The following is a 144,179-nucleotide window of genomic DNA, read 5'->3' on the forward strand; positions in this document are numbered from 1 at the left end:
TGTATTTGTTGGGGTACCACCCAGTTCAATCCTTATGGCGATATTTTGTTTCAGTGTGACTATACCTGCTGACAAGACCTGGCATTTACCCACCCTCTCGACACAGTCTGGATCAGCTGCTCTTACTTTCACAGCAGAACGCTAACCTTAATATGAGGCAGCTTGTAAGCAATGGCCCATGGTGGGGCAATGGGCCACAAGGCTTTTCGAGGTCTTCTGGTTGATCAATGTTACCCATAAAACTCATTCAGTGGTCCATGAGTATGAAAACCCGGTACCAATGTTATGGCTCTGAACGGTCAATTGTATAAATGTACCCTAATAGCATTAGTGCCATAGTTGAAAAATAGTGAACAATGTACCTGCTATTTCCTGAGATACATTGGTAATAGTGCCCCTTAAAACTGTCCAAATTCACTCCACAAATGTGAGCATCAATCCTGGACTCAATTGTGTTGAAAGTAGCATGAATAACCAAATGGTTAATTCAAAACCAAAAAGTGTAGGGTCTTTTCTGGTCCTAACATGTTTGAAAGTTCTAACCTGAGAATTACAGAAATAAGGAGACCACACTCAAATGCTTCAGTTAACTATCAAAAATCTTTACTACTCTTATGCTTGCAAACACATTTAATGCACCTTTAGTCAAACACTAAAACACACTGAACTTTGATGTTACAATGAGTTTATGCCTACAAGCCACCCACAAATGGTCAGGACCATGCTAATTATAGGTTTCAATGATTGACCAGATCATTCCTCTCTCTTGACTGTACACTCTGCAAAGCCTGCGAATCCTTCTCGGCACTCTCCATTGCTAACTTTATCTCCATGGTGCGCTTCAGGTCTGTCTCAACTTCTGCAAGCAAATGGTGCTGAATGGTGTAATCGTTTATGCTGCAAACCAAACAATCTCGCAACATGTTGTTTAAAGTATCACTGAAGTCACATTGCTCCATTAGCTGTTTTAACTTCACAATGTACATTGCAATCGACTCACCGGGGTCCTTACTCAGGAGTTAAACTTGAATCTTTGCACGATCACTGAGGGTTTAGGCTGAAAATGTCCTTTCAAGAGGTCTACTAGCTTGGTGAAGGTTCTGGAATTTGGCACATTTGGAGCTATGGATTAGGTAGTAGGTTTTGCTCCAGCAGACACTTAGGAGGATTGCCTTCTGTTTCTCCTCCAACATTATTTCATGAGCTACCAAGTAGAAACCTAATTGCTCAATGTATTGACTCCAGTCCTCGATGGATGAGTCGTACGGGTCAATCCTGCCAAAGGGAGGCATGGCTGGTGAATATACTGCTTTTCTTTCTTCCCTTAAAAAAAATTGAAATATTCACAGTCGCGAGGCGAGATGCTGCGTCGGCACTGTTTATCCTCGTCGCCAGTTGTAATAAACTTAGGAGTACAGGGCGGGTTTCTTGTAAGAAACAGTAAGCTTTATTTACAGACTCCTGTTGAGGCCACATGTTTGTTCCAAGGCCAAGGCTAAAAAGCTCCATCCCTAAGAATTGCCGCACTTAGGGCTGATTTGTCTCTACAGCCACATGACCCCTATAACAGTAAGAAATGGTTTAACTTACAATTACTACAGTATTCCTACAATTAATTACTTTTGATGTGTAGTCACTGTGAAAATGTAAGAAACATGGCAGCCACTTTGCCTTTAAGTAAGATCCCTCAATTAGCAATAGGTTAGTGATCAGATAATCCAGAATGGTGGTTGAAAGGAAAATATTGACCAGGACACTGAGCAAACCTCCCCTGCTCTTCTTCAAAATAATGCCACAGGATCTTTTACCTCCAGCTGAGACAACACATTTCACCTGTAAGACAGATGCAAATCAGACGGTGTTGCACTCTTTCAGTACTGCACTGGAGTGTAATTGTTTTGGAGGAAAATGTAACTGGGCTAATTAGTAAGTTTGGAGGAGTTGCAGATAGTGAAGAGGATTGTCAAAGAATACAACAGGATATAGATCGGTTGGAGACTTGGGCAGGGAAATGGCAGATGGAGTTTAATCTGGACAAATGCGAGGTAATGCATTTTGGAAGGTCTAATACAGGTAGGAATTATACAGTAAATGGCAGAACCCTTAAGTGCATCGACAGGCAGAGGGATCTGGGTGTACAGGTCCACAGGTCACTGAAAATACGCTGGTGGATAAGGTAGTCAGGAAGGCATATGGTATGCTTGCCTTCATCGGCAGGGGTATTGAGTTTAAAAGCTGGGAAGTCATGCTGAAGCTGTATAGAGCCTTGGTTAGGCCACACTTGGAATATTGCGTGCAATTCTGGTCGTCACATTACCAGAAGGATATGGAAGCATTGGAGAGGGTGCAGAGGAGGTTTACCAGGATGCTGCCTGGTCTGGAGGTTATTAGCTATGAGGAGAGGTTGGAGAAACTCAGATTGTTCTCACTAGAGCAACGGAGATTGAGGGGCGACTCGATAGAAGTTTACAAAATTATGAGTGGCATGGACAGAGTAGATAGTCAGAAGCTTTTTCCCAGGGTGGAAGAGTCAATTACTAGGGAACATAGGTGAGAGGAGAAAACTTTAGAGGAGTTGTGCGGGCAAGTTTTTTACGCAGAGGGTAGTGAGTGTCTGGGATTCGCTGCCAGAGGAGGTGGTGGAAGCAGGTACGATAGTGGTGTTTAAGAGGCAGCTTGACAAATACATGAATAGGATGGTAATAGAGGGATACGGACCCCGGAAGTGCAAAATGTTTTAGTTGACAGGCAATATGATCGGCGGAGGCTTGGAGGGCCGAAGGGCCTGTTCCTGTGCTGTACTTTTCTTTGTTCTCTTTGTTCTCTTTGTAAACCTGGATTTGTGCTTAAGTTTCTGGAATGAAAGTTGAACCCATGACCTCTGACTCAGATGGGAGAGTGCTATCACTGGGCCCCCAATTGTTTGCTACTTGCTTGTGCTTTGAAGCGATGAAGTTTGAGGTAAAGGAGCTGTGGTGAGAGAAATAAGGAGTCAGCATTTCAATAGGGTGCAATTCTTTCCTGTGCGTGGTCAGGTTTGAGTAAGAGTTATGTTCAGATCTTAGTTTAATATTTTCTTTTACTATATATCTGCTGCAAGAAAATGATCAAATGTATTTCTTTATGAAACCACTTTCTAGTTTGTATTTGTGTATTTTTAGGATGATGCTGTTAGTGGAGTAACCCCAGGATCAAATAAAAACACTTCTTACTTCTGCACTATCTTGGCTCTTGAGTGTCTTTTCAGGTCACTCAATCTGTTGGCAGAAAATTGGCAGGTGCCTGAATTTCTCTGCGTTCAATATAAATGTTCTTAATAGTCACTTAGTTTAAGATGTAATGGTTCATGACAAGGCTTTAAATTTTTTGTATCCTTAATGTTACATGTTCCAAACCTGTACTCAGGACTTCATAGAACAAGTTAACTGAAACCTATGAGAAAAATAATGCTGGGCTTATGATTACTGTTCATATTTACAGTGATGTGGTAAAGTGGAGTACCATGTACCTTTAAGAGAATGCAAGTGGACTAACCATGTGACAATACTGACTAATCACTGTACACCGCGGGCTACTGGTTAATTATAAGCCTAGAGCTGGAGGTGGTTGTGGGAGCAAGCAAGGATTTAGTGCTCTACCTTCTGTTGCAATAAACAATCACAATTTGTTCTAATGTCTATCTCTCTCTGTTAATGATAACAAGTACATATGAAGGCGTGCAATTCGAGTTTACTCGACTAGTGAACTCATAGACTCAAGACATAAAAAGTATTCACTTACATTATATAAATTACGTATAGTGCAAGAATTCTGACATAATTAAACCATTTACAGAGAGTGCTTTTGAAATTTTAACGATTAATGCACTTTCGATAATCGAGTAGGTTGTTTCAGGGAACTGCATTCCTGTTAACAGCTTTCCAGCTATAGGTATCTATTGCTGAATAACTTGTAGGCTTAACTGCTGTTTCAAAAACAACAGGAACTCTGCAAGCTGTCCCAAGGCATTTGTTCCATGGTTACTAACATGTTGCTAATTAGGAAAAGATGAGGGAAAGACAGGACTAATAACTACTGCTTCACTTTGCATTGCTGTTTCAATCCCTCAATCTATCATTTCTATTGTAACACGATAATTGTATATGATCTTCCATGTTGAACAAAAATCAGTGTGACTCAAGCAAGGGAACCCATCTACTAACATCAAATGAGTGGAAGAAAATACATCTCTCTGCTAAGATGGACATATTCAGAGGTAAGAGGCATTGCATTCAAAGAAAACAGAACTGTGAAAGAAAACATGGGTAAGTCTTTCGACAAGAAATGCAAGTTCAATTTCTCCGACTGCTGCACTAAATTTATGGTACTGTATTCCCAAGCTCAGTTGAAATACTGCATGCAACACAACAAACAAAAAGTATCTTGTGAAAAATTGTTCAATTTTTACACCTTTAAAGCATTAACAGCAGTCTTTGAAGAAATTGCTTCCAGCATTCATTGTCTTTCAGTTCAGTGAGGCTTTCTCACTTTAGTTTCTGTATGGAATTTTCAAAATAGCATATTATTATAAGGCACAAATTGCTGGGCTATCAGAGGCTGTGTTGCAATGTGGGAGGAAGGTGCCAATTCTAATGTGTTTACAAACATGAAAACACATTTGAACGCTTAACATTGTTAAATAAATATGCAGTTAACAATGACTAAATTATGGAATCATCTACTAGTAGTTTGAATATGTATTTATTCAAATGTCTCATCAAAATGTTATTTTTTATTAATAAATATATGACCTTGACCCTTGTTCTTCTGAAGCTTAGCTTCTACTAAAGTGAATGCCTTTTAATTAAAACACACACGTAAACAAAGCAGTCTTCCACAAGGAAGCAGGGTTAATACTAATTACAAAATGCTCATTTTAAAATAGCTGCTTTTGTTGTCAATTGGCTCTGTGTTTATCCAGCAGCTGAGGTTATCCAATATCTGCATTTACATAAATTGTCATCAGTTTATCATCAGTGCAGCTAATTTGTGCATCATTCAGCACTCAGAGCTAGGTGGATTGTTTGCTGGGAAGTTTAATCTTCCATTCAGTGGCAGCTGGTGAGATAGTATCGGAGGGGAATATGGACAGCCTGGAACTGTAGAAATGAAAGTCAACACTATTGCTTTGGACTGCAGTTGAACAATAGATTTTACAGCTGCTTAGCTGCTCACCAGTCCACTGCCGCCAATCACAAACAATGCATACAATTAAAGAGAGAGGATCCTTTTCCCATTATCTCCCTAGGCTGAGATTAATAGCTTTTTGGAAGCAGAGAGATGGACAATGTTGGTGTTGAAATTATCTTCATATTGATCAATTCTAATTTATTTTGTCAGCTGCAAATAAAGATGGCTGCAGCTCATATTAATTTAAAGTTAGTGATGCACAAAATATGAACTGGGATATAATGTATTGGAACCTACCATAAAAGTAACACAGCAATAAGCTCAGTATACCTATAAGTGCATTGGTTTATACATAGCCTTCTTCATAGGAAAGAACACAAACTCCATAATGGTACATCATTTCATGGCTTTGAAGGAAAACTAATGGAGATCTACTACAAAGAGAGAAACCCATGTCCTAAGTTCATCTTTTGTACTGTATCATGCTTTTTTGTCTTGATATATTTGAACCATATTACAACTTGGCATTTAGGAACATAAATTTAATGGCACTTTTGAGCAGCGTCATATTCTTGTAACAATCTACTGACCAGCATCAAGTCATTTTATCCTATAAATCAACCTAATGCCCTATAAGTGTTACTCTGAGATGGAAGTCTGCAATACCTATAATGTGGAATTACAAGACAATTATGTAGGCAATAGACTTACGCAGTTTCAAATAAAGTCTCACATTAATTTAACAAATATTGCTGCAGCTTCACAAGAGGCTCACAATAGGGTTGTATGACTTTAACAAGCACTCATTGTGACATCCACTAAAAGATTTGTCTTTACACACATATTCCAGCAGGCCACTCTCAATCACCTTCCCACTGCCCTCAGCAGCCCTAAACTTAATGTTATCTCACCCAGAGCAAATTAATGAGGCTACAGATCCATCTTCCTGTGGGAAGCAATGTCCTTGTGACCTCACAGATTGCATCTGGACTACTTTGATAATGAGTTGCTTGCTCCTCAAAGCTAGGCCACTGTAAACAATGTCAGCACTTTGTGTTGGAGAGGAGGATTCCTAACTGATATTGCATCAGTAATAGAGCAAACATTTGCCCCCTACAACACAAACTGCTGGTGCATTAAAAAAACACTAATGGAAGAGCTCAGTGCTTTGAAAGATTAATATCGAATCCAGTGTTGCAGGATTGCAGACAACAAATATGTACAATAGGAATCCGTAGGAGTACTGCCCTTGGCCAACCCATCCATATTTACCCCTTAAAGCAAAAATAGCTGTATACAAATGTTAACAGCCAAGTACTTGCAGGTTAAGTAATGAATCTACTACAAAAAATATTTTGACAGAAAAAGGTTGAACTTAGAAATGTGATAATGCAAATACAACATCAGCATGAAGTGAAATGTCACCTTTCCAGGACGAACAGTGACATTTTCCTGAAAGAGAACAATGATTTTCTCGGGCTAAGTTTGGAGCACTGTGGACCGTCGTGTCTGGCTTTCAAACAGAACAGAGAATGTTTTAACTGCATTTTAATAACATTTTTGCTCTTTTAATACAATTGATATTCAAGGACAAGTATAGTGCCCCCTTTTATGTCAGCCCAGCTCAGTCGTATGACACTCCTTGACTCAAGTCCCAGACCAGGATTTGAACACATAATCTAGGTTAATATTGAAGAGCGGTGCTGAGGGAGACATGCACTGTCGCAGTTGTCATCCTTCAAGTGAGACACTAACCCCCAGACCTGCTGCTATTTTCAGTGGTTCAAGGAACGTTCAAGATCCCTGGCACTAAGAAAAGCCTTGCATTTTCCTGGTGTCCTGGTTGTGTAATCAAAACACAGATTAATTGGCCATTCATCTTATTGCAGTTTGGCAGTTATGACTTTGTGCAAAATGGCTGTCGCTTTTGTCTTTGAATTCACCCTGCGTGAATCACATTGGTCAGAATCGTCCCAGATTTGCACTAAGTGCGATAGAGAGCAGGAAAAAGGACATTTTACCCGCCTACCGCAAAGGCAGTTTTTCACACTCTATTGCCCCAATGCTGCCTCATTTATCATGCATTCCCAAGAAACACTGTTTCGATGGTGGGTGGGCAGGCTCTCATTTGCCCACCATGCCATCACCTTGCCGCTTCACCACGTCGGCTGCTACATTTAAAGTGAAGCCATGCGCACACCTCTCAGTGCTTCCAGCCTAGGACCGCTGCTAAGAAGATATGCCCCAAAAGGCAAGAAGGCTGCAGCCCTCCGGTTAAGTAATGCATCCCTTGAGTGCCTTTTGGACACCATGGAGGCCCGCCATGATGTCCTCCAACCCCACTGTGGCTGCAGGAATTCCAGCAACCTCACCACTCTAGCTTGGGAGGCAGCAGCAGTGGTGATCAGTGGAGGTTGGCTATCCAATGCAGATAGAGGATGAATGATCTCATCCATGCAGCCAGGGTGAGGCAACCATCTCATCACTCTAAACTCACATACTCACAAGGCCATCACACATTCTCTGGCATCTCACTCACTGCCAGCTCAAGGGACATCACCACTCATTCTCTCACACACACCCTCACATCTCCCCCTGCCCTCATCTCCTCTGGAGACTGCCTCCTCAGCCCTCATCATCTTGAGGCCATTTGCACAGATCAACATGTGCCCCACCCCCCCACACACACCCTGGGATACCCCACTTCGCCAATACAGCCCTTGCCCTGCAGCCTCTTCCCTTGCCTGAGGCCACATCCCCCCCCCCTCCTCTAGCCCTGCAACTGTTGAAAAGCCATGCCCACCTTATGGCTGATCTGGTAGGTAAAGAGCCCTCCTAAAAGTGATGTGGTGCTGCCTGCGAAGCCTGGCACTGATGACCATGAGTGCTGCCCGAAGCAAGGTAGGCAAATAAACCTCGAAGTCCCGAGTGAAGTGCAGCTCCCCAGGTGCACGTTGTTTGTGTATAGTTGTGAAACACGTCGGTGTGCAATCACGTCGACATGCTCGGATAATCCAGTGTAGGAGGGATGACTCCGGAGAGCTGGGCTTATAATGATATGCAGATGTATCCCAATGAGGTTCCTAACATCCGATGGTGGGAAATGCGGCCCGCCATTGACGGGCAGGGTGGACGATTGCAAACTGGTTTCACAACCTCGTGAAACCGATTTTTTGTTTCTTGGCACGTTGTCCGCTCACGCTGCCGAACACGCCCGATGCCAACAGGCACAGAAAATTCCGCCCATTGAAACATTCTGGGCCAGAGATGAGGCACTTGTGACAGATCAGAAATCAATTTTGCCCCACGTTGTAACAAACTCTTATAAATTTTTGTAAGTGTTGAGTGTGTCAGCTTTGTGAACATTTAAAAATGGCTTTTTCCAAAGAGAAATTCTCTGCTGGCATGACTCTGTTTGGGAGGAAATCTGCATCGCTAGCAGGTATACAGATGGCGACTTCAAAAGCCAATGGTTCAATTCGGCCTGTGATGGGCTGGCAGAGAGTGTACCACAGATGACTGCCATTATTGGTGCTAATCACCACATTACTATTGTGTGTGTCAGCAGGTGTCCGCAGTATTTTAGGAAAATCTATCAGGCACACTCCATGGGCTCGATTTTAACTCACAGCTGGGAAAACAGCAATGGATAAAAGGGTATGCTCACCCGACCTTAACTCTGAGCCTCTTTAGCATACTGCTTACTGAATTCCCAACCAAAATGGCTTAACGTGTGCCAGGACCCTGAGTATTGCTGGGTCTCAGCAAGGGAAACGTGGTCTGGCGAGACAAGGACAGGGCGGGAGTCCTGAGGCTTCCTTATGGGCTACAGAGAACCCCCTGTTCCTCCTGACCCACAATAAAATTCCATAAACTTAACTTCCTTCAAGTTTGTATAGCCTTTGCTACTGTTCCTGGCAATTTTGGCACAGGGTAGCTATCATCATTAGCTCCCAGCTCAGGCTTCAAGTTAAAATAGCAGATTGGGCCCTGACGACATGATCAGAGCCCATTCTGCATACATAAGGAAGAACCCCATTGACCAAAGAGATTGGGAGTTGAATATATATTACTTCCAGTGTTTATCTCCTCAGTAAATGATTCATTATTCATCCTGCATCCTGCTGACCCAGATTACCTTGTGTATAGTTTCATGTTTTGCTTTGGGAGCCTGAGCTTTCCTGTGGAAGTAGTGATAAGGCACTAAATAAATGCCATTCTTTAAAGTTTAAATGGGTCTGTTACTGCAGGGGAAAACACATTTACTGTGCTTAGCAAAACTTAATGCAGGCTTCATTTAAAAGATAAAGGCCCTCCTTGTTAAAATCATTGCTGACTCTGCGAGAATTCATCTGTCTCATGTCATCCCACTTACTTCACTAACACTTGAACAAAATCACTGTCATCTGTGTTGTATGGAAGAGAAAATAATGATCACTGATCAAAGTAGGGAGGCTGTAAAATTTAATCATAGATTATAGGTTGAATTCTTTACATCAAATATATTACTTTCATTAGAGAACTTAGAATCTGTGCATTCACAAAAATAAACCTGAACTCCCTTAAAATATGTGCCAAGACCTAATACACCGATGTTGATGCAAAACATGTTCTTTTTGTTGCCTCCAGATTGGTTTTCCTTTTCTTTCAAGTGGCTGTCCATTTCAGGTAGGCCTCTGTTTAACCATTAACCTTTGATGATTAGTTTTACAAACCTCAGCAAAATTGCTCTGGCTCTTATTTTACAAAGATGTTTGGGTTAATGGTAACAACTGAGGAAACATGACACTGGAAATGTAAGAAGGATTTAAATTCTATACATTATTATCTAGGCTGAACAGAGGTGTGTGACCATGGAGTGGGCCATCAGCGTGCCTAATGCTAACCACGTACATGTAATGCACTTGGAATGATGATGACCGGCTGTAATTATACGCTTTGAATTAAAGGAATCAAAGACATCAGCATTAGTGTCAACCGGTTAGTTCAGCTGTCTTCCAGTGAGCACACCAGCATGGTGTCCTGGTTTGATGTACAGTGGAGCAGACAGAAGAATGGAGAGAGTGATTGATGAATAGAACTCTAGTTAAGCTCACTATGAGGTGGGAACACATTGGTTTTTGCATCAGGATAAGCAGCTCAAACCAGAACACAGAGTACAATGTGCAGAGCAAGAGCAGCAGCAACAAAACAGTCAGGAGACGCTTACACTGCACTGGAATAAAGCCCGTTTTGTGTGTGACAGAGACAAATGAGTATGGTGGCTTTCTTGATACAGATATAGAAAAGAGAGGGACAAAGTAATGATTGGGTTTGTGTTGCATTCTGCAGATAGAGTCTGGCATTTACACATGGGGCTGAGTTTTGCCCTCGTCGGCTGCGTGCAGCAGGCGGACCCGGGAGTGGCCGTGAAACCGACCGCGATTTCACGCTGGTGGGCCAATTGAGGCACGTCCAGCGTGAAACGCAGCTCGTCACTGGCCAGGAAGGGCTGAGCAGGGGCAGGGGCCTGTTAGCCACCGGGTCCAATGGTGACCTGGTGGCCGGTATAAAGAAGGCCCAGGGCAAGCCCGGAAAGGCTGCCAGGGAAGGACGCCTGGCTGCCACTCAGACGATGCGTTCGAGTGCGGCAGCAAACGCCAGGCAGGACGGCACGTCAGGTGGGCACTCGACCCCTGCTTTTCTGGTGAGTGCCTCACCTTCCTGCTGGAGGAGGTGGCTGCCAGGAGGGACACCCTTGCCCCCAGAGATGGGAGGAGGTGGCATCCTGGGTGAGCAGCCATGACATGGTGCAATGCACCTGGGTGCAGTGCCCGAAGCTTCAATGACCTTCTGCACTCAGGGTGAGTACTGTGTTGGCATGGGTCAGTGTGGAGATATGTTAAGGTGTGGCCGTCCCCCTGTTGACCTCAGGGGTGTTAGAGTCTGAGTGCCAACTATCAATGATGCCGTAACTGGTCAAGGGGATGAGCCCTGGATACTTGGACTGAGTGCCTTGCGGCTCGAGGGCCACGACTCGGATGTGCCCTGTGAGGTGTTCCTCAGCTGGAGTTGGCCAGGCTGCAATGGCGCTGCAGGAGAGTGGACTAATCAATGCTCCTCTGTCCTTTCAGGAGAAGATGAGTCATAACCAAGTCGAGAGGGCACATACAGGTGGAGACCCACCCAACCTGCTGCTGCTCTCCCGGTTCGAGCAGGACATCCTGGAGCTGGAGAGCCGGCACGGTCCCCATGCAACCAGCCGTGGAGAGGCGGGGGTGCCAGATGAAGGTAGGAGCACAGTGCACAGAGGTGAGACTTTCGGATTGTGCAACCATTCTAGTGTAGTCTCTTCATAGATATGACCTTCGAACCTGGAATCCCCATTGATCAACGGGAGACGATGGCACTGTGTTGCAGATCTTTGTTGTCTCACCAGAGTGCTTGGCATGCACAGTGACAGTGTGATGACTTTAACTAATGACATGTCCTTCTTCTCCCTTTTAGGTTCACCAGCAGATCCTGAAGGGCCACTCCTGGTGCCAGAGGACCACCAGGCATCCCTGTCACCTGCGTCACACCGACTCTCTGAAGCAGGCACCAGCGCAGATACCAGCACCTCGGTGGGCATTAGTTCGTCAGCTAACATCTTTGGTGCACATTGGTGAGGGCACTTCACACTTGCTTGAGGTACAGGCAGAGGCAAAGAGTGCCCAGTGCTCCAGCAGTTAGAGGTCTGCTGGGGACCAGGACGATGCTCAGTTGAAGGCAGATGATGAGCCTCTGGAGTCGTCCGTTAGGCGACAGATGCTGGATGTCCAGCAGGATGTGCGGGAGGATCTGGCAGAGATCCATTAGGGCATACGTGCCATGGCCTCCGTGATAGAGGCGTCCATGTGGAGCGTGAGCACTGCGTTGACCGTCATGGTTGAGCGCACTGCCTCCTCCATTGAGAGTGTGGCGACTGTCATGGACAGGCAGCTCCAGGGACAGAATGAGGGGTTCCTGGGGTTGCGCTCGGACCTGCAAACCCACACACAATAACTGACCTCAGGTGGTCAGTCTTAGTGCGGGGGATGGATGAGGCACCCAGTATCCCAGCTAGGTGCCCATCCATCAATGTTGAGCAGGGAGGTCCACAGCGACCTGACGTTGGTGCACGAGCTGCCTGTCGTCTCTGTGGGCTCCTCTCAGGGCACTCTGGATGACAGCAGCAGCTCCTCCACCCCTCTGCCAGTGACCATGACATCTGATGAGGCTGCGGCGACTGGGGAGATGCCAGCCATGGCACTGGCCGCTCCATCCCAGGCGGGGCCAGCACAGGCTCCACTGGCCAGAGGACGACCGCCAAGGTCATCAAGGCCAACAAGATAGCAGAGTGAGCAGGCTGCCTCCAATGCTGCTGCCAGCAAGGGGAGCGCACCTAGATGCAGCACTCGCAAACGTAAATTAAAGGAACCATGAGCACAAGAGGGACTAGTCACTGGTGTTTTTATGTTCATTTATGTTTAGTTAGTTTATACTGGTCTGTGACTTATGGCCAGAGAGACTGATGTAAATAGTCTGTACTTGTCAAAATGATAGAAATCAGGTTTTGTCACCATGGCCTGAGTGCACTTCACCTTTTTATTTCATTGGCGCAGGGTATGCTAGTATGAAATGATGGACATAAGTGGCTCTGAACATTATTGCACAGGCACTGAGTGTTCTTTGTGTTCAAATAAAAGAGCCCTTTCAGATATCCGGGATAGAGGTGGCAGCCTTGGCATGCGGTTGAAGCTGATCTTTGGTGGCCTAGCTGAAGGAGCGTTGGATCAAGGCATCCCTGGTGTCCCTGCCTCCCTGGAAGTTACCGAGGTCAGCCTGCATGCCCTCAGCGTTCTCCTCACCATGCTCCTCTTCAGACTCACTACTGGGTTCATCCTCTGTGGCCTGTGCAGCTGCATCAAGATCCTCTTCCTCCAGTGGGTCCCCTCTTGCCAGTGCCAGGTTGTGGAGAGTGCAGCATGCAGCCACTATCAGTGACACCCACTCTGGAGGGTATTGTAGTGCTCCCTCTGAATAGCCCAGGCATCGGAAGTGCATCTCTACCACCGCCCTTGTGGAGCCATAACTTTTATTGTAACACTTCTCTGCCTCTATTGTTGGGTGGCAGAGAGGCATCATTAGCCACCTATTCAATGGATAGACCTTGTCATCCAGCAGCCATCCATCTAGTCGGGCTGGAGCACTGAAGAGCCCCGGCACCTGAGAGTGTCTCAGGATGTAAGCATCATGGGAGCTGCCAGGATACCTTGCAGACTTGCAGAATCTGCAACCTGTGGTCACACACTATCTGCACGTTCATGGAGTGGAAGCCCTTCCTGTTGACGAAGGCTCCCGGCTGACCCGCTGGCGCCTTGATGGCCACATGTGTGCAGTCAATGGCACCCTGGACGCGGGGGAACCCAGCAATTGCTGCAAAGCCTCTGGTTCGCTCAGCCTGGCTGGCCCCATCCATATGGTAAAGAATAAAGATCCGTACCAGCCTGAACAGAGCTTCTGTCGCCAGCTGGACGCAACTGTGGACAGCTGACTGGGAGACTCCACACAGATCCCCCACAGATCCCCCCTGGAAATAGCTGGAGACATAGAAATTGAGGGCCACTGTGACCTTCAGCGCCACTGGCATGGGGTGTCCACCCACACAGTCGGAGCTGACCTCAGGCACAATCATCTGACAAATGGAGGTGCCTTGAGAGGCGGAACCTCCTTTGGCATTGCATCTTGGACATATTGAGGTAGCTGCATCGCTGCCTGTAAACCCTGGCAGCAGGATAGTGGCATCTTCTGCAGCCCTCTCCATCTTGGGCTACCTGCTAGTCCTGCACCCCTTGTGCCTGCGCCTCTCCTCCCACAGGTCCCCCCCTTGGAAGCTGCATAGGGACACCTGGCCTCCTCTCCCTTCTGTCCCTCTCTTCCTCAGAGGAGGAGGTGCCTCCAGCGGAGACCACAAACCCCATTACCAGAGTAACGGAAGGCAGTCTGATACCTGGACGGGTCCACATGGTCTGAATCCTCCGTGGGCCTGGCAGACAGCAATGAGTCCTGAAATGAGGCCTGGAAATGTTAAGAATGAAGCCCTGAACAGAAATGAAGCTGCCAAATTCCAATAAGCAACCAGCTGCAGACTACTTCCAAACTAAACCAGAATTACCTGGAAAAACTCAACAGGTCTGGCAGCATCGGCGGAGAAGAAAAGAGTTGACGTTTCGAGTCCTCATGACCCTTCAACAGAACTGAGTAATATTAGGAGAGGGGTGAAATATAAACTGGTTTAAGGTGGGGGGCTGGGGGGAGAGAAGTTTGGCGGGAGGGGGGGGTGGTGGTTGTAGGGACAAGCAAGCAGTGATAGGAGCAGATAATCAAAAGATGTCACAGACAAAGGAACAAAGAGGTGTTGGAGGTGGTGATATTATCTAAACGAATGTAATATAATAATATCACCACCTTCAACACCTCTTTGTTCCTTTGTCTGTGACATCTTTTGATTATGCTCCTATCAATGCTTGCTTGTCCCTACAACCACCCCCCCACCAACTTCTCTCCCCCGACCTCCCCACCACCTTAAACCAGCTTATATTTCATCCCTCTCCTAATATTACTCAGTTCTGTTGAAGGGTCATGAGGACTCGAAACGTCAACTCTTTTCTTCTCTGCTGATGCTGCCAGACCTGCTGAGTTTTTCCAGGTAATTCTGTTTTTGTTTTGGATTTCCAGCATCCGCAGTAGTTTTTTGTTTTTATCTACTTCCAAAACTGTTCACTACTCACACTGGCAATGCTGCTGACCCTTCTTATCCCGCCCTTGGATGAGGTTTGTGAAAATGTCGTATGGCTGCCTGCCCGTTTTGCCTGTGCGACGAGCAGAAAACCGCACGGACAACGAAAAACCTCAGACAATTGCATTGTCAAGGGCCCTAAGTGGCCTGTTAATTAATGGCGGACGGCACTCCAGCATCCGCGTGCTCCCGCAAAGCGAAAGATTGCGAGAGTGCGCCCTGACGTCAGGACGCTCGCCCAACGTCATCGCGCAATATTTTACTCTCGTTTGGGTCGGGTGCGCGCCCGCCCGATGAGGGCAGAATTCTGCCCATTCAATATTTCAGCAAAACCTCATCTTGCCAAAGTCATAAAAGAATGTTTGTCAGTACTACTTGGTTATTTGTATTGACTTTTCCAATACTGTTCCAACACTCGCTATTGCAGAAGCTTTTTACATTATGTTTACCTCTTTATTCCTATTCAAAACTTCCAACATTTGATGAGAAGGATTGGTTTGTTGAACTGACAGTCATCCTTGAGGAACATCCAGCCAGGCAGCATCCTGATGACTGGAAGTAAGCGTAGTGTATTTTTGGTTTCAATGTATACAGTCATTAATTATCTATGACAGTTTGGGTTTGGAAAGGTGGAATACAAGGAGCATGCAGTGCCTCGATTCATATTGCATCACATACAGTCATAATGTTAGACGCAGTTTGTCTTTCCATTTGAAAGATTAATGATGAGTTGCTAGCCATGCTAAGGTTGATGGCTGAATTGAAAAACAATGTTTTTTTCTCACCTTGCACAATGTTCACCCAAATCTGATCATCCCCACCTCTCTCCTCTATTTCTCACATTTCTCCCATGAAGGGTCATCAACCAAAAACATTAACTCTGTTTCCCTAAACAGTACTAACTCACCTCAGTTGGTAAAAATATTGCCTCTGAATCAGAAGATTAAGGCTCAGTTCCCACTACACAATTAAACACTGAGGACAGAATTTTAGTAGGCCCCAGAAGGCAAGAGGAGAGGGGGTTGGAGTGCCAGTAAAACTGTGGGAAGCCTTGATGGATCAACTCTCTGACCATGTCCCCCCATTGGGGAATAATACCACTGGTCGGGTTAGCAGCCAACTTAAAAATCCAAAGCCCCTATAAGGGCCATTTTACCAGGCCAATGGAAAAATGACAATGGCGGATCGACACCCCCGCCGCATGAGGAGGCAGCCTTCCAGTGGAGCCCAAGGGGGGAGGGAATTGTGAAGCATAGAGTGGGCCACAGGCAGGGAAGGCAGCCCCCCTGGTCCCAGCGATTTCCCAGGAAGGCTTTCCCCTCCAGCAATTGGCCTCCCAAATTTTTAAAATATTTTTCTCCTTACCTGTTAAATGCAGCGGATCTCAAGCCTGTCTCAGCAGTGGCCACCGTTCCTGGTGGCACTGCTGAGGCTCCTCTGCTCCCAGCCCTCTGATTGGGCTGGTAGCCCCCGTGGGCTGGCTGCCTTGCATTAGTAATCTATGCCCTTATTGATAAAGCCCAGGATGCTGTATGCTCTCTCAAACTATACTTCCAGCTTCAGTGATTTATGCACGTGTACCCCCAAGTCCCTCTAACTCCACTAAAATGGCTGCTGTCTGTAAAATTTAGAGGGAAGACCCACTTGTGCATGCCAGCAAACTGCTTTTCCGGCCGATGTCGCTCCACATGCCCAATCGGCAAAATTCAGCCTTTAATCTGTGTTGATACTTCAATGCAGTACTGAGGGAATGTTGTAGGGAATCCATTGGACAGATGTTGGCCCTCTGCAGGAGCAATTGACCTAGTGCCACTCCCCTGCCTTCTCCCCGTAACCATGCATATTCTTCCTTTTCAGGTAATAATCCAATTTCCTCTTGAATGCCTTGATGGAATTTGCCTCCACCACACTCTCAGACAGTGTATTCCAGATTCTAACCACTCACTGTGAGATAAAATTCACTCATGTCGCCATTGTTTATTTTGTCAATTACCTTAAATTTATGACCACTGGTTCTTGATCTTCCCACCAATGGGAGCAGTTTTTCCCTATCTACTCTGCTCAGACTCTTCATGATTTTGAATACCTCTCTCTAACCTACTCTCCTCCTCCTTTTCTTCAAGGAGAACAGTGCCAACTTCTCCAATCTGCCTGAATACATAACTAAATTCCTCATCCCTGGAACCATTCTCATGAATCTTTTCTGCACTCTCTCCAATGCCTTCACATCCTTCCTAAAGTGCAATGCGCAGAACTGGACACAATACTCCAATTGAGGCTGAACCAGTGTTTTATACAGGTTTAACATAACTTCCTTGCGTTTGTACTCTATGCCCCTATTGATAAAGCTGTATGTTTTATTTACAGCTCTCTCAGCCTGTACTACCAGCTTCAGTGATTTATGTACATATACCCCCAGGTCCCCCTACTCCTGCACACCCTTTGGAATTGTACCTTTTATTTTATATTTTCTTTCTGCATTCTTCCTACCAAAATGAACCACTTCACATTTCTCTGCATTAAATGTCATCTGACACTTATCTGTCCATTCCACCAATCTGTGTACTTGCTTACCTAGGTGAATATGAAAAGTCCCATGGTGCTTTTCAAAGAACAGCAAGAAATTCTCCTTGTGTCTTGCTCAACATTCCTTCCAAAAGTAGATTATTGTCGATTTTACTTTGAACTTGCCGTGTAGAAATTGGCTGCCACATTTGTCTACATAACAGAGCAATATAGGGATGGTAGTGTGCTGGTATTATATTGGGCTAGTAATCCATAGGCCCAGGCTAATTCTCTGTGGACCTGGGGTGAACTGGCAGCTGGTGGAAATTAAAATTAGTTAATAAATCTGGAATTAAAAGTCGGTCTCAGTAAAGGTAACTATGAAACTATGAGCTTATTGTAAAAACCCATCTGGTTCACTAATACCCTCGAGTGAAGGAAATCTGCTGTCCTTACCTGCTCTGGCCTACATGCAACTCTGGACCACAGAAATTTGGTTGGCCTTTAACTATCCTCTGAAATGCCCTAGCAAATCTTTCAGTGGTGCCAAGCTGTTACAAAAAAATCAAAAAGGAATAAAACTGATGGACCACCTGGCATCAACCTGGGAATAGTCAATAGTCATGGTGGAAGAGAGTGTTGGGAAAGGGCAAGAACAGAAATAAACTGTTGGGAGCTGCTAAATACTTTGGATTGTTTCCAGGAGATTGGATGTCTACTTAAGAGACCGAATAACATTAACAGAATTGGCGTTTTTGGTTGTCATTAAAAGTAGAAAGGAGAAAGCTGTTTGGTAGTTTGAAGTATAAATTGCCTATGAAAAGTTAATAGTGTTTAATTACAGTGTTTTGTCTTTAATCGTTGATACCACAAAAGTTCTTTTAAAATGTGAAATCTTGACATGTCATCCTTCCAGCTTGTAAATGTAAGTTCGAATTCCCATTAAATCATTATGGCTCTTTACGGAGGCCGTAACATTTTCTTCAGAATTGTCACGCCCCTAGCCAAGCTGTTCTAGTACAGCTACAACTTGGCATCTATCTGACAGTGCGGAAAATTGCCCAGCTATGTCTTGTCCACAAACAGCAAGGCAAATCCAATTCAACCAATTACTACTCCATCAGTCTACTCTTGATCATCAGCAAAATGATGTCATCAAGCAGCACTTCACAGAGATAAACTATTCACCAATGCTCAGTTTGGGTTCTGCCAGGGCGACTCAGCTTCTGACCTGATCATAGCCTTGTTCCAAACATGGACAAAAGAGCTAAACTCAGAAAGTGAGGTGAGAGTGACCGTCCTTGGCATCAAGGCAGCATTTTACTGAGTGTGGCATTAAGGAATCCTAGCAAAACTGAAGTCAATGAGAATCAGGGGGAAAACTCTCCACTCATTGGAGCCATACCTAGCACAAAGGAAGGTGGTTGTGGTTTTTGGGGGCCAATCAGTTGAGTCCCAGGACAATGCTGCAGGAGTTCCTCAAGGTAGCATCCTAGGCCTAACCATATTCAGCTACTTCATCAATGACCTTCCCTCCATCATAAGGTCAGAAGTAGGGATGTTCGCTGATAATTTCAAAATTTGGTTTGGCTCCATTTTTTGACTCCCCAGATACTGAAGCAGTACATGTCCATATGCAGCAAAACCTAGACAACATTCAGGCTTGGACTAATAAGTGACAAGTAACATTCATGCCACACAAGAGCCAGACAAAAAGAATCTAATCATCTCCCTTGACATTTGTTACTGAGGCATATTGATGTCAAATATTAAATTCCAATTTTTCTCTGCTGGACGCATGTATGGAACTTTTTAAAAAAGGGCTGTTTCAACTGTTAAAACAAAGACATTGACTTAAGATGGCTGCCATAGGCCAACTGACATGTCAGCAAATGCAAGTTAGTCATGTTTCTGGAAATTTCCAAAAAGTGGATTATAACCAAGACAAGTCCAGGCAACCCTCCTATGGAATTTTATACCTGCTAATGTCAAGGATTACTTCAAAGATGGACTGAAACTGAAAATGGCAGCCACTATTTGCGTAACTATAAAAGCTACAATCCATTCTATCAGGCTGGAGCAGGAGAGTCTAAAGAGACAATGGCTATCTTTGAAGTGTTGATATATTCTTCACAGCTCATTACATGGAAGAATGAGTCAATTAGAAGTGATGGCTTGGACATTAAAAATTAATCACTTAGGCCATAACACAATAGCCAAGGTCTGTTCAGACATGAGCTAATCAATTACCTTCTGTGGAATACTCAATAATTATGGAGAGACAGTTAATGTGATTGGGATCACCATTTTGAAATACCTTTTATTACAAAACTCTGCTTGCAAAGGGCAGTCTGGAGAAGGAACATTTGAAGGTAGCGAAAAGGCTGCTTACCTCTCTCTTTCTTTCAACTATGGTGAACCCTACTCACTTATATTTGACTGTGGACAGCAGGCAGAGAAATTCTAAAGAAAACTTCAAACTCCAAAGCAGCATTTCCAAGAGGAAAACCCAAGGACCACAGCCTAAGAACTGCCTCAGCCATGAACCACAGCAAAGTTCAATGAACTCTTTATATCTTGGCTGCTTATCATTGAATCTTAATTTGACCAGAAGTTAACCTCGACTACTTTGCAACTTGTATTTTTGCATCTTTCTGTGTGTGTGTGCCTGCCTGTGTTGCAACGGGCAGGATGTGTGTTTACCTTTTAAAATATTTTTAATATCTTTACCTGGGTGGGTTTTTAGTGCAATAAAAATGATCCCCTCATGTGTTGAAACTCAAGAAAGCCTGTCTGACTGAGTTCTTTGCAACCAGCACATAAACAGTTAAGTACGTACACTGAATTGGCACATTCATCCTTATGAATTTCAAAAAACCCTTTTAAGACCAACTGAGAAGTGTTTAAAAAAAGGGCGAGTCCTTGCACCCATCCTTAGCTGTCGTAACACAGTCAACAGCATTACCATCGCTGATTCCCCACCATCAACATCCTGGGGGTTACCATTGACCAGGAACGTAACTGGACTAGCCATATAAATACTGTGGCTACAAGAGCAGGCCCGAGGCTGGGGATTCTGTGGTGAGTAACTCACTACCTGACTCCACAAAGCCTGTCCATCATTTTTCACTCCAATCACACTCAAGGAGCTTGACACAATCCAGGACAAAGCAGCCCACTTGTTTTGCACCCCATCCACCACCTTAAACATTCACTCCCTCCACCATCAACGCACAGTGGTAGCAGTGTGTGGCATCTAAAAGATGCACTACAACAGCTAGCCAAGGTACCTTCGACAGTACCATCCAAGCCCACAGCCTCTATCACTTAGAAGGGCAAGGGCAGAAGACACATGGGGAATCCTTCCACCTACACTCACACACCATCCTGACTTGGAACTATATCGCCATTCCTTCACTGTCGCTGGGTCAAAATCCTTCCTTCCTAACTCCCTTCCTAACAGCACTGTGGGTGTACCCACACCACATGGACTGCAGCGGTTCAAGAAGGCAGCTCACCACCATCTTCTTAAGGGCAAATAGGGATGGGCGATAAATGCTGGCCTTGCCAATGATGTTTACATCCCATGCAAGAATATCTTAAAAAGTCTTTTTTGTTATGTAGCTAAGATGGTGAGCAAACAATTATTAGAAGAAAAAATATAAATTTTTCTAGAGTTATGGCTATTTGTTGTACTTTGAATAATGATGGCTTTGGTAACCTCAGGTGGACTGAAACATCTATATTTCAGGCATTTAGAGATCAGCTAAAGCTCGAGTCAATTTGAATTTTGGATTCAGTTCAGAACACACTCTGCTGTCTATACACTGTTCTTTCTTTTGACTGAGTTGTATATAATATTTCATACAATTTAACATCTTCATTCTAAATGGCCCTATTGGTCATCATTTACCTAACTTATCCAATGCAAACTGGTTTGTTACAATTAAGTTTTTCTGTTGAATATCTCTGCTCCCCACTTACAATCCAAGCAGGTAGTGTTCTCTATGTAGGACTCTATGTGCAGGGAGACAGTGATATGAAACAGGAATGCCAAAGCTGAGCTGGTACATTTTCATTTTGATATCTGTTTTGTGATATAGTTTTCATTGCTACCTTTATCTGAGTGTCACCTTAGTGCCATAATCATTCAGTATGAAGGCAGTCATATAAGAAGAGCTTTTAGCTGCATGATTATTGAATGTTGATCCTCAGGTATTGCCTTCGTCACTGTAGACATAGACGGCAGAATCTTCCATGCCCGCTGGCGTCAGGCGTGTTCAGCGGCATGAGTGGACAATATGCATGAAGGCCAAAAATGGGTTTCGCAAAGTCATGAAACCAGTTTGCAATCGTCCACTTTGCCCAGCAATGGCAGACTGCATTTCCCGCCATTGTACATTGGGAACCTCATTGTAATACGTTGCACATCAATACAAGCCCATCCCAGTGGGATCATCCCCCCACACTGGATCATCCAAGATCATGCCGACGTGTTTTACAACAACATATATAAGGCTTGCACTTGGCAGGCTGCACTTTGAGGGGAATTCGGAGGTGAGTGCGCAGTTATGTTGTGCAGCGCTCATGAGTGTAGCCTATTGGACTTCAAGGTTCAGGCACATTGGAGTGGGGCAAGGGCTGTCCTGCTGTTGAGTGGGGGATGGGGCAAGGGCTACACTGCAGTTGATGGTGGTGCACAAGCACGTGCGGAGTGGAGGGGCGGGAAGCAGCCACGCATTAGCGAAACCATGTATAAAGTGATCATTCCTCTGCAGCTGAGACAGTTCAGGCACATTTTACCCGCTGGCCACAATGATGGCTTTTCACGGTGTACCATCCCAATCACACCTCATTAATTATACATTCCCGGGAAAGATGCCATCTTGATGGTGGGTGGGCTCTCATTCGCCTGCCACGCCATCACCTCGATGCTTCATCATGCCGGGCACCATATATTTCGATCCAGCCATGCAGCCACACACATACCTCTCAGTGCTTCTAGCACACAGCTGCTGCAAAGAAGACATGGCCCTAAAATGCAAGAAGGCTGCAACTCCCCCCCGCCCCCCCCCAACACCCCCCACCACCCCTGGCCTCTAACCAGTGTGTATGTGAGAGGGGTGCGGGACAACTCGATCTCACTCCAGCTACCCCTTCTCCTTGAGGAGTCAACCAGTGGCCCTCAGGCACCCATAGGGAGGAGGATCAGCAGGTGCACATACTGGGGCCGTCCACCCAGGTGACTCCAGGAGTGTCCAGCCCATCTGAATCCCTTCTTCCTGCGACCTTAGTAGCTCCAGCTCCACAGGCCGAGGAGGGCGTTACTGTCAAACAGCAGGACCCTGAAAGCAGGCCGGGGGCCTCCAGGCCTCGACACTCCAGGCGAAGCCTGCCAAAGTCATCACAGACAGGGCGTAGCTGTCAGCAGCCTGCCTCTACATCTGCTGTGGATGTCTGTGGAGCACCAAGACTTAGCGGTGTTAGCGGTAGGGTTAGGAAAGTTAAGATGTATTTTTATTTCTTGCTCATAGTACAGTAACTTCAAAACAATATGCAGAATAAACATCACAAATGCAGTCAAACCTTCTCTGTCAGGCTTAAAGACCATCCTACTCCCATTGCCTTACTCTGGGGTGCAAACTAAACAATGCAGGACTCTGCCTGGAAGTTATGTCAGATGAGGAATGGTTGCTGTCGCCCTGGCCACAGTGTAAAGGACATCACATGCTATCATCATGCAATCCCATCACCTTCAGCACTTTAATCTCTTCTTTGGTTTTTCCCTCCATGTCGGCCTCCGAGATCTCATGTTCTTTTGAATCCTGATCTTCCTGCCTCGAAGATGATATTGAATTCGACTCATGTCGTTGTGGGGACCTTGACCGTTTTCTGTGAGGTGACCTCGAGTGACTCCTCCTACGTTCCCGGTCTTGCTCTTGTGACCTGGCTCGCTCTCTCTCCCTGGATGTCGACCTCGAGCGACTGCGCTCTCTCCAGGGCGAGTGGCTCCTGCTCCACCCACTGACCGCACAGCCCAAAGCTGGAACAATTCAGCCCAGAGTTTCCAACTCTGTGGAATCGATATGTTCTGAGGTAAATGGCAACAACAACTACAAATTTAACTGGTCTTCAAAATATGCATTTTCAATGACATTTTACAAAAAAAAAGCAATAATCTTGAGCTAAATTATGAAAAGAGTAAAAAGGCGATTAGATATTCAGATATCAATGGTTTAGTCATGACTTTTTTTTCCATTGTGTTGTATTATTAATTAGGAACAGGAAATTATTTGATCAAAATAATTGCAAATTGACCAAACTCTATGACAATGGTTAGGCTGAAAATGATGAGATTTAGTTGCTCAATTGAATTCAAGCTGTTGATTGAAAATTTGAAAATGATGAGATTTAGTTGCTCAATTGAATTCAAGCTGTTGATTGAAAATTTGAAAAACCTTTTCTAATTTTTGATATTCCCAACACAATTCTGGTACTCAATCTGGAACAATGACTGGGATTTCCTGGTATTGCCAGCAGTGGACACCATTGCAGGTGGGGCAAGAACATTTGGAGAGCCATCAACTTTTAACTCTCCAAATATTCCTCTCCGCCCAGCAATGATGCCCGCCAGTATCAGGGCTGGAAAATCCCACCCAACATGTTTTCATACTTTCACAAGATCAGCAAGCAGACCATGAAACTGCCCCCTCCTTACAGTATCTCATTATCTCACAACCTTTTACTGCAGCAAATGAGCCACAATTTACTACCAAGTTTTCCTCTTAAACAAGGGTAACAACTCCAGCAATCAAAATATCTATTGTATTTAAAGGAAGATATAATGATGGTAGGAAATACGCTTGGAAGTTTCCACATCCAAAAATATTGGAAAATGCGACCATTGGCACCTTGTTCTAGCATTACAACAGTGAGAACACGTCAAAATTATTTGTAAGATGCATGGGATGCACTACATTTGTGAAAAGTATTATGTCAATTGTTTTCTGACCACTGGAGTTTCAGGTTTGATGAGAAAATCAAAATCCTCAGCCCAGGAATACATAAAGCCTTGTTCGTCGACAAGGGTTTGCAGCTATGAGTTTTCGGTTTAACTTCAAAATCTCCACTGAGACAATTCAACTGTGCTGGAAACTCACAGTACAGAGCTCTTCCAAATCAAAGTGATTTGTTTCATGGGATTGAGTGTCTCTTCTCACATGTGTTGCACTCGCCCAGTGGTGGGGTGGAGGTGGGGAGTGGGGCCGGGGTTGGGGGGGTTGGTGTTGGTGGGTGGTGGTGATGCTGTGTCATACTTGCCTAAATCAAAAGAAAGGACAGGAGGTACATGTACAGTTTGAAGTAGTATCAGGGAGTGGCAAGATGGCTACTTCAAAACAAAGTATCTCCCACCCCTGAGTTAACTAGTCTATTGTTTCTACAGTTTCACTGTGAATTGACTTTTAATGGAAAAAGCTAACAGAAGGTTTATTTGCAACCATTTACATATTAAACAAAGATTGTTGAACAAACAAAGTGTTATACAAAGAATTTTTTTTTAAATGGGGGGCTGATTTCTTGGGGGTCTCACATGAATCATGGTATTTGCACTACAATTTGTGTGTGTGTGTGTGTGTGCGCATTATATATATATATATATATAAATCACAGTGCAAATTCACCATATTACTTGAAAACACAGTGGTTGTTGTGTTGCTGAAACCTAGTCTTGTGCAGCCAAAATATCTTCAGCAGGGAGATACTGTACAGGGAGATCACATTGCTGCAGGTAGCTTGATGGATAAAGGCCCAGTTATACTATTGGTATATTTCTGTTAATCTGACACAGCAGCCGTGGTTAGGACTGCTGGTGATAATCATTGTTTTCAGTGCAATGGCAAATTTTATTAGGTCCTAAAATTTTAACTATTGTCCAGCAGGAACCTAATTGAGTTAGGCCTGTTGCATCACCAATTGTTAAAAATGTCACTCGCACTCAGAGTCTGGTGTGCAGATTCATTGTATGTTTGATTCCAGATGTCTGGATGCTTTGCTTTCCCTTCATTCAACAATGATGCAAGTGGTCAGTATAATTGTGGCAGTCCATTCAGTCTGCTATTAGAGGTGCACCTGGTGTGGGACAGCTTGGTTCATTAAAAAAAATCCAATTAAAGGAAATGGTGCTTGAGCCATGATTAAGTGGAGGAGCATTGCCGTTACAAATCTAGACAGTTTACATTAGTCAATGCCCATAAAATGCGGCAGCTAACTGATAACTGTTTATCTTGGCAATGCCCCTAAATATCTTTCCTAGCCATATAAGTGGCACGTATTTAAATATGGTGTCCTCGGCAATATTTATCGTTCAACTAACATCACTGAAACAAAATCTCATTATTATCTCCAGGCTTTTTGTGGGACCTTGCTGTGTGCAAATTGGCTACCTCATTTTCTATGTGACAGCTACACTTCAAAAAGTACTTCAGTGGCTGTAAAGCATTGGTCATGTATAAATGCAAGTCTTTTCCCCTTTCTCTATGTGACAAAGCTTTGATGCCAAAAAAGACTTGCCTTGGAGCTCTGAGAAGCTGGGTGTGCACAATGTCAGCGGATCTGAACTTCAACCACTGGTAGGTTTCCTAACCTAACACCACAAAAAAGAATAATACATCTCTTTCTCCATCAAACTGTAAGGATATGTAGTTGATAAGCTATTATTAAAAGTTAATAATACTGTTCTTCAATTGGGCTTTGAAGTAGAATATGTGTGGGATAATTTATCATTGGCTGTTATCAATCAGCCTTTAAAACACTGGTGAGCGTACAAAACAGCTGACTTTCTCTGTTAATTGAATTTATTTTAGTGATGAATGCAGAAGCAGATGCTATATAAATTGAAAGCTGAAAGAGGTAATTTTGAACCATGGCCAGCATAATCATTTTCAATGAGATAAGGTAATAAAAAGGAGTTAGAGGACCCAGTCTTGATGAAGAGTAAGTAAGATCAGGGTAATCATTTTTTGGCAGCAAATTCATAGCCGGTATAACTAAAAATCATGTTGTCCGTCAGTGCTAATTATAAATGATGGCAATTTATTAGCATTAATGACTAATTACAGCTGTAAGCATTTTGGCTGTATTGATTGTGTACCTCAGGATACATTTTTCTTTATCTTTTGTAACAAATCATACACTAGCAATATTTTAAATGATATGGTATCTGTCTCGTTCCAATGTGTTTGTGAGTCAGTGTAGCAATTATTCACTACCCTGTTTGCCAGGCTGTGTGGTGATTTACAGCACATTTCCCCAAGCTGATCTATGGCATCCTGGAAGGACACTATCCTTTTCTATCTTTTAGTTTTCCATTTCTAAGCATTCAGCTACACAGGTGCCAGAATCAATGGAGAATTGGTGATTGGGCATTGTCTTGGCTGAATGGCAAAATAAAAATGATGGTCTGTGAGAAAGATAAAACAGGCAAAAGTAAGGGGAAACAATCAGTTAATCCCTTATGATCCAATATAGTGCTATCCTTCTACTCCACTTAGATAAAATGAATCAGAAAAGGTAAGTTCCTTTTTAAAACCAAATTCTTGTAGAACCATATCCAGCACATGGGATAATCAGCATCTTTAGTAATGTAAGGGCCTAACCAATAGTGAGTTAGAGAATTCCTGTCACTTCTGAAGGTCAAGTTTAATTTGCTGCCACATTGCACTGATTGACACCAGAGCCCATGATTCTTTGATGCCCAGGTAAGCCTTAAATTACAAAGTATGTGCCATAAAAGCTGCTGTGAACACTTGACATAAGGTCAGGATCTTGTGGACAAATGTAACAAATGACACATGGAGCACTTTTTTATTCATTTCCAGGGTGTGGGTGCCGCTGGTGAGGCCAGCATTTATTGCCCATCCCTAATTGCCCTTGAGAAGGTGGTGGTGGGCTGCCTTCTTGAACTGCTGCAGTTATTTATTTACCACTCAGTCATCATCTCATCTCATGACTTGCAAAAACCTATTGCGATCGACAGCAATTTTGTTTCACTAGATCCAGGAACGTTAAGGGAGAGCTCAGCTCTTATTGCAGAATGTCTAAAGCTAAGCCCTGTTCCACTGTCAGTCCAAAAATATCAGCTTACAAAGGAAAGGCCTAAAAATTTGGATTTATGCTGGGAGGAAGTCACAGGGAAGGATCCCTGAGCCTGAACAGTGAGGCCAGAGGGGCCCCAATATTGAGCCTTAGTTCACATTTCCACAGTGCATCTTTTGTATGTACCAATGGCGGAGAGAGTGAATGTTTAAGGTGGTGGATGGATGTAAATCAAACAGGCTGCTTTGTTTTGGATGGTGCTGAGCTTCTTGAGTGTTGTTGGGGTTGCACTCATCCAGGCAAGTGGGAAGTATTCCATCACACTCCTGATGTGTGCCTTATTGATGGCTTTGGAGAGTAAGAAGGTGAGTTACTTGCAGCAGAATTCTGAGTCTCTGACTTCCTCTTCTAGCCATAGTATTTATATGGCTGGTCCAGTTCAGTTTCTGGTCTGCCCACAGGATGTTGATGGTGGGGTATTCAGCAATGCTAATGCCATTGAATGTCAAAGGGAGATGGTTAGATTCTACTTGTTGGAGTTGGTCATTATGTGGCACAAATGTTACTTACCACTTACCAGCTGAAGCCTGAATGGTGTCCAGGCCTTGCTGTGTGCAGGCATGACCTACTTCATTAGATGGGTGTTAGTCTAAGAAGCAGTTGTTAATCCAGCAAGTAGCAAATCTTGAACAGTTATCCCTTTCTTCGAAAAGTCCTGTTGTTGATTCTTTAATTGCTCCCAAATGGGAAATTTGCCACCTTTGGAAGAAGTTATCTGCTTAGAATTCTGCCTGGGTTATTACATCTCCTGTGGGCAGAATCGTCCAGTCCCGTTGGGGGTGAGTGTCATGGTGGGCGGTGGAGGCGACAATTTGGCACCGGGGCAGAAATCAGTTTCACGCCGGTGTGAAATTACTGCAAGATCATCCGATGGTGTCCAGCACAGTGGAATGTGAATCCCGCTGGAGGCCAGCGTGAACCTAACTTACATCCTGGTAATGGGACAAAAAGTAAGGCCTGACCGGAATCGTCCCCTAACGCCCGATTTACCTTTACGCCGATGGGAAAACAAGCTGGCCTAGAACACATCTGGGCACGTGTGATGTGCAGAAGTCAGGGCTTACCATTAGGACATTGCTCTGATCACGGCAGCTGAGGACAAGAAGATGCTGAAGCCCTACAGCTATCAGACCCTGCAGGAACTCGTGTATCACCTATTGGATGGATGCACATGGCTCCACCACAAAGCAGCTCACGGAAAGTGTGAGGTCTCCGTTGATGCTTCGGGTCTGCTTTGGAACCTCATGGTCTTGGCCATGGGCTGCTATGAATGATCGGTGAAGTAGGGGAGAGGAAGGTGTACCGGGGAGGTGGGGCGGGGGGTGGTGTGGTTGGTGGGAGAGGGAGGCCCAGGTATGCGTGGGAGAGGAAGATGTGATGGGCAGGGGTGAGGTTGTGGCGGGGGGACAAAGGTGTCGAGGTGGGGTAAGGTTTAAGGCGGACAAAGGTGTTGGGAGGGGGAAGGAGGGTGTCTGGGGGGAGGAGGGAGTATGGGGGGAGGAGGGTGTTACGTGGAGAATGCTGCAGGTGGAGAGGCAGGTGTAAGCGGGGAGGAAGGTGTAAGGGAGGGAGTTCGGAGGGGGGAAGGTGCCTGAAGGGAGGAGGGTGTATGGGGGGAGGAGGGTGTAATGGAAGAGAATGCTGCAAGTGGGGAGGTTGGTGTAAATGTGGAGGAAGGTGTAAGGGAGGGAGTTCGGAGGGGGGATGGTGTCCAGGGGTAGGAGGGAGTTCAGAGGGGGAAGGTGTCTGGGGGCAGAAAGGAATTCAGAGAGGGGAAGGTGTCCAAAGGGAGGAGGGGGTAAGGGTGGAGGAGGGAGTAAGATGGAGGAGGGAGTAAGATTACAAGAGGGAGTAAGAGTGAAGGAGTGGGTAAGGGGGCAGATACCTATGTGGACGCGCAATCGAAGGGGCTGTGGAGTCAATGACTGCTCCTGGGGAGGGAACTGAGTGTGGGCGTGGTAGGAGGGGATGGTGAGTGTGAGAGGAGACAGAGGGATCTGCTAGGATGGGAGGCTGAGGGTGCATTGCTAATGATAGAAGGGACATTGAGGGTGGTTGATGGGGACTCGGAGGCAGATATGGACAATGAGGGGGGAAGGAGGAGGTCGGGGAGGTCAATGTGGATGGGGGTGGGGTTCTCAGGAAGGTAGGGAACGTGCACATTCACCTGGACATCCTGGAATGACAAGGGTTCAAGTTGGTAGGTGATGGTGGGGTGGTGGAAGGTGATGCCAGGGGGTTCAACCGTGATGGGGAAAGGAAATGAGTGACTGGGGGAGGGGAAAGGGTGGGGGAGTTAATCAAAAACTTTACCATGACCATTTTTGTCAAATTGAAAGTGAGCGGAGTCTCGTGTTGGACGGGCGCAGGTGCTGCATGGGAGTTTGATCAGTGGGTGGGTGGAGATGCCGGTCAGCTCAGATAGACAACTGAAAGTGAACCCCAGCAGAAAGCATTCAAAATGCTCAGGACAGTAAAATGATGGATCAAGGCTCCACGTGCATGGGAGAGTGCTTGCATGAGGCTCTGAAAAGCCCTGCCAAAGACAATTCTCCCTCCAAAATCACTCGTGGGCTGGCTGCGTGCAACCGAACTGCTAGTAGGAGGGAGGGGCGCGGGGTTTGAGGTGGGTTATGTAGTGGGAGGATTCGCAAAGCCTGTAAAATGAAGCTGAAAGGCAACATTACACATTATTCAGTGAAAGTGAATATATTTGCAGAATATAAAGTGACAAAATTTATTCACCCATGCAACCACTTGTGAACAGAATTTCTTAACTTTTCTAGGTCTACCACTCCTTCTAGGTGCTGCCCTGACATCCACAGCAGGGGTGGGGACAGCCTGTGCAGTAGTTAGCCACGTTGCCTCTGATGACTTCGGAGTCCTCTGGAGAGCCAAGGTTTGAGGGCCCCGGCTTGTTTTGGCTGTCGTCCTGTGGGCCAGCTGATCCCTCTGCAGTGCCAGAGGATAAAGTTGAGGGGGTCACAGGAAAAGTGGACTCAGAGGGAGTGGACAACCTCTGAGATTCCTGAGGGGATGACCCAGGGGTGCCCAGCTGCCGCTCTTCCTTCCTTCGGGTGCCCAAGGTTCCTGGCCTGGCTCCTTGAGTAAAAGGAAAACCTGGAGGGACATCAAGGTGCCCCAGTTCCCTCTCACATTGCCATTGCAGGAACTCACCCATGGCTACCGTAATGGAGTGCAGGTCTGCGCACATCTCTGCTAGACCAGGGTCTCCATGGTATCTGCCATCCTTCCCATAGAGACTGCAATGTGCGCACATGTGGGCACCACTTCATCAGAGAGTGGGAGGAGGCACTCCTTCAACTCGTGTGCCACTCTGTTGAGAGCTCCCAACATCTCTGCATGATGTTCCCCCACCTTCTGCTGACTCTCCACAAAGAGTTGGAAGGCTGAATCCAGAGGCTCATCATCTGACTCGGACTTCACAGATGCTGCTACCACAGCAGTCCTCCGAGTGCTGGGGAGCTTGGCTGAACCTGCCTCCTCCTGCTGCAGACACATGTCCATGCAGTGACCACCAGATTGTGAACCCGAGCCTGTTCTAGAACTAGGTCCCACCGAGGTGTGTGTCTCTGCGCTGCTGCAGGGTGTGGATAAGCGCTGTCTTCCAGGCTGCTTATTTCCAGCTCCTCAATGGAAGAGGTGTCCTCTTGGCTGGAAGTGAGGACATGGATGGAGCTGAGAGACTGCCTGGCCGAGGGTGTCGGTCACTTGGCAGAGCTCCTGCGAACCAAAGTAGAGATGATTAGCGCATGGCAGCAGAGTCAAAAGCAGGAGAGAGAGAGCATTCACAGTTGCGTTGAGAGAGGGATGATGTGGTGCAGGATCCTCATGAGGGTGTTCACCGTCACCGCAGACATGGTTCGCATCCTCACCAGCCAGCTCAATAGCACGCTCCTCAAAGTAATTGAGGGGCCTAAGGTGGGTCACTCCACCCCTGGTCTGGGACATCTCCCTGATCTTATAAGCCAGCTTGCCCTGCATGAAAACAGCTGGAGAGAGTGTAAGCAGGACGCATGGCACTGTGTGGAATGTTTGTGTGGTGAGCAGAGCCATGGGCGGGATGAGGACGTGAGCTTGAGAGGATATGAGCCTGATGGAGATGTGAGGGTGTGTGTGAGAGTTGACAGTGACCACGGAACGGATGAGAGTATTTGTCATCTTCCTGCACATGATGGCTGACCTCCTCTGTGCTCCTGGGCGCTGACAGCCACTGCCTCCACCTCCCAGGTCAGATTGATTACTCTGGTGGATGTCCTGCAGCCAGACCGGGGGTAGGGGACATTGCAGCAGCCATCCTCTGTATCCAGCAGGCACTCCAGAGAGGTGTCACTAAATTTGGGGGCTGCCATCATCTTTGCTTTCGGGGCCATCTGTCACCTGGAGCAGTCCTGCTCTGTAGACATGAAGTAGGCTGTGCCCTGGTGTGCTTTAAATATGGCGCCTGGAGCGAGGAAGCGCTGAATTCACGCATGGCGGGCAAATCTGAGCCCGCCCACCAGCGATCCAGAGGGTTTCCCATGAATGGATTATTGATGAGGCAGGACGCGCCAGGAAGGGGATAATATGGTGCAAAAACCCATTGCAGCTGACAAGTAAAACACCTTTTTCCTCACCCACTACAGCACTTAGTGTAAATCTGGGACAATTCCAGCCAAGTGTCTCCTTTCCTAAATGGATCTGCTGCCATGTACTATTTTATCATATTATTGTATTTTTTTAAGTGAGGATATGCTATATTATGGCACTATTTCGAAGAAGAGCAAGAGATATTCTGGTCATTATTTCATTGCTGTTTGTGAGACTTTGCTGTGCGCTAATTGGCTGATTCTTTCCCTACATTATGACAGTGACTACGCTTCAAAAGTACTTCATTAGTTGTAAAGCGTTTGGAATGTCCTGAAGACATGAAAAATACATTATAAATATAAGACTGTCTGTATGCCTTCCTTTCTACACGCATTTAACTATTTGATCTGTGAGTAGAAGGGTGTCGCAGGGACGCAGTCGCTTGAAAGCATATTTTCATATAAAGACAAAAAAACTCCTCCAAGTTTCCTCTTACTTCATAGAAAGTATAGGAAATGTGCTGCATAACACACAAAACAGTGCTCAAGGAAAGAAGGTAATGGAAAATTGTAAGCAAATTTCTTCATTTACATTGCGGATAGATAAATAACCTTACACACGATTAAGCAACAGCAAAGACAGAACAGATTTTCCTATTCATTTGTAACATCTTGCCAGCATTGCCAGATTTACTCCAATAGCCCAGTGGCAGAATTCTCGATGCACTCGCTCTCTCAACACCTCAACACCATCTGTTAAGTTGCCACTCTGCTTTTCAACTCCCTCAGTTTCACCATTCTTTTAATTTTCAATTAATTTTCCATGTGTCTCCCCTCTCCATTAAACACTATCTAAGCCTAACTTCAGGAGGCTCCAGAACCTTAGGGTGCCGCATTTTGTTGATGCAATTAGTCTGCCCCCAGACGGAACAGAGGCTGAGTTCACCAGCTCACCCATGCTCTTTTGCCTGATTGCTAACATCAACCTCTCTTGTAAGATATGTTTAAATTTATAAATTGATTATTTGAGCTACTTTGTGCATTTGAGAATACATTTCAAAATCAGTAAGCAGCTGGCTTTTAAACATTTCAGTGGCTTCCCCTCAAGTATTCTCTGTACATTATTGTCTGAAGGTTGTGCTGACATGCCCAAAATCAGTCAAGCTAGCATAAAAGATCAAGGAATTTCAAGGGTACACTACGTTCTGTGCAAATCGAGTTTCACAATCTTTTGCACTGGCTTAAAAAACATTGCACTGGAAGAGGATCTCCCCACAAAACTAACAACACAGTCAAATTAAATTAATTGTGTTGCCAAGTTTCTGCTGATTTTGCCCATTTTACAAGCCTTCAAGAAAACTCTTAAGCTTTTCTCTTTGGATTCAAAGGCACTAATAGGGACATTTTGGAAGCATTTTATTAAAAAATTACTTCAAAGCTAACTAACTTACACCAATGTAATTAATTAGTAAACAATTATTTGCAGCTTTTTAAAATTTGGGTATTCACAGACAATGGACCAGTCACTGATTAAAAATGCCAATCTTTTGTAATAAAGCCATTTTCATTTGCATTAATAAAACTGCACCAGGTTAGCACGTGTAAATATGTCAAGGATTTTGCTAATGCAATTTTAAAAAAAAATACCTTTTTAAAATGCTGTGCAATTGCCCTGGTTCATGGAAAATTTTCATATGTAAGTTAATTTGAGTCAAAACTTGAGGAAAAATTCACACAGCAAAACTAGTGTCATTTTGTGTGTAATTTGCACCTGGTTCACTGTTCCCAGAGTGAAAATTTTTAGCCCATTTATCCCTTGCATTATATTTTCCCTTTACTACTCTCCTTTTTCCTTACATCTTTTCATTATACCTTCATTATCAGTTCATTTTCAATTATTTTTTTCTCTCTTTGGGTTTTAACTGTCAGTATTTAAAAACAGAACCTAATTGCCTGTGAGCAGTTTCCCTTCCCCTGTGTCCAAATCATGCTGCTCCTCTCATCTGCCCTTTCTTTGAATACTCACATTAGCACTTTCTCTGCTGGCAACCAATTGTCCCACAGGATGCTGGTCATGGAAAACTATCTGATTCACATTACCCATGGGCTAGGTGATTGAGTCCCAGCACTACTGAAGCTCCTCTGAGGAAAGTAGCGTTCTGTTCCTCTGATGTCTCAGCAGTTTACATCATAAGTTGTGTAGCCTGCTGACACCGTTTGAGCCAGTGCTATCCAATAAGAATTTGTGACAAGCCATGAGGGTGGATATGTGTATTGATATCTAGTGCCCAATGACAGTGTTTATTGCTTACTTTTGTTCACTAATTAGAAAAATCAGCATCAATTTGCCACATTTGACAAGGGGTTGGTGTATTGGACACACTGGCCTAATCTCACACATGAAGAATAGAGTCATAGAGGTCTACAGCACAGAAAAAGGCCCTTCGGCCCATCGAGTCTGTGCCGGTCAAACAAGTACCTAGCTATTCTAATCCCATTTTCCAGCACTAGGCTTATAGCCTTGTGTGCCATGGCATCGCAAGTGCACATCCAAATACTTCTTAAATGTTATGAGGGCTTCTGCATCTACCACCCTTTCAGGCAGTGAGTTCCAGATTCCCGCCACCCTTTGGGTGAAAAACTTCTTCCTCACATCCCCTCTAAACCTCCTGCCCCTTCCCTTAAATCTATGCCCCCTGGTTATTGATCCCTCCACCAAGGGGAAAAGTTCCCTCCTGTCGACTCTATCTATGCCCCTCATAATTTTATACACCTCAATCGTGTCCCCCCTCAATCTCCTCTGCTGCAGGGAAAATAACCCAGGTGTATCTAATCTCTCCTCATAATTAAAACTCTCCAGCCCAGGCAACATCCTGGTAAACCTCCTCTGCACTCTCTCTAGTGCAATCACATCCTTCATATAATGTGGATTCCAGAACTGCATGCAATACTCTAGCTGTGGCCTAACCAGTGTTTCATACAGTTCCAGCATAACCTCCCTGCTCTTATATTCTATGCCTCAGCTAATAAAGGCAAGTATCCCATATGCCTTCTTAACCACCTTATCTACTTGTCCCGCTACCTTAAGGGACCGGTGGACATGCACACCAAGGTCCCTCTGATCCTCGGTATTTTCCCAGGGTCCTACCATTCATCATGTATTCCCGTGCCTTGTTTTTCCTGCCCCAGTGCATCACCTCACATTTATCCGGATTAAATTCCATTTGCCACTGATCAGCCCATCTGACCAGCCCGTCTAAATCCTCCTGTAATCTAAGGCTATCCTCCTCACTATTTACCACCCCACCAATTTTCGTGTCATCCGTGAACTTACTGATCGACTCTCTTACATTCAAGTCTAAATTGTTTATATATACCACAAACAGCAAGGGACCTAACACCAATCCCTGTGGAACCCCACTGGACACAGGCATCCAGTCATAAAAACACCCCTCGAACATCACCCTCTGCTTCCTGCCACTCAGCCAATTCTGGATCCAATTTGCCAAATTGCCTTGGATCCCATGGGCTCTTACCTTCATTATCAGTCTCCCATGTGGGACCTTATCAAAAGCCTTGCTGAAGCCCAAGTAGACTACGTCAAATGCATTGCCCTCATCTACACGCCTGGTCATCTCTTTGAAAAATTCAATCAAATTGGCCAGACATGACCTCCCCTTAACAAAACCATGTTGACTGTCCTTGATTAATCCCTGCCTCTCCAAGTGTAGATTAATTCTGTCCTTTAGAATTGCTTCCAATAGTTTCCCCACCACTGAGTTAGACAGACTGGTCTGTAGCTCCCTGGTTTATCCCTTCCTCCCTTCTTGAATAACGGTACCACATTGGCTGTCCTCCAGTCCTCTGGCACCTCTCCTGTGGCCAGAGAGCTATTGAAAATTATTGCCAGCGCCCCTGCTATCTCCTCCCTTGCCTCACTCAACAGCCTGGGATACATTTCATCCAGGGCTGGGGATTTATCTACTTTTAAGCCTGCCAGACCACTTAGAACCTCCTCCCTTTCTATGCTAATTTATTTAATTATATCACAGCCCTTTTGCCTGATTTCCATACCCACGTCGTCCCTCTCACTTGTGAACATGGACACAAAGTATTCATTTAGAACCCGACCTATGTCTTCCAGCTCCACACACAAATTACCACAAAAACAAACCACAAAACAAGAATGTCCACCTTTGTCGAATGTCCACAAGGAAACCAGTGTTCATACACCACCATGCCCTCAGATAGACAGTAATGCATCTAAATTTGCTGACAGTATAAACCTAGGTGGGAATGCAAGCTGTGAGGAGGACGCAGAGAGGCTGCAAAGAGATATAGACAGGTGAAATGAGTGGGTAACAACGTGGCAAATGGAGTATCATGTGGGGAAGTGTGAGGTTATTCACATTGATCATAAGAATAAAAAAGCAGAGTATTTTTTAAAAGGTGTGAAATGTATAAATGTTGACATTTTAAGAGACTTGGGTGTACTCATGCAAGGAACACAGAAAGTTAGCATGCAGGTACAGCCTGCAATTATGAAGGCAAAAGGCAAATAGGCCTTTGTTGAAAGAGTATTGGAGTACAGGAATAAAGAGATCTTGCTACAATTGTACAGGGCTTTGGTGAAACCACTTCTGGAGAACTATGTGCAGTTTAGGTTGACACATTTAAGAAAGGGTATACTTGCAGCAAAGGTTCACTCAATTGATCTTTGGGGTGAGTCTTGTGATGACAGGCTGATTAAATTGGGTTTATATTCTCTGGCATTTAGAAGAATGAAAGGTGATCTCATTGAAACATTCAAGATTATGAAGGGTCTTGGCAGGGTGGATATTGTGATGTTGGCCCAGGTGTTCGTCCCCAGGTCGCGTGTGCAGAGATTTCTGAGCTCTGCAAACCCAACCTTTAAAAATGTCTGCCCGCAGCTCGGGTTTTCAGTCAGGGTGGGGCTTGCAGGCTAAAGTCAGGGTGGGCGACCCCGGAACGAGTGAAAAAGCTGACAGATGCGGAGGTGGTCTGGGCGGAAGGCCTGTCTCTGCGCCAGCACTATGTATAAATAAATGAAAGAAAAGATTAAAACAAAAAACAGCCCTCCTCTCACCACCCCCCCTCCCCCCACCCACCACGCCTCTGTGCACACTCCATGCCCAACCCATGCCAACCTATGCCAAACCATACCCTCCACCCATCACCCACGGCCCCTCATGCCCCTATGCCAACCCAGCTTGACAGTTCCAATGAGTTTGTGTGCAATAAGTGCTTAACTATGTTTAATTTTAACCATCTGAAAGGGTGCCTTACCTCTCCCAAAAGTGTTCCAGTACCCTATCTAAAGGGGTACCTTACCTCTCCAAAGGGGTATTCCTGGCTATCCAAATTAGTCCACCAAGTTAAGAACCCCGCTTGCCTGTTCTAATCTGCACACTCTGGGTTTCACATTCCTGGCCTTCCAAAATCCCACTTCAGTGGAGGCAGCTGGTGCCTTTGCAAATCTCACATGCGTGAATGCCAGCCTGACTCCAGTCACCCTCGCAAAGATGGGAAATGCTGGCTTCACGGGCGGGACTTGGAATTTTCGCCCATTTCCAGGATTTTTGCCATGATAAGGAACCTCTCCTTCGTGGTGAAAATCTGGGCCATTGTTTCTCCTGGCTAGGGAATCTAGCTCACGGGGGCACAGTTTCAGGATCAGGGGCTGACCTTTTACGAATGAGATGAGGAGAAATTTCTTCACTCAAAGAGTTGTGAATCTTTGGAGTTCTCTGCCCCAGAAGGTTGTGGATGCTGCATCATTGAATATATTTAAAACTGAGATAGATAGATTTTTGGTCTCTCGGGGAATCAAGAAATATGGGGAGTGGGTGGGAAAGTGCAGTTGAAACCCAAGGTCGGTCATGGTCACATTGAATGGCGGAACAGGCTCGATGGGCCATATGGTCTACGCCTGTTCCTATTTCTTATGTTCTTATCATTAGTAAACTCCTACAGGAGAGTTAAGGAGCTGAAAATTTATTGGAGAAAATTATTAACCAAAAATGTAGGATGGCAAAAATCTTTTTTCATAAATTTCTTTTATACTGTAGCCCACTAATTGTTTAATTTTCATACCCTTGTCTTTTAATGCAGCTGAATTATAGATGATAAGCTTAAGATTAAACTCTCCATTTTCCCCACTTGGATATTGCGCAAGTGCTCTTTGCCCACTTTCCTATATAGTGCATTTCTTAATTTATATGTTTGCTTGTTGTAATCACTCGACAGAGCAGACAGGTTTCAACAAGTAAGAGTTAAACTTTATTGCTGAGAGCTTTTCAGGTGCTACATGCTTGATCAGGACTCTTGTCAGGAAGCCCCCCCTCCCCAATTGCCCATGCTTAGGGCTCACTGGTCGGAGCCTCTGCAGAACATCAAATGATCCCCTGATAAACCGCAGGAGGGGCTATACCCTCAGTTGCTATATTTGCTCCCCCTTTAGTTTTTTTACAATCTATTTACAGGGAAACATTTGAATATCCAACAACATATACATATATAAAACTTTGTGTGATTAAAGATCATGTCTCTGAGGTGGTCTTCTTATAAGGCGTAGCTCTACCACTTGAGGTTCCTCAACAGGATTGCCAGGATCTGGAACTGCAGCATGAGACACATCATCAGAGTGGCAGTTCAGGGTTTAGCAACTCTACAAATACATTGAGCATGTCTATTCTAGGTCAGTCAGTCACCTCAGGAATTGATGGTTTGACGTTAATCACAGGCGGAATAGTTGGTTGTTAGAATGTCTCACTAGCACAAATATAACCTACGTGTTTATGGACAATTCTATCTTCCACTTGTACTTGGAAAGATAATGGACCTGTCTCTGAGACAATGATTCCAGGAACCCAACAAGGTCCACTTCTGAAATTTTGCACGAATACCATATAACCTACACTGAATGTGCGAGCTTTGCTGTGTATGTCATGGTTAAATTTTTGATTACTCCGATTCCACTCTACCTTCCCCTCTAAATTTGGAAACAGCAGGCTTAACTGTGTACGTAATCATCAATAATTCAGGCGGTGTTGAACCCATAGTCAAATGTGGTGTTGTATGATAACTGAAAAGAAAGTGAGAAAGTTGAGATTCTAGCGTACCTTCTGATAACCTTTCCATTCCAGACTTGAAAGTTTGTACAGCTCTCTCGGCTAAACCATTCAATGAGCGATGCCAAGGGGCTATCTTTATATGGTGGATTCCATTCAGATCCGTGAATTTCTGAAACTCTATGCTGGTAAAGGCTGTACCGTTATCAGAAATGACAATTTCAGGTAGGCCATGTATGGTAAAACAGTGATACAGCTTCTCGATAGTTGCGCTCGATGTTAGCAATTTGACTTCGTATGCATCCAACCATTTTGAGTATGCATCTACAATCAACAATCAACAAAAACATGTTACCTAAGAATGATCTTACATAATCAATATGTAATCTAACCCAGGGTTGACCAAGCCATTCCTACGGATGCAGGGGAGCTGAAACAGGCAACTTCTGTTATTGCTGACAGTGGAGACAGTGCTTGACCATGCTTTCAATGTCACTTTCAATGCTTGGCCACAAAACATTGCTTCAGGCAAGCATTTTCATCTTTGATATGCCTGTATACACACTGTGAAGCTCTGTCAAGGGTGGTTTTCTACCTTGTGATGGGACAACAACTCTTGATTCCCACAACAAAATTCCATCTTGACAATTTAACTCTGTTTCTGGCATGGAATGGTCTCAAATCTTCAGATACAGGCAAATTCAACCATACTTGCAAAACAGAGTCTCTAACTTTCTCTGTTTGTCCAATTTCTAATTTGCTTCATACACACAGCCGAAGAATCCAAGAAATTCAGTAATAGCACAACTTCTTATGGAACAGAAGCATGTACAATGCTATCTGGTAACATGAGAAGACTGGGTGCGTCTGCATTTGCAATGTGTAAGCCAGGGCGATACATAAAATTATATTCATAGCCAGATAGTATCAGAGCCCAACATTATATTCTGATGCTATTGGTAGAATGGCCTTATCCTCACTGAATAAACCCATTAATGGTTAATGGTCCAACACAATGGTAAAATGTCATCCATGTAGGTACTGGTGGAATTTTTTCACCCCGAATACCACCAATAAACCTTCCTCCTCTTGCTGCAAATAACCCTTCTCGGCTGTGGAGAGAGTCTCAAGACTGAGTCAATGGACCTTTCTGATCCATTTTCCATTCTATGTGGTAACATGGCTCTTACACCATAAGGAGAGACATCACATGTTATTACCAACTCTTTTCGATGGCCGTAGTGTACCAATAAACATGACCAAATCAACAGTTTCTTTACTTTCACAACGGCTTCTTCCTGTTGTGAATTCCACGACCAACAGTGATCCTTTTTTAACAACAAGTGCAATGGTGCCAACACAGTTGATAAGTTAGACAAGAAGCAGCTATAGTAGTTGATCATACCTAGGAAGAACTTGAGCTCAGTTACATTGGATGGTGAGGGCACATCTTTTATAGCCCGAACTTTCTCTTCTACTGGATGCAAATCCATGGTGTCCACCCTGTGACCCAGGTAAGTAACTTCTGGTGCTTAAAACGTGCATTTTTCCTTCTTTAATCATATGCCGGCTTCCATGAACCTTCTTAGCAGCCCCTCCAGATTGGCCAAGTGTGTGGTCTCGGTCAACCCTGTGATCAGAACATCATCTAGGTTATACCACCACTTGGGGAAGTCCTTGCAAAAGACTCTCCATTGTTTTCTGGAAGATAGCGCATGCAGACAAGACTCCAAAGGGTAGGCGAGTGTACTGATAGAGATCTTTGTGTGTGTTAATGGTCACATATTCTCTCGACATGCTAACGTGCTATCCAGTTCTAATTGTTGGTAGGCATGGCTCATATCCAATTCTGTATAGGACTTGCCTCCAGCCAGTTTTGCATATAAGTTGTCTATTGTTGGAATGGAGTACTTGTCCAGTTTTGTTGCCTTATTTACAGTCAATTTATAGTCCCCACAGATGTGTATGGTTTGACCAGGCTTAACCACTGGAACTATGGGTGTTGCCCACTCTGAGAATTGGACAGGTTGGATGATGCCCAGCTTTTCTAACCAGCACAGTGCTGCATCCACCTTCTCCTTCAACGTATAAGGCACAGGTCTGGGCTTAAAGAAATGTGGTGTCGCCTGAAGATCCACATATATCTTGGTGTGCACACCTTTTAACTTCCCTAATTCATCCCAAAATACCATGTTGTATTTCCTTAGCAGTTCAGGAACTCCTCCTGATTCCAGGTGAAATATCTCAGACCAGTCAAGCTTGATCTTCTGCGGCAAATCTCGGCCTAAAAGACTGGCCCTTTTCCTTTCACTATTGTCACAGGCAGCTGGCTGTCTGTTGCCTATAAGTTACTGGTACTGTGGCGATGCCCTTTACCTGAATAGATTCTCCCTTGTATGTTCTTAATTTAGCAGTTGTCCACTCCTGGTTTGTTGGCTGTCTGCCTTCAGTAAGGTATTTGAAAGTGTGCTCTCCCACCACTGAGGCACCCGTATCCACCTCCATTATTAGTGGCTTCTCATTAACTTGGATTGTGACAGTGATAGGTTCGGTTTTCACAGCGGTTACATTATACAGGGAATAAACATCAGTGTCGGCAGCTTCAGTCTCTGCTGTATTCTTTAGCTCAATCATGTTGGTTTGTTGCTTTGCAGGCTGCTTTGACTTTGCCCGGCATTGCCTTACCACATGGCCTTACTCTCGGCAGTAATGACATTCGCCCTCCTTGAATTTATAGGTGTCTGCTCTGTGGTCACCTCCACATCCATAACAACTTAATCTTGGAGTCACTGCTGAAGCATTTCTACAGGCCTTTTCATGTTTCTAACAGCGGACATTGAATCTTGCTTCGATGCTGTGGGTCTGATTTTCGAGCCATGCTCAGTGGTAGGTTCCTGCCCCACATGAAGAACAGCATCATGTTGTATGTGTTGCAAAGCCTGCAAGTCTCTCACAGCACTTTCCATGGCGAGGGAGATTTCTAGTGCACGATTAAAGTCAATGTCGACTTCAGCGAGTAAATGGCGCTGTATGGCGTCGCCCTTAACTTCACAAAGTAATCAGTCCCGCAGCATATCCTTCAATGTGTTCCTGAAGTTGCAGTGTTCTGTTAACTGCTTCAAGTTCTTTACATAGGTTGTGATGGACTCTCCCGGGGCTCTAACTCTGGAAGTAAATTTAAAATGCTGCATTATTACAGATGGCTTCAGCTCGAAGTGTGTTTTCATGAGGTCCACTAATTCATTATAGGACTTAGAATTGGGCACGCTCGGGGCCGTCAGGTTGTGAATGAGTCATACAGTTATACAGCAGAGAAATAGGCCCTTCAGCCCATCATGTCTGTACCGGCCATCAAGCACCTATCTATTCTAGTCCCATTTTCCAGCACTTGGCCCGTAGCTCTGTATGCTATGGCATTTCAAGTGCTCATCTAAATACTTCTTAAATGTTGTGAGGGTTCCTGCCTCTACCACCCGCTCAGGCAGTGAGTTCCAGATTCCAACCACCCTCTGGGTGAAAAAGCTTTTCCTCAAATCCTCTCTAAACCTCCTGCCCCTTACCTTAAATCTATGCCTCCGGTTATTGACACCTCCGCTAAGAGGAAAAGTTTCTTCCTATCTACCCTATCTATGCCCCTTATAATCTTGTATACCTCTATCAGGTCCCCCCTCAGCCTTCTCTGCTCTAAGGAAAACAACCCCAGCCTATCCAGTCTCTCTTCCTTGCTGAAACGCTCCAGCCCAGGCAACATCCTGGTGAATCTCCTCTGCACCCTCTCCAGTGCAATCACACCCTTCCTATAGTGTGGCGACCAGAACTGCACTCAATACTCCAGCTGTGGCCTAACTAGTGTTTTATACAGCTCCAACATAACCTCCCTGCTATTATATTCTGTGCCTCGGCTAATAAAGGCATGTATCCCATATGCCTTCTTAACCACCTTATCTACCTGTGCTGCTGCCTTCAGAGATCTATGGACATGTACACCAAGGTCCCTCTGATCCTCTGTACTTCCTAGGGTCCTACCATTCGTTGTATATTCTCTTGCCGTGTTAGTCCTCCCAAAATGCATCACCTCACACTTCTCAGGATTAAATTCCATTTGCCACTGCTCTGCCCATCTTAACAGCCCATCTATATCATCCTGTTGTATGAGGTTGCATGTCTGACTGTCAAAAGGATAGCTTTCTGCTTTTCCTCTGTGGTAATCTCATTCACTACGAAATAAAATCCAAGGCGCTGTACATACTGGCTCCAGTCTTCCATAGTTGCATCATATGGATCAATTCTGCCAAAGAGTGGCATGACTGGTGAGCAGTTTTTTTTTTTCTTTTCTTTCTTAAGATTTGATGTACTCGTGGTAACAGAGCGAGGTGCAGAGTCAGAGCTATTTTACCCTCGCTGCCAAATGTAATGACTTGATGGAGCGGACAGGTTGCAACAAGAAACAGCTGAACTTTATTACAGAGAGCTTTTCAGGTGCTACAGGCTCAGTCAGGACTCTAGCTGGGAAGCTCCACCAGCCGCCCACCTCCCCCCCCCACCCACCCCCGGATTGCCCACGCTTAGGGCTCACTGGTCGGAGCCACCACAGAACATCACATGACCCTCGATAGACCGCAGGAGGGGCTATATGCTCAGTTACTACACTTGCGATGTGTCTAATTTTCTTCATGTGTGTTTATGGGCATCTAGCAATAAATAATTGCATTTACACAGCACCATTAATGTAGCAAAAATGTCCCAAGGTGGGACTGCGAGGGTGCGGTGGGGAGAAAATTTTATTGACGGTGGCCAATTAAGCGGCCATAGCTGGGACCACAGTCTAAATGAGGACAATTGAGCTGCTGGTCCAATCAGAGGGCTGTCAGCTTGGCAGGGTCAGCAGGTCCATCAATAGAGGTAACTAATGCTGAGAGTACAAGGGAGAAGGAGAGGGCACCTCCCTTCCCATTTGGCGAATGTCTGTCTATATATTGGCTATAAAACTGAATTTAATGGGAAAGATTATTTTTGTGTTTGCTGTAACAAAGTCAGAAGGCTGTTGATAAAGAATTTATTTGGAATTTCACTATACAGAGGAAGTCTTCCCCCCCAGATTTCCATCAGGAGTTTCAGGCTGATTTCAAAACAGATTCTGCAGTTAGTGCATCTTGGCTTGCTGAAGAAAATGTAACAGCTGTTCCTGCCTTCCATGCTTCTGCCTTATTTCACACCCTGAAGGTGATATTGCAGTGCTCAGCTAATCTATTATATATCACTGTGTAAAGCAGATGACAGATGCTTTGCTGAGGGTGACAGATCACCTTATCAAAGTAAGCACCATCAAAATGGATGGAATATCTGACTGTTGCATTTGGAAATATACACACGTACCCAAAGTACAATGAAATTCTGCAAATAGAGAAAGATTGTGTTCTGTATGCATACAAATAGTCAATGAACCTCAGAACATTGCCACCCATGCGCTTGCTAATTTTCCAGCATCCTGGCATGATTTGTTCATTCTGTGCCAATTGCTACTGCCTAGTCACTTTGAGACAGATGGCAGCTTGCTGGGCTGGCTCATGGCCTTGTGTCGTGCATTGCTATATTGCCCTTTGTGCCCAGGGCAGAAAATTCTCCTTTTTCTTAAAAAAATAGGAGCTCAATGTACTGCTCTTGTGACCAGAAATTATGGTTGTTGGCTCCAATGCTTTATCCCTGTACTCGTACACCAGAAAAACCAGTTTAGGTACATCACATGTCAAAAATTGTAAGAGAAAGTCTCTTTTCTGACTCTATTAATGCAGCCCTATCTTCATCGCATCATGTAGTCCTCGCAGAGTGCATCAATGTGCTACGGTAATGTGGTCTCAATTACAGATGTGTCATGAATTGTAGTACAAATGCATTTTTCACATGCGACACAGATTGGTCTGGTGGTTGCTGCCACATTTTACTGAAAATTTCTTTTTCTCTCTTACTGACTTCCTGTATTGGCTCAATTTCAAATCCAGCAGAACAGGATTACTCCTGTTATAGTTAACCCTGTTTCTGCAGGCTGAACTCGGGATAGTCTGCCCCATTCAACTTCATAATAAACTTGGATCTAGGTGAAGTGGCTTAGATTATGACAATGAAGCGGGGTTATTATATTACTCTTTATATTTATTGAATATTTTCCTTTAGACAGACAAGTAGAACAGCAGACTGACAGCAGTGGTATACAGATAATACACTCTATATATTGGTCAATGCCGTACAATATATATGCACGGCCGTGGCATTAAAGCAAAAACTTACATTAAGTAGTATGTTTATTGTAGAAAAAATATCCTGATGTGCTTCACAGAAATCTTATTAGCAAAAATTAATGCTGTACCAAAGAAGAGGCTATTGGGTGATGCAGAGAGCTTGAGGGAGGAAATTCTAGAGCTTGTGGTCAAGATGGCTAAAGGTACAACTCCTAATGGTGGGGTGAAGGCTCCAGGTTTTGAAGACTTATGAATTCTCGCACTGTTGTAGGGCTGGAGGTGGTTGCAAAAGTAAGGGTAGGTGTGACCATTAAGGGTGAGAAAGAGGTGTTGGCCAACTGGGATTCAGTGTAGATCAGTGAGCACAGGGGTGATAAGTGGCTAGGACTTAATTGGTGAGGTTAGAATACAGCCACCAAAGTTCTGGATAAGTTAAAGTTTATAGAGCTGGAGAAGGAGAGGACTGCCAGAAAAGCATTGGAATATTCTGACCATTGGAGGTAACAAGGGTCTGGATGAGATGCAGTTGGGCTGAGGCAGAGGTCAAGAAGGGTGATTTAGAGAAGTGGAGGATTGAAAAGATACAGGGTTGAAGTTTAACTCATCGTCTAGTAAAGTTGACCAAGTTGAGAATGCTCTACTTAAACTTGAGACTGGGGCCAGGGAAGGTGATGGAATCAGGAGCAGGTGTAAAATAGTGGAGGGGCTGAAAATGATAGCTTTGGTCTTCCTAATTTTAAATGGGAATTTAAGATTGGATGTGGAACAAACAGTCTGACAGCATAGAGGGGTTGGAAGAGGTAGTGGAAAGGTACATCAATGTCATCATCAATGTGCAAATGGAATTTGCTGCAATGTCTTTGAATAATGTCACCGAGGGGCAGCAAGTAGATGAGGAAGAGGAGGAGACCAAGGATTGATCCTTGAAGGATTTCAGAGGTAAATGTGTGAGAGAGCAGAGAGGAGCTATTGCTCAACATGCTGTGGAAGTGAAAACCCTCTAATTGTATGAAAGTTTAAAGTCCTCAAGGTAGGCTTATTATGGTAATGTGTTGGTATTATGTTTAATTTATATTACAAGAGGTATAAAGGTATATTGTTAGCTAGCTTTTCACAGTGACCTTTCACAAGACACAGTTCTGTATGCCAGTCACACAATCTCTTTCCAATGGCAGGCTTGGATTCCCCTTCTTTTTAAGCAGTCCCTCAGGATCGAGGACATCTTGCTCCCGCTCTGGTTCGATGGATTCTGAGATGGCTGAAAGATCCAATGCATATTCTGCAGACTCTGTCACTTGTCCGGCAGGTGGTGCTTGAAGGATTGGGTAGATGAGTTGTTTGGAGGTTAGTGCACTCCCTACAATGCCTCAACTTTGCCTCTACACATTCCTGATGAATTCTCTCAATGTGTTTCGTGCCTTCTCAAATGAGCCTTCTCCATTTTGGTTGGTCACAAGTCAGGGTCTCCCATGAGTTGATGGGGATACTTGATCTGTTCAGGGATGCTTTGAAGATGTCTTAAAGTGCTTCTGCTGTCCTCCTAGGAGTTTTCTGCCATGACCGAGCTCAAATTTTCAGGAGTCTGGTGTCAGACATATGGAGGACATCTCCCATGCAGCAGAGCTGGTTTTGAGTGATTCGAACCCCGATGCTAGGGAATTTGGCTTGGGAGAGGATGCTGCTGTTCGACTGCATTTCTTGTCACCAGATTTGGAGGATCTTGCCAAGGCATTGCTGGCGGTTATTCTCCAGTGATTTGAGGTGCCTCTTTAGATTGTCCAAGTCTCCAATGCATATCGTAGTGTGGGATTCCCCAAATGCTTTATTTACTCACTTTAGTCGGCATACTTGCAGAATCCTCCCATTGCGTTGGGCACCTATGAACAGCTAGTGGACCAACACAGCGTGATCAATAATGGGACATCTGTAGCAATCTATACTATGTCTATCAGGCAGGCATTCTATTGGTTTATGTCAAGAGACCAGTACCTTTGTAAAGGCCCTCCTATCAGATTTGCATGTCCAACACATCTGCATGGAAAAAAAAATGTAGAAAGAAAACATCAAATGCTGACAAACTAAGGTAAAATTGCAAAAGAACTTGCATATATATAGTATACTAGGAATACACAGGAGTTTGAGTAATATCAGAACAGACCTGCAGGGCATCTCCAGTATTTGCTTGTTTCATTTATCTATGTGTGATAGCTAAGGTAATGTAGAACAAATGGGCACTTGGGGCACAATTTCATACCAAATGATCTCCATTCATCCCTCACCAGTAATTGATTGAATTCTCCTTTTTGTCAGCTACATTGCTTTACAGGCATCTTGACTCAGATCCGTGTCTCAGATCAGCTGCATTTCCTTCGTAATTAGGATCGTGCTCCAGCAGGTATTTATATAAATTGAACACTTGTCTCTTCTGATTGGGCTGCTCTTTCAGGAATACCCAGTGTTTTGTTTGGGAATTAACTGAACAGGACATGCATAATTTGGAGGTATTTATCGACTTGACATAAAAGGAGACTGGGGGAAAAAATATTTGACTATAAAGGTACTCTTCCTATTTCCCTTGAAATATGCAGGCTTCATGCCAGTCTTAATGAGTGGATTATGCCAGAGTGACACCCTAAAGTATTGAGGGAAAACTTTCTCACAGAAACTTTTCAATTTCCTGAAATATGTTCCAGCCTGTTTTGAAGGTTAGATTATTCTTGACTTCCAAGATTATCATTCTAGCATGGAGCATGTGAAGTGGTGAAGAGTAGCTTTATTTTCATCAGAAGGGATTTATTTTTCTTTGTAACTTTTTTCTTGCCCTCAGTAATGATTTCTAGCAATCTTTTATTGATTTTTAATCATCACAGTAGGGGCAGTTAGCTCAGTTGGCTAGTTGACTAGTGTAGTTCAGGATAACATCAACAGCATGGGTTTAATTCACGTTCTGGCTGAAGTAGACTTGGGACCTGCCTCCTTACCTTTCCCCTGAGAGTGGAAGGCAATGGCAACCAACTCTGACAAAACTGCCAAGAAAAATGGCTCAGGATGAAGCAGCAGCAGACAATGAGCCAAGGGCCTGCCTTCAGGCAGAGTACACACAACATGAACCATCACAGTATGTAGCACTCGTGTTTCTGTGGGTTGAAGTCCCATTCCAAAGTAGAATTGCCAGTTCTATTTTGCCACATTCCTGGAGAATTGCTCATGTGACATTTGATAACTTGACACTCAATCACATGACACCGCTCATGTAATACTTAATTAGGTAACATTTGGTCACATGACATTGGCCTACCAGTTGCAAATATTATTGCAGTTACATTAGTTGAGTGCTGCATTGTCAACATGTCCAAATAAAATCTTAATTTTCTTCTCCAGTTCTCTGCCCAAAGGCAGGGCTGGCTCACAGCGTAATGACCTCCACCATGGGTAGGGCAAGGAGGCAGGTCCAAATTACACCCCAGCTGGAACGGGGATCGAATTCCATGCTGTTAGCATCAATCTGATCCACACTGGCTGTCCAACAACCAGCCCTCCACAAGGAGTCCAAGCTGAATATCAACTTGTGATTCCTTCCAACACACGCCAATAGCAGGCGGTAAGACTGGGTGACTTTTACATGCATGTTGTAGCCTGGAGCTATGGACAATGATGGTAGAGGCCCCAATTTCTTTCCATCACATGGCTGACCAGGAATCTCACTCAGTCTTACTACCTGCCATTGGTTTGTGTTGGAAGGAATCACAAGTTGATACTCAACCTGCTTGGCCGTGTTATAAACTCATTTTTTCTGGCCACTAAGTCCTGGGCCAGGATTTTGCGGCCCCTCCCGCCCGACGGGATATTACTGTCTTGCCAAATTGAATGGAAATTTAAATGACTCACCGCATCCACTGGGGGGAGAAACGCCATGGCAGGGCTGTAAAATCCTGGACCTGGCGTGGAACTTGAACACAGACATTCTGGCTCAGAGACAGGGACACTACCCATTGCACCACAAGACCTCTGTACTTGGCTTAATAGTGAGATGAATTGCAGAATTTATAAATAATAGAAAGATCACAAAAGGAAAGGTTTAAGGATAAGTAACTTTTAAATAAAATCAACTTTTGTGATGTTTCTACAGTCAGAAAACCAAGTAAGCCCCCTTGAAACAACAAAACATTGTCAAGATAAGTAACTTCTAACTGTAGCTTTTGTATAATTTTATAATGTTTACAATATAGAGCAAGTCATAATAGTAATAAATAAAACCAAATCTAAACTTAATTCAATTCACTGACTCCCACACCCGATTCCTGAAAATCACCTTCAGGGAGATAAAGCTCAGTCCTTGGGGAGAAGCACTAAAGCTGCCTGACTCAGTAATAAAACACGATACAACAGTGCATTCCTCAGGCCCTACTGTTTGTATTGCTCTCTCTCTCTTTCTGTCTCTCTCCCCCAGTTTGTGCAGCTTGCTCTCACCCGCCACAGTTGGTGTTGCTTTCCCCTGTCTACGGTTGCTCCATCAGGACTCTTTTGGGGAGGGGTTAGGGGCAGGTGGAATTTTCCCAGGGGAAGCAGGTTTGAGTGCGTGTGGAGAGTCAACACCCCTGATATTGACAATGGGTTGTGATTCTGACATCTCCCTGCTCTCTTCTGGGTTTCTGTGGGATAGAAGATGAGCAGGGAATCCCCTTAGGTCTGTCCACTAAGTAATTGAGGTAGCTAAGAAGGCAATTATGATTGATGTTAACTCTTAGTTCTTGATTTAACACTCAGGCAACCTGCTCTGACCTGTCAGCAACTTGCCAGGGTCTCTGAGGCGAGTGCACAGTGGGAAAAGATTCTTCAGTGAAACTGACAAGCTTGGAAGGCTTTGAGCACTTACGTTGAAGAGGTCCAGCCATGACCATTGAGAACCTGCTGTTCAAAGCACTTCTTCTCTCAGCACTACTTGACAGGTGACTGCCAACTTCTTGGAAGGCACTTCACCTGCCTGGAACTTTACTCAGCCTCAGCTGCACTCCCCTGCTGCCAGCCTCCACCAGGACTTGGGAGCAGCTTGCAACTTTGATGAGGGTCAAGAACAGAAGCAACACCAGCACCAGCACCAGGTGCCTTCTCCTCAACCACATGTACCTCCACAGGGAAAATGGGGTGGACACTGACATCCAGTAGGAAAGAGGCAAGACAATCAACACAAGGGTCTACAAGGTGAGGATCAGTTCTCTCGATATGTCTAAGCACAAGTGTGTCAGGAGGCTGAATGTGTTAAACTACGTTTTCAATGCATGAGATCGACAGTGTTTTAGAATCATGTTTTATAATTCTCCCTGTTTACAATTAGAACTACTGGTTTATGGTGACTGAGTTTATCAAATGCCATTATGTTCTGCTATATCATCTTTTATTCTCAAAGGTTCAAACGGCTTGCCTTATTTATACCACCTTCTGTTGCTTTCAGATCTAATGTGAATTAAAGTGTGTGAAGCTAATGTAAAAAGAATTACAACATGGTAGTAACTCTGTGTGTTTAATACATTTTGGCAAATTCCAATTAATGTAAAATATTTATTATCAGTGCATTTTAAATATTTTATGAGCCCCATAGAGATCGAAAACTTTTTTAAAAAAAATATTAATTTCCCAAACAACTGATGGAAAGAACCAAAGGACAAGATTCCACATTTTTAAGACTTTTGCTGTAACAAACAAACTAAAATCAACATGGATAAAGCATTAATTACCAGGCAACCAATACATTGAAGGGGTATTTTTACATTAATTAACTAACATGATCAAGATATGCCTTACAACTCCTTTTGTTCTGCACTGCACTTCTGGCAGATGGATAACGTTACAATAACAAGTTCTAAATTACTCCCAGCTTTCCTGCAGTTTCACTTCTCCCTGCCACACAAGGTCAAATCTTCTGGTGTCTTCCAAAAATCGGTCCACTCAGCCTAAGTATTCCAGAACCGAGTTCCACCAGCAAGGCCCAGCTCAGCAACTCCTTCCAGAGCATTCTGTTTCGCCTTGAGTTAAAGGAGACATTTTAAAGCAATGCAACTTTGTAAAGTCCTGCATTTGTAACAATATTGTCTGCGTTCCTGGGGCATTCAATGTACAAAAGCAAACCTGGGTGCTGGAATCTGAAACAAAAACAGAAAATGTTGGAAATACTCAGCAGGTCTGGCAGCATCAGTGGAGAGAGAGAGAAGAAATACCGTTTCAGATTGATGACCATTCATGTGTTTACAACTGGAGCTGTACAAAAATGAATCGTAAAATCTGTTTAACATTGCACTTTTTACAGGAAGTAGAATTAACTCATCAAAGAGAAACACAACAAATCCACATTTCAGATCCAAAAACAACATTAATGTGAATAGCACTGTCAGATAATCCATGGGTACATTAGTAGCCTTGATCTTTGACTTAATCCTTTAAAACCAATGTAGAAATCTGTATGTAAACGAGGCATAAAACCTAATGCTGGTTACATAGATTGCCCAACTGAAAAATAACAAATAGAAAAATAGATTGTGTTCTAGTCAAAATTCATTTGAATTCAGTGGTTGTAGGCAGCCAAAATCCTATTCTCATTGTTAAATGGCTGTGTGTCAGTTGTCTTCTTGTTGTAGTCATGGATGAAGATGAAGGCATCAAATGCATTCAAATCAATCCCTGTTTTTAACAAATAACTTTTGATGAACAGCACCATGAAGAGCAAGGAAATGAATGAGTTTACATTATGGTGCATTATGTTCTGGCTCAGACTGCAAATATTTCTGATAGACTAGCTACTGAATTGAATGTAAGAAAGCACAACTGCCTATTAGTGTAAAAATTGTATTTCATACCCTATTTGTTTGCCATTTGTCAGCATTGCTATGAGCTTCCCTCCTTGTCACCACTTAATTTTTCTTGTTGAAGTGTATCTGCTGTTCCTTGTTTTGTTTATTTTTTTCTTTTATTGCATTACAGTGTTCATTCTGTTTCTTGCTTTATGACATTGGCTCAATTGCATTTTTTAAATGTAACCTTGATTTGTAAATTTTGTCTTCTTAATAAACAAGTTTCTCAGTTTCTTTCAGGTCCACTGATGAATGCCATACTGGGAGTGGACATAGGGATTAACTCAAGAGTTCAGATTTAGATTTGAATTTAACCTGTATTCAGCCACGCCAATACGGACTCCAGAAAAATAAACGTCAATATTCACAAGACCTCAGCAGCTAAAGCATAGCGAGGCTTCTGGAAACACAAAATAAATAGTCATATTGGAAAAAGCATAATACATGAGTGAACAATTGGATTTGGGAACTCTGTCGAGTATGGAGGAGGCTGAGTAGTAAAGATTCCGGTCATCTTCTGAGGTTGGGAGCATCTGAGAGCTATGGAAGTCAGATAAAAGTGCGACTGGAATTGTAACTGGGAGAGGGGAAACTTTAGGTGTAGCCTCACTCTCTGAGCATATGAGGAAATCACATATTGAGGCTAACAATGGGGAACAGTAGGCAGAAAAGAATAAGATGAATAAAGTTCAGTTCATTAGAAAAACAAAGACAAAAAGATAGAGTACCAGATGTGTCAGTCGGAGACCAGCAGGCGAAGTAGATTAGTTAAATCAGAATTGAAAATAAAAATAAAATCAGAACAAGGAGTGTATAAAGTTTAAAAAACAGAGGGAGAGAGAAGGTTGAGAGCATAATAGGTTGAATTTTGCCCTTTGAATCCTGCTCAAATTGATGGGATGGGAGATTCTTCTTCCTTTAGATAAACGATTCCTAGGTTAAATGAGTTTGAGTGATTCTAACCCTGCTTACTGAATGTGAGATCTGCAGCACTAAACATGCCAGCATTCTTGTACTGTTTAGCACAGCATTGGCAATGTCAATTACCATGTGGTTTGTGGCTTTGGGAAAAAGAAATGGCACACTGCACAGAAAAGGTCCCTTTCGGAATTAGGGATTAGAGGCCTACAGTTAAATCAGTGGATTGGGAGCCTTTCCCTTCATCAAATCCGAGCCCAAGATGACCTAAAAGTGCTCCGATAATAAGAAAATAATGATGCCCTTTATCTTGAGGAAAAAAAGAAATCACTATAAATAAAACAGTGAGGGACTCGAAAAAGGCTGAACCCACAAAAAAGAAAGGAAACTGAAAAGTGAAGAGAAAAAGAAAGAACCAGCAGGCGAGATCCAACTAACAAGGAGCTTAGAGTGTCAGGAAATTCAGTCATTCAGAAATGTGCAATGCAACACAAAAAGATTATTTTTTTGAGTGGTCAGTGTCAAGTGTGCGTAAGGGTACAACAGCTAGAAAGAGACCACATGAGGGAAGAACAGCATCAGTCATGAAGCACAAGCAGGGATTTATTCACAGTCAGACAAACAGAGACTTGGATTATGTTTTATTATCTTTTATTGATAATCCTATGAGTTTGGTATTTTGATTGCAAGTGTGTATCTAATCCCCCCAGTGTCTGTATATTATTAAAGTGATAGCATCAAACATCAGATAAATAATCTCTTGATAAGTTGTACACTGAAAAACAAATTAAGATGGCCGATTAGTGAAGATAATGATTACTTCAGTTACAATAATAGAACTGTATGTTGTGTTTGAACTATGGATGGACAGTTTGCTACATTCAGAAGTTGATTTTAGGCTGGTCGCTAGATGATGTTAACCAAGCATCAACATCCTCTTCTCACCCGATCCCACAAAACGTCATCTTTTTGCTGTTAGTTTTACTAATTCCATACTTCAAAGTATGGTTCTTACAATGAAAATGACAAATTTTATATATTTTTAGCAAATACACCAAGTTGCAACATAGGCCTTTACATTCACATAGAAAATAATGCATATTTAAGGGAAATAGCAAACTCATTGTACCTGGGATTTTTTTTCACCAAGCTAAGTCTAAAACAAGAGAACTCACCAAGAGCCTTGAGTCTCTGTCCTTTTCGACCCAGCAGAGTGTGTGAAGGGTGCAGCCTAACCATTGGAGGTCAGCAATTCTTCATCATCCCTGACGATCCATGAAACTAACTGCTGGGTTTAGATCTTTGGATCGTTTTTTTTTTAAGTGCTAATATTCGACTTTTATGTTTCTGGATATCAAAAGAGATGTACTTGCATTGCACCTGTTACAACTTCAGGATGTTCCAGAGTGCTCTACAGTCAAAGAAGTATTTTTGAAATGTAATCACTGCTGCAATGTGGGAACTGTGGCAGCTGATTTGTGCAAAGCCAGGTCCCACAAGCAAATGAACAAACCGAACATCAGTTTTAGGTGTTGGCTGTGGGATAAATGTTGGCCAGGATCCTGCTCATCTTTAAACAGTGTTATGGGATCTTTTGTACCCACCTGAGATGGTAGATGAGGCATCAGTTCAACATCTTCTCTGAAAGATGGTACCTCCAACAGTGCAGCACTGCCTCAACCTAGGATATGTGTCCAAGTGTTTGGAGTGGGACTTAAACACAAAGCCTTCTGACTCAAAGACGAGAGTGCAACCAATTGAGCCATGGCTGATGTTGGAAAAATCTATTTCATTGCAGCTTTTGGGCATTGATTTCATCGGTTACAAATAATGCTTGTTATGAAAGGGCAGTTGCTTTCCCAGGTCACTTTGATATATTTTAATGCTGCAATAACTATGACACAAGATAAAAGAGGAACCAGCTGCAAACCACAGCAAAAGCTCTTCGATTTAATGATGCAAATGCTGCTTCTTAATGAGCAACCTCTGCCGACAACTTTTCATGATTAAGATTCAAAACACTAATTCCTTCTGTTGTTGGAGAAATGCCACAAGAAAGAATTTAAGATTTCGATCTCATTGGCCTGAATTTTAACTTTGGCGGGTGCGCCCAATCGACAGGCCCGGGAGTGGCCGGGAAACAGGCCGCCAACTGCCTGTTTCCCGATGGCTGGCCAATTAATGGTCAGCCAGCATCTAACGCGGGCTGAAATTCTCAGCACTGCTGGGGTCGGGGCAGGAAGAGGGCGGGCAATGACGTTTCCATGGATGTGGGTGAGCGCTGCGAGAAAACTCCCTGAAGGCAGACAGCTGCCTCAGGGAGCTGGAAGCATGAAAAAGCTGAAATAAAGGTTTTAAAAGCTAAAAAAAAAAATCCATGCATCATAATCAGTCACCTGAAAAATAATATAGCTGATGAAAATGCTGCCCGTAGAAATTTATTTTTATTTTATTTCATCATGGAAATTTCATCCCGCCCTTGGATGAGGTTTGATGAAAAATGCAAAGGCTGCCTGGCCGATTCGCCCATCCGCCAACCGTAAGATAGGACGGGCAACAAAAAATCAGAGTCGATTGTGCCGGTAATGGGCTTAATTCCCCTCTTAATTGTCAGCGGGCGTGCTTCCGAATTTTGTGCGTGCCCACCAAGCGAAATATCGCGTAAGTGCGCAATGACGTCAGGACGCTCGCTCGACGTCTTCTCGCGCGATTTTCCACTTGATTGGGTCGGGCGCGCGCCTGATCTAAATGTAAAAAATGTTACAAAATGTAAAATTACTGTCACTGTTTTTATGTACATGTCGGCTGGTTAGTGCCTCAATCTCTAACTGGTGGGGACATTTTGAGATTTTAAGTTTGCAGATCGCAAAAAGCTGTTGGCTCTCCCTTCAGATCAGTTCAAAATGCATGGATTAAATGCATGTGTCATTTGTCTTGGCAGCTGTCCAATCAAGAACGTTTATTATCAAAAATCAAGCAGAAGGTTCAGACACCTTATCAGAGTTTTGAAGTTTGAGCAAAGCCTTATCTTCTGTTGTAGTCAGACAAGTAATGTATTTCAGTTAAGGTAATCTGAAATAGGCCAGTTCCTCAAGCCTGAAGACATTTGTCACTATTGCACAGATTCCCAACCTTGCATTCAGTCCAACACTTGAGAATTTTTGCTCAAGGTTGATTCTATTACTGACTGAATAATGATTATTTTCCTTTTACAAGCTCTCTATCAACAAATACACAGTCAGTGCTTGGCATTTAATCCACACTTATGTTAACTATACATTAATTTAAATGCAATCAGCAACTCAGCCCATGTGAACAGAGCAGGCATCCAGCCTAGGATTGTGTAGGAATCCCTATTCAACTGTTTCCAAGCAACAGAGACTCTGAAGTGTTAATGATTGATGCCAGTACCATGTGCGTGAATGGGACATAAATTAGAATTCTGACTAGGTTTAACCCAACTCGTTCCTTGCCACCCACTCCATTAACTGCAGTAATGCACATGGGAGAGGGCAAGGGTTCAGTGGATGCTGAACCCCAGTAGAGTGGAGTGACCTCCTAGCTGCTGAGGATAATAGTGGCTATTGACTACTTACGTGCAAAACTTAAAATGATTCAGGCACACATAATCCAGACTGACCCTCCAGTGAGGCACTGAGGGAGTGCTGCGCTGTTGCACTGTTGAGGTGACATGTTGTGGATGAAACATTAACCTGAGGCCCTGTTATGCCTTTGTAGGTGGATTAAATGATTCCATGCACTATTCGAAGAACATCAAGGGAGTTCACCTTGATGTCCTGGTAAATAGTTATCCCTCAATCAATGCCACTAAAAAACAAATTATCTGGTTATTATCATATTGTTGTTCATGGGACCTTGCTGTGCGCAAATGATTCCTATGTTATAACAGTACTCTTCAAAAGTACTTAATTGGTTGTAAAGTACATTTAGACATCTGGAAGTTGTGATAAGTGCTGTGAATGCAAGTCTCTTTCATTTTCCACCTACCTTTTATAGACTGTTCTCCACTCACAGAAGTTCAAAACAGACTGAGATCCAGTATGGTGAAAGACAGAAAGGGGTGTGAGTTAATTATACCTCACTATATATATTGTACACACCTGCACATACCCCACAGAGTGTGTGACAATGATACCAATGTCACCTACAGGCTGGGGGAGCTGATTCTGATGGTAGACATAGGGATGGTTCATAATTCAGGAGTGTAAAGCTTGCACCACATCACATGTAAATAAATCTGCCACAGTTACTTACCTGCCTGAGTGTACCCACAGCAGGACATCAGCATGCCACTAGTAGGCTGCAGTGTGCAGAATTACACTTCTTGGTTGTTTCTGTAAAAGCAGAGCACGTTGTTGAAACGTTGCTGTGGCTGTAATTTAGATTCAGCCAGCACAAATGCAGAATTTGAATACATTCTACTATCAATTCATTTAGAAACAAGTCAATTGTTGCAATCTGGATAAACAAAGCTGAGTTCCAAGCATTGGAATATCTGCTCTTGAAAATGGCCTCCTGAGAGTGAGGCCCGGTGTAATAGACTGTCATGGGTTTGCTATCCAAAACTCATGTCACGTTTGCATTCTGTAGCCAAACAAATATATCAGAGTGATTATTCTTTATTGTGTAGAAGCTGCTTATCAGCAAGGACAGGCTGTAGTGCTGAACCCGAGTGATTCACTCCTTATCTGCTCTTACAGGACCACTGTCTCTCACCTGTACAGGAAAATAGTAACAGTATTTAATAAGCCATTCAGCCTCTCAAGCCTGTTGTACACATGCAGACATGCCTGATGGCATGTGCTCCTACAACCTACTCTGCATCTGAACACAGACTCTGGGGGCACAGGGGAAAGCATGGCAGATAATGTCTATCTTGGTGCACACACCGCACACTGGCACTCCATTTAAATAAATCTAATTTAATTTCACTTTTCAAATTTGAACTTGTCTCAAACAACTGAGAGAGTCATTGGCATTAAATTACATCCCAGATGACATAACAGCCTTGAAAACCAGGAAGATGTGTCTAGCACCTCAGACCACAGCACTTTCAAGAACCCCTTGATCACTGTAGGATATAAGGAGACCAATAGGTTTCCACTGTGCGTATGGCCATATTAACCTTTCAGTAAGCACTTCAAACTGACTGATGAGAGCCATATGTAAAACATCTTCAGGCCTTCATTCATTCTGCAAAATGTAAAATATAAAAGCTACTTTTTACTTCAATGCATAATTAATATTTCATGTAATTATTTAAGCTGAGGGGGAGATACAGAATATTAGTAAGGAAAAGAAATCACAACTATCGATTCCTGATTTTCAACTATTATACATGTAAATCATGCTATCATGGCATTTTTAAAGAATATCTACTGTAAAAATTGCAACTGATTCACATTTTCTACTGATCAAAATAATAGTTTGCCAAAAGGAATTTTCTTGCTGAAAAGAGCAAAATTCCTTTCAACTCAGTTTCCATTTGAATTTATTGGACTGTCCATAATTGTAAATAGCAATGATTAATTATTAATTTCATTAATTATTGGTGTATGAAAGCCAACCTTCTTGTAGAAGTCTAATCCAAATTATTATGAAAATATTACTATTATATTTGACAGCTGTAGTTGCTAACCAAAAGATTGCAAAGAACTAGTCTTAGATTACAATCCAGCAAGCTCCCAATTTTTCTGATATGTCCTGAGGGGTTACTAAGTGTAGATTAAAATTCAAGTCATTGACTGGATAGCTTCTCAAACCTACTCCTGCTCTCCTGCTGTTACTTTACGTTACAGGAAAGTAATGCTAACAAAGCAGGAGCAGGTCTGAGGAACTTGCCGACCATTGTTTTTTTCATCCTCGCAACCCATTAAATAAATAAAAGTTCCATCCTCCAAAGGCAATATGGGTTCTGTTCTGTGACATCAATTTCATGCTGCATGGATCAGAGGGTGTGTTCATTTACCATTGCAGATTAATAAATGCTGATAGAAAGCAATTGCATATCATATGTATCAGTGTGTATATTACCCAATTTATATTTTGCACAATAAAGAATAAAATAATCACTTTGATGTATTTGTTTGGACACAGATTGCAAATGTAACATCATTTCTGGATAGCAAACCTGACCCTCAGGCGGTCAGTCTCAGTTTTGTATTCTGCTAGTCAGTGGTGCGTTATCATTCGATAACTGTTTTGGAGTTACATCTGTATGAAAAGGGTGTTCCAAAAAAAAGTAGTTCCTCAACTCTATAAATAGCACAATTTTAATATAAAGAGGATGCTGGCCTCTGATTCACCCATCCCACCGTCATCTCTAGCCTTCAATAAACCGGGTGCCATATTTAAAGGCTGCCTTTGCACAAAACTAGCACCCTTCAAGGGATAGGAAGCTACTGGGAACTGATGACTGCCAAAGGGAGGAAACATGCTGTCCCCAGATTTAATGGTGCCTCCCTGAAGCGCCTATGGATGCAGTGGAGGCCCGCTGCAATGTCCTCTGCCCCCACTCTGGGCGAAGACCAGCAAGCAAGGTCACCAATCCAGCATGGGAGGTGGTGGCAGTGGTGGTTAGCGCCAACGCCTTGCGAAAGAGGACAGCCATCCAGTGCCGAAAAAGGATGAATGGTCTCATCTGTTCCACCAGCGTAAGTCATTCTTCTCATCACTCTCAACTCACACACTCACAAACCCATCACACATCCACAGGGATCTCACACCTCAAGGGACAACACCACTAACTCTCACACACACCCTCACATCTCCATCAGGCTCATAACCTCTTGAGCTCGCGTCCTCATCCCATCCATGGTTCCGCTCACCACACAAACATTCCACGCAGTGACATGTGTCCTGTTCACACTCTCTCCAACTACTTTCATGCAGGAGAAGCCTGCTCACAACAGCAGGGAGCGGTCTCAGACGAGGGGTGGAGTGGCCTACATTAGGCCCCTCACTCACTTTGAGGAGCATGCTATCACGCTATCTGGTGAGGTCATGGACCGTGTCCACAGCGATGGTGAGGTTAGCAGCAAACAACCTCATAAGGATCCTGCACCACATCATCCCTCTCTCAACGCAACTGTGAGTGCTCTCTCTCCTGCTTTTGATTTTGCTGCCTTGCACTAATTATCTCTACTTTGGTTCACAGGGAGCTCTGCCAAGCAACTGACATCCTCAGCCAGCCAGTCCCTCAGCTCTATCCACATCCTCAACTCCAGCCAAGAGGACACCTCTTCCATTGAAGAGCTAGAAATAAGCAGCCTGGAAGTTCCATCACAGCGCTTACCCAAACCCTGCACCAGCGCAGAGACACACACCTCAGTGGGACCTAGATCTAGATCAACTCACAGTTGCGTTGAGAGAGGGATGATGTGGTGCAGGATCCTTATGAGGTTGTTTGCTGCTAACCTCACCATCGCTGTGGACACGGTCCATGACCTCACCAGATAGCGTGATAGCACGCTCCTCAAAGTGAGTGAAAATTATAACATTGGTTCAGTCTCAGCTGGAGTATTGCCTCCAGTTCTGGACAACGCACTTTAGGAAAGATGTGAAGCTATTAGAGAAGGTGCAGAATAGATTTATGAGAATGATTCCAAGGATGAGGAACTTCAGTCACATAGAAAGATTGGAGAAGTTGTGGCTGTTCTCCTTGGAGAAGAGAAAATAAGAGATTTGATAGAGGTATTCAAAATTATGAGGGGTCTGGGCAGAGTAGATAGGGGAAAACTGTTCCCATTGGTGGAAGCAGTGAACGGTTAAGATCTGGAATGCACTGCCTGAGAGTCTGCTGTAGGCAAGTTCAGTTAAGGCATTCAAGAGGGAATTGGATCATTATCTGAAAAGGAAAAATTTGCCAGGCTACGAGGAAAAGAGAGGGAAGTGGCACTAGGTGGATTGCTCCTTCAGAGGGCCAGCACAGACACAATGGGCTGAATGGCCTCCTTATGTCCTGTAACTATTCTATGATTTTATAGGTAACTGAAGCATCCAGCTGTTTCTGACTTTCCCCAGATCATGCACCGTCCAGTCAGTGTGAAAGTAAGTCCCAAATGCCAACGTATGGCATTTAATATGAAGTTGCTTCCTATTATCCCCAAAATGAATGTCACTGATGTGGTCCATTGGTGCTGGGGTAGATCAGAAATTCACAGTTGTTCATCGAGGTGTGGTAGCATTGAAATTAAGGATAGTGGCTGGAATGGCAGCTCTGTGTGCAGGATCATGCCAGTTTTTGACTCAAGCTAAATACAGCTATTGGCCTCATTTAAACGTCACCAGAGGTGGAAGCTAAGTGGCTGGGAAACTGGTCGCCTTTCAGCCGAAACCACGAGGTTGATTCCGTAGGTGGGTGAGATGATGCGGGGGAGAAGTGGTGGGTGGAGAGAAAAAATGGTAGAGAGAAATGAGGGGAGCAGGGGAGAAAGTGAGGGTGGGGGGGCGGGGTGGGGGGGGGGGGGGAGTGTGGTGGGGGGAGGGTGTGGTTGGGGAGAAATTATTTCAAAAGCATCTGCAGCAGGCAGGAGATCTTTGTGGGTCCAGCAGTAGCACTCCTAGTTATCCTAGAAGCACAAAAATAAAAATGTAAAAACTCTTTAACCATTTTCTCAGAAGCCTCCAGCAGAATAGCCCGTTACACACCTGGTACGATATCATGGAACATGTATGTCACAAGCTCCAGCCATTTGTACCTGAATGTTGTATTCAGGACCCAACGACCCCATAAGAGTACAATTTGCATATCTAAACCACCTTATACCTCCAATCATCAGCCAGGATATCATGAATCATGAAAAGATAAAAGGTGAAAGGCAGGTTAGGGAGAAGGCTGATAAGGTTGGGATGGAATTTGGGGCCTCTGATTGTGCAAAACGGTCCGAGGATAGTTGAGACACATTCTTCTGAGCCCACCACACTCTGCCCCCACCCACCTCAGTCTTTTTTCCAGTCTTCATGGATCTCTTCTTCATGGCTTCTACTCCCAACTACTAGGTCCTTCCAACCCATGCCAATGCTCACATACACCTAGACCAGCTTCCTAATGTTCCCAGATTCCTGGAGACATCCCCCCACCCCCGTACCTCACCAAATCATTCCTGATCCCAGGATGGCCCCAATTCTCTCAGAGGTCCCATATTCCAGGCCCCCTTCCAAATGATCTCAGACCCTAAGCCCATTCCGAAGTGCCTATCTGTGATGGTGCTACTTGGCATCATACCCAATATATTCATCTTCTTATTGTGAACAAAGCCTTAGGATATCAGGGATATTTAATTAAGGACATGATTCCATAGTTTAACAACTTTCAGGGACATCAACCATCCCTGGGTCAAAAAATCATAATAACTTAACCAAGCACTGTCTGTTACACTATCTGTACTGATTAGCGCAACTATCTAACCGACTATATGTCAATCAATTAAAACATATTCGTATTCACCAGGAAAATAGCAAAAGCTGCCAATTATCAATAACCTCAAAAGTCACCGAATCAGTTTGTTGTTGTTTCAAAGCAACAAATCACAAACCAGCAAGTATGATGAAACTAGCCAATCAAATTGCTGAAAGGCTTTTCCTCCAACTTCCTTTACTAACATGTTGTTTGAGCCAATGACAATATAGGTCTCTTTATTTCTGAGGAAAGGTCATTAACCTGATATGGTGAACTGAACATCAGCACTGGGGAAGTCCTGCTGCCTAGACCAAAAGTGGGAGCTGACCCCATGCCGGTTGATGGCGGCCAATGAACAGGGTGCTGCTGGGACTGCTGCCCAATTGAAGACAGAGGTCCCACCACCACCTCCCCCCCCTCCACAGAGCTACTGACTCAATCAGAGGGCTGGCAGCTCAGCAGCTTCAGCGCACCACCAATAGCAGTGGCCATGGCAAAGACTGCAAGATGAAGGACTGAGCACCTCTATGACGAGGCGCCATCAAAGATCAGCTAAGTCTCTTTCAGCAAGCTGAGATCACCAGGCAGGCAGGTCCCTGCAGTCAGGGGAGGGGTGGGTTATATTGCGATGGTGGCACCTTAAATGCTGGGGCAGCCATTGCCACTGGGGTGTCCCTCCATGGTCCATGGAGCAGGCACAAAGGAAGACCCCACTGGGAACCTGCTGGGAGGCTGCCAGAGTTTTCCTGGTGCTCTTCCCCCAAAATGTTAAAGGGCCCTTCCAACATGAGTAAAATTCTGGTAGGGGTGGGAAGTGGCCCTTAATGAGGGTCCTTAAATGGTTCAACTGGCTGTCTGACGGGCAGCTGTAAACTCTTGAGGCTCCCGCCACTGGTATTATGCTATAGTGATGGAAATACGTTCGGTGCCCCTCCTGACGCCTTCCCCGATCATATTACCATCCCTCCCACCTCCCTGCCTGTCATCACATGGTGGGGAAAATTCAGTCCACTAACCCTGTTTCTCTTTCCACAGCTGCTACCTGAGCTACTGAGTATTTCCAGCATTTTCTCTTCATGGTACTCCTTTTAACCCACCCAAGTTTTCCTCCATTAACTTCAGTAGTATCCAACATTCTTTGCTGTTTATCCCATGGAACATGTATTCAAAATTATGAGGGGTCTGGGCAGAGTAGATAGGGAGAAACTGTTCCCATTGGTGGAAGCAGTGAGCGGTTAAAATCTGGAATGCACTGCCTGTAATCACAATTGATGCCAAGACACCATTGTCTGGGGAACAATGTCCATGATAGAAGTTGTGGAGATGGAACTTATGCTGATAGGTGACCTCAAGTAATAATGGAGTTCAGTCCCTCCCTCCCCATGCTGCCTACCCATTCCCTATGTTTAGGCCTCAACCTCCCACTTGCTGACACCCACACCACTGCCTTTGCTGTCCATCTGACGCTGATCTTGAACCCCTGCCCCCCCCACTGTCTGTTCAAAAAATCTTTATCTGGTGCATTATTGGGGAATTTTCCATGAATTCCTCAGTTCCCATCAATAGCTTAGTGAGCTTCCTATATTCCCTTTAAAGGGATACTCTTATACAGGTAGAAGTCTAATAACATGTGAGATCTGCATGACAGGTGGGGGGGTGGTGGGGGGCACATGGAAGAAATTGTGCAGGAAAATTGAATCAATCTCAAAGTCTCTTTATTGTATGAGTGCAGACGATGAAGTTGTAATGAACTTGTTAAATCTGACTCAGAGCTGTTTTTGCATATAATTTTATTTAAATGATTATAATTAATTGCAATAAATAAAAATGACGAGAAATAGAATGCAACAAAAACTGATGGAATATAAACATGAAATTAATCTGAAATCTTATGAGAAATGTAAGTATAATTTAATTAGGAATTCAATGGCAAGGGCTGCATAGTCTTTATTTGTTGAATTTTTCTAACATAATCCTGCAGTGAAAAGGGAAAACTGTAACAACATGTCTTTTTAATGAAAAAATACATTTGAAGCCTCTGCATGGAAAGCTTTAAAACCAGAAGTGTGACCTTGAGAAGCGCACAGATGATCTATATCAAACCTCTGAACCATATTGGAGCTGTAAATGTTTCTACTTCCTTCTTGGCTTTGCACTCCAAGTGTTTATGGGGTACTGGAACTCTTTCTCAAAAGGAGTTTGAAAACTCGTCATACCTGGTTAGAGACAATTTTGTTTTTGTGGTTATCGGGAGAATTGGAGAATTACATCTCGATTTAGGACTCTGTTCAAAAGGAAGCATATACATGTAGGCACACGCATGAACAAAGGCACACACACGCACACACACACACATATATAAACACACACAAGCAAACAGGCATACATACACACACATGGCTAGGTGTAACACTTCACCATCTCTTTGAAATTCATTACTCTGGGTTATCTAAAAATGCAAATGTTCCTCACACCGCACATTCTAAAACTTCAGGCATGTTTATGTATTTAGCATTTCAAACCTAGTTTCCCTTCTGATACATCAAAGCACAGACCAGCTGTCTGTAATTCAATTAAAACCCACAAACACACACATACACACACATGTATACACACAAAGAAATTAATCCAAACCCCACTATTAACCTTTACAATAAGTTACAATAATATTATGAAAATTATTATAGTTTCATGACACCCCCCTCCTTACTGAAAAATTAACTATCATAATTTAAAAGGACGGCTTCATTTTCTTAACCCATCTTACATTACCTCATGTACTTATCTATATACTCACATCCTTACACTACCAGATGCATGTATTGACATAACAATATATATATATACAAATCCTTTGCATCAACAGAAATCATTCCAGTCCAGTGTCCAGGTTTTTAAACGTACAATTTTCCCTTTCAGTTTCAAATTCTTGACAATGCATCTGCAATCAGGTTTTCTTAGCCAGCCACATGTATAATCCATAGATTAAATGGTTGCAGTAATAAACTCCATCTGAATAGCCTTGCATTTTTGACATGAAATTTGTCCTGAAACTTTAAAGGATTATGGTCTGTATAAACAATTGTTTGCAGCATAAATTTCAAAATGCTGCAATGCTAACACCAAACCCAGAGTCTCTTTTTTGATTGTTGAATATCTTCTCTTTTGAACATTCAACTTCCGTGATAAATGCTCTATCAGTTTCTCAATTCCAGTGTCATCCTCTTGTAACAATATGCCCCCAAATCCTATGTTGCTTACGTCAACAGCCAATTTAAATTGCTTGGCATAATTGGGTACTGCCAAAACTGGTGTCATAGTCAATGCAATTTTCAAACTGTTAAATTCCTTCTGACACTCCTGTGTCCATTGAAACGCCTTGTTCTTTTTTAATAGTTCAGTCAGTGGAGCAACCACACTGCTAAAATTTGATACAGATTTCCAATAAAACCCACTCATGCTCAGAAATCTCAAAACCTCTCACTTTGTTGTAGGCACGTGGAAATCCATGATAGCTTTGACTTTCATATCTCTCAGAGCCACCTTACAATGTCTAATGATATGGCTTAGATATGTAACTTGCCCTTGCGCAAATTCACTTTTAGCCAAGTTCATCACAAATTAGCTTCTTGTAGGTGACAAAACAATTCTTCCTGATGTTGGAAATGCCCGTCCCCCATTTGACTGAAAACTATCAAGTCATCAATATAAACAGCACAATTGCTCAGTAGTTCAGTTACTTTGTTTGTCTGTCTTTGGAATGTTGCAGGTGCATTTTTCATACCAAGTCACATGACTTTAAACTGATATAGTCCACCTGGCATCACATAAGTCGATATCACTTTAGCAAGTCGATCTTTGTGATAAATTTTGATTGCCCCACATTCTCAATACAATCTTCCAACTGTGGTATAGGATATGAATCTGCTTTTGTCACGGCATTCACCGTTTGATAGTCCAGAAATAGGGCAGAATTTTCCATGCTCGCTGGCAGAGGGGGCATGATAGGTGGCGTGAGCTGACAATATGGCACGATTGGTTTCACAATGGCAGGAAGGCAGGTCATGATTGTTTGCTCAGCCTGCCGATGGGAGGCCGCGTTTCCTGCCATTAGTTGTTGAGAACCTCATTATGATACATCAGCATATCATTATCAGGCCATTCCGCCAGGCTCTTGCAACCCCGCTGGATCGTCTGTCCACGTCGACAGGGAAGCACGCCGGTGTGTTTAACAACAGCACAGAGGCAACATGCACTTGGCGGCCTGCACTTTGGGTGAATAGGAGGTGAGTGCACAGCAACATTCTGTAGGGCTCGCCAGTTTCACCTGTTCCTTTGCAGGCTTCAGGAGCGCTGGGGTGTTGGGGTTAAGTGCCACCCTGCCCGACTGGTGGTGGGAAGGGGTGATCAGGGGACAAGTGCAGCCCTGCCTCTGAAGCGACTTTTGAGGGTGAGGGGGAGTGGGGAGCAAGTGCAGCCCTGACTCTGAGGTGACTTTTGAGGGTAAGGGAGGTCAGGGGGCAAATGCGGCCTTGCCAATGAGGCAACTTGTGAGGTGGGGCAAGTGCAGGTGGTGGGGGGGCGCGAGTGGTGTTTAAGGCAGCCCTGCCTCTGAGGCGACCTTTGAGGGTGAGGGTGAGGGGAAGCAGGGGTTGAGTGCAGCCTTGCCGTCGAGGCGACAGGTGGTGGTGGGGGGGCAGATGGTGGTTAAGGGCAGCCCTGCCTCTGAGGTGACTGGTAGCGAGGGGCAAGGGCAGCCCTGCCATTGAATAGAGTGCACAAGCATTCGGGGTGGGGGTGTAGGGTGGGCGAGGGAAGTGGCCATGCACTCGAGAAACCTGTTGAAAGTGACCATTCCTCTGCAACTGAGACAGTTCAGGCACAGCTACATTGATATGATTGGGGTCGGGCTCCTAGCTTATCTGCCCACTCAAGCAATGCAGAGGTATCAAAGTGCCACCAAGTTCTGTAGAACTCCCCCACTCCCCCCACCGCCGGCACAGACAGCAAATTTATGAGCACTTTAGTGGACTGCAGAGCAGTTAGACTGCACACAATGTGCAATCTCCTTGCTAAAGCTGGCCATGGAGCAGTCACTGGTGGGGATGCTCACAGCATCTTGCAATGTCAGCATCCCGGTTCGGTCCAGTCTCCACCAAGGTTCAAGCTAACAGGGCAGCCATGCAGCGCACTAATCTCTGCCCATCCAGGTGGTAGCCAGCACTCTCCGGGAAGCGTTAAGGGGCCTTCACACTTAACCAGGACAGGTTCTTGTACACCCATGTTAACCACATGTCTCTCTCTTTCATCCTGCAGGAGGAGTACATCAGGATCATGGAGCCTGGTGAACTAGCTGTATGCCTGATGGCCTACAGAGCGTGAAGACGACAGAGGAGAGAGCGACTGAGGCTCCTGGCTGCTCAGACGGAGGAGCAGCAACCTCAGGAAGAAAGGGCGGCTAGGGCCCCTGCACACACCGCCCAAAAGCCACAACAAGCCTTTTCAGGCCAGCGCCTAACGACACCCAGGGCCTATAGACACCACCTTTCATTCCTGCAGATGACCGAGAACCAGTGTTGCCGAAGACTGCATATGTCTAGGGAACTGGTCGATCACATCTGCCACCTGCTGCAGGATTTGGCGCCACGGGGACAGAGAGGGCATCCACTGCCAGTGGCCGTGGAAGTGACCATGGTGCTCAGTTTTTATGACAGTGGCTCCTTTCAGGGCTTCACAGGTGACCTCTGTGGGATCTCTTAAGCCTAAACCCACAAATGCATCCATGAGGTTATGGATACCATCTTTGCGTGGGCACACAACTTTGTAGTTTTTGCTCAGGATGCAAGAGCGATTGGATTTGCCTAGATCTTGGGTTTCCCATAGGTGCAGGGTGCGATTAACTGCACTTATGGGTGGTGTTCAGATCTCCATCGCAACACACGGTGGACTACAACAACTGCAAGGGCTTTCATTCGCTGAATGTGCAGCTGGTGTGTGACCACCACAAACGCATCTAGCAGGGCAGAGCATGGTTTCCAGGGAGTGTGCACGATTCCTACATCCTCAGTCAGTTACAGATCCCTGAAGTCTTCCAGGGTCCACAGAAGCTGCAGGGATGGGACAAGGGCTATCCACAGAAGATGTGGCTGATGAAACCCGTGCAGCAGCCTCAGACTGCAGCAGAGCGATGGTAGATGAGGCTCATGCTGCAGCTCGCAACTTGGTAGAGCAGACCATCGGGATGCTGAAAATGAGGTTCCGGTGCCTGGACTGGTCTGGAGGAGCCCTGAAATACAATCCACAGAGGGTGTCACACGTCGTCATCATCTGACGAGCCCTTTACAACCTGGCACTACAATGGGGAGATGAGCTGGCTGAGGAGGAGATGGAGGAGCTTCACGTCTCCTCCGATGAGGAGGACACTGACAGGGATGAGGCTAAGGAGGTCCTTGGAGGTGACGATGATGGGGATGAGGCCCTCGCACTGGCTAGACAAGGCTGGTGCTCTTGGGAGGCCCTCATAGCTGCAGGACTTGTGGAGGATAATAACAACAGGCAGTGAGGTGTCCTCATAGATCCTCATCACATTTGTGAACGCTTGACTCCAGACTGGCTTATGGCAGCGTGAATGCCCTCTGTGAGAATGCTCCCATCATGGAGAGGTGGTCACACGATCGCAGGAGGATGATGACGACATGCAGTGAGGACACTCCATAAATCTTCACACAGCCTCTGAGAATGTCTGACTCCTGTTTGGCTGAGGGCAGCTCACTTGTGCTCTGTGACAGGGTCATATCATAGAGACGCAGCCATGAAACTTTAGATGCATCTGATGAACTGTCTGCCTTCAGCACCTGAGCCCTTCAGGAGCTGGTGCACAGATGGGGGCCAGCCCCACCTTAAAAGTGCTGAGAGCACACAGAGAGAATGAGAAAATTCTGTGGCACCTGCCCACTACATTCTGGCAGCAATGACCAGCACCGCCGAGGTGCAGCCATCAGTAATGTTTCCAGGGAGTGTGCGGTCAGACAATCACTTTAGTCTGAAAGCTGCACAGAGCACAGGGAAGAGGCCTTAGACTGAGACAACTGCCTTTATCTTGTTCAGAAAGGTTTTACATCTGAGTGACAAGTACACTGCTCATCAGGACAAGGAGCCACAGGCAGGGTGACATTCTTGGGAGTTTATTGACAATAGTGAACAGTATGTACAAGTGATTAACACCTGTGTCCAGTCTGTGCAACTAATTCTCCTGAACTGTCCTAACCCTGTCACTACATCCTGTTGCTCCCTGGACATCCACAGCGGAGGTGGAGGTAGCCTGCTGACTGTGACGCCCTGTCTGTGATGACGTTGGCGGGCATCCTCTGGAGGGCCCCGGCCTGCTTTTGGGGTCCTGCTGTGAGGCATTGGCACCTTCCTTGGCCTGTGGAGCTAGAGCTGCTGAGGTCACAGGAAGAGGGGAGTCAGATAAGCCACACACTCTCGGAGTCACTTGGATGGGTGGGCCTGGAGTGTACATCTGCTGATCCTCCTCCCTATGGGGGAGCAGGAGTAGCTGGAGTGAGATCGAGCTGCCCATCACCCCTCTTGTGTACATACTGTTGGAGGCCAACTATGGTATCAGCGGTGGAGTTGAGCCCGCGCAGCAATGCAGGAGTGACGTCCTGGACCAAAGTCTCCATGGCAGCACCAAACTGTCAGTGTTGACCTGGGTGCGTTGCAATGCTGGTGCTATCGCCTCAGGCTGAAGGCGGATGGACTTCTCCATCGTGCCTTGCAATCTGAGGAATGCAGTAGCCATCCCTTCCTGATGTTCCCGAGCTTGCCTTTGCAACTCCAGCAACTGTGACATGACCGAGTCCCGAGACTCGTCATCTGACTCGGACTCAGCAAATTTCTCGCATCCCACGTGGGAAGTCTCTGCCACTGCCTGCTGTGAATCAGACAGTGTGATGTGCTCACCAGGTTGTGATTCCCGGGGCTACTCTAAAGCTAGGTCCCACCAAGGTGTGTGTCTCTGCGCTGGTAGAGGGTGTGAGTGAGTGCTGTGACGGGACTTCAGGGAGGGTGCCTCCAGGTTCCTCTTCGGAGGTTTCTTCGGGGCTTGATTGGAGGCCCTAGGTCATGGGCTCTGTCAGCCGTTTGGTACATGTGCCTGCGAAAGCAAGCAGAGATAATTAGTGCATGGCAGTGGCCTGTGAAACAGGACACATCACTCACAGCATGGTTTTCTGATAGATGTTGCACTGCTGGATCTTCACTTGGTAGAGCAGCGCTGATCTCACCATCAGCACAGGACCGGTCCAGGTCGTGGCCGGCCAGCTGGATGGTTCTGTTTTCAAAGTCCGTGAGGACCTTGATTTTGTGCATTCACCCACCGGTCGGCGACCTCACTCTCTTGTTGTGTGCTAGCTTGTCCTGCATGGATAGAGATGGAGAGAGTGTAAGAAGGATGCCTGCTGGGCCAGATGATAAATATGCCTGGCCTGTGTGGGTCGTGAGTGGTCCCATGGATGGGATGAGGACAATGACAGTGAGTGTGAGGGAGTGAATGGTGATGTCGCTTAAACTGCAGCGAGTGAGGGCCTTGTGGATGTCTGTTAGGTTTGTGAGTGTGTGCGTTGAGATTGATGAAAAGAGTGGTGGAACGGAGGAGATAATTCATCCCCTTGCGGCACTGGATGGCCATTTTTTTGCTGGGTGTTGGCACTGACCACTGCTGCCACCGCCTCCCAAGACGGATTGGTCACATTGCTGCCCAACCTGCAGCCAGAACGGGGGTACAGGATATCCTGTTGGGCCTCCACGGCATCCAGCAGTCGCTCGAGGGATGCATCATTAAACCGGGGTGGGGACTGCAGTCCCCTTGCCTTTGAGGGTCATGTTTCCTGGGCAGCAGTAGTGAGCTGTAAGCAAATAGCACTATGCTTATGGCTGGTCTTTAAACATGGCGCCCGGCGTGATCCAACAGCGGGGTGATGGCAGACGGGCAAAAAAGGACCCCGCCCGCCATGGAAACAGCATGTTTCCCAGGAGTGCATAAATAATGAGGCATGCTCGGGACAATATGGCATGAAAACCTGACATTGCTGTCGGTGGGCAGCATGCTGTTTTACCCACCTGCTACCGCACTTAGTGCAAATCTGGAAAAACTCCGCCCAAATTCTGTGTTCCATCCGGTTTTGGTACCAGCATAATCGGCGAACTCCAGGTACTGCAACTAGACTCAATTATGTTATTTTGAAGCATAAATTCATTTCTTTCTGTACTTGTGATAATTTTGCTGGATTTAATCTATAAGGATGTTGCCTTACCGAAGATGCAACTTCTATGCATACATTATGCATAGCTAAATTTGTCCTCCCCATCTTATTCCCACAAATAGTTTTGTGTGACTGCAATATCTCCTCCAAATCACTTTGACACTTGTCTGGAAGGTAACTCAACATTACATTTAAATTTTCAAGTCTCCACTCATTATCCAATTTGGTTAGAGGAAAATCAATTTTAGAATCCTGCATTTCTACCTCTTTCTCTTTTATCTACCACCACTAACACCAGCTTTTGGTCCTCTTCTCTGTTCAAGTACTTTTTAAGCATACTTACATGACGCACCCTCTGCTTCTTTCTTCTATCTGGAGTATTTATTAAATAATTTACTGCACTCAGTTTCTTTTCAATCCTGTAAAGCCCACTAAACCTTGCCTTAATGAGTCACCTAGTACTGGTAACAGAACAGGCACTTTTTCCTCAGCAAGGAAACTGCTTTCCTGTCTGCCTTCACTTTCATCACTTGTTGTGATATCTTTAAATGCTCCCTAACTAACTCACATGCTCTGTCAAATCTCTCTCTAAAGTTTGATACATAATCCAAGAGAGTAGTTTCTGAATTTTGACCGACCAATTTCTCATGAATCAATTTCAGGTATCCTCTCACCTCATGACCATTAACTAGTTCAAAAGGACTAAAATCAGCCAATGCATTAGGAGCATCCCTAAAAGCAAATGACAGGAACAGAATTCCCCACCTTAATCCTGTGGATAATCCTGACTATATACCCTCATCATAGCTTTCAAAATTTGATGCCATCTTTCCAAAGTCCCTTGAGGCTCAGGATGATAAGCTGTTGACTTAAACTGTTTTATCCCCAAACTGTTCATTACTTCTGCACTAGTCAACTCTTCCGCATTTCTCTTTGTTGTAATATTTCTCAAAGGTATTGCTTCATGAAACCTTTCCTACCATTATTGTCAGTAAGTACTGATTTCCAATTTTAGTCTGAGAGAGGGGCCCTACACAATCAATCATGACTCTAGTTAAAGGTTCTTCAAATGCTTGAATTAGAATTAAAGGTGCTGGCTTAATCACTGCTTGTGGTTTCCCTATCACCTGACATGTGTGACTTGTTCTACAGAATTTGACTACATCTCTGTCTACAGCCCAATAAAAATGTTTTTGTGTTTTCGTCTGTGTCTTTCTAAATGACCCTCCATCGGAATTTCATGAGCAATCCTCAGGATCTCATTTCTATATCCAAATGGTATAACAATTTGATGAAATCCCTCTAGCTTTCATTTGCTGAAACATGGTAAGACCACCATTTTCTTATTATAACATTACCCTTAAGGTAGTAATATTCTGGAATACATTCTGCCTCTGTTTCTGAGTAAACTGTTTGATATAACTGTCTTATTTGTGTATCCTTTTTCTGTAACTCCTCCAAATCCCTTGAGCTAAATACCTCAGCTGCATTCTCCGTTCTTTCTTCCTGAACAATGCTATCAAACACAGTGTCAGCTAATTGAATTTCCACACATTCTCCCAGCCTTTTAACTTCCTATTATTCTTGTTTCAATGTGTGAGCCTGTGATATTGTTATAACACAATCTGGAAACAATCCAGGATATTCCCTCTGCAACAATTCTGTTGAAAACACTTCTACAGGCTGCTCAGCCACCATCGCCATCACTTACATCTGTGACCCAGCTATATCATTACCTAAAATAAATTGAACCCCTGCAATGGGCAATTTTTCCACTGCTCCAACAATCACCTCACATGTTTTACATTTACTCTTTAAATTTACCTTCCACAATGGAATAGGTTTAGCATCTCCATGAATCCCATTTATTATTACCTGGTCCTGCAATACTCCCTCTGAACAACAAAAAAATCCCACAATATTAAGGATTGACTAGCCCCTGTGTCCCTTAAAATTTTAATATATTTACCTGCTCCACCCTGTACACATGGAAATACTTTCCCTTCACATACAAAATCTTTAAAGATTTCTGGAACCTGCTCCTCAGAACTAGCTTGGGTAAATTGTGAACACATTCCCACTTCTTTCCCTCTCACTGATTCTTCCTGGTTTAACTGTACACAAACCATTAGTTTTTCCTGCGCCTGAACCTCAGAACCCACAGTATATTTACTTTCAAAACTTTTCTGCACCCCAATAATCCCAGCAGATTTTCCCTGTAATTTCCAACACACTGACGTTATGTCTCCAACTTTATTACAATGAAAACACCTCAATTTTTGAATGTCATTTCTACCCTCAGCACCTTCCTTTTTATTCTGAGAAAAAAAAACTTCCTGGGAATTTCCACCTACTCCTTCTCTGCCCTGACTTTCCTTTCACCTTCTCACTTTCTATCCTTCTCTGATTTAAAAGGGTGATGAAAAAAAGGTTTAGCTCTATGAACTAACTCATAATCATCAGCTATCTCTGCTGCTTGTCTTACCATTTGAACCCTCTGTTCCTCCACATGAGTTCTAACTACCGAAGGGATTGAATCTTTAAATTCTTCCAAAAGAATTACTTTTCTAAGAACTGCATATGTCATCTCCATTTTTAGTGCCCATATCCACCAGTCAAAATTACTCTATTTTATTCTTTCAAACTCAAAATAAGTTTGCCCAGGCTGTTTCCTCAAATTCCCAAATTTCTGCCTGTATGCCTCAGGAACCAACTGACATGCACTTAAAATAGCCTTTTTACCACATCATAGTTCACCGACATTTCTTCTGACAGTGAAGGAAAAACCTCAGGTGCTCTACCCACCAGCCTGGATTGTAACAACAATGTCCAGTTTTCCTGTAGCCATTTCATCTGTTTAGCTATCTTCTTAAATGAAATAAAGAATGCTTCAACATCTCTTTCCTCAAACTTTAGAAGAGCTTGTGCAAATTTAAACATGTCCCCACTGAGTTTTAGGTTAAAGGTTTTCTCATCATCAGAACTTTCCTTAGCATTTGATGCCTCCTTTTTAAAATCCAGTACTCTCTGTCTCTTTCCTTCATTCTCTCGTCCATTGCTAACTTTTCCCTCTGGAGATCAAGTTTCTGAATTTCCATTTCTTTTTGAAATAATCTCTTTTTCCCTTTTTTCCCCTGCTGCCTCTAGTTCCAGTTTTTTCATTCCCAATTCTTTTTCCTTTTCGTTTGCCTCCAAATCAAGTTTTCTCAGATCCTTTGCTTGTTCAAATTCAAGCCTCTTCATTTCTAACTGAAGTCTCGCTACCTCCAGCTGTGACTCACTAGTGTCAGGTATCACTCCCAACTTTAAATGCTTAGCTATCACTTCAACTATATCTGCTTTCTTTGCCCCTCAAGGTAACCTCAATTGCAACTTATCCACCAACTCTGTTAACTTACCCTTATATTCTTTTAGTGACCCAACTGGAGTTATATCTTCTACTTCCAAAAATGTTTTAGCCATGGATACAGCCATTTTTGCAGTCTCACCATTTTTGCAGTCTCACCACTTTAAAAATACCTCACACCAACTGCTGAATTCAAAAATCTTCTTGTACACATAACCTTAAGATTCACCAACTCCAAACCAATCAAAGAAATATATCCTGCAAGAGCCCCCAGTTTTGTTATGGCACAGCAGATGGTAAATGTTGAGCTGTTCAAATTCCAGAGAGAAACTTGAAACAGCTGCAACAACTGTTTTTGCAATTTGTATTTTTATTTCGAGATGCATGCCTTGAATTCAGTAGTATTAAATCCACCGAGTTTTAGAGGTTTTTTTACAAAATTAAATTAAACATTTATTAATAAAATAAATGATTTTAAGCACATACATAGGTCTACAAATTACTTCAATGATAACTTCTAAATCCCCTAATTAATCAGGCTCCTATTTACAACTCCATCAAGGCAACAGTAAAACAACATAGATTTCAACAGACCCAAGCAAAGCACACAATACCCTGGTCAGTGATATTTAAGATGAATTCTCTTAGCCTCAGTTCCTGGAGATAGCAGCTTGGTACATAGAGGCTGGAGGTTTTTCACACTTGTTGGATATTAGAATGCCTTCTTTCTTACACATAACCTCATCTCCTTTATACATGTTTCTCCCTTTTTAATGCAAATTCCATTGTCCCAATATGTCTTTGCAACTTTACTTTTTCCAGAATATAAACCTTTCCTACCACTCATATTATCAGTAATCTTTGGGGAAAATAAATACATTGTTTGGCTTAGCCTCTTGTAACACCTTACCGTCTCTTTCAAATTCACTACTCTGGTTTATCTAAAAATGCAAATGTTCTTCACACCTCACATTCTAAAACTTCAGCCATGTTTATGTATTTAGCATTTCAAACCTAGTTTCCCCTCTGATACATCAAAGTACCCAGACCAGCTGTCTGTAATTCAATTAAACCCCCCCTCCCACCAACACGCACACACCTACACACAGAGAAACGAATCCAATCTCCATTATTAACCTACCTTTGCAATAAATTACAATAATATTATGAAAATTATTATATTTCCATGACACATATATAAACACACAGATGCACACAGGCATACATACACATGTGTGCGTGCACACACATATATAAACACATACACGCGTACACAGACACATATATAGACACACACATGCACACAGGCATATATACACATATACACATACATATATAAACACAAGCATTCATACACACACACACACACACACACACACAGGTGCAAACAAAGAGGAAATGTATCAGAAACATAAAGAATGGCAGACCATTAATCACACCCTTAACAACAGTCAACTGTAGAAAGAGAGAAAAAAACTCAGGGGAAATAAATTTGCATTTGAACGTCTTTCAAGAAAAGTATTCAAAGCCCATTAAATATCTCCCATCAACCATCGTTTCTTACATAATGTGATCTAGTGAAGTGTCAATTTACTGCACTTACCACAGAATGGGAAGATGCAAACTTTTACCTGCACAGTGGCCCGGATTTTTGCTCCCGAGGTGAGTGCGCAGATTTGGAAAATTTTCTGGCTCATGACAGCTGCCTTGGGAAGAAGTGTCCAGAATAGCGCTTTCATTCCGGGGTGGGGGAGAGCAGGTACACGCTGGTGTTGGACCTGCTGCCCTTGGACATAGATCGGAGGCAGCCACTGAGTGCCAGGACGGGCTTGTTAAAAGGCCTGCCTCAGTGCTCTGGGACGTTGTCCCTGTTGTGCTGTTGCATATTAAGCCCACTAGCCTTCACCCCTCACACCCCCTCACACCCCCACCCCTCCCTAAGTCCCATCCATGTCAACATATGCCCCCTCCACCCACTTGGACCCTTATAGCCCTATGCCAACTTAGTGCCAACTCATATTAACACATAACCACCCCATCCCCCCACCTAGCATCTTTTATCCTTACACTCTCCATGCCAACTTACCCAGTATCCGCCATGAGCAAACTTCAGGAGCCATGCTGAGATGAAATAAATTAAAGTCCAAGTATCTATTATAGACTTAATTACATAATAAATATTATATTGATAAAAGCCCATTCAATGTATTTCAATCCCCTCAAGTACTTGATCCCTTATAAAAACAAACATTTGTACACATAACCCCACATCAATAGCAGCCAATCCTTTTGGAGTTGTCAAACTATGAACTTACAGCACCCCCCCCCCCCCCCCCCCAACACTGTGATGATGACAAGTTGTGGAAGCAGTCGAGCAGTAATAATGCTATAATTATATCACTTAGGGTTATGTCAACAAACAGCTATTGAAACCACAAGCACTGATTTTTTTCAACTCAGAGACACAGGCTGGCTGGATTTTTTACAAAATTTAAAGGGCCCGGAATTTAAATAACCTGACAGCTTGACAGTTCCATAGACCTAATCTGCCTTTTACAAGTGTTTATGTCTACTTTAAGAAATCATATGTCACATGCTGAAGGATAAGGCCCTCATTCCAGTGAAAATGGGGTGTGTTTGAACTCAGCACTGAGTTCATCTGGTCCTGCTGGGTTCAGGATTCCCTCATGCGTGAGTTACATCTTGTCTCTATTTCCCTACGAGCAAAAATAGGATCTGTCGGATATGGGGGTCCTGGTGCCATTGGGATAAAGCGCAGAGTTTCCATGGCTCCACAAAAGTCTAGGCCAGTGAGTTCCTAATTTCAGGTACAGGCTGGGGAAGACTCGAAGTAGCAATCAGAACTTACCCACAAGGAATGCGAATCACCAAGGGAGATTTTTAACCAACTCATTTCAAGTGGGTAAGCTTACAAACTTTGGTTTGATATATTCCTGGAGGCTTCACTGTATGACCTCCAACTGCACAGTCCGGTGAAGCAGCCTTTTTTACCCCCTATCTCCAATGTCTATACAAGTAATTCTCATCATAATCATTACATGTGCTCTACCCAGAGAAAGGTCCTTAGCTCATTATCTGCTGATGCTTCACCCTGAGCTGTTTTCTTGGCAGACTTTTTGTTAGTGGTGGTTCGCCAGTGCCTTCACTTCAGGGGCAGGCCAAGGAGGCAGGTCCCAAGTCGAGCTTAGCCAGGAAAGGAAACAAACCTGCGCTGTTGACTTCATTCTTAACCACACGCCAGGCATCTGAGGTAATCATTTCTCTGTATAAGAAATGAAAGCATTCAAAAGTAAACCCACATTATTTTTTTTAATGCCCCTATGATTTTTCTCTTGGGTTGCTCACAGCAGCAGCAAGGAGATTAATTTTTAATTGCTGGAGCCTCCAGAACAATCTTGTGTGGGTTGGGAGGCCTAAGAATGGTATTGGCCAATTTTAACAAGAAGTCTCCTACTCCTCTTCCAGCCATTGTCGAGTGAGAGTCTATAAGGAGAAAGGAAATTGAAATAATACTAAAAATAAAGCTGCAGAAATACAAATGCACATTTTGATATGTCAACCAAGCTCTGCTTGACCTCCATAATATACATGGACAAACGAGGCTGGATCTGAGACTAGTGTCATGTATCACTGGTCGAGTAATAGTGTTGGTAGTCATGTGTGGAAATGGAAAGAAAATCCAGGGGCATAATGTAATCAGGGGAACAAGGAGGTCTGGACGGCTTTCACATTCAAAGTGATAAATCCAGTTTAGTTTGATGATTCCTGTCATGCTGTTGCGATCTTACAAAGGCCATTAAAACAGGCACAGATCTTAAGCTTAAAGAAAACAGATTCAACATTTACCTGTAACTTCAGCATAAACCAGACTGATTAGCATAAGATTTTTTTAGCTATTTGTAACTCTGCTGAACAGGTTTACAGACATATATTTCTCACTCACATTGCAATTAAAAAAAGAGAAGTATCTGAAGGATAAATAAGAAAAATCGTATAAATGCCACAAATTTAAGAAGGTCAGTATTAATATCTCTATGTTTGCTGTATTAGTTTTAGTATGCTGCATACATTATTTTTGCTCAGAGCTCTCTCACCGAAAGTCATTTTATTAATTGAATCCAGCATCATTAAAACATAGATTCTGACCCTCATTTCTCCTTTCAGACTGTGAAAGACTTTCAGCCAAAAATAAACTACAGAAGAATTCCTGCACTGCAGTGCAAGAATCCTGGGGACAGCATTTTGTTTCCTATCAGTCTATAAAACAAATTGGAGCAGTTTTTCAAACCAGTTACCTTTCCTTCCCAACCTCTAATCTCTGGATGTGAGCAGTTCGATATTTGGGAGTTTTAAGATAAGGAGGGTGGATTTCAGAAAGAACTGAATATGTCTGAGCTCTAACATTCGATTCTCTGCTACCACATTCCCCTGGAACTCATTAACCAACACTTAACAGGAAAATAAAGCTGCAAGAATCCTTAACCCCCTCCCCCACATCCCCTCAACTCTTTACCCTGTCCTGTATTCTCACGCCAACTCCTCCCCAGTCAGACCCCTCTCTATTGTATGGACAGCAAGCTTTGCCGATGGGCTTTTGCTTGTCTGAATGTTCTTTGATAGACAGCTGGCATCCACCAATCCAGTGCTTGGAGTCAGTTCATTGCTATATTATAGTACCAGGTGCTAACACTACCACAAGCAGAGGAAGAAGCCGGTGCTGGGGAGAGTGGGTCTTTTGAGGTAGTGGAAACCTCGTGTGCTCTTGTAGCCAGCAGAGATTTTACAGGCAACAGAAATGCCATTAAAGAATTTGAATTTTTAGTTTATCTTTTGTGTAGAAGCTGATGGAAGAAATGCTGCTGAAAGCCTGAAGAGAGAGAGAGAAAGAAAGAAAGACAGAGGGAGAGAGAAAAGGAGAAACTGAGTGTTTGCAATTAACTAAATGAGTCCTTCACAGTGACTGCACACAACACTGCTGACTGCCCCAAATCTCTGTGCAAGCGGTTTCCGCTCAATCTAACCTGAAGCTGGATACAACACTTCAATTTACTTGGGTAAGCCTCTGCTATTTTTTATTCTCTCTCATGCTTGTATGAGATCTGTAATTCCTCAAGCAATTATTTATTTGAGCACAGTTTTTTTTAAGTTGGAATAATTGTCTGCTAAGCAGAGGCATGTGTGCCCCCTAATCTCTGATTTGCATTTAAATGCGACTGCATTCTGGAAGGAGCTTTCCTTCCTTTATTCACACTCAGGAATCTAAAGGGACAATAGGCCCTGAAGAAGCAGAGTGAAAAGCTCAGCATGGGCCCTGTGTTTCTAAGATCATAGAGTCCGCTGTCACCTTTAAAGCTGATGAAGGGGCTGGGAAGAGCCCTTCACCTTCGCCACTGTCTATCGCACTCTTGAAAGGCAGTACCCTCTTGCACCTCGTCCCAGCAGCATACAAGAACGGTTCCCAGACAAAAGGCTGCCAGCAAGTTGTGTGTATGAGAGCGCGTGTGAACCTGGCCATTAACTATAGCTGTCAGTGTTTGCTTCGGGCTGTGTGACAGGGTCCCAGACCTCATGGTATAAAGCCGATGAATGAACTATTCACACGAAGGGCATAATCCTCCCATTTCCACCCCCACCCCTATCTAGGAAGGTTTTATTCAAGGGGGCAGTCGAACATTGAAAGGAGTCTGAGCTGCCAAATGAGATAGTCTAAAGGTATGCAAACAAGGCGAGCAGCTGCTGTCGTGCTCTGGATTTAGAGTATACAAATGTTGCTCTGCTTCACTTTGTGCTTCCTTGCTCCTCTCTCGTCTTGGCAGCTGTTTCTTTTTGGGAAAGTAAAGTGGGGGAAGAGGAATAATTTGCTGATGCTACAAGACAATTGGCATTCTTTTTTTCGAATATGTCCTCTCTCTTTCTCTCCCCTGCCCCCCAAGTTCAGTGTCTGTTTAGCTCCTGGTTCCTCCTTTAATGTGAAAATGTTAAGATGTAGATTGTACTGTGTGATGAGATCCCTTTAACTTTTTTTTCAGATCATAGTGTTTGAAAATTTCCTTTGAAAGAAACTCTAACAATACATCAATTTGCAACTTCTGAGCTTCTGGAGATATATTCATCATAATTTTTAATTGGTTTTGTATTTTCACGCATATCCTCACAGTGCACTTTCCTTTATAGTACAGTAACATTGTTATCACTGAATTTGAAACTGAAAGGTTTGTGTAAAAAGAGCTTTTGTAGTTATTCACTGTTTGCCTGATTTTAATTTCACAAATCCCCTAGTCCCTTTCCTCTGGATGTGATTAAAAGACAAGCAAATGACATGAGTCACCTTATCAGCAATGCCAATGATCATTTGGATAATATCTGAAAGCATTTGACAAAGGATCAGTACAGGAACAGTGGAAAGATGAGCCAATAGGCAGTGTATTGGGCAGCATGAGGCTCTGCTGGAACATAGGAGTTTGACCCCAATGTTTGTTCGTATAAAAGTAACGCCAGAGCTAATGATATTTAATTAGCACAATTTATTGTATATTTTAGCATTTATGAATATGTAAATTTATGAAAACCATGCAGAGTATCAGTCTTCAATTATTTATGTGCAGCTTTGCACTGGAAGAAGGTACTTACATGATCTTGTTCTGCAATTCCCCATATCCTCGGAAGTGAATGGATTGAGTTCATTTTACTTTTTTTTGTAAATTGTGAAGATTTTTAAATTCAATCTCTCTTGATAATGGTGAGTTTTAAGACATACACTAAGTTTGTGTGCACTTAACCTTATCAATATTACGTGACAGCTATGCAAATAAATGTTAGTGTCAAATCGTAGTCAATTATGTGTTTTAATGTGGTTTGTTTATCTTTTTTAATCAGTGACTGAACCACCTTCAGTGCTTAAAGGGTTAATTGAAGCAAAGTCACTGGAATTTAACTAGATTCCACTTCCAAATAATAACCCCAATAAAAATCCTTTGTGCAGGCCATTCTTTGGCAGTCTGTTGGTATCAGTGCTGAGGGCTTCAAGAACTTGCATTTTGGGTTTCTTCTAGTCCCCCCCTTGTGATCAACTTTGTAGGCTGTGTTAGCACCTGTCTATTGGCTGGAACAGGAGATTCAGATGATTAATCGCAAATAACAAGTCACTGAGGTAAATAAAGGAAAATTGAAAATACTCGGGACTAGATTTTATATCTGCTACCGTTAGGTTACTTAAGCCTTCTATCTGGTAAAGCTGTTTGGGACATCATTTTACACAAGCTTGTGAGCATGGATGGATGCTGGTGATGTAATTGGTGATATTGTGCCAGCTTGCTGAGTACTTTTGATCCATTGCAGCATGTACAGCTCAAAACTCTTTATTGATAATTCTTCTATCCAGCACAGAAATAAAACCATTGAGGTTTGGCTAGTGAACATGGCTTGTACATTAGAGTTCTGAGACATTACTGAGGTCATACAGAAGTCACTTGCCCTCATGTCAACAAAGTTGTTCAAAAAAGCAAGATGAGCTCACATGTTATGAGGCTACAATGCCCTGGTTAGTTAGCACACTGATGCCATTTTGAGGAACTATTTTTTATTTTTATGCACTATTTGGGTACAGGGCACCAATTTGTTCATGACTTACTGTCTTTAATGTTGTTTCATGTTACTGAATAAATATTAATGAGGCCATTTGAACTGTTTCTGACTGGCTTTCCGCATTAGTGCAGTGAAGTTTCAGCGGGGGCTAGGAAGTGGAAGTGGTCTCCATTACTTAAATGAGGCATGCATACAAAGGATGGAGGCATCGATTAACAGTTATTAATAATTATCAGGTTCTCCAGGGCTATTGACCTCCTTTTTCATGAAGTTTACATGTCACTCCTCAATACAATACTAACTGTAGCACCAAATTGACCTTGCATCTGACTCTTAAAGCAATTCACCCCAACTGAGCAGAAATTTGCAACAATGCATGAAGCGTTTGCTTTGGGAAATTGCAGAGTAAGCTTATTTTCCCACTGTATTAAGTAGAATTTAACCCCATCCTGGAGTCATGTGCTATGCTGTGAACAAAAAGCAGCTTGGGTGGATTACATGGTCACAAGACAGAAGGTTGAGGGAGGCCGTTAGACCCAATATAGATTAACAAACTCAAAACATCTCTCGTTATTATAGTCGGCAGTCACTACACCGTGGAGCCCACCGTAAGGGCCTGATTTTTAACTCTGCAAGTGGATATATTTTGATTGGGTTAAATCTCACCCTATGAATCAGTTATTAAATATCAAAGTACAAAATGTAGAGTCTAACCATAACTATACTATGACAGTTTTGTGGTGTTTGCTTTAAAAAAAACACCTTTCATACCTGTGCTACAGTGAAGGGAGCAGATTGAACTGCCAATGGAAGTTACCATGGAGACATCAGTCAAACACCCCCACCCCCAATTCTGGTAATTTCTAATCCCTTTGAAGGTATTGAAGTGCCTGGCACTTCCTCAAAGAGAAAAGGAAAATAAAAAAGAGAATCGTTTTTGACCCATTCTCCAGCACTGGTTGAAAGCAATGTTAGTAGAAATCCAAGAGTGTGCAATCAATGCCTGCCTACAGTCAGGGTGATCTGATCTGTGATCTGGATAAACAAGGCATGTTTTTAATTAAGTAAACTAACTGGCCAAAAGCCACTAGCTATGGATGTCAACAAGTTTAGAATGGGCAAGGAAGAACATAATATAAATTGGATGACAGCAATATTCTGCCTGCATGTAGATTGTGGGAAGAAGGAGACTTCAGTAGGAAACAGGATTGTTTCTTTCCTCACCATAAAAAAACTATACACTCAATTATTAACTGATGCTATTAAACAAGACTCGCTGCAAATGAAAGCTTTTGGGTTTCCATCGACAGTGTAGGATGTGCACACACTGGCAACTGTTAGATATATGTTTTGATGCTGGTTGATTTAAGGCTTAGTTACATTTATATTTTAAAAATTCTCTTGAATAATAGAGGTGATTGCTGTGACCAAAACATTCAATAGTCAGAATTCTCTTAATGCATCCCCTCATCAAATCTTTTTTTTGAAAAGTCTCAATTCCCATCCAGTTCTTTGCTTTTGCAACTGACTTTTTAATCTGAAATGCTGTTTGAGTTCATTTCATTAATTGACTGCATTAATTAGCTGAAGAGAAGCTGTTTCAGTCTCGGCATTGAATGCAACACTGAACAAAGACCTCCCAATCCGTGCGTCTGGTTGTCCTGGCAGACGTGAACTGTGCAGATGTCGTCTCATTTGTTCCCAAGCTGGACAGTGCTGGCATTTATAGGGCTCCATGGTGATGGAATAAAATGCAGACGCGATGCTTGATCCCATTTCAAAGTTGCACTGCATTAATCAGAATTTGACTCTGTGGTGTACACATGCCCTGGCGAAGAATAGGCTTTCTTATCTTTTAATAATTTAACTTTTAAAATGACTGGTGGACAGTTCTAATATCTCTTGTACCTGGAGCAGATTAAGAAGATTCACTTGCTTTGCTATTAGTACTGGTACTCTTTCCATCTCAAATTTCAGTAATCTCCTTTACAATAATCTGCCTGTCTAATTCGGGAATACACATCTGTAACTGGGCTGATCACGAGCATTTTTTTTCTGTTTATTGGAGTAATGTAAAATAAAAATATATTTCTTTAAATCTTAGGGCTTGGTACTGTTCCTTTCCGCCTATTTTTAGATGATGCCCAGGAAAATTGTGTCCCCACAATTGGACTGCATCTGCCACCTTGTCTTAGCTGCCCAGCTTTCTTTGAATTCCATGCTGAGATCAATAGATGATCTTCCAGATAAGATCTAGCACAAACCATGCCCACCTTAAATGTTTGTGACCATCTAGATGCTTTGTCAGTATAAAGTGGTGGTAAAATTTGAACAGGAGCCCTCTCCAGTTGCCCCGGTTGCCACTATTTCCCTCTTTCCATAGACTTGCCTCTCATTACCTGCTACACCCTCCTGGCATCATCCATCCCACCTTTGGCAGGAGTTTGGTTGAAACCCCTTTTTACATGTGACGAGTCCTCTGCCAAAGTTGCAATGGAGGAAGGCTTCAAGGAAATTCTCTGACAATATATAAAAACCGATTGAGAATAAAGAACATAAACAAATAAGGCTGTAGAGGGACATTGTGCATGTGCGGCTATCTTGAATTTTAACAATTCAAATACCATAGCACAAATGTTCCCCAGAATAAAGTGATCATTGCCCCTAATTCATTCACCTGGATTTCATTACTGAGGCTGGCTTACAGGATATGAACTCTGTACACTCTTCACTGTCCAGTTTTCTTGCATTTTCAGTTGCAGCATCTGACCTCCACATACCAGAGGTACAGTTTTGCCATTGAGCCTCAACTGCATTGGATATCAAGAATGAGTCAAACATGGACTTCACTCTCTGACACCAAATTCAGCAATTGGACTGTTGAAGATACAACAATGATTTCCCCCACTGGATGATGCCATTGGGCAGAGCAAAGAGAGACTTTTGGCCAGATTTTTCCAGAGTTTGGGATGACTCTGGAGGTCTTTAAAAATGGTGGGTAGGACCTGAATGTGGAAGAGAGACCCCCATTTCCAACAGATCCTGGTTTTGTTGGCAGGGGTGGGTGGTGGGTGGGGTGGGGTGGGGGGGAGAGAGAGGGAGAGAGTGAATCTCTCAGGCAGAAAACCTGAATTCAGTAGGGTCATTTGAAATTAGAGCAGAGTTCAAACAGACCCCATTTTCTAAGGGACTTAACTCAGTGTGGGAGTCACAGATTTATGGAGGAGGCATAAGCACTTAAAGGGTGGAGAAGGTCTGTTTAAGTGCCATGATCTTAAGTTATTTAAATCCCTAGACCTCTAAAAATGGAAAAAAAACACACAGCTACAGTTGTCAGTTACAATTTAAAAAAAAACAGACATCCAGTACTGGAGTGCATTGATGGACAGGCTATCTGGTGTAGTTTAGAAATAAAACATTGGCAGCCTGTTTCAATAGGCTTCATTATTGACATTTCCTAAGTGCTGTTATTAGAGTTGATCCCATTATGAATACTTGGCTGAGTTTCAAATGTTCACAAACCACATCTCAGCAGGGGGAACTGAGTTTACAATTTGACACCCTTCAGGAGGCTATTTGCTTTGATGAAGTTAGTGAATAGAAGTTTGTTTTTATAACGGACCACTTGAGGGTATCAAATTTTTGAATGGGTTTCACCGATGAGAGTTTTTTTTGTTTCAGTATCAAGTATCTCAGTGAGAGCTCTGTTAGATTTAGTTTAATTTCTTCCATCTCCACATGACTCTGCCCATAGTAGATACTTGGGGCAATGGAGGTGGCATGGCAGGTGTAAGAGGGCATGGAGGTGGCATGTGGGTATGATGGGGTTGTGGATGAGGGCTAGCAAGCTATACAGCTTTTTGTACAACCAGGCCAAAGTCTGAGAACCAAAGCAGGTCTTCTAACCAGCCTGCCATAGCACTCACCTGCCTCTGAGGGTGGTAGGCCTGACTCCATCTCGTGCTCACTCACCCCCACACGAGTGAAAGTGTATGTAGGGATCATTTCCATGGAGACAGGTCCGCCAAGTCAGGAGATTTCACGATTGCAGCTTTCAGCCTCGATGGCGAAAATCCGGTCCTCTGCCTTTATATTTGATTATTATCCCTCGGAACCATTGGATGTCAAACTCCGTGATGAATTACAATGTGCAGTAGTTATTGTAGGCAAATGCAGCAGCCATTTTCATGCAGGGTCCTACAAACCATCCCTGCAATGAATTAACATCTAATTTGGTTCTGATGGTGGTTCAGGGAATAGTGTTGGCCATTGCAATAAGACAACTTCTTGTCCTTCTTTACATAATGCTGTAGGATTTTAAACATTCACTTGAACCAGCAATACCCAACGATGGGCCACAGGTGAATACCATGCCCCCATGAAAGCGATATGATTGCATTGCCAACCTGAGCTCAGATGTTTGTTAGTAATAAACTCCATGTAAACAGAAACTGGGTGATCTATTCTGATATCCCCTGTTGATTATCAGGTATTCCCCAAAGTTTACATCACATGAGAATCATGCTGACACAACACCCATAGGTAGCTGTGCAGCTGCATAAACAGGTACTCTAGGTGGATATCTGGATCTGCTAGAGGCCTACTGAGAATTGATAGGCCACAGAAATTTCAACAGCAGTTTAGATCCGGATGTATGTATCCTTTAGGTTGCAGGCTCCTGAATCATACAAGATTTGATTTTCTTAAACTGTAGAGTATTCCCTCCTTATGCCCATGACATTTCCATGATCTGTGCCAACTGTGGATCTTTTGTTTATACTTATTTTGTGCTTATAGTTTGTGCACCTGTTCCTCCCCCCACATCCCCAGCCTAGCCAGCAAATGCCCGCATCCCAGGAAAGATAAATAAAAATAACACACACCCATCACATGCATCTTCTAATAGTGTGTTTGTGTGTTTTTCAATGTTGGAAACCGTACATCTAACTAAATTACCTGAGACCATGTTTAAAAATCACAGAACAAAGCTTGGACTTGTGCAAATCCATTTGCTCCAAATGGAAAGCTGGCTAGTCTGCAGTTTTTGGTTGGACAAATATGACTTTTTCTTTCTCAAACTTAAACCCTAATGACTCTGTAGCTGGATGTAGAATTTTTTTCCCCCCCCAAATTTGTTTGAATTTGAACAGACTGTAGCCTAGTTGATGTCGCAGCTACCCTATTCTCTGCCTGATTTAACCTTTTCACCCTTTTGTGTGCCAATCAAAGACCAGCCCTTCTGTCCTCTCATTCTTCTGCATCTGCGCTACTTAATCTTGTAACGCTATTGACTGCAACTATTCATTCTGCTTTGGAGCCATTATAGATTATCAGTGGATCAAAATTGCAAGTGATATTTTCATCAGATCTGCAGAGATTTGGCAGGAACAAGCAGAGTTAGCACCGTGTCAGGATTGGATTATCCCTCATCGTGGAGTTGCACCGAACTCCCGTGTATTACAAAGAAACTGGAGTCCCGTCTTGAATTTTTCAGGATCGCTGAAACAGGGCCCCTAAGAAGTAGTGGTTTTGTGGTGCAATGCTAATTTGATATTTTAATGTCCTCTCTTTCCAGATAAAATGCTTCAGTCAGTAGATCAACTTTGCAAGGGCAGTGCCTTTTGCTGAGTTTCATGGTTAAAGAGGGAGAAGAAAGAACAATTTGCCTTTTAGTTTTGGTTCAGACTGGCAGTCATGCAAAGTAAAGTAGCATGCATGTTAGTGCCAGTCAGCACTCCATCTGTTGCCTCTGGCTGCAGTGTAAATCCACTTACCATGTTTGCTCACAGGAATTATTTGGCACAAGTCAACATGACCAACAATTCCTGCCTAAGGTTAATTGCTTGGTAAGAAGTCCTTCCTTTAATATTGGACCTTCCTTTTTCAGCGGTTAAATGTTTTCACATTACCACTGGAAAAATAGCCTGGAGCAGAAGCCTGGTGTTTTTTTGTACGTACCCATGGTAAGATTTTATACCTGTGGTAAGATTTTATAACTATCATCAGTAAATTGACACCTCCACCATTGTTTTCAGTTGCCAAGGCCCCAAACTCTGGGATACCCTCGCTATACCTCTCTACCTCTCCACTTCATTTTCTCCTTTAAAATCTATCTCTTGGAACAAGTTTTTGGTCATCTGGCTTAATATCTACTTAGGGTTCATACTTTGTTTTTATAATTCTCCTCCTGTGAAGTGCCCTGAAGCATTTTATGTGAAAAGTGCTATATAAGTTGTTGGATGACAAACGTGGTCTGTTAGGTCAATTTGAATGCAATCTATATTTAAAGGTTACGAGTGTTTGCCACAGTTCAGATGTCAGGCTTTGTTCAGTCATTTGTTGTTGGCTTTTTATACAAGCACAAATGTAAAAAGTAAAACCCAGTCCTTTTTTTAACAAAAACAGAAAATGCTGGAAAAACTCAGGTCTGACAGCATCTGTGGAGAGAGAAACAGAGTTGGCCTTTCGAGTCCGTACTACTCTTCAGAACTACAGAGAAGTAGAAATGTGATGAAATTTATACTGTTTAAGAGGGGGTGGAGCAGATGAAGCTGGATAGAAGGCCAATGATAGATGGGGACAAAGGAGAGACTAACAAATATGTCATGAACAAAAGGACAAAGGTATGTTAATGGTAGTGGTAAGGGCTAAAAAAAGGTGCTGATGGTGGCATAAAGGTAAGAAAGCAGAATGTGTTAATAGCAGGACAAGGGTAAGCATCCTGAAAAGAACAACATGAACAAGTGACAAAAAGCCCTAATGGGGGTGGGGTGGGGCGAGGGGGTGGTGGTGGGGGGAGGAAAAAGGGATTTAAAAAGGGGGGGGGGAAAGGGGGATAAAACGATGAATAAATGAATGAAAATAGAAATAAATAAAAATAAGCAGATTAAAAAAAAAAATGAATTTTGAAGAAAGGGGTTAAAAAAAAAGTGTAGATAGAGGAGAGGTCTGAAGTTGTTGAACTCGATGTTAAGTCCGGAAGGCTGTATTTGCTAACTTTGACCTAACTGAGGGAGGATATTGCGGTAGCTCAGAGCTAGAGGAATGAATCACCACCAATTTACGGGTACTTCACTTCCAATACCAAAAATAATTAGCTTCAACAAATTCCAGGGTTGGTTGGGGGAGGGAAATGTGAGCAGAGGAGCTGGAGCAGTGGGTGTGTTTTAACATTCTTTTTGGTTTAAGGGATGTGCTCCTGAGTGGGCTCTGTGCTGCTAGGAGCAGCCCTTTTTAAAAAAAAACAAATGCAACTGCTGAGCAGTCAGCCCAAAATCCTGGATGGCAGACTCGGTAAAACCATCATCTTGAGGAGTCGATTCAGGCATGTGGCAACTTTGGATTTAAGCATAAGTGGGCTCCCCGGAAGCTGAAGTCCTGTTGCAGCCCTCAAGTGGTGAAATTCTCAACATTCACCAACATTGGGACTGCAAACTCCAGGTCATGATGTATGCTAAGTGTGCATGCTTGGAGGGGACAAGTGACTTTGGATCAATAGATCCTAAAACACTCTGCTATTGGAGGGGGTTGGGGGGGTAGGTTCCTCATTTTATCTCTTATAGACAAATTAAGAGATTGATTGATTGATACGATTAGTCAACTCCATTATCATCGTATCCTGTAACTACCAGGATGGTGAAAATCAAACACAATGAATCATGGATGACTTATCTAGCAATTCCTATGTTTAGTGCATTGATACGAAGCTTGATTTATTCAAGTCAGCCTAGTCCCTCCCCACAACGGCAACTGACTAGCTCTTTTTTTTCCCTTTTGAGAGGGTTTCATTACACTTTTTTTTGTCCTTCATTTCTGTCTCAATATTCAGATATGAGGCATCCATTCATGTCCCAAAAATGAGAAAAGAGTGACTTGTTGGGGGTTGAGGGAAAAAGTGCCTCAAGCTGTCTTGGCGCAGATAGAAATTTAAAATGGACAAACAAAGTTTCTATGGATGGGGGGTTGGTGGGGGGTGGGGGCAAGATTTGAAAGTACTGAATAGTGAATTGGTATTGTCTGGAAATAATTTATTCCAGTTCCCTCTAAAGTTATCTCCAGTTTGGAAAATCAATGCCTTAAAGATCCTTCATATGAGGATCAGGGCCATAAATGTGTGAAGCTCTGCAAAAATAAATAAGTGTTTTTTTTTCATTAATATCAAGGAGAACATGAGGACAAAATTAAAGTTGGTGACTGCTCAAGTTCTGAGCAGTCAGAAATCATGCGTAAATGAAAAAAAGAAACTGCAATTTCTGGAAAGTTGATATAATTAACGGTGCTGGAGAATAGAACACTGAATTTCCATGGGAATTCTCCTAATCATTTGCTATGACATCGGCAGAACTCCTGAGAAGCGTTGGAAGTAAATGTTTACACTGCATTTCCAGTGATCTGCTACCACAGAACAGCCATAGAATTATTGAACAAAGGCCTGAATCCTGCTGTTAGAGACAAGTTAACGTTTCAGACCTGGATACTTAATTTTACATCCCTTTGTTGTGTGTAAGACTTGGTCAAATTAGGAAACAACATAGGACTGCTGGTGGCCATTCAGCCCCTTGAGCCATTTCTGCCATTCATTTTGGTCAGGACTGAGCTGTATCTTTATGCAGCTTCATTTGAATTGAAGAAGGATGTGGGTTTGGAGCTCAGTTCAATTAAGCAAGGACATTTTGTTGGCTTTGCTTGTTTTGTAGTTTTTTTCTGAGAATCTAGGACAATACTAACTGGGTAAATCTTATGAATAATCATTCGATTCATTGTTCTTTGGGTGTCACTGACGTCGAATTAAATAGTCAAACTTGAATTTTGGTGGCTATTCGTTGAGAATCAGCTGCAGAATTCTGTGCTTTTTTAATTTCTAATTGCTTGACACTAAATTATTCTAGTGTGGAGATCGAGCAGGTATATCATAGTCATCGTCATCAGTCCATTGAAATGAGGAGGATGTCTTCTTCCAGGCTTCATGATTTGTCTCCTCGGGTGACTGAGCAGGCCAATCCTTAAGGCACAGGTCATTGGGCAGAGAGGATAAGAGTTGCCCTGCAGAAGTGGGCGGGGGGGGGGGGTTGGTTCTTGAGCTACCATTCTGCTTTCTCTCTCCTTCCGCTTTCATCGCTTCTCCATAGCAGAGTTTATGCGGTCACTTTCAGCTTGTTGGATGAGGTGACGTCACACGGCACAGTGTTTGGCAAGTTCCTCACATGCATCCATGTCGATTTTATCCCTTTTTCAAAGAGGCCCTTAGAATGTCCTTAAAAAGCTTTCTCTGAGATCTGGTGCCATCCTTGAGTAACAAAGATAACCTGCTTTGGGAGCTGGCTGTTTGGCATGCGGGTGCAATGGCCAGGCCAGCGCAGCTGATTTTGCATGATCATGGTTCCAGCATCGAAACCATGATTGCGAATATAGTAGTACAGCTGAAGACGAGGAGGAATGGAAGGGAGAGTGTTATCTAGCACGACACATACCTGGTTTCAATCAAGCGTTTGAGTAGCTGCTTATAACCATGCAACCAAATGCCAGACACTTCTCCACAAAGCAAGAGTTTCCCCCGTCTCCTCTTACACCTCCTGATGGATGGTTTTTGAGAGTGGCAAATCTGAACAAGTTGACGATTCACTCTTGTAGCTGGGAGATCCTATATTTTCTGTTGGTGTTAGACTGCAAAGCCAGCAGAAATCTAGGGAGAGATGGAAGAAAAGGCAGCTGGGGCCTATCCAGTGGCCCCAGGCTCACCTTGGCTGGGTGGAGGAATGACAGTGGGAATTTCAATATATTCATCCATATATGGGGCAGGCAGATGGAACGTTAAAATATTATGCAAATCATAGGAATACTTCATCCAAAGTATTTACTGTTAGTCGAACCATAGCAACCTGAACTTAAGGACTGCCTGTTCATCACTGGTGTCTGGTGTAGTGACTTATGCTTTTCTTGGCTCTTAAAATTTTGATTAGCAAAGCAATCAAGTGCACATAAGCTGCTGACCATGTCAGCTGGGATGGCCTACCCAGCCTGCCACCGGCAATCTCTGCTTATCTTCCAGATGGACTTCCCAGTAAATGCTGGGTAAGTTGCCAACACTTTGTATAAACCCTCGGGTACATTAATACCTCCTGAAAAAGTAGGCCATGAGTTATTATAAAGAATCCCAAACGTTTTGTTTACATTTGTAAAATAACAATTTAACTTGCAGGAGCTGGAAGTGTCTTGCTACTTACAGAACACACTTAACAAAGAGGAAACAAAGGAATCGCCTGAACAATCACCTGACAAACCAGGTGATGATTACTCAGAGGTTATGTACTTACATTCAATGCGCATCTCGCGGCACATCCTCTCAAAACATGGTACCTACTTACCGTAGAGTTCAAAAAGAAGCCGTTGCTACTGTAAGAAAGCTTCTAGATTTTTATCATGATCTTGAATCGCTTGAATCCCAAAACTAATTGCCACAAAATCATCTGCAGCCCTTCTATCAGCTCATGTACCTTCTGTTGAAAACTGCTGAGCTAATCCCAAAGGATCCACAGGAATTGCCCAAAAGTGTCTGGAATACTCTTAAGATATGACAATTGTTCATTGAGACTTGCCAAAACCCATGATTCATGAAGACTTGAGCACTATGTGTGTGTGTAGCCACACCCTCAATCATTGCTATTGGATATTGCTCTCACTTGAAAGATTTGTTCAAATCATTAGGATCTAAGCAGATGCACAGTACACCATCCTTCTTGGGTACAAGTATCACTGAACAGATGCATGAGGGCAATGTTACAGGAGGATGATGTTCTGTCTGACCAGACCATCCAGGGTTTTCTTCCGCTTATCCCTTAAAGGTACTGGCACATGGCACGGAACAAGTTGGTCTTGTTCAGTCTGATTTGACATTCAATCTAACTTGTCCTACTCCATCACTGAACACCCATAGCTATTTCGGTATTAAATAGTCCTTAATTAGCGACTTCTTGACATTGATCATGTAAACTATTATTCCAGGAGATGGCGTTTTATTAATTGCATCGTTATCATTATGCCTATTGCATGCCCAGGCAGGCCTTGCTAACTAGCAGAGGTGTTATAGTCATGCTATCAATGAGCTGACGCATATTATCACTTCACTGGACCAGAATTCATAATTGTAATGAGGAGACTTGATCTGCCATAAGTTATAATTGCTGAAGTGGTTCCACCCCTCTGGAAGCTTAAAATCCCTTGTTGCTTTTTCACTGACATGAGAAGGGGAATTATATTACCTTGTGCACTGGTGTCTGTTTAAAACCTTAGGCAGTTGCCTGACTCCAGAGCTCGAGTGTAACACAGTCATCAAAACCAATATGACTGGTCTTGTTGATTCTTAATCGATTTGGTCTAGCTATCTATCCGTGTGCAGGCAATTCTCATTGTGATATTTAACTTTGAAATGGTTGTTCTTTCTGTACTTGTTGCACACCTTCCCAAATTGCTCTTTGTGTATTTCACTAAGACTAACACATCCTCAGCTGCAGGCAGCCATTATTGAACTAGCTTTATTTACACCTCCACCACAGGACAGCAGAGAGAGCAATATAACAAAAAATTCTCTCATCTTGCAATATAATACACTTTTTTCCCCTGTGGGAATTTTGTCTGTTCCAGCAATCACGAGTCTTTGGGGATTCTTTAGCTTTGACCTGAAGCTTACCTTGCCATGCCTCGTGCTTTCTATGACTTTAAATATCACACTCGCACTCTGCCCTTTCAACTCCGGATAGCTTTTAAGTTGCTCCGCTTTGTTTTCAGTCTCGTGACAAATCTTATCCGTCTTCAACAAGGTTAGCTTAGACTCTCGAAGCTCACTGTCTCTCCCTTGAGTTCACAATTCCAAATACGAGCCAGTCTCTGTCGCTTTTTGCATTAGTGTCAAACTCACACCCTTCAGTGAGTATTGTTATACAATGCTGGTCATAGGGGAATGCAGAATACCAGCAAAACCTGTTAAATTTATGTCTCTGTAAAGGAACAGCCCTGCATGGTTGGCAACACTGAGAAAAGTTTGTCAGCAATGGCTCTCTTTATCACTGTCTAGCCACGGCCAAGACTGACCATGCGGAGAAAGCTTGTACGATCATCTCCTATTGCTGTGGGCAGGGGCGACTCATTATGTACTCATTATGGCTCCTGCTCGAGCTTCATCACGAAGGAATAGCATTTCCAGGCTTGAATCCGTGCAACATTCGCATTTTGTATTTCAAGAACCCGAGGTGATGGTAGAGCAGCCCCCTCCCCCCAATATCATGATGCGCACACTTTAATTTGCATGTAGTTTCATAAACTCTGCCAGCTACCAAGGTGTCCACCAAACCAGTAAAGATTTTTTTAGTAAAGATTGACGTTGCCATGTGTAGATGCCTTGTTATGAAAACACTCGACTCTGCTTGTTTTTTAAAGTATCAATATTTTATTTTCGAATATGTAATAACAAATTAACTCGCAGCTCCTGAAACTTTTCCCTTGCTGCTTAGTATATCTCTGACCGAGAGAGGGGGAAAAGAAAGGAATCACCTGACTTTTCAGCTGACGAGTTTCATGAATCTCATGACAATTACATAGACGCCATGTAATTACAGCCAGCATAGCAGCTCCTGTCACAGCAGATTAGAAAATCGGCTCGGCACCATGCTGCATGATTGTCCCTGTGATGCTCATGCTGGTTGTGCAGCACCCGAGTTTAAGCAAAGGAATGAGGACCTTTGTCCTCTGAAAACAAAAGACTTAACTTTACAAAGCAGCTCACCCTTAACAATTTGAGACCGTTGCTAGTTGCTACAAATGAAGTTTAATTTGAAGATTGATATATTCTGTGCACACTTGATCATTAATGGTTAGAAGCCTGCAGTATAGATATTAAAGAACTACATAATGAACTTTGTTTTCCAGGTCCTGTATAACCTAAGAAAGCCAGAGGTTCCATCCACTTTGTCTCCTACCATCATGGTTGCCACACGTTTATAGGGAAAGGTGGGTTTTTCATCAATATTCAACAGAGGTCCATACATAGACATGTACAGCTGTTGCTGACTTTCAGTATGCTGTATCGAAGCAAATAGTCTAAAAGAGGGGATCTCTGCTTATGATATAAAAGATGCAGCCACCACAAGGATTTAGATTCAAGTGATCGACCTGACGTGACTTGAATTTACCCATGCTGTGGCCCAGATTGCGTACTGTGCTTTTTTTTTTGCTGCCATCTCCTGCCTCCAGTTTGTAATTAGAAAAACTTACTTGCCTCAAAGTCTTGTGGTGTAGTGGATAGTGTCCTTGCCTCTGAAGCAGCAGCTTGGGTGCTTCCTACCTCAGGATGATTTATTCATGATGTGGCCAAACAGATTGAGTGTCAACCTGTAAATGCTTCCAACATCGCTAATGGTAAGTGGCAAGAGCGGGAACGATTCCTGGTTGGCCATGTGATGGAAAGAACATTGGAGCCTCCACCGTCACTATCCATAGCTCCAGACTAAAATATGCATGTGAAAAGTGCATGTTGCCAGAGCAGCTTGGACTCTGAGTGAACTGTAACACCCCTCCACTTGGATCAAATCATAGCTTATTGGTAACATTTGTATAGTTGTAGCAGCTGCTGTCGTATTTGATTTTTAAAAATAAAATACACAAGATTTTCAACTTTTGACTTTCCACAAGAATTTAAGATAAGTAATGAGTAAATGGTGAAGATGAGCATTGACTCCTAATTCAGTGAATTAAAGAGGAAGGAGGATGTGGTAACATGATCTAGATCAGGGAGAGACAAGAGATGAGAGTTGAGACAAAATGAGTTGGAAATGCTGAGAAAAGCTGTGGAACTTGAGACTGGAATGGCCTTCAATAATTACCTGACTGCTCCTCCACTGTTTAGTCTCTACTTCACTATAGTCTATAAATGAATGTCAGCCAGTACCACGAACAATACAGCCCACATTTATATTACCACCAAATCACAACTACATATTGGCATATTGATTCCCTTAATTGGACTTTGTTTTTGTCTGTTGTCATTCAGCTTTTAGAAATATCTCTTGGATCCGTTTTTAAATATTCAATCTGTTTCAAACTGTTAAACTGAAAAATTCCAGGATGCAGCCTGCTCTTTGAATTAGTGAGTTTGTGAGTTGGTGTCAAGAAATGTAGCAATTTGAAGTTGAACTGACAGTTCATTGTTAACTGAACTTAAACTTGCTCCATTTCATCAAACTGTCTGCAGCACTCAATCAGCGAACCCTTGATGATGTAAATGTCTTTTTTTAAAAAAAAGTGTTGTTTGAAAAATAAATGCATTATATTGCGCAGGTTTCTCAGAAGATTGAGATTGTTTTGTTTGTGGAGGCGTTGGTTTAAAGTCTTATCCAATATGGCAGATCTGACAGCGCAGTCTTCCTATACTACAATGGAGATGCTCAAATCCCTGGAGCGGGCCATTAAACTGAGGCCTGATCTGCTCTCTTAGGAAGACATAAAGGACTCTTGAAAAAGAGTCGGGAGTTTTCCTGGTGCATTGACCTACATTTGCACATGGGAGCTTGCTGTGTGAAAATTGGCTGCCATATTTGCCTGTATTACAACAGTCACTCACTTGAAAAGTATTTTATTGGCTATGAAGTGCTTTGGGACATTTTGTAAAAGGTGCTATATAAATGCAAATTATTTTTCTATAAGAGAAGCAGGACAATATAATTTTGTATTCATTCAAGGATTTATAGAAAGCTTTTCTGTATTGAAAAAGAAGAACGAACAGGCAATTTTAGAGTGCCTTACAGAACATCCCAAAATACTTTAACTGGCAGTATTGCGTACTAAGTGTTGTAATGTAGGAAACACAACAGCCAGATTGCACACAACAAACTCCCACAACATCAAAGTGTTAATGATTTGTATAATTTGTTCTAGTAATGTTGCTCAAGGAATAAGTATTGGATCAGAACACCAGGGAGAGCTTCATTGCTCTTAGAATTGGAGTGGGAGGGGGAAGATACAATTGCCATGGTCTGTGGGAACCAGTGATCCAGAAACCAGGAATGAGGCTCTGCTGAGACAGCTTGGACCCTAGTTCCTCAAACTAAAATGCAGAACACCACAGGTAATTATCTCTTGCGTTGTTGCCTGAGCTGAGGACTGATTGGATAGGGATGAAAAGATTTAGAAGGTTAAATGAGTGCATGGTGTGGAAAGTATAATTTTGATTCATAGGATATTGACACCATTGCTGAAGAAAGGTCTGTTCCCTGGTATGGGGCTCCACTTAAACCGGTTGGGCCCAGCGGCCTGGCGAGTCAAATAACCAGGGCAAAAGATAGAGCTTTAAACTAATGAAGTCCGAGGGAGGAGGGATACTGTGGGGGTGGAGTGGCTGAAGTGGTATTGGTCAGATATGTGAAACATAATTCAAAAGCAGTAAGAGAAGTGTCAAGACTGTTGGGTAGCGTAGTAAATTTAGATAAAAATAAACAGTGGGAAAAGAAGGGACAGAACCTTAAAAAAAAAAGGGATAATAGTGACTAAGGCACAAGGGAAAAATAGAAAATAAAGTTACAGGTGCTATCTCTGTAGGCAAAACATTCGCAACAAAATAAATGAAATAGCACAAAGAAAGAAATGGGTAAGATGATGTGGTTGCAGAATGACTAAGGTTGGCAGCTAAATATTCCTACATAAGCTTTAGAAGAAATGGGCAAAGTGGACATGTTGGGGAGGGCTAGTTGTGATAATAAAAGATGGATAAAGGCGGTAGACTGAAAGGATTTTAGCTTAAAAAAATCAATATATAGAACCAATTTGAGTGGAGCTAAGAAATAACAAGGGGCAGAAAACATAGGCCAGAATTTTGGGTCTCGCGGACGCCCGAACCAAACGGATGTGAAACAGCCCAAGATGACATCGGACGAATGTCCCAACATCATCCCGCATGCTAGCGATCTTCAGGTCAGCGAGCGCTGGAGCCGTGCCCAACAATTAAAGGGGCGCTTAAGGCCATTAAAAAGGCTATTGATCCTGATTTTATGTTGCCTATGTGATTTTTGTGCTCGTCGCACAGGCAGGCAGACATTTTTAATGAAACCTCACCCAAGGGCGGGATAAAAAAGGTCTGCACCATAGCCATTGTGAATAGTGAGGAGTTAGTTTGCTGCTGGATACTTATTTGAACTTGACCGCTTCATCTTCATTCTTAGCATTTCCAGGCCTCATTTCAGGACTCATTGGTGTCTCCAAGGGCCCCAGAGAATTTTGACCACGTGGACCCTTCCAGGCACCAGACAGCCTTCTGTTACCCTGGTAATGGGGATTGCGCTCTCTGCCAGTGGCGGCACCTCTGAGGAGGAAGAGGGAGGAGGCCAGGTGTCCCAATGCAGCTTCCAGGGGAGGGACCTGTGGGAGGAGAGGCGCAGGCACAAGGGGTGCAGGGTCAGCAGGTAGTCCAAGGCAGAAGGGGCTGCAGAAGATGTCACTATCCTGCTGCCAGGGTTTACAGGTAGTGATGCAGCTACCTCAATATGTCCAAGGTGTAATGCTGAAGGAGGCTCCGCCTCTCCGGGGAGACCGTGACCTCCATTTGCCAGATGATTGGGCCTGAGGTCAGCTCCAACTGTGTGGGTGGACACCCCATGCCAGTGGCTCTGAATGTTACGGGCCCTCAACTTCTATGCCTCTGACTCTATCCAGGGGTCAGTGGGGGATCTTTATGGAGTCTCCCAATCAGCTGTCCACAGTTGCATCAAGCTGGTGACTGATACTCTGTTCAGGTGGGTAATGGCATTTATTCATTTCTGTAAGGACCAGGCCAGCCAGGCTGAGCGAGCCAGAGGGTTTGCAGCGATTGCTGGGTTCCCCCGCATCCAGGGTGCAATAGGCTGCACACATGTGGCATCAAGGCACCAGTGGGTCAGCCGGGTGCCTTTGTCAACAGGAAGGGATTCCACTCCATGAACGTTCAGATAGTTTGTAACCACAAGACACTGATTCTGCAAGTCTGTGCAAGGTACACTGGCAGCTCCCATGACGCTTACACCCTGAGACACTCCCAGGTGCCAAGGCTATTCAGTGCTCCAGCCCGACTGGATAGATGGTTGCTGGGTAACAAGGCATATCTGTTGAAAAGGTGGCTTATAACATATCTCCGCCACCCAAAAAGAGAGGCAGAACAACGTTATAATAGGAGTCTTGCCTCCACAACAAGGGCGGTAATGGAGAGGACCGTAGGTCATCTTAGGATGTGATTCTGATGCCTGGACTGTTCAGGGGGAGCACTATAATATCCCAGAGTGGGTGTCACTGATCGTGGTTGCATGCTGCGTTCACAATCTGGCAATGGCAAAGGGGGACCCACTGGAGGAAGAGGATCTTGAGGCAGCTCCACATGCCACAGATGATGAATCCAGTGGTGAGTTGGAAGAGCTCAGTGAGGACCACGGCGAGGACGTGGAGGCAGACCTCCTGGATCCTTCAGGGAGTCAGGGATGCCTTGATCCATTGCTCCTTGAGCTAGGCTGCCAAAGATTTGCTTCCACCTCATGCCAGGGGTGCCGCCTTCATCCCAGATGTTTGAAATGACCCTTTCCTTTGAACCCACATTCCACTCAGTGCCTGTGCATTAAAGTTTAGAGCCACTTACATCCAGCATTAAATACGTCGTGCCCAGCACCTACAAAACACATGCAGCATACTTGGGTCATTAAGACAAAAGCAAAATTTATATCCTGTTGGCACTCAGATCAAGTGAACATAACAATATATGGTGTTAATGGTCACACCAGCAAACATATAAACAAAGCATTACAGAACAGAAGATCATCTGTGAACAGTCCCTCTTGTGCTCAAGGTGCCTTGAACTTCGGTTTGTGACTGCTGCATCTTGCCTCTCCCACGACCAGCTGATTGAATTGGGTGGCGGCTCTCCAGCTTCAAGGCATCCATCTCGTACCTCGCCAGAATGAGGTTGTTTAGGGGAGCCTCCACCTGTCATCTTTTGTTGGTGGTGTTATGGCTTTTCTTCTGAAAAGACAGAGGAGCATTGATTAGTCCACTCTCTACCTGCAGCGCCATTGCAGGCTGGCAAACCCCACTCCCTAGGACACCTTGCAGGACACATCCTAGTCGTGGCCATCGACCCGCAAGGCACTCAGGCCGAACAGCCAGGGCTTGCACCATTGGCCAGTGCTGGTGTCATTGACAGTTGGCACTCAGACTCTAACACCCCTGAGCTCCACGGGGGGGACGGCCAGACCTTAACACTTGTCCACACTGATCAATGCTAACTCGGTACTCACCCTTGCCGAGCGCAGCAGATTGTTGACCCTTTTGCGGCACTGCGCCCATGTGCACCGCACGACGTCATAGCTGCTGACCTCGGCTGCCGTTTCCTCCCCAGGCTTTGTTGGTCCAGTGCGGTGGCTGCCTCCTGCCATCCCTGGGTACTAGTGTCCCGCCTGACCTCCTCCACAAGGACCGCGAGGCGCTCGTCCGAGAAATGGGGGGCTGAGTGCCCACCCGACTTGCCCTCCCGCCTGATGTCTCCAGCCACTGGGTGAGGCCATTGTTCAAATGAAATGGTTTCCTATACAGACTCCAAAGATTCTCCCCTGGCAGCCTTCAGGGAGCTGCCTCTGCTGGTTTTAAAGCACCTGGGTCACCATTGGACCCAGCGCCTGACAGATTTCTTCTCTTTCCCCCTCCCCCACCCCAATACGGCCCTTCCTGACCATTGAGAAGACGTGTTCGTACTAGGCGGACCTTAATTGGCTGTCCTATGTGAAATTGCATTTGCGATTCCACATCCGCTTCTGTTCCCGCCCACTGGGCACACATGCCAAGTGCGAAAGTCAGGTCATGTTATTTGAGATCAAATATCATGTAATGTGGCAGTCTTTAATAATAACCTTGTAGTGAAAGGAACCTTTTGAGGAAAAACTATTATAGTAGAATTTTCCTTGAGTTTGAGAGTGATATAGTTCAGCCTGAATCCAGGGTCGTAAATCTCAACCAAGCAAACTACATGGGTATGAGGGGAAAATTGACTAAAGTAGATTGGGAAACTACTGTCAAAGAAATTATGGGTATGCAATGACAAATATTTTTTAAAATTAATAATTCACAATAACTATACATACGCATGAGGGATGAAAACCTGCAATGTTCTTAACAAGAAGGGTTGGTATTCGAATGAAGGGAAAAGACTTATCATTGACAAAAAGCATTGCAAGCCTGAGATTTGGAAAACAATTAAAATTCAGCAAAGGATGACGAAGAAATTGACTTAAAAAAAATAGAATGAGTAAACTAGCAAGATACATCACTATAAAAACTTTTACAATTTGTTGTTTTATGTAAAAATGGAGATGAGTGAGTCTAAGTATGGGTCTCTTACAGGAAGAGACAGGAGAACTTGTAACGAAGAAAGAAATGTCAAACATAACATGCTTTGTTTCCAGAATATTTTTTGTGCAATGGGAACAACAGTAGAGTGAGGAATCTGAAAAAATCCCTGGATCTGATGGCTTGCATCCTTGGGAATTAAAAAGAATTTCCTAGATTTTAGAATGGTCCCTGTCGATTGGATGGTGGCGAATGTCACCCTGCTATTCAAGAAAGAGGAGAGAGAGAGAGAAAACAGGGATCCATGGGCCAGTTAAACTGGCATTAGTAGTAGGTAAAATGCTGGAAGTTACTACCTGTATTAGGGATGTGTAGGTACACCCACAGTGCTGTTAGGGAGGGAGTTATGAAAGGGAAATTATGTTTGATAAATCTATTAGTGTTTTGATATTGTGGCCAGCATGGTGGATAATGGGGGAGCTAGTGGATATAGCTATTTAGATTTTCAAAAAGCATTCAATGAGATGTCGCACAGGAAATCATTAATCAAAATTAGGGCTTGTGGGGTTGGGGTAATATATTAGCATTGATTGAGGATGGTTTAACAGACAGAAAACAGAATAGAAATAAACAGGTCATTTTCTTGGGTGGGCAGACTACAACTAGTGGGATGCCCTAAATTATCAGTGCTTGGGCCTCAGCTATTTACAACTTCTATCAAGGACTTGGATGACAAGACAGAATCCGTGTTTGCTGATAGTACAAAGCTAGGTGGGAAAGTAAGCTGTGAGGAGAACGCAAAGAGGCTGCAAAGGAATAGTGGCAGATTAAGTGTGTGGGCAAGAACATGACATGGAATGTAATGAGGAGTTATCCAGATTGATAGGAAAAATAGAAAAGCAGAATATTTTAAAATCATGAGAGACTAGAAAATGTTAATTATTCAGAGCGACCTGAGTGTCCTTGTTCATGAATCACAAAGTTAATATGCAAGTGCTGGAAGCAATTAGGAAAGCAAATGATATGTTAGTTTTCCTCACAAATGGACTGTTGCATAAGTAAAGAAGCCTTACTGCAATTATATATGGCCTTGATGAGCCCACTTCTGCAGTACTGTGTACAGTTTTGATCTCCTTAACTAAGGAAGGATATACTTTCCTGAGAGGAAGTGCACCAAAGGTTACTAGACTAATTCCTGGGATGGAAGAAATGTCCTACGAGGAGAGATGGAGCAGACCAGGCCTATGTTCCCTAATGTTTTGAAGAATGAGGGGAAATCTCGTTGAAGCATATCAAATTCTTAAAGACATTGACTAGGTAGATGCTGCAGGAAGTTTTGGCTGGCCAAGGTGTTTCGATGTAGGCATTAACAGTCTTCAAATAGTGGGTCAACCATTTAGGATTGAGATGAGAAATTTCTTCACTCAGTTGTGAATACTTGGAATTCTCTACTCCAGAGAGCCATGGATGCTCAGTCATTCAGTATATTCGAGATGAAGATCAATAGATTTTTAGATATTATGTGGTAAGAAACAGTCAGGGAAGGTGGAGCTGAGGTGGAAGGACAGCCACAAACTTATTGAATGATAGAGCAGTGTCAATGGCCTAGTCCTGCTCCTATTTCTTATGTTCATATGAATAAAACAGTGTCCTGAAATCTTCTTTATATCCACATGAGTGAACAAGCAGCACTTCTGTTTTAACGTCTCATCTGAAAGACACAATTTCTAACAATGCTGCGTGCTCTCATTGTCACACTGAACTGTCAGTCTCAGAATAGGGCTTGTGCCTATCCCCTTTAAACTCGAAGGTGAGGATGCAATCAGTGATCAAAGGTTGATTGATAAACTGCATTAAATCCAGGAACAATGTCTGAAATTGTTGCATTCCTTGATTAAAGTGCAATAAAATGTGAAACAAATTAGATTCTGGGCTGAAAAGTTAATTTCTGAAGATATTTCTACGACATTAATTTATGTTGAACATTTATAATGTGACCAATCTGGTCCCTCATGACCTTCCAAATGAGATTGCTGCATCAGTGCCAGTTTAGTGCTGTGAGCTCATACCCATAAGGAACTGGGTAGAGTTTGCTCAAACTCATTGGGCAGCCTTCCAGCCAGTAACATGGGAATACTTTTGGACTCTTCCAACCAAGATCCTAGAGGCTGCATATAGTGTGCTACTTAACTAGCCACAAAGTTTATGATGACATTAAGTAGAAGTTCAACTGCTGAAGGACTCCATCTTCCAGTGTGAAAGTAAAACACCAAGTCTGTACTCTGGTCTTCCTGGCTGAGTTTGAACTCTTCACACTTCACAGGACTCTTCGTTTTTCATGTGAAAAATATATCACTTGAGTTTTTTTTTGGCAACCACATTAGTTTGATTTTTGCTTTCAAAGCAGTTCAATTCAGTTTAATAGGGCTTTAATCTAGCCCTTGTACTCACATTGGCAGCAATCTAATGCAGTGAGTTTTCAGTTAATAATATCCACCTTTTTTTATAGGCAATATTGAATCTCTCTCCTCTCAATTTGTTGTACAGAAAACTAAGATTGAAAGTAGCTTCAGTGCATTTTAAATTAAAAAGGAAGATTAATGAAAGGAGTAGAAAGCTCTTCTGGGACGATTAGTGAAGAGGAGACTGATGTGAATTATGAACGCCAGCATGGATCAGTTGGGCTGAATGGTCTGTTTCTGGGATGTGAATACTATGTAATGTCACTAATCATTAACTGTGTTGCTAAAAATTAACATGATTTGCATTTGTTTTTTTCTCTAATTTACCCTTTCAATTTTGCACATATCAGTGGTGGACTTGTGCTATTCAACCTGCATTTACTTCAAATACATTGAGAACATGAGTTCTGATCACCAATGCATGATAGTTCAGCTTCCCCTCCCATTATCTCCCTGTGATACACCTTTTCTCCATGAAGTGAAAAAGTCCCAGGCTTCTGGCAATGCCGTTCTATTGCTGGTCATTGGGAAGTGCACAGGCGCACAAACTTCCCTGTGCTTTTTCCTCTGTCCCTCAGTAGGAAGCGATTACTCAACAAAAACTCGCATTTATATTGTGCCTTTAACTTGCTAAAATGTCCCAAGGTGTTTGACAGCAGTGTTACCAGACAAAATCTGACAGAGGCACAGAAGGAGCTATTAGAGCAAATGACCAAAATCTTGGTCAAAAAGATAAATTTTAAGGAACATCTTAAATGAAGTGCGAGAGAGGGGCCGTCGGGCCTGGGAGGGAAACTGAGTGCTTCAGGCTGAGACCGCTGAAAGCACAGCCAGCAATGGCGAGGTGATTGAAAGCAGGATGCGCAAGTTGTTAGTTCCAGCATTGCAGGTGGACCAGATGGACACCTGCCTTTTGGTGCAGACGCTGTACGCTACCATTACTCCTGTTTTGTTTTGAGATGCCGTCATTTCAATGAACTAATACAATGTCATGCATAGTTTCACAGGATGCATGTTTAAAGCACACCCCCCTCAGGAATATGCGTTCAATCCAAATAAACACCTTTTTAAAATTACTTTAGTGAAGCAGCTGAGACACTAGCTATAGGCTGAGCTGTGTGATGTTGGAGCACTGTTGTGAATATTTCCTTTGACAGTTACAAATCCTCAGGAAATCATGACAATTTTTTTCTTTCGAAGCCTATTCCTGCTCATGACAGTGACAGCAAGACTATGTTTGAAAAATTCAAGGTGCCTGTATCTGAAATTGCATCCAATTTAATTTCAGTCAAAAAAAATCTATTTACATGATAACCTTTGTGCAACTCTGTATAACTTCATTTGATATTGTCTCTTGACTGGGGCAAGAAAGGAGTAAAATTCAATTCTGAAGCACCGGAAGGGGAGAAAAAATAAATGTTCTAGGGCTTTAAATTGCAGTTTAAAGGGAAGCCTGTAAACTGTAATAGAAATATACTTCATGACATTCATGACTCAAAAGTATACTAAATTTCACACACCAAAAGCAGTGGTACAAAGAAAAATACAAACATTGCGGGTCTGTTAAATTGGGATGTTGTCCATCTAACTAGACGCACTGTAGTTTTTTGGCAGATACTTTAAATCATCCTGTAGGTTTGTTGCCCACAGTGTGCCAGAGCTTCAGTTAACTATCAGAGGCATTTCAGTAGAACATCCCACTATGTTCTTGGGCCAGGATTGAGCAGGGCTCACATACTTTTTGCTGCCCTGAGACCCTGGGCTTTTTCATAATTGCTTTTAAAAAATGTTTGGTGAGGGGAGCTTTGATTTTTTTCCCCCCCAAAGAATGGTACTTTGTTAAAGCCTAAACTGACTAAATATAACCCACTAATTCACTGGAAAGTGAACTGCAGTTGCTGCAATTACATGACTTTAACAAAACAGTAAAGAGCATAAGGGAAATGTGGAAAAAAAAGTCAATTCAAACAGCTACAGAGCATCTTACTGAGAAATCCCTGGCTGTTGGCAAATGTCATTCAATTTAATGATTGGGATTGCTTTTTTAAATGTATCTTGCTTGGCAGGCATTGTACAAAAAGCATACCAGGGAAATGCACCCAATATAACGCCATATCACTGTATGCGCAGAGAGACTGCAAGCAGTAAGTCTGATAAAGCAGACATTTTAAACGCATTGCAATAAAGATCCTGTTCACACAAGAACCTGGTGAGAGTCATCTCTGCATATCTTCGAGGCATTAAGTTAAGTTTAAAAACATGATGAGCCAAAACACAAAATAAAGGTCACCTCTTCCTTTCATCTGTTTTACTGCTACCTCCTGTCAGGCATATATCAATGCTGTCTCCTGGGAAGGGCTGCAAACCAGGCAGCCCTACTGGTACCCAATTGCATTTAACAGTAGATCCATTTCACCAGTGGCCAAACAGCGTTCAGGCTGATCCTACTCAGTGACTTGCCCACTGCTTTTTCTGTCTTAACCATTCATCACGTCAACCACTAATTTGTTGCTGTCAGCTTTTCAGGAGACTGAAATATCCATATGAAGTATTTGCTGCTTTTTTTAAAAAAAAGCTGATAGCATTTATGCGGTTATGTATAGTTAGATAACTCGCTTACCTTTAAGGGAACACATCCATTTAAGTATCAGCTCTATTGGGCTGCTGTGCATTATTTCCACAGCCCTATTACTGTCTTTTGATGAGCTCCCAGGTCCAGACCCAATATGAGCTGGGAGCACATCATCATTATTAATTTTGGGATAAAGCTATGGAAATTTCAGGGATTTGTCCCAACTGGCAAATGATTAGCATAAAGTTTACCAATCTGTTATTTGGCAAGTTTTCTTTTAGCTGAAGGAAAATCTGCCCTCTACTTTTGTTGGAAAAGGAAATGTCCCTTCTAATTGTAACCAAATAACCTGCGAACCTTGACGCTTAGTGTCAACAGACTGCTGAGTCAACATCACTGTTGCAGTCTGAGCCCAAAAGCTATGAGCTCTTGAAACAGGAAACATAGGCACAGGAGGTGACCATTTAGTCCCTTGAGCCTGATTCACCAATACTGATCTGTGATCTAACTCCATATACCCACCTTTAACCCATATCCCTTCATATCTTGTGGGGTCACCAGGAATCAATGGATAGAAATAGGAGCCATGTCTGACTTCCTCTCCTCTCCGCCCCCATCTGGGCCAATTATAACCCCTTTACTGTCAGATCAGTTAACTTGGTACAAATTCAAGGATCAGTTCCAAAATACGCCGACTGCGTTTGGCTAAACCTGCTGAGGTATCTCTGGAGACACAAGCTGAGCAGGCAAAACAGTCTAGTCACTTGCTGATTGTTAGCATGAATTGCATATTGTAACTCATGTAATTACTTTTCTCCATATTGAAAATGTACCGCTGTTGGTTTTTAATTGCCATGCTGTATATTTTAATGGCAGATTCTCAGCTGATTACCGGACGGTGTTCCTTTTGGACTGTGCAAGCAAGATTGTAGGTAAGTATTCTTCAGGATGAAATCATTTTAAAAGGATGATCTCTAAATTGCTGAGAAGTTCATTGTTTTGCAACCTAGTGGTACAATGCCATTAGAGTCATTCATCACTATGATGATGGTGATTGTCTCATAGTGCATAAACACTGGCATAGACTTGTTGGGCTGAATGGCCTGTTTGTGTTATAAAATACTATGTAATACAAAAACACTTTGCACAGAAATAGATGCAGCTTTGGTTAAGATTGTTCAAGAACAAGCAATGCTTTTTGCACCAAATTGCTGTGGGCCAGAGAGTTCAAACCCCCATCCTGAAATTACTTTTGTATCAAACGTAAGAAGAGATACTTTAAGTGACGACCATTATAGGCTCATTGCTCATCTTGCACAATACCTGAAAGGCAATCCAGATGAATTCAGAGTGGTTCAACTCAATTGCTGCAAATCATAACTGAGCATAATGGTGTGCAAAATTAAACTGATTTCCAAGTGAGTTTCTTTGAGCCTTGGATATTGAATAGAGTTACAATCTTACTTGACTGGATTTTTAAAGCTTTACTTTTCCTATTTATTCTTGGCTTGAGTTGTCAAAAAAGACAGGACAGCTTTCTTGCTTGCAAGCTAAAATTCTGTTCTTTTAGAATTGGTTAACCAAGAATTCTGTAGAATTGAGACTATTTTCCCTTTTTCATTATCATGTTTGTTCAAACACTCAAACTAAAGTTTTTATACTGGCTGTTAATAAAGGACCATTTTGAATGCACAGAATAATTCTTTGTATAAATATATGCCAGGAACAAATTTACAGTGACACTTTATTTTTGCTTTAGAATAGTGAAGCCCCTTCCTATCGTTCTTGTCCCTGTCCCTCCAATATATAAAATGAATCTTTATAGGCACAGCTGCACTAACAATGATTTACTTTAACAAATGGTTAGTATTTTGATGTGGAGAAGTGCACATTGGTAACTGCTGCATGCTTGGTCGAGAAATAAAATGGTCTAATGTGTCCAACGTGCTCCTGTGATTGAGAAACACAACAGTAATTAGACCTACAATTAGTTACACAAAAGGCCAGTATTTACAGTAACGAGAACCATCTTTGGGCCCAATCACTGGAGCTCATGTTACAAAGTTTTTTCACCCAGGAGGGCTTTTAGGCTCTCCGTTGGGAAATGTTCAGGTCATTTGTTATCTGATGTTGAATACAAATAAACAGAGCTCTTGGAGTTGATCACCCCCTCTGAAACACATCTTAACATTTAGGTGTCAGTTGTGGCTCAGTTGGTATCATAGTCACCTGAGTCGGAAGGTTGTAGATTCAAACTGCACTCCGAAGGCTTGAGCACAAAAGCTAGGCTAACTTCGTGCAGTACTGAAGTGAGCGGTGCACTGGAGGTGACATTTTTTAGGATGAGACGTTAGACTAAGGCCCTATCTGGCCCCTAAAATGGGTGTGAAAAATCTCAAAACTCAATTTGAAGAAGAGCTGGGAGTTGCTTACTGATGTCTGACCAATATCTATCACTCAACCAACATCACTAAAACAGATTATCTAGACATTCTCACATTGCTGTTTTGGAAACATACTGTGGACAAATTGGCTGTTGTATTTCTCACATTCCAAAGTATTTAATATAAAATAAAAACAGAAAATTCTGGAAAAAACTCAGCAGGTCTGGCAGCATCGGTGGAGAGAGAAAAACAAGAGTTAACGTTCAGAGTCCATATAACTCTGATGAAGGGTCATACGGACTCGAAACGTTAACTCTGTTTTTCTCTCCCCCGATGCTGCCAGACCTGCTGAATTTTTCCAGCACTTTTTGTTTTTATTTCAGATTTCCAGCATCTGCAATAGTTTGCTTTCATCTTCCAAAAATATTTTGGCTATAAAGCAACTTTGGTAGGTTCAGAAGGCATGTGTGAGTCTTTCGGTTGTCTGCAACGTATGTTCACTGGTTAAAGTTTTCTCATTCGAGAAACTGGAGAAACAATGCCCAACTAACAGAAAAGAAAAACTTGCATTTATATAGTGCCTTCCATGACCACCAGACATCCCAAAGTATTTTACAACCAATGAAGTATTTATGAATTGTAGCCTGTGTTGTAATGAAGGAAGCACAGCAGCCAATTTGCGCACAGCAAGCTCCCACAAACATCAATGTGACAATGACCAGGCAATCTGTTTTTTGTGATGTTGATTGAGAGATAAATATTGGCCAGGACACTGGGGATAACTCACCTATTTTTTTTCACTGGATATATAACTTAAAAAAAACTAAAACAGATGCCAAATGTTAACTCACATATCTATTTAAATATTGCTCCATGTTGCTTAGACAATAAGCTTGTGAAATGTGCACAGCTTTCCTGTATATGCATTTGGTACTAAAGAACCTCACTTGTGAGAAGTCATCATGTTTCCAGAATAATTGGCCTAAGAATAAATGGGCAGCCGGTTCAAACTAATTCCAAGCATGCCAATTAGAGGTTTTGTTGTGAAGTGCTATCTGTTTGTAAATCAGATGTGAATAACATCATTATAATAATAGTTTCCAAAGTGGGAATTAGGACTGCATTGGTTGTACAGTCATCTCAGTTTCAAAAGCCCCAAGGCTACAGTAAAGCAGATGCAATAATGCAGAGCCGTTGATAAAAGAATACCTGTTTCAAAAAGGAAAATTAGCTCCAACTGGAGTGGAAAAGCACAGCCAGAAAGAGATGAAGTGACATTCATCATAAGAGATTGCTGGGTAACAAATGCCAAACTAATTCAATGTTAGGATTATTGTTTTGTAGGAATGTGTGCAGAATGCTGCTTCCACTGACAGTAGATGGAGAAAATTGTTTTTTAAGAGATGTATTGTACACATTCGATCTTTAACTGGGATGGTATGTTTTCTGTTTTGATTTGCTCATTTTGGTGATGGATTTCACTTTGGCTCAGAAACACTTCCAATTTGACACGATACATTACTTAAATTGTCACTATAGTTCTCGCTGTATTTTGCACCAACTGAAGTGAGTTTCTTTTGGTATTTTAAGGTACGTTGGACTGAATTTTGCAATATGAATAAGGGTGAGGCAAAAAACAGTCATTGTTACTTATATGGAAATCAGGCAGCAACTTCCAGCAACCCGTGCAGTTGAATGTGTAAATGAGGAAAGTGCTGTCCGAGATGTCTGGCTCCTTCAGACGCTGCGGCAATTAATGTTTTGTCATGGTTCACCATCGAAATACATGAAATGGTGCCAAGGTCTTGTCCTTGCCTTTGTAGATACAAAACCTAAACTTGCCAGAAAAAGATAGCACTTGTCCAAACCGGTATCAGTACCCCTTTAATGGTGCATGTCTTAACTGCTGCACAACAGCAACATGTACTTATGTAGTGTCGTTGACATCATAAAACGTACCAAGGGGATTCATAGGAGTGTTTTAAGCAAAATTTGACACTGAACCACATAAAAAAAATGTTAGGACTGATGACCAAAAGCTTGATAGCGGTAGATTTTAAATAGTGCCTTCATGGTGGAAAGAGAATTAGCAACGAAGATGTTTCAGGAAGAAGTTCTTGAGCTTGAGGCCTTGACAGCTGAAGGCACAAGATAGGGAGCAATAGGGCCAAAGAAGGATTTGGAAACAAGAATGTGCGTTTTAAGCTCGAGGTGTTGCTTAACCAGGAGCCAATGAAGATGAGTGAGCACAGTGGTGATGGGTGAATGGGATTTGGTGAGTAGGGACATAGGCAGCAGAGTTTTTGGTGACCTCAAGTTTATGGAGGGTAGAACGTGGGAATAGTCAAGTCTAGGGGTAACAAAGGTATGGATGAGGGTTTCAGCAAGAGATAATTTGAGGCAGTGGCAGCATCGGGTGAATGAATGCAGGTGGACTTAATGATTTGTGGTCAGAAGCTTATTTTGGGGTCCAGTATGACAGCAAAGTTTCAAACCATCTCATTCAGCCTTAAGACACCAGCCAGGGAGATGGGGGGAATGAAGTTTGTAGTAAGGCCAAGACAACGGCCGGGATTTTCCGGCCACGACACCGGGTATCGTTGTGGGTGGGGTGGGAAAATTTGGAGAGCTGTTGATTTTTAACGGCTCTCCAAATTTTTCCCATCCTGCCCGTGATGATGCCCGCCAGGGTGCTTTGGCCAGGAAATCCCACCCAATGGCTTTGCTCTGCCTATTAAGAAATCTTGAATTTTATATAATCAACTTCTGGTACTAAAAATTAATTTTAACGAGTTTTTCGATTCTTTTGATTTCAGTTATTGTTGGATATTATTTTATATTTTCAACTTTTTCTGTTTCTTATCTCTGCCTCTTAATCGCATCTTTCTGCCTCCCTTTTTTATTTTGCTTCCTATAACCTAATACGACATTGAATTAAGTATTCTAACTGATCTTTCCTGGTTCAGACTCTGGTGCTCATCAACATTTCTTCAATCTTCTTGGTTAAGGAGACCCACAGATGCATGTCCTGTTCACACGGGTGCTAACTGCCCTGTCGACGGCATGTGCTTTTTGGATGTTTGGCAGATGGGGATTGAGAAAGCCGTTCACCACTGACCACAAAATTTGCCGCATGACATTTGGAATGTAAATCGATACTAAATTTTCCTTGTGTACTCAGAGATGGTTTGTTTCACTTTTTAATTTTGCATATTTTACCTGACAATTTATTTAAGTGTAGTTTCTTCACTTCAAAAGTTGCCTGGTGTGCAATCTGTGTCAGGCCATTAAAATTCTCTGCAGTGGTCCAGCTCGATATTTCGTAAGATAAATTTGACAGCTATTGAGGATTTTTTTTCATGGACAAACTGAAAATAATTAGAAAAGAAGTATATTCCTCAATATGCCCTGGAAATAAATGGCAGGTAAGCTCAACAGAAATAATAATTCCACCAAATGTGCTATCAGTTGGCCTTTTTGTAGGCTGTGTAATGTGCAAATTTTGACACTCTGCCACATCGCATTTTGCTTTTGTAAGTGTCAACTTGCGCACAAACAACAATAGTACAAACAGACCACTGGCTTCAGGTATTGATTGAGGCCTAATTATTGGCCCAGACACTGGGAGAACTCCCCTGATCATCTTGTAACGCCATGAAATCTGGTGTCTGCCTAAGAAGGAAGTCGGGATCCTGTCTTGGCCAAAAGATGGCACCTTCCACAGTGCAGCACTCCCTCAGCAGCGACCTGAAGGGCCACTGTAGACGTTGTTCAAGTCTTTGAAATGGGACTGGAACCCATGACCCTTCTGACTCGAGTCGAGATTGTGCTACCAATGTACTTGTTTCCTGGAGTGTGGTGTCTGATTTGGAGGCAAGAATGCTGCCACTGAGTCAAAGCATTCATCTGTAAAGGAAGGCATTGAGATTCATTCACCTTGGGCTACACTTGTGTGCTGCCAATTAAGTGTGCACTTATTAAATGCCTGGAAACAGATTGGATATTTGCTCTCTTGGGGGTGGGGGAGGCGGTGGGTGGAGGGAGGAGGAGTATTCTGAAAAAGATGGAAATAATTAAATATTGATGAATAGATTTAACCGAGCATTCGCGTTTGTGAGCAAAAGAATCAAAAATAAACACACACCATAATTTTAGTTCCTATATATTTGTAAATTAATATGAAATGTAGATATTCAAAGTTTCCTTGGCTATCATAATCTAGAATTCTACTTCTGATTATCTTCTTTATTTAATGCTACAAGTGGATTGATTCAATGTGCTGAAATCAGAAGAACTTTTTATTGCCATCTCTAAAATGGGGCAAATGTGTTGATTGAATTTTCCCAAGCTCCAGCTACCTGTCCACAGTGTATTGTTTTTACTTTCAATCCATTAAATGCAGTTAAGATGTAGAAATTATATTCTGCAGTCCTTAAAGGCTACAAGCTGATTTTCTTTCATGCCCTCTTGCAGATGCTGTTGGTGTCGAGATACATCTGACATAAATAAAAGCTTTCACCATGCACCTTTAACTAAAGAACAGCTGAAGATCAGGATAATTCCCAGCACGTTGGAAACCGAGTCAAAAGCACCAGATATCCTCCTCTACCCAGGCACTATTTCCAGCTGAATTGTCTTCCACATCCTGAAGTTAACTTAAATCAAGCATCAAGTCCCTTGATAATTGTCATTAGTTTCAAGAAAAGTAAAAAAAAAATGTGTAAAAAGAACTGTTTCACCATTTGTCATGTAATGATGGGTTTTCTGACTCTTTGTCTAACTGAAGCTTCTCCGCAGCCTAATGAATGCCCTCAGCTGTGCGTTTGTGAAATCCGGCCATGGTTCACACCACAATCAACTTACAGAGAAGCTGCTACTGTGGACTGCAATGACCTTCGGTTGACCAGAATTCCTAGCAACCTTTCCGCTGACACGCAGGTGCTCCTGCTTCAGAGCAACAATATTGCCAAGACAACTGATGAATTCGAGCAAATGTTTAACCTCACAGAGCTGGACCTCTCTCAGAATAATTTTACCAATATTCAAGACGTAGGCCTGACCAACCTTACTCAGCTCACCACTCTACACCTAGAGGAGAACCAGATAGCAGACATGCCTGATTATTGCCTACAGGATCTCGTCAACCTCCAGGAACTGTACATAAATCACAACCAGATTAATAGCATATCAGCAAATGCCTTTTCTGGCTTAAGGAATTTACTAAGACTTCACCTGAATTCCAACAAAATAAGAGTGATTGACAGCCGTTGGTTTGAGTCGACACCTAACTTGGAGATTCTCATGATTGGAGAAAACCCTGTAATTGGCATCCTAGATATGAACTTCAAACCTCTAAGCAATTTGAGAAGTCTGGTTTTAGCAGGAATGGAACTCACAGAAATACCTGGGAATGCTTTAGTGGGATTGGATAGCCTAGAAAGCCTCTCATTCTATGATAATAAACTGGTAAGAGTGCCTCAGCTCGCACTTCAGAAGGTGCCAGCCTTGAAATTCCTGGATCTAAACAAGAACCCTGTTCATAAAATTCAAGAAGGTGACTTCAGAAACATGCTTCGCTTAAAAGAACTCGGTATTAACAATATGGTTGAGCTTGTTTCTATTGACAGATATGCACTGGATAACCTACCTGAACTTACAAAATTAGAGGCTACAAATAACCCTAAATTGTCATACATTCATCGCTATGCATTTCGGGAAGTTCCTTCCCTTGAAAGCCTGATGCTTAATAATAATGCATTAAATGCCCTGTATCAAAAGACTGTGGATAACCTTCCCAATCTACGTGAAGTAAGTATTCACAGCAACCCAATCAGATGTGACTGTGTTATTCAATGGATGAATTCAAATAAAACAACCATTCGGTTCATGGAGCCTCAGTCTATGTTTTGTGCTATGCCACCAGAATACAGAGGGCAGCAAGTTAAAGAAGTTCTCATGCAGGAGACGGCTGAACAATGTCTTCCAATGATTGCACATGACACCTTTCCTAATCACCTGAATGTAGATGTTGATATGACAATTTCCTTAGATTGCCGTGCTATGGCAGAGCCTGAACCTGAAATCTACTGGGTCACACCACTTGGAAGTAAAATCACAGTAGACACCCTGTCAGATAAATATAAGTTGAGCAATGAGGGGACTCTCGAAGTTTCTCACATTCGCATTGAGGACTCTGGCCGATACACTTGTGTTGCTCAGAACTCTGAAGGAGCTGATACAAGAGTTGCAACCATTCGAGTTAATGGAACTCTCCTAGATGGAACTCAGGTTCTGAAAATATATGTGAAGCAAGCTGAATCTCATTCTATCTTAGTTTCATGGAGAGTGAACTCAAATGTCATGACTTCCAATTTGAAGTGGTCATCGGCCACCATGAAGATTGATAACCCTCACATTACATACACCGCAAGGGTTCCCGTTGATGTCCATGAATATAACTTGACGCATCTCCAACCTTCAACAGAATATGAGGTGTGCCTTACTGTATCTAACATCCACCAGCAGACTCAGAAATCATGTGTCAACGTTACTACAAAGGGGGTGGCATTCTCGCTGGACATTTCTGACCAGGGAACAAGTACAGCTCTAGCAGCTGTAATGGGTTCAATGTTTGCCATCATTAGCATTGCGTCAATAGCTGTTTACATTGCCAAACGCCTCAAGCGGAAGAACTACCACCATTCGCTGAAGAAGTACATGCAGAAAACCTCTTCTATTCCATTGAATGAGCTTTATCCACCACTTATAAATCTATGGGAAGGGGATAGTGAGAAGGAAAAAGATGGCTCTTCCGATGTGAAACCTACACCCGTTGACACATCAAGAAGCTACTATGTATGGTAACTCTGGAAGAATTTTGCTTCTAGTTAAAGGGAGCACAGATACTTATTTTGCTTTTTTCTGCAAAAGTAAAGTTCTGAACTTTTTGTATTTTGACTTTGCTAACTTGTGGCAGAGCTGTGAGGACAGGTGGATATTTCAGAGACTATTAGTATAGCGTATCGCCTTTGTTGAACATTTAAAAAAAAAAGGGCAGCTCCATTTATCTTGTGAAATGCCTCAGTTGCTGTGCTTGATTACTTATTTCTCACTCCGCTGCAGAACTCCCAATATAAATTGGTGACAATACAAGGCATCCCATGTTTTTAAAGGAGTGATGAGCCTTCAGACGTGTGCTCATTTAGTAGAAGCTGTTTACCTTAACTGTTGGGCACTGATCCACTTCCACATTATAGTTTTTTTTTAGAATATTGAAGCTGACAAATGGAATTAGACCCCATTCATTCTTCTATTGAATGCTGTTAGCCAACTAAACTGTATTGTTGTATCAACTATAATTTGCTCTCTTTTGGAATTTGAAAGCCCAAACACTTGTAAATTTTATTTGCCTTCTTTGCTTGAACTAGTTTTACAATTTACCTTAGACAAATGTGTGGTTAATGTTAAAACCGATAATAGTGTAATGTGCTTTAAAATCGGCAACATTTTAAAAAAAAAACTTTTGGTGAATTTATTGAAGGACTTTAGTTGCCAGATTTTTCTGAATGTCTCTCTAACTGCATTTAGTATCAAAAGTTTAAAACAATGAATTTTATTGTGAGACGTATAGTGTAAAATGAGGACAAAACTATAATAAATTAGTTTTGAGCTTGATTTTTATAGAGCTTTGTCTCTGATTTAAAGTGTTTTTCTTTGAAGCTGTGCCTATTGTCTCTGCAGATTTCGTACATCTCCTTTTGACATTTGACAAATTGAGCTGCTTGACCATAATTCTTTCTTGATTGAAGAAAAAAATGAAGCTCATCAGTGGCAGTAGAATATGCCACCTAGCAAACTGTAATGGATCATTCTGGATAAAAAGCTTATTGTGGAGTGGGGCTCTTTTGTTACATTGAAGAAGCATGATTTTCATAAGAGTAGGAACTGAGGCTAAGTAATCTTCTATCTCAATGCATATCAAAATGCTGAAAGTAGATTTTGATATTTTAACATTCTTTCTTCTTAAATGAAAAGACCCAAGGGTTGGCCTGCTTGAACTTGATAGGCTTTGCAATATTTTCTTGCCCAATAAATTAAACTAGGTATTTTCCAATGGCTGAGAATTAATCCTTGTCTCCACCCAAAGGCTAAGACTGGTATTCTGTGCCTTGCTTTGCTTTTCTGGAAGCGCATTTTTTTTGCTGAATGAATGTTTGTAGCCTGGTTCCCATTGATGAAGCAACTCTGGTCCTTACTAGATAGAATATAAACCAATGAAACTGTTTAATTATTTTGTAGCAAATTCTGCCTGCATTAACCCTTCATTAATTTTACTAATGATATATATTTTTCAATGTTCAAGATTACAAAAAAGTTTGCATTGTCATTTGCCAAATTGGAAAAACAATAGTCAATCAAAAGGCTCTTATCTATAAGCTAATCCTCCAAATATAACAAATGGCTATGCTAAGCATGCAGAAACATGGGAACTGATGAATGAGTCTATTTTTCACTGCAAAGTCAACAAGGACTTAAATGGGCTATTAGCTTCAGTCAGCTAAAGTCACAAGTGTATGCACAGAACTATCAAACCCCTTCTTGCAAATAAATGATTCAGCTGAAACATAATTCATTGGGCTATCTTTACACCATCATCCAAAGGCTGTTCTCTCAATATTTATGGCCTTGAAGGATAATTTTACAAACACCACCATTTGGCTTCAGTAGAACAACGTGTCATTTTAGTGCTGATTTGAGTGAGGGCTGCAAGTCTATTGCCGCTTATATTTCAGTACTATGGACAGCACCCAGTTGCTTAAACCTTATTTTTGCTTAAACCTCCTGTTAGTTTTTCTCATTTGCAGAACAATTGAATAATTCCCAGTATGGTGTAGTTTGAACCCTGGGCATTGTTGTTGGCACAACATAACTGTTAGTATAAAAATTGATTTTAATGTCATCTTGGCCATCTGTTAATTTTGTAAATACCGTGACTTCTTTTATTCTGAAGGACTTATCTTGAGGATTAAAATGTTTGGACTCCGAAGACTTTCTGCCTATTGTTAAAGAAAAGGACCAACAGACATATTGAAATTGTAGCTTCATTTGAATGTAAAAGGAAAAAATGTCTTACAAAAATCGTTTTCATCAACTAGTGGAGAAAGTTTCTTTTATTAAATGTTATTTGTTATATTTTGACATTTTCTAGTCTTGTGAAATGACACACTCTGTATTGCTTAGTTTTTTGACACTAGCTTTGGTCTTGGAGCAGGTAGGTTTGTTTGATTTTAAATTGTAGGTAGTCTAATGGAACTAAATAACGGCTTGTTCCATATGTGGAAACTCATCTTTGCAGACATGTGAAGTGTCTAAATTTGACTGGCAACCTTTTAAATTAAAAGTAGTACTTTGGGAAATGTCCTTTTTTTTCTCCATTTAATGAATTTATACTTCAAGTATTGCCTGATTTGTTGTACCTGTCAATGTTTCGAACCCACTGATGGGAAGGGATCATGAATTATTCTTCCACAAGAAATTAATGCTGAAGTGGAAATGGGCAGGACTCATAGTGCAGTGTGCATAGTGCCTTAAAAACGGCAACCTCTGGACTGAGTCCATGCCAGATTTTGTTCCTTGCTGGATTGAGTAACGCAGGTAGATTGTTGAGGGTATGCTTTTCAAGTAAGGATTGCAAAGGGCAGTTCTGAAAGAAATGGAGACAATGCTGCAAGTTAAGCCAGAAAATTCTTTGGAGTGGCTTCAAGTTCATCAATGTTACTTTGCCAGAAGCGAGGCAGAAGTACATTTAAATGGAGTTTCCACTGCATTTCAATGGAATGCTGATGGTGGAGTGGGAGCAGGTTCAAGGAATTTCCCAGCCACACAGTTAGACCAAAAGTGTTGGTTAGGAGGGACAGTCAAGTGATGGCAGATTAAAATATGCCCAGCTTTCAGCCATCACCGGTTTTTGAATAGCTGTACTTGAGACACTGTACCTGTACTGAAACTTTGCTCATCAAATGGAAGAGCGACACTGAAACTAAGGTTATTTTGTTTAAGGGTAACTAGCCCACTATGTGTATCCTCGTTGTGTCTCCTAGACACAGCATTGACTGATGTCACCTGTTTAAGTTTTGCATTGGTAGTTGTAAATTGGATTACTGGTAGCTTCATTGCCTGGCCCATTTGGTAATATTTTCCACTTGAAAAATTTTCCATTTGATAAATGTTTAAACCAATCTATGCTTGCATGGATTACACGCAGGGGTTTGTCAGCGAGGTTATATGGGGCAGAATTTTTCCCTTGGTGGGTGGGCGGTCCCCACTGGCTCGGTGGCGGGCGGGTAGCCGAACTCCGCCACCGAAACGGGGTCCGCCCACATTTTGAGTGGGTGGGCCAAATAAGGCCCGCCCAACAGGAAGCGCTATGCGCTTCCCGGTGGCGGGGGGGGAGGGATTCCCCATCTGTCAAAGTGCGCTGTTTCGCGCATGCATGCGAAAGGGCACACATCTCCCTGAGACTAAGTGCTGTCTCAGGGAGATTACTGACGAGTAAAAAAAAAAAACTCCAAAAATAGAAAAATATTAAAATTATTAACATGTCCCCCTCATGTCACACGAGATGGGACAGGTTAATAAGAAACACACAAACTTTATTAAACTTTTTAAAAACGGACATGAAACCTCATCCCGCCAGTGGATGAAGTTTCATGTATAATCAGGAGCTCACTGGGGCTCCTGACCTGCCTGCCAGCCTTAAGGTTGGACAGGCAGGGTCTTTAATGATCTTAATTAGCATGTCAATAGCCTTAATTGGCCATTGACAGGTCAGCAGGCGGACAGCTGATTTTGCTGTCCGCCCGCCTTCCTGAAAATTTAAAGGGACCGGGATGACATCGGGGGTTCCTCCCAACGTCATCCCGTGTCATTTTCCCATCGGCCTCGCCCCCAGTGGTGAACTGGCTCGCTTGCTCGGTTGGTCACAATAAATGTTTCTTTTTCACAAGGATATGCCTTTTCCAAATCAATGTATTTAACTAAGCTGTGAGCAATAAGGAGCCAATCAATCAATGTTCCCTTGAGTCAAAGAGAAAATTTATTATCCACGAAACTTGAAAAATAATAAAATGCAGTGTCAAGCATTTGGCCCTCATGCAGTAATTCGGGCCCACACGTGAGTGCGTGCAAGCAGGCATCAGGAATAAGGGGAATTAGAGTCCAATAAAAAAGATAAAAGTATATACAGTTAAGTATCCTTTCATTGACATGGGGTGTAGATTTTAAATGCTGCAGCCTATTTGAGTTAGCTGGTTTCATGGATGCGGTCAGATGTATAAGATGTTGTAATTATTACAAGATCTCAGTTTGTTGGTAGGTTTCTGGAAGAGGTGGCTTTTCGAGCAATGGAACACACTTACTCCAAAAGAGAGAGGGAGAGACAGCAGCCTTTAATTTGTTTCCTCACTTTCTTGATGCATGCCTGTATAACTTGCAATCTCTCTAGTGGCTGGGCAGCCTTGCCCTGAAATACTTCACCCATTTGTGTATTTCCAAGATGTTTTGGGTGTGTCTGTCTGTGGCAGTCATTGTTTCTAGCAATTTGCATTTTTAAGCTGAAAGCTGGCTCCAACCTGTCAACTTCTGCATTTCACTCTAGTGAGTGAAAGGTTAACAAATGTTGACCACTCAATTCACATGATATTGGCATGGATGGCTCCCTTTAACTTCGGGTCTATCAGGTTTCCTAAAATATGCCAGAGAGAGCAAGCTGAGTACACAGTGGCAATTGAGAGAACTGATGAAATCTCAGAAATATGTCAGTGAATACACAGCACTCAACTGCCCTTTTATGCATTTGTAGAAAATGATACATTAATAGCTCTTTTGCCAAAAGATTACTTTATGCAGGTGTGATCTGCATTACTGAGCTAGGTTAAACAAGAGCCACCCTCTAGCACAAAGCATGATCTCCGGTAATATTGAAATGGGCAAGTGTTCAACATGGAGACAATGGCAGGTATCACTTTTCCATAGAGGACTGTAGGGTTCATAGGAAAGGTCTGTGTTGCAGTTGTCCTAAAATAACTCTAGCTTTTGCCCAGTTTGAATTTTGTTCAATGTATGGAGTTTGTGATAAATGTAGGAGGGATGTCATGTGCATTGATGGATATCCTTCACCCTCCGCACAGTAGTTAAATGCTTGTGCTGCAGATGATCATTCTTGGCACTTATGGCTTGAATGTTGCTTTGCACTTACTAACTGAAGTCTGTGTTATCTAGGTCTTGAAAAATGAGGGCATGGCTTGTTTCATTTATACATCAAATTGCAAAAGTAGCTGGACGCTGTGCAAGCATGAGTGAGCAGCCTTGCTTCTGACCTTATGATAGAGTGAGAGTCATTTAGGAAGCAGCTGAATATAGTTGAGCCTAAGATGTTGACCTGAGGTCCTGTGGCTGAGATGATTACATCCAACCACCTCAATCACCTGGATTTGTGTTTGCAATTGGAGAGCTCCCCCACCCCTGCCTAATTGTCATCGACTGGTTTTACTCGGTTCCTTGGGACTGCACTGGGTCAAATGTTTCCCTAATGTCAGGGGCACACACCCTAATCTCATCTGCGGAATTCAGCCCATATTTAGATCAAGGCTATAATAAGGCCTGGAGTCAAGTGTTGCTGGAAGAAAGCAATCCGTGCAGCAGTGAGAAATGCTGCTTGAACTGCATTCCAAATGACTACACCAGCTGCTTTTCCTTAGTTTTATTTTGGATCAGAAAAACTAAAGGCAAATTCTGGGAAGAACTGCACTATTATTCGGGTTCAGAGGGAAGCCCTAGTGAAAATTTCTGCATATTTAAACGGAACCTTTTAATGACACCCTTTACTAAAGTGATATTTTCTACAGAAGGTCGACCTTTTTAGACATGTGTATCGCTCTGCCATCAACTCGGTGTCTGCTTAAGTCAAAAGTAATCTGTTCTATAGTCTGTATTTTCATTCCAATTGTCTTATTACAATGTAATATAGAGAAATATATACGTGAAGGTGCTTCACATGCACCTTGTGATTCAGTGTCATACCTTGTTTTATACAGATATTTGACCAGATGACCAAAAACTTGATCATAGAGATATAAAGAGTCTTAAAGGCAAAAAGCAAGGTAGAGAGATGGAGAGGTATAGGGAGGGAATCTAGGGTTTAGGGTCTAGGCAATTAAAATTGGGGAGGCTCAAGAGGCCAGAATTAGAGGAGTGCTTAATCTGTAACACTTATGTTGCCATTCTTAAAGCAGTTATAAGTGGAACAGTATACTGGTATATCAAGACATCTCAGCATTGTGTTCTGGGATTGGCCACAGGAGAATGAGAAAAAAATGAAGTAAGTCAGCCATCCTAGAACCTGGCTGAGATCTGAAAATGAGTCACTTACTCTCTGTCAATAAGGGACAAACAGAAAACTACTGAGGTGAAAATTACTTTAAAGTAATTCAAGTCCACAATAAAATTGGAATATGTTGCCACTGAATATTTTAGTTGGAACTTTTCTTTCCTGAGGTCATGACAGTCAATCGGAATCTATAGCTTTTAAACCAAAGTCAAGTGTAATTACTGTAGTTTCATAGAGCCCCTAAGCAAATTGTATTTACTGTTTTGGAGGGGAAAGGGTTTTGAATTAAATCTTACAAATAACATAGAAACTAGTTTTATGATGTACATATGTGAAGGAAGTGTTCTAAAGAATGAAAGACCAAAAAAGCCTGCTATTAATATGCAATGAGCTGTGAATTTATTTTTACCTTTCAAACTCTTGCAGTTGGTGCACAGACAGCAGCTGTTCACTTCATGTTAACAATGTGTTGGACAGTAAGGCTTTTTGTAGTAAATTATAGACTATTTGGTAATATGTTGGAATGCTTTGATCTGGTATCCATACTTAACAAGGAATGTTAATGTCAAAAGATTTTGAGTAACTCCTGCCAATGATTCGAAAATACAATTTGCAGACCACAGCTCTGTCTTCAGAAAATACCCTGCGGATTTAGCCATCATCCCACCACTCTCAAATCTAAGAACTGTACTGAAGCAGGAGAGAAAATGGAGGTCACATTTTATTTGTGATTCTTGTTGTTAGGGCAAATCTGTGGTAAGCTTGTTCTTCCAATTGAAAAACACATTTCTGCAGCACCAAGTACTGCAGTATTACAGGCCAGTGAAACGAGGCAATTGTTGGTTACCAAATCCCAGTGCGAAAATACTCATTTAGTTTTGACACAACAGCTAGCACTGAACTTTCATTTCAACTTGGATGCATGAATGTAAATTTTCTCCTCAGAGCTTTGTAGGCTCAGAGACAAAATAATTTCAATACTTGGAGAGTAGGTTGGCAGATTTTCATTTAATTCTGACGATCCCAAAGATACATGACAGCAGTGATAAGATGTAGCATTTTTAAACACACTACATTGCAAGAGTGATTACACATATTCTTTAGGCATCCCAAAGGTTCTGAAAGATGCTTTTCTAAATACAATTTATTTCGTCTTCATGACTTCGCATGAAAAGTGTAGAGAAGCTCTTCCCCTTCTTCATCTCAGTCAGGTTGAGTTGTTTCCTGGTGTAGAAATGTAAGTATTTTGAACTTGGGCCATGGCTATGCGCAATCTGATGTGAAGTGACTTGCAGCCTTGTTCCTGGTTACGTTGAAGTTCAATGTGATGATGCAGCCCATGGTGAGGTATCTGGAAAATAAATGGCAATGAGACATGGGGCTATCAGCTTGGGAAGTTTCTCATCATGCACAGTCTCCAGGAGCAGGGCTGGTACTTTTCAAATCTAATTTTTGCAAAAGATGCGATGTGAGAGAACTTTTTCACCCAGCAAGTCTGGAATGCACTGCATGGAAGTGTGGTTGAGACATTCAAGAGAGCATTAGATGATTATTTAAATAGCAACAATGTTCAGTGTTACCAGGGAAAAGGCAGGAAAATGGCACTGGCTCATTCGGACAGCCAGTGCAGACACGATAGGCCAAATGGCCTTCTGCATGTAACAATTCTGATTCTGTGAACTAGTTGACAAGCAAGTCAAGGGTACTGTTGTCATGAATGCTGCCCTCTTGAGAGGGCACTAGTTTTAAGCTGTACAGAGCCACTGTTACCTCCAATATTACCACTGGTATCTCAGCAATCCTGGTACCCTGCTGCAGCACAGACTTCTGTCCTCCAGAGAGAGCCTGAAAGACCCTTTGCACATTATGGTAGGAACTCACCAAGCTGCCTCAGGCAGCGCCTTCCTAACCCACAACAACTGCAATATAGCAGACACGTGAGAACGCCACCACCTGGAAGTTCCCCTCCAAGTCACTCGCCATCCTGACTTGGAAATATATCGCCGTTCCTTCACTGTTGCTGGGTCAAAATCCTGGAACTCCCTACCTAACAGCACTGTAGGTGAACCACTACAGTCCATGTGGTGTGGGTACAAGAAGGCAGCTCACCACCACCACCTCAATAAATGCTGGCTTAGTGAGCAGTGCCCACATCCCGTGAATGAATTTTTTAAAAAGCCTGAGCCGACATGATAACTAAAAAGATTGATGACTTCAGTCTGAGCTTCCCTTTCGGCATTTGGACATTGGGTAGCTTTTGCTTGTGGTGCAACGGAAGCTGAGACATGGCCATCAGATCACGATTGGGTCTGTGAGTGCACTCACACAGTTAGTCACCACTTCCATGCAGGGAAGGATGGGCCAAGTTGGATTCTGGACTCCTCCATGCTCCTTAATGGTGACAGTCTGATGTCTAACATGCTTGCCAATGCACCAAACTGCTTTCTGTGCCTGTCTCTCCATCTTTTTCTATATGCTGCCCTGTCAAAGTCCTTATCTGAGTCCTCTAGAGCAGAACTTGTGTGCAACTTTGTCCTGCAAGGAGCTGATACATGTGCTGCCTGCTTCCCTCTGCCCTGGCTGCTTCCCACTTGTGCTCAGTGACTCACCACATGGAGATCCTGAATCTGTTACCCGCTAAAGTACATGCAATCTGTGCCAGTGGTTAGGAGTGTCATCGGATTGAATGATGGTGTTTCTTCTGCATCAGTCTTTTCTCCCTCTAGGCTTGCATCCTCTCACACCGCTGACTGGCCAGATGGCAGTTCTTTGGTACCTGAAATCATAGAAGCAGGGTTGGGCTGAGGAAAGGGAGTTGGGAGAAGTAAGAGGTGCCTGCTTACATCAGCTACAGCTTGGCAGCCATAGCTCACCTTCTCATACCCTCCGTCTCCCTCATCTCACATCGTTAAGTAGGAAATACCATCATCCTCTGGGCTAAGACACACCACTGCCTCAGCGACAGCTGCTCCAGGGATTTCCAGCACCAGCTTTTCCCTGAGAGTGTGAATATGCAGCAATGCCTGACCCTGCTGGTTATCATAGGCCCATTGGTTCTGCAAGAGAGAGCGAAGTTTGCCAGTGTGTGATGCAATGGGGTTAGGCAATGTGCTTGTCACAATTGAACAGTTGGCAGTGTGCACAGTCTGAGGTGTGTGTCCGGTGCTACTATAAGATATTGAAATGGCAGACAAATCGACTACAACGCATGAAAATCAAATTCTGACCAGAAAACACAATGGCAGAAGAAAAGCTGATAAACCAGTAAGAGCAAGTCAAGCAGACTTGTCAACAGAAAATAAAGATGCAAGATTTGAGTTCTGGTGAAAGGCCATCAGTCTGAAACATTAACTCTGTTCCTCTCTATAGATGCTACATGACCTGCTGAGTATTTCCAACATTTTCAGTTTATTTCTGATTTCCAGCATCTGCAGGATTTTGCTTTTGAATACAAATTTAAGCCTGGTCGGGGGATGGGCAGTGGTGGCAGCAGAGCGGGGTAGAACTCATAAATGTAATTGAAGGTACCATGAGCACAAGAGGGACAGTTCATGGGTGATTTTGTGTTCATTTATGTTTGGTTTATCTATATTGGACTGGGAATGAAAACCAAAGAAGTTTATGTAAATAGTTTGGAACTGTCAATATGAGAAATTTTCTTTTTGTCGCCATGGCCTGAGTATGCTTCACCTTTTTACTTTATTGGTGCAGGGTACACCAGTATGTAATGCTGGATGTAAGTAGCTCTGAATTTATTACACAGGCACTAAGTGTTCTTTGGGTTCAAATGAAAGGGTCCTTTCAGACATCCGGGATGGAGGCACCAGCCCTGGCCTGTAGTTGAAGCTGATCTTTGGTAGATTAGCTGAAGAAGCGTTAGATCAAGGCGTCCCTCATGTCCTTGCCTCCCTGGAGGTTACCGAGGTCTGGCTCCACCCCTCGGCGTTCTCCTCACCATGCTCCTCTTCTGCCTCACTACTGGACTCATTGTCTGTGGCCAGTGCAGCTGTGTCAAGATCCTTTTCCTCTACTGGGTACCCCCCTTGCCAGTGCCAGATTGTGGAGAGTGCAGCATGCAACCACTATCAGTGACACCCACTCTGGGGGGTATTATAGTGCACCTCTTGAATGGTCCAGGCATCAGAAGTGCGTCTTGAGTAGACCTATGGCCCTCTCTACCGCTGCCCTTGTGGAACCATGACTCGTACTTTAATGCTTCTCTGCCTCTGTTCTTGGGTGGTGGAAAGGGGTCATGAGCCACCTTTTCAATGGATAGCCTTTGTCAGCCAGCAACCATCCATCCAGTTGTACTGGAGTACTGAAGAGCCTTGGCACTTGGGAGTATCTCAGGATGGTAAGGGTCATGAGAGCTGCCTGGCTTACGGAATCTGCATCTTGTGATCACACACTATCTGCATGTTCATGGAGTGGAAGCCCTTCCTGTTGTCAAAGGCACCTGGCTGACCCGCTGGCACTTTGATGGCCACGTATGCAGTCGATGGCAGCCTGGACATGGGAACCGGCAATCGCTGCAAAGCCTCTGGCTTGTTCAGCCTGGCTGGCCTCATCTGTATGGTAAAGTGTAAAGGTCAGTACCCTCCTGAACAGAGCTTCTGTCACCAGCTTGACACAACTGTGTGCAGCTGATTGGGGGACTCCAGGCAGATCCCCCACTGACCCCTGGAAAGAGCTGGAAGCATAGAAGTTGAGGGCCCTGTGACTTTCGGAGCCACTGGCATGGGGTGTCCACCCACACAATTGGAGCTGATCTCAGGCCTGATCACCTGGCAAATGGAGATGACGGTCTCCCTTCACAGAAAGAGCCTCCTTCGGCATTTCACCTTGGACATATTGAGGTAGCTGCATTGCTGCCTGTAAACCCTGGCAGCAGGACGGTGACATCTTCTGTGGCCCCATCCACCTTGGACTACCTGCTGACCCTGCGTCCCTTGTGCCTGCGCCTATCCTCCCACAGGTCACTCCCCTGAAAGCTGCATAGGAACACCTGGCCTCCTCTCCCTTCTGCCCTTCTCTTCATCCTCAGAGGAGGAGATGCTACCAGTGGAGACCACAATCCCCATTACCAGGGTAACAGAAGGCTGTCTGATACCTGGAAGGGTCCACACAGTCGGAATCCTCAGGGTTTCTTGGAGACAGTAAGGAGACCTGAAATGAAACCTGGAAGTGCTAAGAATGAAGCCCCAAATAGAGATGAACCTGCCTAGTACCAATAAGTCACCAGCAACAAACTTTGTACCAAACTCCTCATGACTCACACAGGCAATGCCACTCACCTCTTTTATCCCACCCGTGGAAGATGTTTTTGAAAATGTTGGCTGGCTGCCTGCTCCTTTTGCCCATGCGACGAACGCGAAATTGCATGGTCAACGAAAAATCGCCATCATTTGGATTGTTCGTAGCCTTGAGTGGCCTCTTAATTAATAGTGGGCATAGCTCCGACACCCGCCAATCAAAATATTGCACAAGTGCTTGATGACGTCAGGGCGCTCACCCAACATCATCACGCGCTATTTTACACCCGATTGGGTTGGGTGCACGCCTGTCCGCAGGACATAAAATTATGCCTTAGGAAATATTATCCAAACCAAGAATTGCTTTTGTTTTAAAGAGAAGTTCAATCCACAGCTTCCCAGAACAATTCTACGCTGATGGTTTTATTTGAATCTCCCTTTGGAAGGACCACAACTGTACCACAGGACAAAAAAGTCTCCTGGCCCAAAACCGAGTTGCTTTCTTCAATTAAAAGACTTTCAGTTTTTCCAGCACACCCCAAACACACAGAAGTTGGCTTTCAGTGGGACTTCCCCACCCCTCACCCTGACAGCAACTGTCTACAGCTGAAACTCTGTTTTCATAAAAACCCTTTTCACCCTTTTCATCTTAGTTCTCCATTGTCTTCAAATATCCCTTTAAAAACTCAGGTTCCCAATATTCAAACCTTTCCTGTTCCTATTTTACCCCCAGTTTTTGGGTCAATAAAATTTAGAATGCCTGTTCCTGTTTGCTGATGAATATCCTGTAAAATGCAACTGTTCTTTACTACCTTTGAGATTCCTTTTGAAATGCAACCGTTACCCATCAATTTCAACACTTATTCCCAAATGCAAAGTTTAGATCTACTCTGTTTACTTGTACATTAAGACCCACCATAAGGCCCCATTACAAAATGCAAGGAGACAACACTTTTAGTCTTCCATCCCTTAGATTCCCCAGACAATCTGACTCCAACAACCTCTACCTTGAATAACCCTGGACACACACACAGCTTTCCCCTTACCTACACAGAACCTATACATACACACAAATATAAAAATATACCCATATCATCATACAATGTAGGACTCCAACCAGTGGAGACCTTACTCCCTGATTCCCATCAACTCCAAATTTGCTAGGGCTCCTCGATGCTGCACGTGGTCAAATGCTGTTTTAATGTCAATGATAGTTTCCCTCACCTCATATCTCACCTCTGGAATTTAGCTTTCTTGTCTATTTTTGGACTAAGGCTAGAATGGGGTCTGGAGCTGCTTGGCTCTGGTGGAACTCTGATGGAACTGAGCATCAGTGAGCAGGGTGTTGCTGAGTAAGTGCTGCTTGATAGCACTGTCCTCGACACTTTTCATCTCTTTGCTAAGGATTGAGGGTAGACTGATTGGGTGGTAATTGGCCGAATTGGCTATGTCCTGCTTTTGGTGGACATGACATACCTTGTCAATTTTCACCACTGTCGGGTAGATGCCAGTGTTGTAAATATACTAGACCAGCTTGGCTAGGGGTGCAGCTAGTTCTGCAGCACAAGCCTTCAGTACTGCTGTCAGGGCCCATAGACTTTGCTGTGTCTAGTGCCTTCAGCCATTTCTTGCTAAAAGATGGAGTGAATTTAATTGGCTAATAGCTGCCATCTGTCATGCTTGGGACCTCAGATGGAGACTGAGATTAATTATCCACTCAGTATTTCTGGCTGAAGGTGGTTGCTGATGCTTCAGCCTTGTCTTTTGCACTGATGTGTTGGGCTCCCCCATCATTGAGGATGGGGTGCTTGTGGATCCCCTGTGGTTAGTGGTTTAATTGTCCAACAACATCCATGACTGGAAGTGACAGAACTGCAAAGCTTTGATCTGACCCGTTGGTTGTGGGATCATCTGTTACATGCTGCTTCCATAGTTTGCCATCCATGTAGCTATCTGTTGTAACTTCATCAGTTTGATAGCTCCTTTTTAGGTATGCCTGATGCTCCTCCTGGCATGTGCTCTTGCACTCCTCGGTCCTCTGGCTTGATGGCAATGGTAGTGTGAGGAATATGCCAGGCCATGAGGTCACAGATTGTGATCAAATACAATTCTGCTGCTGATGACTCTCAACACCAAATAGATCCTCAGTTTTGAGCTGCTACATCTGTTCTGGATCCATTCCATTTAGCATGGTGGTAATGCCACACAGCAAAATAGCATCTTCAGTGTGAGAAGGGTCTTGGTCTCCAGAATGACTGTGGGTTGGTAACCCTTACAGATGCATCTCCATCAGGTACATTTCTGAGGATGAGGTCAAGCAGGTTATTCCCTCTTGTTGGTTCTTTCACGAGCTGCCACATGGCCCAGTCTGGCAGATATATCCTTTAGGAGTGGCCAGCTCAGTCACTAGTGAAGCCACTTTTTTGTAATGGACATTGCAGCCCTCACCCAGAGTACATTCTGTGGCCTTGCTACCTTCGGTGTTTCTTCCAAGTGGTGTTCAACATGAAGCAGTACTGATTCATCAGATGAGGGGGAGTGGTATGTGGTAATCAGCATGTAGTTTCTTTGTCCATGTTTGACCTGAAGGCATGAAACTTGGGTGGGGAGGTGCAGAGTCAACTTTGAGAACTCCCAGTGCCACTCCGTCCCAACTGTATACTGCTATGCTGCCACCACTGGAGGGTCTGTCCTCCCAGAGGGCCAGGACATATCCAGGGATGGTGAGGGAGGAGTCTGGGACATTGGGCGTAAGATATGATTTGATGAGTATGGCTATGTTAGGCTAATGCTTGACTGGTCTTTGGGGCAGTTCTACCAATTTTGGCAGAAGGTCCCAGATATTGATGAGGAGGACTTTGCAGGGTGAACTGAGCAGGTTGTACTTTGTCGTCCCTGTGTGTAGGTCGATACTGGGTGGTCAGTCAGTTTTATTCTTTGCCAACTTTTCTGTAGCTGTTTGATACAATTGATGGCTTGCTAGGTAATTTCAGAGGGCAGATAAGAGTCAACCACATCGATGTGGGCCTGAGGACACATGTAGGTCAGGCCAGGTAAGAATAACTGACAGATTTCCTCACCTGAAGGACATTAGTGAACAAGATGGGTTTTTAAAACAGTTCAGTAGCTTCATGATCATTATTAATGAGGCTAGCTTTTTTATTTCAGATTTATTAATTAACTGAGTTTATGTTCCCTTATTTGTCATGGTGGGATTTGACCTCATGTCTTCAGAGAATTCATCGGGGCCCCTGGATTATTTGTCCAGTAACATTATCTATATGCCCTCATTTGCACACACGCAAACTGGTCTGCCAAAGGAGGATGCTTCTTTGACGACACACTTGAGGTGAAAACTGTGCATTCATGATCTAGGGAAATTCAGTTATCCAATTGGTAAGCTGAACCTGTCAATTGCATTAAATTCTGCCCACAGTAAAGGGACAGTTGCTTTTGTGAGACACGACAGAAAGAGAGAGAAAGACAAGGCAAGTACTGCTGTGGAGAAGCAGGACACTTGCAACAGTTCATTTTCTGTTTGAAAGGAAGAGGGCAGAACCAATGGGGTTTTTGGAGCTTTAAGGAACAAGGAGTCTGAGTTGGGCTTCTCTGGTCAAAGTTGTATGTGGAAGACTTGGGCTCAGTGGGATTATTTTTGAAGGACATTGAGAAATTGTGACCTAGTGCAACGGAGAAGCGACTAGAGAGCTGGGAGTAACTTTGGACTTATTCTTGCAATGTTACACATCTGCCAGAAGTGTGGTGCACAGCAAAAGGGGTTGAAAGACATAACTATATTAACTATATATAGTTAATATGAAAGTACCTTTTCTTTTATTAGATGTATTAGTTGCCAGTTAAGTAAAGCTATTCTGATTTTAGTTTGTTACAGTACAAGTGTTAAAATATCAAATCTTGTTCTTTAGTTATTTCTGTTGGTCATTTGGGAGATTCATCTCTTTTTAAAAGTTATGGTCTCTATGAGGACTGTAACAATAGTTAAACTTAAGTCTGGTCAATGCCCTGCAGCTATCACAAAGGTCATGGACATGCAGCTAATGCCAGCATAAGGACAGTGTCAGAGGCGCTTAGTCCATTCCAGCTGAGTGGTTTCTGATGCTCTCTCACATTGTACTACCTGCCATTTGTCATGATGCCATTATGCTCTGTGAAATAAGAAATTGTCTTAAACAACACCTACCATCCCATTCACAAAGATTTGAATAACCCAACACCAATGAACTTAAATTACGCTTGCCCTGCTTAAAAACCCTAACAATGAAGCTGCTGGTATCTATCCACTATCCAGATGGACAGATTTGTGAGATGCATACAGCATAAAAAAGCCATGCTTCCTAATTGACCCAACAGCAGAGCTCCCTAAATTTGATCTTCCTTGAAGATGGTGCACAGCTGAATCTGTACAGCTGGGCATGGTCGATGCAGCCACCTGCCCCACAAGTGAAAGATGAGGGGCAAGCTGAAGTGTGATTGTGGTCATGAGTCCCAGACCATGGAACACCTTATATCAAGCCTGCCTACTGAGATCTGTTGTGGGAGATCTGTTGCATCTCAGGAGGTCATCAAATGGATAGCTAATCTGGATATCTTACATCATAAACTTTTACTGCCACATGAAAGTAGCAGTAGTAATAAATTTTGACATATTTTTGATCACATGTGACACTGACATAATTTGCATTGAAATGCTTTGTGGTGGTACTTGCACATGAATTATCAGAACAAATGTACATTTTTTAAACTCCTCCCCATCATTGCATCTCTCTACAAGCTGTATTGCTTCTGTCAGTTGAAGCTTTCAGCATCCACTTATGGGAAGATGGTGGCATAGTGGTACTGTCACTGGACTAGTAATCCAGAGGCCCAGGTTAATGCTCTGGAGAAATAGATTTAAATCCCACCATGGCAGCTGCTGGTTTTTAAATTTAATTAATACAATCTGGAATATAAAGCTAGTCTTGATTGTCATAAAAATCCATCTGGATCACTAATGTCTTTTCGGGAAAGAAATCGGCCATCCTTGCACAGTCTGGCCTACAAGTGACTCCAGGCCCACAGCAATGTAGTTGACTCTTAACTGCCCTGTGAAAATGGCTGAGGAAGCCACTCAGTTCAAAGAGCAATTAGGCTTGGGCAACAAATGCTGGCCTTGCCAACGATGCCCACATCCCATGAAAAAATAAAATAACTTCATTGAATGACTCTCTACCATAATCGTAGCTTTGTTCAAAAGGATTAGATTGATCTCCCCTAAAAGCCTTTTTCCTGACCTACATTGAAAATAATTTTCCTGTCCTCTTATCTAAGGCATTTTGTTACTAAGAGAGTGAGGGACCAGTACAACTCTTTTGGCATCATTGCACCGGTAAAATCTTTGGGGCAACACAGAAAAATGAAGGCTAGAATCAATAAGGAGATGGGATTTTGTGTCTTCATTGGTCCTACTTATTTTGATTGTAGAATTCTGGTGCATTATGCAATCCACACACTTCTGCAGGTACTTTACCATAACAGATACAGTCCTGTACTTCCCCAGCTACACTTGTTAGGGGAATTAATTCACATTTAATGGTGTTTGAGTATTCTCAATATTTCAGTAACTTTGGAATTTAGCATCGATTCATGTGTATGCATCTTTCACTCTGAATTGTATGGATAAACACTGGATAAACCTTGTAAGTTTAAAAAATGCCAGGCAGCAGCACTGTGCCAAGTTGGGTAATGTTGCTTCTATTTGGGAAGAGACAAGCGCAAACCAATTTGGACCATTTTTAAACAGCAGTGTCACAGTGGTTGTGGGACAGAATGTTTTCAATATTTGATATCTCCAGTTGTCCATATTTTATCATCTGTGTTTAGAAGCAGAACAGTTAAGCAGGTTAATTTTGAGTTCACCGAACAATGGATAATAGTAAAATCCTATAAACGCAGTTGAACTTAAGAGGGGGTATGGATTGAAGAATCAGGGTTGCAGTGCTACCTCCACCCAGCACGCTCTGGAGGTCTAACTTCCCAGACAGATCCCTTGGTCGGCGGGATTGTCCAGTGAAAAGAAACTGAGGAGACTGGGTCCATATTCTTGAGTTTAGAAGAATGAGAGGTGATCTCATTGATTCATACAAAATTCTTATAGGGTTCAACTGGGTAAGAAAGGATGTTTCCCTGGTTGGGGGCCTAGAACCAGGGAACACAGTCTCAGAATAAGAGATTGGCCAGTTAGGACTGAGATGCGGAGGAATTTCTTCCCTCAAAAGGTCGTGAATCTTTGGAATTCTCTATCCCGGAGGGCTATGGAAGCTCAGTCATTGGGTATATTCAAGACAGAGATCGATAGATTTATTAAAGATATCAAGGGAAATGGGGATAGTGTGGGAAAATGGTGTTGAAGTAGATCATCAGCCATGATCTATTTGAATAGTGGAGCCTGCTCTTGCTCCTATTTCCTGTGTTCCTATGTTCCCACTAAGAGTGCCAAATGACCCTTTGTATTTTACCCTTAGTATTAATTTAGTATCTTGGTATGTATCCGACCTTTGGCAATCTTGCAGGATATGCATCTAACCATGCAAATGCTGCAGTTAGCCTCTATATTCAGTCTCTTTGCATATAATGGTTATACATCATTAGTGAGCTCCTAGCAGGGCCGTTGTTGCTCAGCTGGAGAATGTATCAGTGCTCCCTGGGATTCCAGAAGTGTATCTATTCTTATTGCCAAAGTAATCTGTTTACACACAAGTGTTATAGTATAATGTCAGAACTTAAATGTTTAAAACATAATGGATTAATTTATTCAATTCTTGCAATCTTGGAGGCATTAATCAATTTCTTTAATTGAGCGACTGTCTCTGATAAAATAGACAAGCTTCAGATATCACATCAAACATTTTTTGCACTAAATCCCTCAATCAGGGTCTAGATATCAGCTTTTTCAAGTCTCAAATTTTTGTCACCATCCAAGTTTAAAAAATTGTGAAAGTTACTCCCTTATATTTATGGCATGTGGGTGTCACTGGCTGAGCCAGCATTCATTACCCATCCCTAATTGCCTTTGCTCAGAGGGCATTTGAGAGTCTGGAGTCACATATAGGCCAGACCAGGTAAGGATGGCAGATTTCCTTCCCTAAAGGGCATTAATGAACCAGATGGGTTGTTATGACAATCAGCAATGGTTTCATGGTCATCATAAGTGTTTTAATTCCAGATTTTTATTGAGTTCAAATTCCACCACCTGCCATGGTGGGATTTGAACCCAGGTCACCAGACGTTATGCTGGGTCTCTGGATTACCAGGCCAGTCACAATACCACTATGCCACCACCTCCCCATGTTTATGGGATAATCTTATCAGTTTGCATGCTGTCCATGATTTTCTGACTCAATTTTCAAATTTGTTTTTCTGTTTTCTTCTTTTATCAAGGTTCAATATTTTGCAACAGAAATGTTTGGGAGTATTGAATAGTTTGTTATTGGTTTTAAGAAAAGTTGGATATAAGAACAAACATGCCAGATGGTGAAGGAGATAGAACCAGGGACCACCTCTCTAACTGCAGTCAAAGACTGAGTAGATCTTTTACATAGATGATTTTCCTCATGTTTATCTTTACAACATGAAATTGTTCATTGCATCAGAGCAGTAGGTTGATTTTTTTAAAAACTGCCTCACTTGTCATGTGATATAATGGATTGTTTTATTAAATCAGTTCTTATCTGTAAGAAGTAACCAAGCAAAATGAACAGTACCCCAGAGTCCAAGGCAGAAATAAGGGACAGAAATTTTCGCAGGCGCCGCCTGACCTGTTCGAGCGTGAAATGACACGTGTTGACATCGGTTGAGCGTACTGACGTCAATGCGCAGTCACATGATAGTCCGGTCAGCAGGTGCGTATCAGAGTCGGCAGCACGCCTGCCGACAATTAAAAGGCCTATTAAGGCCATTAAATAATCAATTAAATTAATATTTTCACTGCCCGTCTGACCTAAATGGTGGTGGGCAGGTGAAAAGACCAAGCGGCCTTTGTATTTTTTTGGAAAGCTCATCCACGAGTTGGATGAGGTTTCCAAAAGCAAATAATAATAAAATAAAAGTTTTAAAAATTAATTAATAACATGTCCCTGCTCATGTATCAGAGTCACATGAGGGGGCATGTTTCATTACATTTTTAAAAAAATTTTTTTTTCATATCTCTTCATCTCCCTGAGGCAGCTTCATGGAAGGAAGATGGTTGTGGTTGTTGGAGGTCAGTCATCTCAGCTCCAGCACATCACTGCAGGAGTTCCTCAGGGTAATGTCCTCGGTCCAACCAACTTCAGCTGCTTCATCAATGACCTTCCTTCCATCATAAAGTCAGAAGTGGGGATGTTCGCTGATGATTGCACAATGTTCAGCACCATTCGTGACTCCTCAGATACTGAAACAGTCTATGTCCAAATGCAGCAAGACCTGGAAAACATTCACACCACACAAGTATCAGGCAATGACCATCTCCAACAAGACAGAATCCAACCATCGCCCCTTGATGTTCAATGGCATCATCATCACTGAATCCCTCACTATCAACATCCTGGGGGTTACCATTGACCAGAAACTGAACTAGACTAGCCATATAAATACTGTGGCTACAACAGCAGGTCAGAGGCTGGAAATCCTGCAGAGAGCAACTCACTTCCTGACTTCCCAAAGCTTGTCCACCATCTACAAGGCACAAGTCAGGAGTGTGATGGAATACTCGCCACTTGCCTAGTTGAGTGCAGCCCCCACAATACTCAAGAAGCTTGACACTGTCCAGGACAAAGCAGCCCATTTGATTGGCACCACATTCACTCCCTCCTCCACCAATGCACAGTAGCAGCAGTGTGTAACATCTACAAGACGCACTGCAGGAATTCACCAAGGTTCCTTCACCTTCCAAACCTGCGACCACTACCATCTAGAAGGACAAGGGCAACAGATGGATGGGAACACCACCACCTAGAAGTTCCTCTCCAAGTCACTCATCATCCTCACTTGGAAATATATCACCGTTCCTTCACTGTCGCTGGCTCAAAATCTTGGAACTCCCTTCCTAACAGCACTGTGGGTGTACCTACACCACATGGACTGCAGCGGTTCAAGAAGGCAGCTCACCACCATTTTCTCAAGGGCAACTAGGGATGGGCAATAAATGCTGGCCTAGCCAGCAAAGCCCACATCCCATGAATGAATTTTTATAAAAATTATGCAGCGATCGCTTGCATGCATGCGCAAGTTTCATGCTCAACCTACTCACCCTCCTCCCCCCCACCTGCACAGAAAACGCTCAGCGCTGCCGCTCGGTTATCACGCTAGACAGGCCTTAATAGGTCCGCCAGAATTAAATCGGGGTGTGATGCCGATTGTGGGCAGCGGTCGGCTTCCCAACCGCCCTGCTCGCCTCCGCCGAGCACCCGCGCCAAGGGCAAAATTCTGCCCAAGGTGTATTTCTCTTCATTTGCATTTAACAATACTGAGCCCAAGGGACACCTCTGTTTTCTTAGGATCTAGTGTTGCTACGGGCAGTGGAGGGGGATCTTAATAGTTTAAAGGATGTTGAATGGACTGGAGAGTAATTTTAATTCGCTATCCCTGCAAAAATTTAAAATTATGTATAAAAAACTCCTCTGATTCCTTTCAGTGCTGTAGAGATGTTGACCATAATGTGCTGCAGGAGGCCTTTGATAGCCTGTCGAGGACAGAGGGATGGAGACCCCACTTAAATTATTTGAAGGACCTTAAACTTGGAAATCACCCAGGAACAAGGGGGGTGGCGCTTCCATCAGTATTAACGACCAGAGCAAATGATTGACTGAGCTTAGTAAAGCTACTGTTAATAAAGTTTGAGTGCAAATATCAAATGAGGGCCTTGTCTGTACCTGGCAATTGTCCAACCCTCGGCAATAGTCCAGTACCCGAGTGCCTGTATCCTGCTTATTTCCCATTCCTTTAAAACTGAAGCCCTTATAAAATTACAGTTGTTAGAAATAAATCAACTCATCATTCAATGCTTGGTGTATGATGACTGCAGGTGGATGAAAAATTGGCTGAGAAAGGAGCACAGCATAGGCCCTGATCCCTGGGAGCATTTATTATCCAAGCAGCTCAAAATAATTTCCTGACGTCACCGTAACATAATTCAGCCTTTGCCTGGCTGAAAAAGCCACTTACTGAACCTCAAATAAGTTGCCAAGGAACTCACCACAAGAGTGTAGATAATAACCACTTACAAAATTGACTGGCAGAAAGTCACTGCATAATTTGTCCAATTTCAGAAGAAAGCATATGTGAAGCTGGAGATTGCTATTGTGGATCCTTCTTTGAAGTATGACGAAGTGTTGTAGCTCATGGTCTTCATCATGACAGGTTCCAGAAGAAGGGTAAAAATGCCATGTTATTTTAGAATTCACTGTCATAATAACACATATTCAACTCCGCCAAGAGGCTCCATTTAATTCTGTGACGTGGGATGAACGAATATTTTCATTGCAGTTTTATTTTTGGTATTCTCACTGCCATGTGACCATTTGAGACTCTGTGAAGCTTGACTCTTTCCAAAAACACACTGTCACTGTTTTACAAATTAAATTTATGAGATTTGTTTGATCTTTTCAAAGCCTCTGCAGCGAATTTTAACCCCCAACGGGTTTGAACCTTTGGAGTTGGTTCGTTTCTGGCCTGCTGCGTGGCAAAATGAGCCCAGAGTAATTTTAACCACTGGGCTTCATTATTGTGCATCCATTTGGTACCATGCTGCTGGCCTGTAGGAATCAGATAGGGAAGGAAGCCATTGCCAACAAGGAAAATCCAACAGTACAGTGTTATACACGCTCTGCAACACCACGAATGGAGAAGCTAACGAGAACGCAGGAAGGAGCATCCTGAAGACATTGAGCAAAATTATTTAACATGAGTCTTTCAATCAGTCCATTTTGTCCTTCATCAGAAGGATAGAAGAAAGGTTAGGGGGAGGGAATATCAGGTTATCTTCTTGCAGAGATTTTCCCAACACTGGGCTGAATTTTACGTTTGTCGGGCAGGCCCAACCCAATCGGTGGCGGGCGCGGAGCCGATCACTGCCAGTGAAATGGGCCGCGCTGGCATTTTGCATGGGTGGGCCAATTAAGGCCCGCCCAGCACGTTTCAGACTTGCATGTTCAGCGGGAAATTCAAATCTGCGGCTGGTGTGTTCAGACCGTTTATTCCAATGGGGAACCGGCAGTCTGTATAAAGAAAGGCCAGACAGCCTCCTTTAGGCTGTTCACCATGGCCAGCGACCAGGCTCCAGAAGAGGTGTGGGCAGAGGAGGAGGAGGGGGGCAGGCTGCAAGGTAGGCTAGCAGGGGGCCAATGTGCCCCACAGTTCTCTGATGCCTGCCTTACTGCCCTCCTGGAAGAGGTGTCAAACAATTGGGAGGTGTTGTTTCCAGAGGATGGGAGGAGAAGGGCTCCCCCACGTGACCTGGCAGGAGGTGGCGGAGGCAGTAAGCTCTCAAGATGCTGTGCGGCGCACAGGAACCTAGTGCCGCAAACGCTTCAATGATTTGTTGTGCTCTGGAAGGGTGAGTACCATATTGGCCTTAGCCATTTTACCCAGCAGGTAGCCTTAGCCTTTGAAGTCCCCCTCCGCCCATATCTTAGTGTCGTTACTGCATTGGGCATTTGGCGCACGCTGGGTGGGCAAACAGATAGGTGACCATGCTTACATCAGCCTTAATGGTTGAGGAGAAGATGGGTTCTCCCCACAGCATATGTTGGTGTTTGTTGCATTTGAGTAGTCTGGGAGTAACCTGCAGGGGAGGCAGCTAGACACATACTCAGAACTCCAACACATGTCTTATTGATGGTGATGAGATGGTAGAAGGGGAGCCTCAAGGTGTCGTGGTCAAGAGCCATCTGCTGGCCTCAGTGCCACACGTAGTTGCGCCTCCTCGCCATGGGCGCTAAGACCCATGTGTTATTCAAAGTGATGGATATCGAATGTGTCCAAGGTGGCCGTTGGGGGAGGGGGTTGGGAGCAGCTGTTCTACCTTCTGGGGACTGATCACCAGGAGTGTGGACAGGAGCCGTTGGAGGCCTCAGATGGGCTATTGTGGTTGGGGTGCGGTGTGCGTGTGGAGAGTACATGAGCGATCAGCCCCAATAAATGCTCTTCTCTGTTCTGCAGGCAAAAACAGAGAACAATATGAGGGAGCGTCTGCGGACTGGTGGTGGGCACACCTTGCTGCAGCACCTCACCACTTATGAGGAACAGGCCATGGAGCTGGGGAGGAGGCAGGCGGCCAGGTCGGCAGGTGTCGGTGAGGCTGGGGTGCAACGGCCAGGTATTTGAGGTCCACAGTCCCATCCACTCTGTCTCCCCACCATCCAAAGCACTGATGCTTGCTGCAATTGTTAATGCAGCAACACTGCTCATTCACAGACTGATACAGTCAGATGTGTGAGTCATACACAAAGGTCCCTCAGGCCCTTGAGGATGCGTATCTCTAGCGCCTTCCAAAGTTACCTTATCCCATTTGTGACCACTATCCCCATGGCCTAACATGCCATGGCATCGCTGCTGCACATCCAAAGACTTATTGCATCTTAGGAGGGTTTGTACCTCCACCACCCTTTCAGCCAGTGTATCCCACATTACTCTATCCAAAAGGTCCTCAGCACCTCACCTGTCAACCTCATGGGACTCAACTTAAATAAATGCCACCACGTTAGTCATCCCTGCGCCAAGGGGAAATGTTGCCTTCTGTCCACGCGTTCAATGCCCCTCATAACGGTATGAAGGTCAATAATGTGACCTGTCAATCTCCTGTGCTCCACGGCAAATGTCGCAAGTGTTTGCAATGTTTCCTCATCACTCCAACTCTCCAGGCCAGCATGCATCCAGGTCAGGAACCTCTGCACTCTCCCCACTCCAATGCCATCCCTCCCATGAAGCGCAGGTCACAACTGAACGCAGAAGTGTAGGTGTGGCCTTGACAGCGTTTTCTGCGCTTGCAACATGACCTCCCTTTTCCTACATTCTATTCCTCGGCTAATAAAGGCAAGTTTGTCTTCGACCTTGTTAAACGCCTTATGTTCCTGTTCTGCTACCTTAACGGGTCTGCCCAGCAAGGTCCCTGTAATCATCGTGACTTCCCACGGTCCTACCATTACTCATGTATTCCCGTACCTTGCTTGTCTTGCCCAAGTGCTTAACCGCTCACTCATCCACATAACATTCCATGTGGCATTCCTTAGGCCATCTGACCAGCCTGTCTGTATGCGCGTGTTATGTTTGGGCCTCCTCTTGACTATTTACCACCCCACCAATGTTCGTCTCCTTAGGTTCTTGAAGGGTGAGCGACTTATGAGGCTGGGGAGGGAAGGGATGAAAGGTGTTACTGACTGAACGCTAACTGATGCACTGTCCTTGTTGTTAATTTCAGCATCACCACTGCATGGCCGCCAGCAGTAAGTCCAGAGCCCCCCCTCCACACCTGAGGGCCAACACTTGCAACTTGTGTCACATCCTTTCAGCGAGCCAGGCACCAGTGCAGCGACTACCACATCGGTGGGGATTATGACGTCAGCTAGTGTCCCGGGGCAAAGTGGAGAGGGCACTTCTCAATCGCTGGAGGAGATGGCACGGACAGAGAGTGCCAATGGCGCCAGCAGCCGGAGGACTGCAGGGGACCAGGCACATGCTGAGTCCGGCAGTGATGATGTGCCTCTGGAGATGTCAGCCATGCAGCAGCTGCAGGACAAGTGGCAGGATGCACGGGAGCATCTGGCAGGGTTGCATGATGGTGTGCTTCACTTGGTCTCTGTGGTGGAGGAATCCAGGCAGAGTGTCAGTGATGGCATGAAACTCAGGACAGAGCTTCAGGCTTCCTCCATTGAGAGATTGGCGACTCTCATGGAGAGGGGCTTCCAGCAGATTGAGAATCTTCTGATTGGGTTACGCTCTGACCTGCAAGCCCTCACAGCGCTAATGGCCACAGGTGGTCATTCGCAATGTGGGAGATGTTCTGGGCACCAAGTGTCGCAGCTCGGTGCCCATCCGTCTGTGGTGAGCAGAGAGGTCCAATGTGACCTCACATCGGCGCAGCAGCTGCCTGTCATCGCTGCGAGCTCCTTTCAGGGCGCTCCGGATGAGGGCAGCAGCTCCTCCGACCCTCTGCCAGTGACCATTGCATCCGTTGAGGCTGCGACAACTGTGGAGGTGCCAGTTCTGGAACTGGCCACTCCCTCCCAAGCAAGGCCATCACAGGCTCCACGGGTCAGAGGATGGCCATCAAGGTCATCGAAGCCAACAGGACAGCAGAGTCAGCAGGCTGTCTCACAATCCACTCCGAGCGATGGGGCAGCACCTGGACGTAGCACCCACAAACGTAAGCATAAAGCACGTTAGGCACTCAACAGATTTGTCACTGGTGATTTTGTGTTTGCCCTAGGTTAGGGAATGTTTTATTATCAGCGTCAGAGTGACGTTTGTTGTTAATTTTGGTGGCAATAAAGCCCATTTTTCTGACCATGGCTGAGGGTGTTTCATTTGTGTTGCATTTGTATGTTTCACAGACATATCATGAGTGTTTGAGTGGACATTGATGTTTCTGTACTAAGCCCTTAGTTGCAGCTGATGAGGTGGAAGATGTAGCACCTAAGTGCCACGTGTGGAAGCGCCAGGCAATGCTGGTCCCACTGATCCATGTGTGTGGAGCTGGCTGAAGGTTCATTGGATTAAAGTGTCCCAGGTGTCCCTGCCTCCTTGGTGTAGTAGCGGGTCGGCGTGCTGCCCCTCATCATTGCTCTGTGCTACCTCATCCTCTGAGCCACTGCTGGATTCATCATGTGTAGCCTCATCCAGTGCATCAAGGTCTTCATCGTCAACTGCATCTCCCCCTTTCCAGCGCAAGATTGTGCAGAGCGCAGCATGCTACCACTATCACAGAGACGCGATCTGGGGGGTACTGGAGTGTGCCCCCTGAGCGGTCCAGGCAACAGAAGTGCATCTTGAGGAGACCGATGGCTCTCTCCACCACAGCCCTTGTGGTGCCGTGGCTCCTATTGTACCGCTGCTCAGCTTCTGATCTTGGATGGCGGAGAGGCTTCATGAGCCACCTTCTAAGGGGATAGCCCTTGTCACCCAGCAGCCAACCATCCAGCCGAGCCGGAGCATTGCAGAGCCCCGGCACCTGGGAGTGTCTGAGGATGTAGGTGTCGTGGGAGCTGCCTGGGTACCTTGCACAGACTTGCAGAATCTGCATCCTGTGATCACACACTATCTGCACGTTCATGGAGTGGAAGCCCTTCCTGTTGACGAAGGCACTGGGCTCATCTGCTGGCGCCTTGATGGCCACATGTGTGCAGCCTATTGCACCCTGGACACGGGGGAAGCCAGCAATGGCCGCGAAGCCTCTGGCTCACTGTGTCTGGCTTGCCTGGTCGTAGCGGAAGTGGATGAAGGTCAATGCCCGTTTGAACAGTGTCTGTAACCTGCTTGACACGAGTGTGGACAGCTGATTGGGAGACACCACAAAGATCACCCACCATGCCTTGGAAGGAGCCAGATGCATAGAAGTGGAGAGCAACTGTGACCTTCAGAGCCGCTGGCATGTTGTGTCCACCCACACAGGGGAGATCTCGGGGCCAATCATCTGACAGATATAGTTCACTGTCCACCTTGACAGTTGGTCCCTCCTTCGGCACTGCACCTCAAGTCATTTTGAGGTAGCTGCTTCGCCGCCTGTATACCCTGGCAGCAGGATAGTGGCGTCTTCTGCTGCCCCTTCCACCTTGGATAATCTCTTGGCCCTGCGCCCCTTG

General features: G+C 43.5%; 1 protein-coding gene across 15 annotated transcripts; it reads left to right on the plus strand.

The window, feature by feature from the left end:
• The first annotated feature begins 4,003 nt into the window (after window positions 1-4,003).
• lrrn1 (leucine rich repeat neuronal 1) lies at window positions 4,004-117,381 on the plus strand. 15 transcript variants are annotated; one of them, XM_078543756.1, is made up of 10 exons: window positions 4,125-4,255; window positions 9,799-9,837; window positions 26,022-26,103; window positions 46,720-46,888; window positions 47,855-47,939; window positions 50,312-50,746; window positions 80,200-80,415; window positions 95,867-95,947; window positions 108,200-108,255; window positions 114,181-117,381. In XM_078543756.1, the coding sequence occupies exon 10, from the start codon at window positions 114,424-114,426 to the stop codon at window positions 116,569-116,571; it is 2,148 nt and encodes a 715-aa protein (XP_078399882.1). In that variant the 5' UTR covers window positions 4,125-4,255; window positions 9,799-9,837; window positions 26,022-26,103; window positions 46,720-46,888; window positions 47,855-47,939; window positions 50,312-50,746; window positions 80,200-80,415; window positions 95,867-95,947; window positions 108,200-108,255; window positions 114,181-114,423; the 3' UTR covers window positions 116,572-117,381. The 15 variants fall into 15 exon arrangements, 14 of the variants coding, with proteins under 14 accessions (XP_078399893.1, XP_078399882.1, XP_078399884.1 ...); XM_078543758.1 differs by lacking the exons at window positions 4,125-4,255; window positions 9,799-9,837 and adding exons at window positions 21,877-23,569; window positions 60,485-60,807; XM_078543755.1 differs by lacking the exons at window positions 4,125-4,255; window positions 9,799-9,837 and adding an exon at window positions 21,877-23,569.
• Window positions 117,382-144,179: the final 26,798 nt, after the last annotated feature.

The sequence above is a fragment of the Cetorhinus maximus genome, chromosome 6 (genome assembly GCF_964194155.1).
Source record: "Cetorhinus maximus chromosome 6, sCetMax3.hap1.1, whole genome shotgun sequence".
In the NCBI taxonomy this organism is placed as follows: Eukaryota; Metazoa; Chordata; class Chondrichthyes; order Lamniformes; family Cetorhinidae; genus Cetorhinus; species Cetorhinus maximus.

Excerpts from the sequence above, each read along its gene's own strand:
- lrrn1 (XM_078543767.1), top strand. The coding sequence starts at position 114,424 with ATGTGTAAAAAGAACTGTTTCACCATTTGTCATGTAATGATGGGTTTT.